This window comes from Leucopleurus acutus, assembly GCF_964270905.1.
Source record: "Leucopleurus acutus genome assembly, chromosome: 1".
Taxonomy (NCBI): Eukaryota; Metazoa; Chordata; class Mammalia; order Artiodactyla; family Delphinidae; genus Leucopleurus; species Leucopleurus acutus.
Genome location: NC_139142.1, coordinates 30,950,076 through 31,068,086, shown reverse-complemented (window position 1 = coordinate 31,068,086; position 118,011 = coordinate 30,950,076). Strand labels below are relative to the sequence as shown.

Sequence of the window (118,011 nt, the reverse complement as noted above, 5' to 3'; positions counted from 1 at the left end):
TGCAGGGTTTCTTGCTGAAACGTGATGAAAATGTTCTAAGATTGATCATGGTGATGGATGCAAAACTCTGTGAATATACCGAAAGCCTTTGTCAAGTACATTTTTTTTTTTTGGCTGCGCTGCCCGTTTTTGGGATCTTAGTTCCCCCACCTGGGATTCAGTCTGGACCCTCAGCAGTGAAAGCGCCAAGTCTGAACCACTGGACCCCCAGGGAATTCCCTCAAGTACATTTTAAATGCGTGAATTTTATCCCAATAAAACTGTTTAAGTAATGTATTTTATTTAGCCTAAGATATCTAAAATATTACCATTACAGCATACAATCAATATAGAAATTATTAATGATGAATTTACATTCTTTTTTCATAATCCAGTGTGTAATTTACACTGACAGCACATCTCCATCTGAACTAGTCACATGTTAATTGCTCAATAGTCATGCGTGGCTAGTGGTTACTGTATTGGACAGCAAAATTCTAGAGCTTCAAGGACCGTCCTATGTCATCAGGGGCCTTCCTGGTTATTTTAATCTTGCTCTTTCATGGAGTTTCCATGTCCCCCAACTCCAGACCCTTCCGTAGCTGCTGCCACTGAACCAAGGCAGAGGGGCACGGATTGCAGCATTGTAGGAGAGAGGGCAGCAGGGGAGAAGAGAGCGCAGTCTTCTGCCCCCTGGGCCTCTACTTCTGACCCCACTCTGGCTCACACACCTTTTGTAATGTGAGCCACTCAGAGTTCAACTTCAGACTTTAACACTTATTTGTTGTGTGTTTCATTTCCGAAACTAAGGATAATAACAGTACCATTCTCAAAGACTGACTGTGAAGATAAATGCAATAACGGGGGTAAACTGCTTTGGATGGCGTCTGGTACAAAGTAAGCATTCTTTAGCATTAGCTAATTATTTAATGATAATAATAATAGTAATAAGATGAGAAGGAGGAAGAAGAAGGAGCAGAGGAATATTTTTTAACAGAATATATAATTATATACATTATATATGCATATTATATATAAATATATAATATAATGTAGTATATTCCTTATCCATTCATCCTTATCCGCATCTTTGTCATCCGTTCATCCACTGATGGACACTTAGGTTGTTTGCATATCTTGGCTATTGTAAATAACGCTGCAATGAACGAGCAGAGGCATATTATCATTCCTAACGTCTCTAGGTTTTAGCAGAGTGCCTGGCATATAATAGATACTCAGGAAACCATAGCTCTCCACCCTGGAAGCTTATGACATCCCCGACAGTTGGTTCTCTAGTCTCTGCGTGAATGCTTCCAGGGAGTTTCATATCAAATAGAGCCCATTCCATTTTTAGGTACTTCTACTTGTTGAAATCCACCATCTTATATTGGACTGGAACTTATAAAATGCACAGATCTCACGTCTTACCAAGTATGCAAACTGATAAGTCCTAATAATGAATACTCCCCTGTAACCAACACAACAATCATGATATAGAACATTGCTGTCACCCTAGAAAGTTCTCTCATGCCCCTTTCTTAATCTCCTCCCGGAAACCCTAGAAGTAACCACTATTCCAATTTCTAGCCCCATAGATTGGTCTTGCAAAAATAAAAATTGCTTTTAAAGTTCATGTAAATGGAATAATACAGTATCGTCACATTGTATCTTTATCTCAATGCACAATTGTATTCCTATTGCATTTAATCATATTGATTTCAGTCTTCCCTTACAGCTTGTTGTGAGCATTTTCATCTTGATCCCATCACCTATATCTGCTCATTTCTCCCACTTGGTGCCACCTACAGATTTGATAATAATTCTTTCTTGTCCTTCGCCCAACAGGACACAAGAACAAAGATGGAGTCCAGCAGTACCTGACTAGAAATCTCCACTAATTTCAAAACGTAGGAGATGAGAAGCATTGTGGAGGTGCTGCCAAAAAGGGGGCATGGGGAGAGGCTCCATGTTGATGGAGAAGACTGAGTTCTGCCTGGATTCATGGAAAGAGGGCAGTGCTGACATGGCATCCTGCTGGGGAGAGCGCAGGGCTGCAGAGGAAGGGCTGAGACTCACATGCATAGAAATGAGTGCTGAGCTGGAGGGAGGAAAAGAGCTTGGGGCGGGGCGTATGGAGAACCGAGGACCCATCACTCACCCATAGTTAGAGGGCCACGAAAGTTTCCAAGATCATCGCGGAAGTCCTGAGCTAAGGTTATTGTTTGGTCTGGTTTTACGTTTGGTTTTATTTGTATTGATAAGTCCCAAATGGAGCCTGGCAGCTTATAAGAAAAATTATTTTCCTGGATTTAGAATCTACTGAAATTGTTAAAACCATGGAGAGCTCTTAGTCTCTCCCCAGCTTCAAATCAGTGAGGCTTTGGGTACCTGCTGAGTGCAGGCTGGAAGGTGGAGCTGCGGGAAAGGACGTTTGGGACTTGTTGGTTCTTTTCATCTTTCAGTCAGGGGATAATTCTGGTAAAGTAAAGCCCATCTTATCAAGATGTTCTTTAAACTTTTACTTTTTGATTACTTTTGATTCAGCATCATAGGGGCTTCTGTTTCTTTGACACACATGTGAACTCAGAAATGTAGATAAGTGCATGACCTATAACAAAGGAAGCCTGAACCTCCATCTGCCATCATTGGCTTTGGTACCTTGAACGTGTGGCAGGCCTCATCTACCTTATCCTCAACTATAAATGGGTGAAGGTGAGTATCAGGAGCACCCAGCCAGCATTTAGAAAATACAGATGTGGGGTCCTGGAAACTGCATTTTTTTAGAAGCTAAAATTCTGATAGAGGTTCACAGAGTCATATTTGGGAATCGCTGAACTATTGAGGTCTCTGGCAGTTCTAATAGTCTATAAATATGTGGTAGGAGATCCTAGCTGACACCAAACAGAATTGGTCCTTTCTGGTCCATGTATTTATTTCGTTTATTTGCACGCATCAATATACATATTGGTCAAAGTTGAGAAAACGCTTTTTTTTTTTTTCCAGAGATTTAGAGAAGATGGAGAGATAGACATAAAGACAGTAGGGATAGAGTGTCTGACCATCAGGTATGGTTATAAGTTCATGGTAGATTGACATTTGATGGAAACTTCTATGATGAGGAAATGAGGAGATTAAAAAGGTATGCCAGGGGAGTTCCCTACTGGCCTAGAGTTTAGGATTCCAGGCTTTCACTGCTGTGGGCCAGGTGCAGTCTGGTCGGGGGAACATAATTCAGCATAAGCAAGGTACTGACACCTCATCCCCAGTGGACTGAACTGTGAAACCTTTGAGCATGAGGTTACTTAGGCCTCTTAGGTACCATCAGAGCCATCATTGAACTTGTAGAAGAATTAAACTCTTTCACTTCCTCCATTCTCCTTCTGCTCCTTGTAACCACAGCTACCTTTTAAGCCACTAAGTCCCACTTTCCTAGACTGGGTCTAATCTTACACCTGCCCAGGTTTGCACCAGTTTCTAGTTAAAAGAACCCAAGGTCTTAGCCGAAGCGTGTTCTGAGATCCAGAAAAAGGAACGGTAAAACAGAAGAGGAAAGGGAGCTGAGAGAAGCTAAAACTCTTTGTCAATCATGTTGCTCACTTTGCAGTTGAGAAACTGAGGCACAGAGCTCTCATGCACAGCAAGAACGTTGCTAGCCTGGTCTTCAGTCTTTCTGGGATTCACTGTACAGAGACTTCAAAGTCTCTCTTTAGGACTGCTGGAGGTTGCTTAAATTGATTTCCTACATCCCCTGGCAGGTGGCAATAGGGGAATTTTGAATAAGACTATTAATAGAAGGTATGCATTAGGGAATGTCTAGTGAACCCACTAATAGAAGAATTATGTCTGGTGACTTAAAAAAAAAAACTCACACTGAATATTGCTGGTGTTAAACTCTGAATATATGCCGAGGCCAAGAATGTTTGATGTGGCAAAGGCGTACTGGTGATGTGGACCCCTCTTGCTACTGGTCTATATGCAAAGACTTTATTCAAAGATGAGCTTACTAAAGTATAAAGTTAATTTCAATATAGAATGTAATCCAGTTCTTAGCACACCTGATGGCATTATATCCTGGCTTAGAGTTTAAAAATCGTAGCAGTTCACACATTCCCTATGGAGAACCTGGGACCTAGATGGGTGAACAGCAGTGCTTCTCAAACTTTGATGTGCCCAAGAATCACCTTGGAGATCTAGTTAAAATGCAGATAAACTACTGAATGGGAAAAAATATCTGCAAATGATATGAGTGATAAGGGGTTAATATCCAAAATTTATAAACCACTCATACAACTCAATATTGGAAAAGGAAAACAACAAAGAACACAATTTTTAAAATGGGCAGAAGACCTGAATAGACATTTTTCCAAAGAAGACATCCAAGTAGGCAACAGGCATATGAAAAGATGCTCAGCATCGCTAATCATCAGAGAAATGCAAAGCAAAGCCACAATGAGAGATCAGCTCACACTTGTCAAAATGGCCATTATCAAGAAGTCTACAAATAACAAGTGTTGGTGAGGATGCAGAGAAAAGAGAACTCTAGTACACTGTTGGTGGGATTGTAAATTGGTGCAGCTGCTGTGGAAAACAGTATGGAGGTTCCTCAAAAAATTAAAAATAGAAGTACCGTATGATCCAGCAATCCTACTCCTGGGTATACATCCGAAGAAAACGAAAACGCTAATTTGAAAAGATACATGCATATGTGCATGGCAGCATTATCTACAATAGCCAAGATACGGAAGCAACCTAAGTGTCTATCGACAGATGAATGGATAAAGAAGGTGTGGTATATATACACCACGGAATATTACTCAGCCACAAAGAGAATGAAATTCTGCCATTTGCAAGGACATGGATGGGCCTAAAGAGTATTATGCTTAGTGAAATAATTCAGACAAATACTCTACATTATCACTTATATGTGGAATCTAAAAAATAAAACAAATGAATGTATATAACAAAACAGAAACAGACTCACAGATATAAAAAGACAAAATAATGATTACCAGTGGGGAAAAGGTCAGGGGAGGGGCAAGATAGGGGTATGGGATTAAGAGACACAAACTGATGTGTATAAAATAAATAAGCAACAAGGATACACTGTACAGGACAGGGAAATATAGCCCTTATTTTGTAATAACTTTAAATGAAGTATTATCTATAAAAATATTGAATCACTATGTTGTATAGCTGAAATTAATGTAAAATGGTAAGTCAACTATATCTCAATAAAAAAAAATGCAGATTAGGATTCAGTAGGTCTGGAGGGAGGCCCAAGATTCTGCCTTTCTAACAAGACGTGGGAGATGCTCTGCAGCTGGTGTATGGGCCATGCTCTGAGTAGAGAGAGAGTAGCCTGACTCCTGAGCAGAGACAGCCAGCCTGCAGAGTCAGCTATTCCTAACCCTGCATCCAGATACTCCTCTGACCATATCTTTATCTAGCTACATGTTGTTTATAAATAAACTGCTGTATGCTTAAGTCTCACTGAGACTTTTGGGTATTCCAGCACTCCAAACATCTTGGGAATCAGGATCTGAACCCCACAAGCCACCTCTACTTCCAACCCCTTTTGCTAACCTCTAAGTTCTTCTTTGCGCAGTCACCCTAATCCAAACCCTATAATCCATACTCCCCAATTTACTTTATTTCCCTGTTTTCCTCCCTGTGAAATAATTTGCTTCTATAATAGGAAACGTCAGTTGACTTCTATGCGCCAGAACAGTGTTTTACGGTTCTATCAGGTTTGTAAACATCATTTTATGAGACAGTTATTATTAGAACAACCATTTTACTGACAAGAAACTTGAGAACCAGAAGGGTTAAATAAACTGCCCAAGGTCGTGGAATTAATAAGTGGAAATACCGAGATGTGATCCCAGACCATCTGACTCCAAAGCCCACATTCTTGGCCACTGTAATGTGGGAAGTTGTTCTGGGAGCGTGAGCAATCCATTCTCCCTGGGATGTCAAAGACTCTTACTGCCTCTTCTCAGCCAAATTGTATCTGGTCCTAACCCACTCTGGCTGCTTTCATCTCTCGTTAGCCTGGAACAAAGTTACATTAGGTCCTGAATGTCCGGGATCAAAGTCTGGGTTAACCTTTGAGCCTCTTCAGCACTAGAGAAGTTGGCCAGATTGATGTCTGAGACCCCCAGCCTCCTCTTCCTGACCCTCCCTGCTGGCCCCCACGGGACCACCTTTCAGTCCGCTCGTCCCTCTCACTTCAGGAGCCTCTGCTTTCCTTTGTTCTCTACTCTCCTTTCCTTCTACATCAAAGGTGGCTTTTAGAGAAAGATCTGAAAAGATTTCTCAGTGTCTCCACATGCATGAGTTTTTTGAGGCAGTTTGCATTTTAAGCCTTGTCACTTCATCAAGGGAGAAAAGTTCTGGGGCGCTTAGGTCAGAAGGATACATGGCTGTTGATTAGGCCCAGGCTGGAAAGGGAAGTGGGCAAAGAAAGGGCATTCCAGGCAGGAAGACCTAAGCTTGCATATCGTAGTTACTCAATAAATGTTTGTTGACAAAACACTGAAGAAGAAATGGATACGTTTAGGTCCACTGGGACCAGAGAGGGATCTCCCTGCAAAAAATCTGACCTCCCCTCCTGAGCCTTTATCCAACTCTAAGAGAGTTGGACAGAATATGCTTAATAGATAGGGTTTTCCCCCTTCTCTTGGCCACATAGGTTGATTTTTCCTTTAATTTAGTATTCTAAAAGTAAAAATAACAATTCCACCAGGTACCACTTAAACAAGAGGAAATCTCTGACATTCAACCAAAGGTACTTGTTATGATGGAACGGGTTGGAATTGCCTCCTTTACCTTCCTACTAGCTCGTTTGGTTATTTGGGCCTCCACAGTTTCTCCTTCTAGAAGAGTGACAATAATCATTAGGAGTCTGGCCTCTGACCTTTGGAGCCTCGTCAGGAATAGGAACCAGAACCTAGAACTTTGCCAGGGAGGCTACCTATCAACCCAGTGCATGAACTGGCAGCTCCACCCATTCTTTCGTTTTTCTGGCCCTCGCTCTCCAGCCCCTTGGCTTGTCTGTCGTGAGGACCTGTGGCCACTCCTCTAAGAGAAAAGCAAGCAAGAAGACAGCAGTGAAAGCAGCTTTAGGGTAAATTTCAGGCAGCAGGAGGGCTCTACCATTAGTTGATGCCTGTGCACCAATGAATAGAAGTGTATTAGACTAGACTAGAATGGAAGATAGAAGTGTGAGGAGTGGGGACCTGGGGACGCACTGGGATCATATGTACAGGCCAAGGAACAAGGGTCCAGACAAACCGTCAACTTCTTATCATCTGCTGAAACATCTCCCCATTGTCTCTTGGGTTGAGAACCAGGGACACTTGGCTGGTAAGTGTCTACTTATAAGAACAAAGAGCAAGATGAATGTGTTAGCACAGACATTTAGAAGGAAAATTCTGAGCTTTTATATTGTCAAGTGTGGCATAAGAGATGTTAACCAGTAGAACATCTTACTAGAAAAACAAAAGAAAGGTTCTCATCCACAGAACGTTTGGGCAGCGACCTGGAAAAGAACTAGCTTATTCTAGGAACAGCCAGGTTAAATTTTTTTAAAGTTATCTCTGGCTATTCAGTGAAGGTGATCATCTAACCATAAGTCTTCATGTTTCTGTCCCCCATTAGATACAAGTTCTTCAAGGGCAGAGACCATGCGTCATGCTTTCTTTTGCATCCTTGATGATAGCCATACAATAGTGTGGGTAATCCACTGACCTTTAATAGCCAGGGAAAAGAGTTCACAATAAATATCAAGGGCAAGAAAAAGAAGTTGAATAGTTAGAACCACTTCTGCATCACCTACTTCTGCCCAAAGCTAAAGGCAAGGGAAGACCTAGGCCCTAAATTTGCCCTAATGGAAATGCAGCCTTCCCTCAGCCTCTACTGCTCTCGTGTTGAATTTCACCCGCGTCACTGTTTTTTGTCTTTTGGGTTTTTTTATTTTATTATTTTTGGCTGCACTGGGTCTTTGTTGCTGCATGCAGGCTTTCTCTAGTTGCAGAGAGCGGGGGCTACACTTCATTGCAGTGCACGGGCTTCTCATGGCAGTGGCTTCTCTTGTTGCGGAGCTCAGGCTCTAGGCGTGTGGGCTTCAGTAGTTGTGGCACATGGGCTCAGTAGTTGTGGCGCACGGGCTTAGTTGCTCCGCGGTGTGTGGGATCTTCCTGGACCAGGGCTCGAACCCGTGTCCCCTGAATTGACAGGCGGATTCTTAACCACTGCGTCACCAGGGAAGCCCTCACCCATGTCACTGTTGCCTAAGCATTACAGCTTTTCCCCCTCAAAGCAAAAACTTCTAATTCTGACCACTTTGGTCACTGAGTCTCAGTCGGGAAAAACCAACTATATGGCATGTGACTCCTCCTCCGATAACCCCATAAACAGTCACCGGCAAACCAGTGTCACTTGTTCAAGCGTCATTTAGGAAACATGGTCTTAAGGGTGATGGCGACCAGTTCAGAAAGATCAGAGGGAGAATTTGGGCTTTCCCATCATTGGCTTGAAGGAATAGCTCCCAGGCTGGCTCCAAGACAGCTGGCAGGCTCTGTGTTGCCACAAAAGAAAGATTCCCCCCTGTCCAAAGCTAGGAGGGCTCAAATTCTTTCTCTACAGCCCCTCCTACCAGGCTGATGACCCCAAACAGAACCAGTTAGAGAAGGGTGACCTGGTGACGCCCAAGAAACGATGGGCCACTTCACATCTTCATGCCTTGTCATGCCTATAGCCCTGGGGCTGACAGAAAAATTTCATTTGCTTTCTGAAAGACAACACACAAGAAACGAGAATAAAGACACCTGGCAACAAGAAAACTAAACCCTGCTGGCATCACCTTCTCTCGTCCCTCCTTTCTCCTGACTTATTCCTTCTTGCCTCAAAGATAAGCATCTTCCACTCAGGCTGCCAAGCGAGGCCCACTGACAGGAGGACGATGAGCTCTCCAAGCCTTAGCCTGGTGATCTAGCTTGAAGGCATCCTCTCTGTCGTCAGGCCATTTTGGAAAACTGTAATTCACCTAGCTATCCTGATTTGTAGGAGGCTAATCGTAAAAGAGTGAGGACTCTGAAGGAGTCATGGCCAGAGAAGTAAATATCTCAGTTAACAAAATGCTTTTATTGCATAAACTTCACAGGCCTTTAGAACTTAAAAGAAGCTCATCTAATTGAACCCTTTATAAACAGACGGAGGCCCGTGGTGACAGGGCTGGGACTCAAATCCATTTCTTTTGGAGCCCGAGCTCCATACTTCTTAGTGGCCCTGGACCTTCCATGTACTTCTAGATTGGCAACTTGTTTCCTGGGTTGGGAACTCTCTCCTGGAACCCCTCAATGTGTACCTTAAAACTAAGAAGGGAAGGAAGAAATGACTTTTCGGCTTCACCGTCAGGTCCCTGAACTGAAAGAGAGCTGCCACCATGATAAAAATCCTTCAATCCCACTCCTGTGGGAGTCTTGGCTTCAGAGTTTCCCAAGCACAGGAGCCATGGCTGTGACCTTAGAGATCTTAGCAGTTCTCTATACCTTGTGTTGCCATGGAAAGGGGGTGACCCCTGAGCGTATTTGACAGAGATGTGCATGGGAAGGATTGGCTGGCAGGAAGGACCATGTGCCAAGTTATACTTGAGGGCCTGGAATTGGAATTTACGTCACTGCTAGCAAAACACAGCAGTAGTTAAGCTGAGCAAATCCCATTACTTCTACTTTCAAAATACATCTAGAATCTGACAACCTCTTTCCACTCCTACTAGTACCACTCTGGTCTGAGACATGATCTCTAGCCCCCTTAACAACACCAGTTGGACCCAGTACTCCTGTGCTTGACTCCCCCAGTCTATTACAAAGTGATTCTGTAAAACTTGATTCCAGTCATGTAACTCCTCTGTGCAAAACCTTCCACGGCTTCCCTCTCACTCAGTAAAAGCTGAACTACGAACCACTTACTGTGAACGACAGGATCCAACAGGATCTGGATCTGGAGTCTCTGACTGCATCACCTACTGCTCTCCATCTTCTCCAGCAACACTGGTCTCCCTGGGACTCCTTCTTGGTGCCCACCTCAGGGCCTTTACACTGGCTGTTTCCCCTGTCCGGAATTCTCTACCCACCCCCTCACCCCAATAACATGACTAGCTCTATCACTTCTTTCAAGGTCTTTAATCAAAAGACACCTTCTTAGTGAGGCTCTCCCTGACTAGCCCCCTTTAAAATGTTAACACTCATCCCAGCCGGCTGACATTTCATACATCTCTTTCCCGTTTTATTTCTTCTCCTTCACACCTGCCAGTGACACATTACATACTTTACTTATTTATCTTATTTGTTGTCTTCCCTTCCCACTAGAATACAAACACCATGAGGGTTCACTGCTGTGACTCCAGCAACCAGAATGACATCCAGCACACAGTAGGTATTCAATTAACATCAGTTAATTGTTGAAAGGCCAGTGGATTACCCCCACTATTGTATGCTTATCATCAAAGATGCAAAAATGAGCCTGACACATGATCTCTGCCCTTGAAGAACTTGTGTCTAATGGGGGACAGAAAAATGGAGACCGATAACTAGATGATCAACTTCACTGAATAGCTAGAGATGACTTAAAAAAATTCAACCTGTCTGTTCCTAGAATAAACTAGTTCTTTTCCAGGTCACTGCCCAAACATTCTGTGGCTGAATGAAGGAAAGTGTGGTTTGGGTGCCCATGACATGGTAGCACTGACCTGCGCCTCAGCTGGGAATGAGGAGTCAGGCCCCCTGAAATAGCGACCTTTGAGCATCCCCATCCCCAACTGTTTACAACTCTGTCTCCCCCGTAGGCGATGAATAAAGACACGCTCCCCAGGGACTTCCCTGGTGTTGCAGTGGTTAAGAATCCGCCTGCCAATGCAGGGGACACGTGTTTGAACCCTGCTCCGGGAAGATCCCACATACTGCGGAGCAACTAAGCCCGTGCACCACAACTACTGAGCCTGTACTCTAGAGCCTGCGAGCCACAGCTACTGAAGCCCACGCGCCCAGAGCCCGTGCTCCACAACAAGAGAAGCCACCGCAATGAGAAGCCTGTGCACGGCAACGAAGAGTAGCCCCTGCTCACCGCAACTAGAGAAAGGCTGCACGTAGCAACGAAGACCAAATGCAGCCAAAAATAAATCAATAAATCTATTAGAAAAAAAAAAAAAAGACATGTTCCCCATATTCCCAAATCCCATCCCTTCAGCCTGACCCTCCTTTCCTACCCAGGCCCATCCAGCCTCAGAGATCCTCCTGCCAAGTCCAGTGAACCTCAACTTGAATAAGAGCAGTTGTTCAAGGGGCAGCACTTACTATGTCAGACACAATGATAAGCACTTTTCGAACAGTATTTCATTTCATCCTCATGAGGTAGGTAATATCATTCCCATTCTCATATGAGAAAACCAAAGCTTAAAGACTGCACTGAACACCCAACTGAATGATTTTCCACTTCTTTCTCTTCTTTGAGGACCTGCTATCGACCCACAAAGGTGGGTCATTGCTGGCGTGCTGGTACCAAGCATGCCCCACACTCCTCAGGCCATGGTGGAAACTTGACCCCAGAGCAGCAGGTTCAGTTTTTTTCCCCAGAAATGTAGATGTGGATATAGAGACATTACCGTAAGGCCCTTCATGACAGGGGGACTGGAACATCAGCCTGTGGTCATGTGTACCATGAAGGCTAAGCCAGAAAGAAGAAAGAATCAGATGCGCTGAAATTCAGGTGCACAGAGAATTTTGCAGCTCCAGGGAAGAAAGAGGAGGAAGAAAGAGGTCACGCCATGGTCCATGGTGGCTCTTCCACTGGCTCCCAGATTTTCTGAGACTCTTTCAATTAGGTGCTCCATTCTGATTAAGACAAACCAAGTGGCTTTCAATTATTTGTAACCAAAGGGGCGTGACTCAGAGAAGTTAAGTAACTTACCAAATTCCACATAGCCCCAGAAGGATGAAGCTGGACCTTCAAAGCCCATGCATTTCCATAACTGCCAAACCACTCGGGCTGTGTCTTCTCCCAGAGGCTGGCAGGGTAGCTGTAGGGCATTCTCTGCCAGGTCACACTCTCCTTGTCCCTCCTTTCACACCCAATACATTGTCCCAAGGAAAACTGAGGTCACAAGAACCTCCAGGGCAGCCTCAAATGAGATGATAAGAATCTGTAGCAAGTAGAAAAGAGCAGAACTGTATTGTGGGTAGGGAGGGGACATCATGGGGTCATTGATGTTTTTACCAAGTCTCAGGTCTTTGGGGGGAGCAGGTGAACCGTTTCCTTCCCTCCATCAGACCCAGCTAAGCAGATGGCTAGGGTGAGGAGGGGAGAGCCCAGGAAGGAGTATGGGGACAGTCTCTGGAGAGGGGACTTTGTCCATGAGGCCTCCAAGCCCAAATTCCCCATGAAGAGAACTGCATTCAGACTTGTCCCCAAATACGCAGTCAAGCCAGGTGAAGCCCAAAGAAAAGTGGGCCAAAGGCTTCTCTGGGCAGATCCATCAGAGGTAGCCGCTCCCTCGGAGCCACTTGAAGCCTGCAGCTCCTGGAGCTCTGTTTATTGACTCTCTTTATTTCTCTAATTTGTCAAGTACTGTCTGCAAGCATGTGCTTGCCTCCTAAGTGCTCAGCTTCTATCCTGCCTCCCAGGCTTCTCCACTTTGATTAGTATACTCTGCACTCCATCTTTTGAGTCATTAATGAAAACACTGATGAACATTGGGCATAAGTCAGATCCCTGGGAGGCCTCTCCTCGGCTGCCACGTCTTCTTGACGTGCTAACAACCCGGCAGGGATGACCCCTCTTTTCAGACAGGCTTTGCCTGTTGTTCAAGGGTTTTTGCCTCCTATTTTCATTTATCCATTTATTCAATCACTCATTCGTTAATTGTGCTAGGGCTAGAGACTTCCCACAATTTCTGGCAAGTGCAAATTCATGGAAAATGCTTAACAAATACTAGTTATTACTACTATGAAGTGCTGTGGGGACACAAAGATGCATGGGACAGACCCCAGCCCTCAGTAAAGAGAATGAGGATAAGAATAAGAGCTGCCTCCCGCCAGTGCCAGGTTAAGTATCACACAGATATTATCGCGTCTGTGCTGGACATTATCCACCCTAGGGGGACAGCTGTTGGTAAGGATTAAGAGTAAGGATTCCGGGCTTCCCTGGTGGCACAGTGGTTGAGAGTCTGCCTGCCGATGCAGGGGACACAGGTTCATTCCCCGGTCTGGGAAGATCCCACATGCCGCAGAGCGGCTGGGCCCGTGAGCCATGGCCACTGAGCCTGCGCATCCGGAGCCTGTTGCTCCGCAACGGGAGAGGCCACAGCAGTGAGAGAAAAAAAAAGAGTACGGATTCTAATCTTATAATAGCCTATAATGGAAAAGAATCTGAAAAAGAATGTGCATATATATATATATATATATATATATATAACACATATATATTTATATATCTTTGAATCACTTTTCTATATATCTGAAACTAACACAATGTTGTAAATCAACTCTACTTCAATAAAAAATAAAAGTAATAAAGAAAAGAGTAAGGATTCTAAAGTCAAACTTTTTATTCTGGCTCTTCCACTTACTGGCTTAAACCTTCTTTATCTCAGATTCTTCTTCTGTAAACTTACTAAATCGGGTTGTTATAAAGGATTTAAATTATTAAGTAAGATAATACAGAAAAGGTGCTTAGAGAACAGCCGAGCGATAATAAGCACTCAGTAAATGCTAGCTATTATTATTACTTCATGCCATACAACTACCTGATATGAACTACTATTATCTGGGTTTTACCAACAAGAAAACTGAAGGTTAGAGAGACTAATTTGCCCAAAGTCCTACAGCCAAAAACAGAACTAGGATCCAAGTTTGATGCCAAATCCCATTTGCTTAATTATTATAACCTAGAAAGGACAAAGACGTGCATAAATAACTATTCAACAAGATAGAAAAGCAGATGAAACTGTAAGGCACAGAATATTGTCATGACACAAATAGATTCTCAATAAATACTACCAAGTGATGATGATGATGATATAAGTGCCACACTAAAGTTTTAAAAGAAAGTGTTTTAGGGTGGTGTCAGAGGAAAGAGAGATCATCTCTGGACAAGGAAATAGTTGGGGACTTTGAGGGAGGAGGTGCCCTTTGAGTAGGACTTAGCATATGGATAGGAGATGGACGCAATGAGAAAAGAGAAAATGATCCCCCACGTAGAGGACACTGCATGAGCAAAGGCAAGAAGATGGGGAACATGTCGGGTGTGTCTGAAAAAAAAAACAGCAAGAAGTTCCCTTTAGATAGTATGTGGTATACGCAAGGAAATAGTTGGGAATGAGCTAGAAAGGAAAACACACGCGCGCGCGCACACACACACACACACACACACACACACACACACACACACACTACCACACCAGTGGCTTCATTTAATAAATGAGGCCTTGAACAAAAAATTGGCCAAAGCAGAGAGATTCGCACATTCCCAGAGTCTCCTGGAACTCATACTGGGGAAGGAACCATAGTGGGGATTTGGGAAGGAGGAATGGGATTTCTTTGATATTCGGGCAAGAGTAACTTCCAGGACTCCTGTACAACAGGGCTTAAGTTTGAGGTGGAGGCTGGGCAGGGCTGACATGCAGCCAACACACGTGCCTAAATATGGGTCCTTAAAAGATCAATGTGCTTTGAACCTCGAGGACATGATGCCAAGTGAAATGAGCCAGTCACAAGAGGACAAATGCTGTATGATCCCACTCCTGTGGAGGATCTAAAGGCATCCAAATCATAGACGTAGAAACTAGAAAGGTGCTGCCAGGGGCTGGGGAGAGGCAGGAGGGGGGAGTTCGTGTTTAGTGGGTAAAGAGTTTCAGTTTCACAAGATGAAAATGTTCCAGAGATGTGTTGCACAACAATGTAAAGATACTTAACACTACTGGACTGTACTTTAAAAATGGCTAAGATGGTACAGTTAATATTATGTGTTTTTGACAATAAAGGAAAAAAACGTGAATACCACCTCCCTCAAAATAGTGTTTCCCTTTTAGACGGTAAGTGGCACTGCCCTGCGCCTCCTTCCCCTGGACCTCCCTGACATCCTGCTATAAAAGGATTCGTGTCTGGCACTATTTTGAAAATCACCCCTGGGGCTAGGGGACTTGGCGCAAAGATGCTTTTGCGCTGCATTTTTCTTAAGATGGAAAAACACAACCATTATATTGATGAATGGGGGAGGTGGGCAGGGCTGCTGCTGAAGGGTGTGGAAAAAGCAAACAGACCCAACCACTATACTCTGGCCTCGGATTTTCCTGAGGCGGGATCCCTGCAAAAGAGAGTAAGCACTGCCTGGAACTCTCTTCCTGCTGAGTCACCAGGGCGGTAACCCCACCCAGCCATGCCACTGTGCTCTTTAGGCGTCTGGAGGTACAGACCCTGAGATGGTTCCTTCCTGAGCCCAGGATGATCACGAGGACCATATCAGGACATGAGGCGTCGCCACCGCGCTGGGCACACACCCTGACTGTTCACCTTGCGGGCACCTGGTTTTCCTGATTCTCCCAGCATCAGATACCCCTGACCCCTCCATTAGCTTGGAAATGCTGTGGAAGGTGTCAGAGAGAAACAGTCCGGAAGAGTTTGTTCTTGGCAGCCCTGCCGCCATCATTTCTCTTCCTAATGAACCAGTGGAAAGCCGGATCTGTCTGCGCATCACAGCTCCTTGCCCGGCTCCCGGTTCATCATCTGTCAGGCAGGACAGGAGGGGAGGGGAGGTGAAAGCTTAAGGCCCTGCTCTCACCTCTGCTCTAACTTCCTCCTCCTGTCCCGAGCAGCGGCCTCTCTCAGTCCTGCGTGTCAATCTGATTCCTCCGACTTCCCACAATCACCTCCCGCCAACCCCCAGTCCTTCACAAAAAGAGAACCAAGAACAGGGAGGAAGGGATTCTGAGCCAGAGTCCCTGACTGGCCAGGCTCCGAGGGGTGATGCCGGAGGTCAGATGTGAGTGGTGCTCCAGGATGCACGGTGCCCCCAAGCCCTGCCTTCCGGGGGCCGTGCGTGCCACATGCTGCTCCTCGCTTGGGAAGCAGTAGGAAGAAGCCTAGACCTCCAACATCTGCCCTCCTGCTGGGTGACGATATTCTTTCTTTAATAAAAGTCAAGGCCTTCCAGTCCTCCTATAGAGAAAACTTAGAAGACACATAGAAGAGCTTATCATTCACCCTCAGCTATGGCCGCTCTCAGGGCTTTTCCAAGGGGTCTCCCCTGGGAGGGGAAAGGAGAGCCCATGAATGGCATTGAGGACCTGAATAAGGGAGAAAGGGCACAGGAAATGGAGGGGAGGCAGTTGTGACAATTAAAATGGTCTTTATTACAGTATGGAATGTCCTCAAAAACCTAAAAATAGAACTACCATATGACCCGGCAATTCCACTCCTGGGTATATCTTAAAAAAAAAAAACACTAATTTGAAAAGATACATGCACTGCAATTGCATAGCAGCATTATCTACACTTGCCAAGGTATGGAAGCAACCTAAGTGTCCATCAGCAGATGAATGAATAAACAGATGTGGTGCACATACACAATGGAATACTACTCAGCCGTAGAAAAGAATGAAATTTTGCCATTTGCAGCAACATGGATGGACTTAGAGAACATTATGCTAAGTGAAATAATTTAAACAGAGAAAGACAAATACTGTATGATATCACTTATATGTGGAATCTAAAAGATACAACAAACTAGTGAATATAACAAAAAAGAAGCAGACTCACAAATATAGAGAACAAACTAGGGGTTGGCGGGGGACTGCAATATAGGGGTGGGGCTATGGACGGTACAAACTATCAGGTGTAGGATAGGCTCAGGGATGTATTGTGCAACACAGGGAACATAGCCAATATTTTGTAATAACTGTAAATGGAAAGTAACCTTTATAAATTGTATAGAAATTAAAAACAAATTTTAAAGAAATAACAGGAAAAAAAGGTCTTTTTTGGCACATCAGTCCTGCTTACGCAGTGCCTCCTGCCTGCCCGTCTCCAGCAGCTTCCTAGGGAAGCATATGTGTTTTCCATTTTGGCCATCCCTCCCCCTGCAGTGGCACACACTCTCTGTTCCCCAGCCCACTGCTGGCCTGATACTCCAGTGAGTGCTGGAATGACGTCATCCCTGCCCGTGCAGAACCCACCTTCCATTCCCTAGCTCAGCTCCCCTTCTCTACGGCAGTCCCCACGTCTCAAGACGACGGTGCTGATTTGGGGATTTGGCTCAGCCTTTCCTGGGCATCACCAATGTTGACTTGGCCACTCTGATGGCAGCAGACACTGATCTGTGCCCCCCCCCCCGCCATAGCCTGGTCACCCCATCGTGTCTCGTGATTCAGCTCGTCATGGCTGGAAGGCGGCCTTTCGTACACACAGAAGAACTCTTGTTGAGCTATGGTACTTCGATTCCTATTTATACAGATAACAACACCTAATTTTTCTAGAACTTCTCAAGTGCCAGGCACTACCCAAAGTGTTTACATGTATTATTCATTTAATCCTTACAGCTCCGCAAGTTCTATACTGTTGTAAGCCCCGATTTAGGGACTAAGGAAACTGGTGTCTAAACGTTTGCTAATATACCCAGAGCGGCATGTAAGGAAGAGAGCCTGGATTCCAACCCAAGCTATTAAACTCCAGAGTGCAGGCATTTTCCAAAACATCATGCAATGAGGCCACCGAAGGTACAGAGGACTGGTACCCAATTCTTTCCTCAAAAGAGGTGGCGATGCGGTGGATGGAGAAGCATACGAGGAGGCAGATACCTGAAAGAGGGAGGGGAAAGAGCGCAGAAAGGGGATTGGAGTCAAAGGCCAAAGATTTGGGATTTGCTTTCCTGTTCCCCAAGACCTGGCTCCCATGGTAGATGGTAAGCTGTGGGGTGGGAGTGAGGAGAAGAGGAAATTAAGGACCTGGAAAGAGAGTAAATGAGCAGAGGGGGCCTAGAGGCGAGGAACGCAGGCAGTCTCGCCCGAGACAAGTGGTGAGATGGATACGGCACATCCGGGAAGCATGATGGGAAGAGGGGCTGGGGAACCAGTGCTGACCCTTCTGTCGAGGTCGTTGATCCCAGGCAGAGCCAGGCAGTCGCTGACTTTAGCTGTAAGCCATGAAAGCAATCAGTTTATCACTACAGCCCTCTTATTGACCAAATGTTTCCAAAGGCATGAGACACCAGTGACCTCAAAATGGGTCTTGGGGAAAGGAGGGCCAGGGATGCAGAAATGGAGACCAAACACTAACATTTCTGCCAGCAGGGCTCAGGGCCTGCCTGGCAATGCTGGTTCCCTGGCCCTGAAGCAGGCTGCAGGCTGCCAAGCCAGGCCGGGGCCTAGGAAAGGGAGGAAGGCCACCCCCCAATGCCCTTGGGATACCTTGTCAACGGGCTAGCGTTCTTTGGAAAACAGTCCAGAAAAAACAGCAAAAGTGAGACAGAGGATTTCCTTCCTCCTCTGACCTGTCAGAAATTCCCTTAGGGCTATTCCGGGAGCCACGGGTCTGTCTTTATAACAATCCTAGACACTGGTCAAATGTTTCAATCCACCCTGCAAACAGGAAATGGAGAAGGAAGCAAGATGGAAAAGACACATCAGAGTCTGTCACTGTTGCTGGTTCCTGTCACGGGGGATAAAGCTGAGGAGACACAGATTTTTCCGAGTTGTACTTGATGGAGGTGGAAGCTGAGACCCACAGCCTAGAACTGGGGGTCAGGGGAAAACAGAGCAGACCTCTACAGAAAGGGGTCAGCAGGAAAGAAAGAAAGTACCAGAGGCAGATGGGGGAGAGGCTGCAGGGAAAAGAGGGAAAAGGGAAGGATGGGAAAGGAAAGATGGGCAGAGGAGGAAGGGGAGGGAGGCGGCGGGGGTGGGGGGGGGACGGGGGGGGCGGGGAGAGGGGAGAGGAGAGATGGAATCCTCATTGACTAGCCTGTCTTTACTTCTCGCTGCCTCTCCCATCTGCTATATGCTCTCAGTCAGCAAGTTCTTGCCATGGACACTTAAATTCTCTTCACTTTATCGGCCCCACTGCCCAACCCTCCAGGTCCTTCCTGCCTCTCACCTGGACCTTGTCAGTGGTTTCCATTAGTCTCTTAGTTTCAGTTTCTCCCATCTCCAGCTCATCTTTCCACCCCTCTAGGCTTACCTTCCTAAACTAATTTTTTCATGACTTTCTTACCCTACCATATCATTTTTTTCATAACCCCCTCTTCAACTTTCACCACCCAATTTGGTGTAATGGAAAGAACATGGGATTTTTGTAGAACGGACCTCAGGGGCTGTCAGTCTCAGCGCTATTGACGTTTGGGACCCGATCATTCTTTATTGTGGGGGGCTGTCTTGTGCATTGTTGAACATTCAGTGCATTCCTATTACCCAGTAGCACACCCCTATCTCCCCACCTCCAACTTGCTACAACCAAAAGTTTCTCCAGGCATTGCCAAGTGTCTTCTGGGGGACAGAACTGCCCCCAGTTAAGAAACACTGACCTAGATCCAAATCCTGACTCTGTTACCTACTAACTAGATTCCCTTGGTGATGTGATGGATGGAGAAGCATATGAAGAGACGTAACTTATTTGAACCTTTAGTTTCCCTGACATTAACACAGGGCTGATAATAGCTACCTTACTGAGCCATCGTGAGAATTAAATACTTCTAACACGTAACACATACGTAAACCTAACACAATGCCTAGTACATGATAAGCACTCAGCAAATATTTGTTTCTTTCCCTAATCTCCATTCTCTCATCCAAAAGACTTTAGCAGTTATCATTGTATACAGTCCAAACCAGAGGTCCCACCAACATTTAGCCCCATCCTGTATGTATCAGTTAGCCATTTGTCTGTTATTATAAGGTACAAACAACAGTAGATTAAACAACATAGGAGCTTCTCTCTCCAGTTACAGTCTAAGCAAGATCAGTCCAGGCCTGACACAGCAGCCACGTGTTGTCTGCGTCCAGGCTCTGTCTATCTCGTTCCTGCCATCTTCAACATCTCATGGTTTAAGACAGCTGTTCCAGTGCCCACCAGCACATGTCCACTTCCAACCAGGGCTGAGGAAAGAAGGGTGAAAGGGGAGGGTGCACTTCTTATTTTAGACAATTTTACAATTGGGAGGTTGGCCGCATCACTTCTTCCGCTCACATTTTATTGGGCAGAACCGAGTCACATGACCACACCTAACAGCAAAGGACATGTCTGGCCAGAGAGCCAAGTGCTCAGCTAAAGCTTCTATTAGCGTGGATGAGAGGAGAGACCTTGGGAGGACCTGTGGCTGTCAGCGTCTGTGGACAGCCCCATCCTCCACAGTTCTACCGGAGGAACCGTATCTTCGGCCAGCCTACACGACAGACTATCTCCCTCAACACCTCCCACTTTCCCCTCTCCACCCCTTTGCTAGCCTTGTCCCCCGAGGGGGGCTTGCCTTCCCTCTTGCCCTGACAACCCCAATCCTGTACATGCTTCGAGGCTGAGCTCAATCGCACCTACTCCTTTATTATTTCTTTTTTTTTGGCCGTGCTGTGTGGCATGTGGGATCTTAGTTTCCCTGACCAGGGATCCATCCCACGCCCCCTGCGTTGGGAGTGTGGAGCCTTAACCACTGGACCACCAGGGAAGTCCCCCACCTCCTCCTTTAAACGTCCCCCAGATGTCCCCCACCCAGAGCAAGGGCTTGCTTCTCTAACCTCCAAAAGGGTTTATTGCCAGGCTGATTACCCAAATCTGAGTCATACTGACTAGAAGGGCCAGTTGTCAATCTCTGTGCTTCTTCCCTTCCTAAAAGACTTCTAAGTTCTCTGAGAGACTTAGCCCGTGATGTTTGCTTTTTCAAATCCCGATGTAAAGCACTGTATTAATTTGCTAGAGCTGCTACAGACTGGGTGGCTTGAACAACAGAAATCTATTTTCTTACAGTTCTGGAGGTTAGATGTTGGAGGTGAAGGCGTAGTCAGGGTTGGTTTCTTCTGGAGGCCTCTCTCTTTGGCTTGTAGATGGCCATCTTCTCCTTGTCTACACACGGTCTTCTCTCTATGCCTGTCTGAGTCTTAATCTCCTCTTCTTATAAGGACATCAGTCCTGTTGCATTAGAACCCACATATACGACCTCGTTTTACCTTAGTTACCCCCATAAAGTCCCTATCTCCAACTACAGTCATATTCTGGTACTAGGGTTTAGGGCTCTAACATATCGTTTTTGGGGGACACAATTCAGCCCATAACAACCATACTGTAGATGCTCAGGAAATATTTCTTATCTATCTGATTAAAAGACACAGAAGGAGAAAGAATAATCACGCTGTTAACTAACTCCTGTGTCCAGGACCTCTCAGTAATGTTCAGCGTGGTTACTTCTCTTGCCTCCTCTTAGAACTCAATATTCTTTGGCTTCTATGACTCCACTCTCTCCTAGGCCTCCTTCTTCTCAGACCACTCCTTCTTCATCTCCTTTGTGAATTCTTCTACCTCTATCATCCTCTAAAACGTCAGTGTTTGCTGCTGTTCTTTTCTCCCAACCCTAAGCTCTTTCCGTGGTGATCTCATGTACTCCATTGCTGCAGTCATCTTCTGTATCCAGTTAGTTCTCAGATCCATAGCTTCCACCAAGACCTCTTCTGAACAACTCATTCAAAGCACTGTTGCAGAAAAAAAATGGGGCACAAGGGGATGGTTGTGTCCCAGGTCTCGAGTGAGTCCCTGGGATGGGCTGCTAAGTGAGGGTCCTTGGCTTCCAGCAGGAAAGAATTCAAGAGCGAGTCATAGTAAAGTGAAAGCAGGTTTATTTAGTGAGATACACACTCCATAGACAGGGTGTGGGTCATTGCAGAAGGTGGGAGCAGAAGGCTGGAGCCGCAGCCCCAGGGCATGGGGTCATCTGGGAATGTGAGAGCAGTGGAGGTGTGGGGTGGTTAGTTTTTATGGGTTTAGTAATTTCATAGGCTAATGAGTGGGAGGGATATTCTAACTATCTTGGAGAAGGGGAGGGGATTTCCAGGAATTGGGGCACCACCCACCTTTTGGCCTTTTATGGTTGGCCCTGGAACTGTCATGGCGCTGGTGGATATGTCATTTAGCTCGCTAATGTATTATAACGTGCATATAATGAGGCTCAAGGTCTACTAGAAGTAGAGTCTTCTGCCATCTTGGGCCTAGTAGGTTCTAACCTGTTTTTGTCGTATCCTGTTCTTAATGGTTGTGTCATTCTTTTTTTTTTTTTTGGTGGTACACGGGCCTCTCACTGTTGTGGCCTCTCCCGTTGCAGAGCACAGGCTCCGGACGCGCAGGCTCAGCGGCCATGGCTCACGGGCCCAGCCGTTCCGCGGCATGTGGGATCTTCCCGGACCAGGGCACGAACCCGTGTCCCCTGCATCGGCAGGCGGACTCTCAACCACTGCACCACCAGGGAAGTCCTGTCATTCTTTTAATGGTTGTGCCTTGCCCCCTTCCTTCCAGTCTCAGCAGCAAGCTCTGTTTGGCCATCCTGCTGGTGCCAAAGCTGGATTATTTATTAATTCCTTCTATCTTCTCCATCATGACACACTATCTTCCCCAACACACACACACACACACACACACACACACACACACACACACACACACACATTCTTCCTTCTCTAAAGATCCTTATCTCAGTGAACTGTATCACCATCTCCCCAGGACTAAACTCTCCCTCAAGTTTTACCTTCTTAATACTCCTTTTCATTGCCTCTTCTACCAGTTGACTTTAGGCCACTGTCACCTCTCACTTAGATTACTGAATGCAGCCTTCTTTCCAATCTCCCTGCCTTTAATCCACTCTCTCCTCTTCAACCAAAGCAATTTTTCAGAAACATAAATACAATGATATCACTCCCCTGATTAAGACCTTTTAGGAACTTACCACTGGCCTTAGACAAAATTCCAAATTTGTTAGTCTGGCAAAAGAATTCTTCATGCTGTGAGCCCTTTTCAATTCAGCTTCATCTCTCACCCACCCCCCCCCCCCGACACTATTATGTTACATTACTTTATCACATTACATTACCATATTACATTACTTACAATTTCTCAAAGAGAAATACTCTCCTTCAGCCTCCAGCCTTTATACACGTTTTTCACTCTGCCTGGACTCCTTTTCTTTTTTTTCTTCTCCTGGTCAATTCTTACTGATATTTCAGGTCTCAGTTCAAGATACTACTTCCTCCAAGAAGCCTGATCATCATTTGAGAAACAGTTTGTCTGCAAACCCCTTCCCGGGAACCAACCACCTCCCCCTACCTTCACACACATTAACACCCTCCCCCGCAGATTTCATTTCCTGACCCTGAGCTCCTCCTGTCCTTTGCTCATGTCTTTGTTAAAGCATTTATCACACTGTAATTTGCACTCCTGTCTCCCCTTCTGGTATGCAAGCTCCTTGAGGACGGAGGCTGTGCCTGATTTCTGAGCTAGAAATCTGTTTGTCCTTCCAAATCCCCACTCTGCTCTTCTCTGCCCTGCTGTGAACCCCAAGAGGCTGACTCATACCAACTATATCAACAGAGTTCGGCCAATGGAGGGAAGTGAAGGAGGTCAAGGTTTTCACCCCACCAGCAAGATAAGTCCTTCAACCTAAGGTCACACACAGCTCCTGCCAGGTGGCCCTCTCCACATGGCTCTTTCTTTTTGGATTCTGGGAATGTTCTCTCCTTTACCCCTTCGGCCCAGGGTTGATAACATCATCCTTATATTACTAGCTCCAGGGTACTACGCTACGCCTTGTTTTTCTACACTCTATCCACCTTTGAAAAATCTCTTTAGTAACTCTCCTCAAATGACTAATTACCCAATTTAAGTTTGCCAGGATTTGACTAGTTTCCTCTTTGAATCCCTTGCAAATAATCTAGGACATAAAAGTTGAATGAATGAATGATGAGTAAGTGAATGACTCAGTGAGAACAACCCAAGACCTCGGCTAGCGTGGCTTGATCAACCTCCATGTCACCTCCATTTCACAAGGAGGAGGAAGAAATCCCAGTTCAGAACTTGGAACTGAAGTGAGACAGTTCTAGGGTTGGCAAATAAGGGGATCCCGGGGGCTCTTTTGGCGGGACGTGTGGTGGGAAATCGGAAAGGGGCTGTTGGGCAGATGAGCTTTTACAAGCAGTGCCCAAGCCCTTCTGCAGAGCTTCCGGAGGGCTGGGCACATCTCCCCCGTGAGCCCACAAAGGAAGTCCATTTCCTGCAGTGATGCTGTCCCAGGCAGTGACTATGGGTGGGAAGGGCTCTCAAGCCTTTCTTTTATTTCTCTTGGTCTCACCCCTAGAGAAGTGCTTAGAGAATCACTAGATATGTTGCTTCCTCCATCCTCCCCCTCAAATCCAGCAGCCAGAAGTTCAAGCTCTAGAGGTGTGGGAGGGGAAAGGCCAGCAACTGTCAGAACAGGATAGACTGTATTATTGAGGAGAGTGGGGTTAAGGCCACAGCCTGGGGGCAGGATCTTCCATCATGATTCATACACCACACAACTCGGTGGTGTCCTCCACGGTCCTGAGGGCTGTTTCGAGCTGGGAGAGACCTCAGTGCTCATCAAACCAGTAGAACCTGGGGCCCAGGGAGCGGACGTGATTACCCAAGATCACACAGTAAGAACAGACCTACCATCTCCTCTGCTACATTTACCATGATGCCTCCCGAGGACAGGGGATGCTTCCAAGATGTCAAGTTTCAGTGGGAAGGACAGGTTCACAACAGAAGAGGGGGCAGACGGGCCACAAGCTTCTTACGCTCTGTGACTTGGAGAAGGGAATTAGCCCTGGCCAAGCCACGGCTACACAGCAGGTCCTGTGCACGATGCTGTCAGGGTTAAGAGTGCTGGCTCTGGGCTCAAACAAATATGGACCTGCATTGTGTGTGACCCTGGATAGATGACTCAACTTCTCTAAGCCTCAAGTTCCTCTTGTGTAAAATGAAGATAAAACGAATACCTCATAGGATTTGGGGGAGGATGAAACAAAATAATCCCCATTAAGCATTTAGCGCATTTGAAAACTGGCACTGAATAAGCAAGTACGAAATATATGTTGGCTGTTATTTTTATCTCCAGCAGTTGTCTTACTTAATTCTCACACCATCCTTTAAGAGAGGGAGGACATAGGCTCAGAAAGGTAAGTGACTTTTGCTCAAATTTATGTATCCATTTGTATTTGTTAAGTTCCTACCAATAGTCAGGCACTGTTCCAGACACTGGGGTTGGAGCCCTGAACAAAGCTGACGAAAATCCCTGCCCTCGTGGAGCTTACATTGTAGCTGGGGAAGACGGACAATAAATAAGAAATATAGGTGAATTGTACAATATGGCAGAGGGCGATAAGTGCTGTGGAGAAACAAAGCAAGGAAGAAGATGGAGTGAGGGCGTGGAGGCTGCAATTTTAGAGAGCAGCCGTGAAAGGCCTCCACCCAATCACATTGGGCAAAGGCTTGAAGGAGGCAGGGGTGTAGGCGTGTGGATCTCTGGGGGAAGAGCATTCCAGAGAAAGGAAAGCACACGTGCAAAGGCCCTGAGTCAGGCACCAAGGATTAGCGGGGTAACCCGGAGGCTAATGCGCTGAAACAGCCTTAGAAAAGGGTTGTCCATTATGATGCTGGAAGCTGGGTTTGAACCCAGAACGGATTCCCAAACCCAGGCTCACAAACACACTCTGCCTTGCTGGGCCCCGTCACAGGCTCCCTAGATAATTAGCTGGTGTGATTGTGAGGGCGGGGTGTTGATTCTGTTCTTTGTGTGGTTCAAAGTCAGATACCAGGAAGGGGGTGAAGACTTCCACTTCCAAATAAGTGTAATGTCTCTATCTTTAGAACCAAAAACGGGAATGTAAATTTCGGTTAAGTACATGAACTTATAAAGACAGAATATTTGAAATCAGGGCATCCAAGATATCCAGGACGTGGTCACCGTAAACAAACAAAAATGCTTTTCAATCCCGAAGATCCTCAGCTATTTCTCCTTTATCCACCCCTAATAAAGAGCATATGAGAAACTCCTCCTTCACTGGCCCAGGGAAGGGGAAACTGGGTCTCGTTCAAATCCTCTATCTGCTGCGGTAGCAACAAGGTCCAAATAGGCAGCATGAAGGAGGGGTGGCTGCGAGGCTCAGAGACCCCGTCCTGACCTCTGGTCACTCTCGGGACCTTCTGTGTGCCTTCCTTTTCGTCCTCTAGGAAGAGGCCCTCCACCTGCCCCCACCCACCCACCCACATTTCTGAGCACATTGCTAGGAAGGATCGAAGAGAACCTCTTGAAAGGTTCCCACTCCAGATTATTGCCAGGTAAACACACAGTGTATTTATGATGTAATGGGCCTGTGCAGGCAGAGCTGAACAGAGGAAATTGCTCACTTTGGGGAGGGGCAGGAACTCTTCCAGGCCATTAAGGTCCACTAAGTAAGTTGCCTTTGCCAAGGTGAAATGGTTCCCTCGTGACTTGAAAAGTGAACTATCGTTTACCATTTCATAAAGCATTTAAGTTACCTGGGCCGTGACCTTCCTCTTCTCTCTCCTTGAAACATCTGCAGCAGGGCTGCCATACTTCTGGTCAAAAGACTGGGAGAACAGCAGTATTTCAAGAGGGTGGGAGTTCATGTGGAAGGAGGTTGGGCAGGGAGCAGGATGGAGAAGAGACAGCCTAGAGCTATGGGAGGGGCCTCAGGGTTATACCAGAGAGGACCCTGGGCCCAGGTTCCGGTCCCGGGCATTTCCTGATACCACCCATCACCTGAGTCACCTTCAGGAAGTCCACAACTCTGGCCTCAGATTTCTCATATATAAAGTGAGAAGGTAATTGCCAAGTTCATATTCAGCTCTAAAATGCTGTGATGATAATCCAAAGAAGAAATTGCACGGGAGCATTTGTAACGACTGGGATGCCACGGTTGGGCTGAGATGATCCATCTTTGTTTCCGATCCACAAACCCCTTCAACTGAATGTTACTGACGCAGGACAGACTGAGACCTAGATGGGGTTTTCATCCGGGCGCCAAAACAAAACACATGAAGGGAGCTGGTCATTTTTACGTGGAGCTTGGAGGCCCAGAGGAAAATTGTACAAATAGGAGAGGGACACACACACACTCAGCCCCTGAAATTTTAATATCAGAAGATCATAAGCTGTATCAACAGCCTGGTATCCCAGTTGGTGCCAACTAAGCCCGCTCGCTTAATTACATGCCGAGAGCGCTACAATTTAAAATTCTGGCAACCGTGTTCTATGCAATTAAAAACAAACCAACAGGCCTTCCTTGCGCCCCAGGATTTTGTTAGTTTGCTCCTGCTGTTCTCCTACATCCCTGGTAACACAATGCTTTTCACCAAACATCCTCACTCCCCTGTTCCCCTAATGCCTGCCCATCATTCTCTGACTTCACACAAGGGGCCCATGGTCAGCTATGATTTATTGCCGTAAACAATAGCTTTGCTTACTCCCAGCCCCAGCTGCCAGGTCACTGGGCTTCCATTTTTCCCCATTAAGGAACAAGATTCCTGGACTGAGTTGAGGATGCCGAGTGGATTTTGCATCATCACTGGCTTTGAAAGTGAGAATTGAGCATCCAGCCTCAGGTAGCCTCCATTCATTAATCAGCTCTGCTTTTTCTGCCTTTCCAGGTTTTTGAACAGAAATCTTGAGTGCCTAAGAGATGCTCTCCATCGGCCAGAATCACAGGGGACAGAGAGTCCTGAGCCCAGCACGCACACTTCCAGGGATCATCCCAACCAAATGTTAACGCCAACTACATATTCTCGCGAGAGCTAGGAACCAGAAGCTATTGGGTCGGGCGTGAAGTTTAACATCTCCCCAACCTCCCACCCCTTCCTGCCCCAGCAAATACTGACACTTCACCAGGGAGCAAAGGAGGCCCCATGGGGTACGCTTAGGGATGGAATCTCCACATCAAATCCATCAGCAAGACCTGGGTGTTCTCCTTTTCTTCACCTCCAGTGCCACAGCCCCAGTCCAGGCCTTCCTGGGTGTTGGGCAGACAACTGTAACAGCCTCCATTGACAGCTGTGACTTTCTGTTACTCTAGTTAATCCACCCTCCACTCCACAGCCTGGAGGAGCTTTTCAAAATTCAAAGTAGATGATGTCACCCATAACTAAAAACAATGATTTCTTTCTACTTAGAGTAAAATCCAAACTCTTTACTATGGCCTCAAAGACCCCCAATGCAATCCTCTCTTGAGGGACTCCTTATCTTTCGGGTCTCAGCTTAAATCAGTGCTTCTCAATCAGGAAAAATTTTGGTCCCAAGGGATGTTTGGCAATGTCTGGAGTCTTTTTTTTTTTTTTTTTTTTTTGGTTCTTACAAATGGGGGTGGAGGGTCCTCCTACTGGCATCTCGTGGGCAGAGGCCAGGGATGCTGCCAAACATTCTACAATGTGCAGGATAGTCACCAAAACAAAGAAATGTCTGGCCTGAAATGTCAATGGTGCTGAAGTTGAGAAATCGTGGCTTAAATTCATTTTCTGAGAGGCCTTCCCCGACCATCTTTATCTCAAGCTGGTTCCCACCCCGTTGTCCTTCACATCACTAACCACCTGTCAGTATGTTTTTGTTGTTGTTTACCTACTTGTATTGTGGTTTACATACTTGTATGCTCCACCAGGTTAGAGACCAAGTACATCTTGTTCAGCTCTTTTGCCTCAGCACCTATCACTTAGTAGATGCTCAATAAATATTTGTGGGAAGAAGAACAGGAAGGAAGGGAAGAAGGAAAAGAGAAAGGGCAGCCAAGATTGAACGGCATCCCTTCCTATCATTTATGAGCCTCTTGCAGTGTCACGCCCACCTTCATCTTTATGTGGAAAATCTTCCGCTCAACTTGGCCAATTGCACTGATGGTTTTACTAGAGAATAAGCTTCCTGACCTTTGAAGTGTTTAAAAAAGTCTATGCTGGGTGGTGGCATGAAGATATCTAGATTTCTTCAATACTGACCTGGTTTCCATAAGATGTTACGGAAAACCCGAATGAACTTTTTGGCCAATCCAATATGAGTGGAAGGCACATGTAAACCCCCAGCCTAGAGGGGAGGGATGGGCGATACCACACTGCATCCATTTCTCTAGCAGCTGGTAAACCCATTCAGAGGGCCAGCCCCCAGTTCAGGCTCTAGTTCCTTTTCTTTGTGGCCCTTAAAAGAGCGTTGCCGATAAGCACTTCACCTTCGGAAGAGCATTCTGTCCTTTGTCAGCTATCTCAGACTGCCCTTGAAGGAAAAATAAATTGGCTTCAAGTTTTCCCAACGCCCATTTATAATTCCTCACACAAAGCCCAGCCATTTACACTATTTTGTCCTCCAGAGGCCAGCTAACTCTCTCAAAGATGACCTTCTCTCCATCTCCACCGCAACGACTCCCAACCCAGTCACCTCTCCGCCCACTCAGGGCCACCAAGGACCTGTGGGAAGGAGCTGCCAGCTCGGAGGTTACTACAATGCGCTCCTTACTGGAATGAATCTGCCTACATTTCCCTCTTAAACCCCAGAGATTAATGTTATCTTATTAACAACACAAAATGGAAAAGACGGAGCTCTTTCAGTTTAATCTGCTTAGTTTCCAAGGCTGCACAGAGCTTCTCCAGGGAATGCACTTGGCTTTTGTTAGAGGAAGTAAAAAAAAAAAAAAAAAGAAAAGAAAAGTCTAACATATTATTTGGCATAAATCTGCCTATTTAATTTATATTGTGAAAACCCACTGATTAAATTCTGGGCCTGTCACTTTCTTCCTACGGAGTCTACAAATATCATTGCTATTAGGACGTCTCACACCATAAAACTCCCTACTGCAAATCCCACGTTTATTCACACACGCGCACACACACACACACACACACACACACACACACACAAGATCTGCTCTTTATTTTCATCAGCGCCATCTGGTGGTCTCTCAAATCCTCTAGGACTTTTAAAAATTATTGAAGCCCCCAAAGAGTGCCAGTGTATATATGTGCTTTCTATCTATCGTATTTGAAAATGAAACCAAGAAATTTTTTAAAAATTATTGATTCATTTAAAAATAACAATAAGAAACTTGTTAAATTTTAAACATAAGGTATCTTAATGAAAAATAACTATATTTTTAAAAAATTCTATGAAAAGAGAGTCATTATTTTACATTTTTGCACATCCCTCTAATGTCTGGCTTAATAAAAGGCAGCCGAACTCTCCTATCTGCTTCAGCATTCAGTCTGTTTCAACATCTTGTTTTGGTTGAAACATATGAAGAAAACCTGGCCTCACACAGATATGTAGTTGGAAAAGAGAGGCATATTTTAATAGTCTTTTCAGATAATTGTGGGTATTCTTCTTTGATACTATACCAAAACTCAACAAGTTGTAGTTTCTTCAAGATTAGTTGGAATGTAGACTCTGAAACCGTATCCATGATCTTTTTATGCTATGCTGCATTAGAACCCATTGGTCTATCCTGGGCTTTGAGTGGATTTTTTGTCTTGTTTGTTTTGCCTGCACCCTGCAGCACGTGGGATCTTCCCTGACTGGGGAAAGAACCCACGCCCCCTGCAGTGAAAGCACAGAGTCTTAACCACTGGACCACCAGGGAAGTCCCTGAGTGGATTTTTTTTTTTTTTTTTTTTTGGTTTTTTTTTGCAGTACGCAGGCGTCTCACTGTTGTGGCCTCTCCCATTGCGGAGCACAGGCTCCGGACGCACAGGCTCAGCGGCCATGGCTCACGGGCCCAGCCGCTCCGCGGCATGTGGGATCCTCCCGGACCGGGGCACGAACCCGGGTCCCCTGCATCGGCAGGCGGACTCTCAACCACTGCGCCACCAGGGAAGCCCCTGAGTGGATTTTTGAATGCTTGATTTTGTAGCTCCATTCACTGTATTATGGAAAATATTGGTTCACTGAGTTATGCAGAACTTCTAGAAGTTGACACATTTCGTTATATGACATAAAAAGAAATCACAGTCATTAATATTGCTACCGACCTCATCAGAAAAACCTTTTAAGTATCAGCAGGCTGTCAAAGCACATGACAGACTCAAGTTTTCCAAAATCCTAATTTTTACCTGAAAGCTCAAATTTTATCATTGGGTAACAAATACTGTCAGTTGTTTTCCTTGAAGTAACAGTCTCACTTCATTCATTTTCGAGAATATATCCACCAAATTCTCAAGCCCGAATAACCATAGTTGGCTTGACAATCATTCTCTTGAGTAAAAATGGCGACCTATGAAAAAACAATGCAGCCAGTGCAGCTAGCAACTCAATCACACGTGCTTTGCCTCGAGACGACCTCTACAGGCAGCAGGTGTGCTTTATGGGAACTTCACATTTCATCACACAGAACCTTCAGAAGATGACCTCATGAGTCAAGATGTCATTAAATTGGTAATATTTACTGTTTTATCCAGGATGTTCTTAAGTGGAATTGGCACCTCCTCTGTTACTGTAAGCACGTGGTGGTGGAGAATACAGGGAGTTCTGTGCAGTTTGGTGTCACTGCCACGGCAGGTGCTAAGGTGCCGGGAGTTTTACCTATCATTGTTTTTGTACTCCCGGTGCAGATATCAACACAGCAAAAAGACAATTCTTTAATATTATTGGGAAAATGGTTTTGATCTCGCAGACCCCGGGACGTCTGTGGGCCACACTTTGAAAACCATTGCTGTATGGGCTGTGGGACGAAGGAGGGAGGGGCCGTTATATTCTGTCATTAACATCGTTTGCTCAGAGATGGCGTCAGCAATAAGATCCCCATGCCCAGAACCCACCTCCTAAACCCCACATCCCTTGTTATTCCCATTGTCCGCAGCCTTTTCAGATTCCCTATAGAAAGTCTCCTTAGAGATACATTTTTTCCTCACTTCTGGGCAGCCTAAATAGCACAGGTGGGAACCCAGGTGGAAGCATCACCCCCCCCCCAGACCCCCACACCCCCGTTTATCACCTAACCTAACACAATGATAAAGAAAAGAGGACAAGAACAAAGTACCCTATGAGGTGAGGAATGCAAGATAAGCAGTCTGGCAGAGGCTAAAAATCCCCTTTACATGGGCTGCTCGCAATCTTGGAACCTCAGTTACCTTCACCACCCAGTGCCTATTTCAGCCTTACTCACCTTTCAGATCTCAATTTAGACAACACTTCCCACCTCTCCTCTCTCCCTGTCTCCCTCTCCCTCCCCCGTCCCTGTCCTTCTCTCTCTCTATATGTATATATACATATATACTTAGAGAGAGAGAGAAGCAGTGTATTCTCATAGCGCCTCATTTGTCTGTAGCTTACCCGATTTTCCCCACTAGATGGTAAACTCCCAAAAGGGAGAAGTCATTCACTCTTGGGGCTTAAAACACAGAGGGGACGCGTTTAACACGTTTTTTATTAGTGGATGCCTTTAGATGGGGCTTTGCCTCTCATGTGCCACAGTTCCCCCAGCCCCGCCCCCGACTGCATCTTTTTGTCATAAGAATGCATCATTCGTTGACCTGCCTGACGCCCCAGCCCCCCACCTCCTGCATCCCAGACCAGAGGAGGCCCTCCATAAGCATTTATCAGAGGGATGATTTTTTTCTTTTCAGGTTGGGTAAAGCACAGAACAAGATGCGAGTCAGTATTTCTTTAACGACCCCTGCCCCTCACTAGCCATGGCTCTCAAGACTGTCTTGACCTGCAGGAGTCCCGATGCCAAAAGCTCAGCCTCTCTGTACACCTTTGCCAAACTGAATCTAAGAGACAGAGTTTTGGGCGAAGTAGAAAAGGATAGCTTTTCTGCTTTGCCAGGCAAAGGGGAACACAGCAGGATCCTGCCTCGAAAAACTGTGTCCCAGCCCAGGAGGATTTGATGAGAAGTTTTATAGCAACAGTTCAAGGGTGGGGTTGCTGACAAGATTAGGGTGTGTGCAGGGCCTCAGGTGGTCGTCCTAATCTTGATGAGCGTCTCTCTCCCATTAATCTGGCCTCAGGTGGTTTCCTGATGCTCCTCCCTTGATTAGCAAATGTTCAGATGTGCTCTTTGGAACTCAGGAAAGATCATGGAGGCTGGAGTCTTGCCTACAAGAAACAGGGGACAAAAAGGCCTCCACGCCTGGGAGCCCCACAGGGCCCCACTCGGTTTCACTCCCACTGTAAACTTCTTCAGTGCGTCCTGGCATATTTGGTCTCACGAGGGGGACTGTGAACTTCGAGGGGCAGAATCCAGCCTCTCTTTCTCTGGCCCAATTCTCCATTGCCTCTCCCCTCCCCAACCCAAATGTGACCGCTTAATTTGTCAACCACTTAAGTTACAGTCAGCTTCGACACCTGGGTAGATAGCAGAGCGTCTGCTTGAAACAGGAGGGAAGGGGGCAGGGTACAACTTTTAAAAGAATGACATAGACATAGGACATGACAAAAACTGGCTAGAACCAACTAAGTCCAAGATGGCGGAAGATTTGGCTTCCAGTAGACCTTGAGCCCTCATTATACACTCATTGTAACACATCAGCGTATGCTAAATGACACCCCCACAGGCACCATGACAGCTCCGAGGCCAACCATAAAAGGCCAAAAAGTGGGCAGTGGCCCAATTCCTGGAAATCCCCACCCCTTCTCCAAAATAGTTGGAATAATCCGCCCACTTGTTAGCCTATGAAATTACCCAGCCCATAAAAACGAACCACCCCATATTTCAGGGCCACTCGCCTTCTGAGATGGCCCACTGTCGTGGAATGTGTTTCTCCCTTGACTGCTCTCACTTTCCAGAGATGACCCCATACCTTGAGGCTGCTCTTGCCTTTTGAGACAGACCACATTCTGTCTATGGAATGTGTCTCTCTCTAAATAAATCCACTTCTTACCTATCACTTTTTATCTCACTGAATTCTTTCTGCGGTGAGACATAAAGAACCGGAGCCTCACTGAGTCCTGAGACCAGGTGTGTGATCTCAGATGACTACGGGTTCAAGTCCCAATCTGGGTTTCAGCTGGGTTCAAGTCCCGGCGCATGGGGTCAAGTCCCATCTGAGTTGTGCAGTTTCATGCTCATGAAGAAGAGAATTCTCTTCAAGCAGGAGGCCTCTGTTCCTGGAAGATCGAGTCTTACAGAAAACAGAAAGGGGTATGATCTTATGTGTGGGGAAGGGCTGGGGGCAGGGAAAGTGTGGTAGGAGTTTGGGAACATAGGTTAGGAGCAGATCGTGAAGGCCGTGCTAAAGAATGTGGCTCTTCTACAGACGTTGGGGTGTAACATGATCAGACCTGTATTCCGTGAGCGTATTCGCTAGGGCTGATCTTCTGTCCCAACCCTCCCCCTTTTCCTCTTATCACAAGGAAGTCTCCAGCGCCTGCCATTGAGACTGCACAAGAGGCCCTCCTGATTGGGCGGTTGCCGTGTGACCAGCGTCTGAGAGGAGGGGCAGGGCAGACGCCCACCCTTCACCACCACCGCCCAATGCCCCTATGCGAAAACATGTTCTCCAACTCAAGCTGGTTAGACTAGATCGGGTGGGGACCCGAGGGCTCAGAGGATTAGTACATCCCAGCCTTGAATGAAGCACATTCCATAGTCAAGTAAACAGGGTGTGGTGTACCTTGGTCCAGCCCAGCTCCTTTCATGGAGGGGTGTGTCCATGCGTCACAAACCTAAGGGCGCACTGCAGGCCCGTCCAGGACCTGGCATTCCTAACCAGCTCTGCCCTCTAGGAGGCCTGCACGCACCTTCTCTCTTAGAACTTTCTCTGTTCATGTATTCTCACCAGGTGCTGCTTGCATTGCGCAGGTGGCTCCCCTCTCTCAGTTGGGAGGAAGAGATGAGGAAGGGGGTGAGGAAGAGATTCCATTAGGACCAGGAAGCTGGTCCTGGCCCTGGCCCCAATTCTACTTTTCAAGAGCAGGGCTTCTGTAGTTACCTTGCTATATTACTTGGGGCAGGGGGGCAGCCTCGAAGCAAATGACCTCTGGAACATCTGCAGAGGAACCTGAGATCATGAAGAAGTACCCTCAAATGACTGTATTCACCGTGGTTCTGCTGACTGTAAAAGTAACACATATTCATTGAAAAAAAAAGTCTTCAAAGTTCTGAAAGTAAAGAACCTTTTTAGATTATCCATGATACCCCTCCATAAAGGCATCAGTAACTGACTGTTTCCATCTTTTTCTTATGCCGATCAAGTGGATATTTTTTTTAAAAGATAGAAAGAAAAGGAAATATATTTTCTGTATATAATTGGGATCAAGTTATTTTTGAAGTTTTTGTTATCCTGCCTTTTAACTTTTGAACACTTCCCTATTTCCTTAACTATTCTTGAACAATCTAATTTTAATGGCTATGTAACCTCACAAACGGTTGAATAATAAAATCAGAGATAGGAATCAAGGGTGAGGTATCGCCTGGGGCCACTTTCACACAAAGAAGACAGGCGTGTGCTGCTTGCTCTGAGAGGAAGCCACCTCAAGCCTTTGTGCTCCCCCTTCCCTTACGACTCAACTCAGGTGCCACCGCCTCCCTGAGGCCTGTGAAGCCCCAGCTCAGGCACTTCCCCGGTGGCGCGGGTTCGTGCCCCGGTCTGGGAGGATGAGCCATGGCCGCTGAGCCTGTGCGTCTGGAGCCTGTGCTCCGCAACAGGAGAGGCCACAACAGTGAGAGGCCCGCATACTGCCAAAAAAAAAAAAAAAAAAGGAATCAGCCTGCCAGTGCAGGGGACACGGGTTTGATCCCTAGTCCAGGAAGATCCCACATGCCATGAAGCAACTAAGCCCATGCACCTCAATTACTGAGCCTGCACTCTAGAGCCCGCGAGCCACGACTACTGAGCCCGTGTGCCACAACTACTGAAGCCTGTGTGCCTAGATTCCCACATGCCATGGGGCAACTAAGCCCATGCCCCTCAACTACTGAGCCTGCGCTCTAGAGCCCGCGAGCCACAACTACTGAGCCCGTGTGCCACAGCTACTGAAGCCTGTGTGCCTAGAGCCCGTGCTCCGCAACAAGAGAAGCTACCGCAATGAGAAGCCCCCACACTGCAACGAAGAGTAGCGCTCGCTCACCGCAACTAGAGAATGCCCAGCAACCAAGACCCAATGCAGCCAAAAATAAATAAATAAATAAATAAAGTTTAAAAAAAAAACCCCATGCTCTCATGTTCTCAGATCCCGTGTTGACTGAGGAAGAGGGTAGAAGTAGACCCCCCAAATCTTGTTTGGGTCATTTGTAGTCACTAGAACCCTCCTGTAAATAAAGTTGAGACACGACTTGTTAAACTAGTCTTGTCTGCATCTGACTCATTCTTTGATATGAGTGCAGGGGCTAGAATCAGACTAATCTCAGCTTCACTGTTTGAGAGTTCTGTGGCCTTGGGCCTGTTACTTGACTCCAGTCTTCATTTTTCTCAGTATACAATGGAGAGAATAATGGAATCCGCTCTTAGGATGTTGAGATGTTGTAAATGAGATAATGCCGGTCAAGTCTTAGCACAAGGCTTGGCGCATTGTAGCTAGTTGTTATTACTAAATGAAATTTCTGGGTCCACGTTATAGAATTAATGCCACATGGTCAAACCGCTTTGCAGAAACATGGAGCCATTTATATACATACTCCTCTCACGGCATCTTCTCAAGCAAGGAGTTGGGTCAATTTTTCATCTTTGCCCAATCAGCCTGACAAAGGTTATGTGGCCCTGGTCACACCTACTTTGAAGTCCAGCACAAGGTCACCTTTCCCCCCACAGTCTTAGCGCCCAGCACCCACCACAGTCACCGTCCGTGAGTAGCAGAGGAAGGGGCTAAGAGGGATGCAGTGAGTGAAGGTCACAGTATTAAAGCACGAACGGGTCAATATAGAAATTCAGAAGCCACTTTTCCACATGCAGCTGAATAATGAAACAGTGGACTAAAGTGCCAAAGAATGCCCCCAAACAAGATTCTTCTGTCTGTTTTCACCCTCATCCCCACCCAAAGCACAATCACGGAAAGTGCGAGCACAAAGCCTGCTTTGTGATCAGCCTCTGCTCCAGAAGAGGCCCAGAGAGATTGAGTGGTTTGCCCAAGGTCACAGAGCTCGCAAGTGCCATTAAGAGTTATCAAGACCGCGAGGAACCCGTGACTCACAGCTGGCAAACCTTGTCCACAAGTGTACAAGTCCATTGGTGTTTGTCGTCTTAGCCACATTTGCAGCTTCACCAGGAATGTCAGTGTGGACAGTGATAGGGCGTGAGAGACAGCACATACTTGCTAGGAGCTCTGAAAGCCAACATTCACGACCTGGGCGAAAGGAAGTTATATGAAGAAACTGAACTGCCCGGGCAGGCACTGGTCAGTGCTACGCTTCCGATAGGCCCCTGGGGTCCAGCTGGGGGCTCTAGGACCTTCAGGGAGGTTCCTCAGCCACCTCCTCTTTCCTGTACCATATCTGCCCCTCTCTCCAGTTATTTCACCCCTACGTATGGAAATTCTCAAGAAACAGCCAGTTACTTGGACATCTTGAATAATCACCAAGAAAAGAGGGGAAAAGGACAAGTTTACAAAGCACCACAGCAAACCAGAAGTCATTATTGTAATCGTTTTATTCAAGTCTGTGTGTGCTCTGGTGGTGAGACCAGGCTGAGATCAGCATCACACTGTAATACGATAAGAGGTTTAGCCATTGATCCAAGCCTGCTTGGCATCCCTAGTTAACAATTTACAGTACCTTGGAAAAAAAAAAAAAGCCGAAGAAAAGAACCTGATAAGTTTCCTTCAGGACTCTTCTATTTTTAAATATTGTTGACAAATTACAATAACTTAAATCCCAAAGCAAAATGGGAATTCAAGGACACGGGGTCATCACACATGGACAAGACACTGGAGCAGAGAGGGCTTAAGATGAAAACTAGGAGCTACACACTGAGGAACAAAACTAACGTGTATGTGAACTTCCACTTCACCTAGACTTGAAGGCTCTAAGGGGGAGGAAAATCCCAAAGAAAGGTTTTCTGTGAATTAAGTAAAACCCATCTCCAACTCCTTTCCTTAACCCTCTAGAAGATACAGATAGTCTCAGACTAAATCTCCGTGTGAGTGTGTGAACATGCGTGTGTGAGATTGTGAGTGCGTGAGCGTGAGTGTGTGTGTGTGTTTATCATGGGTAGTTAGAGGAGAAAGTCGACAGGTTCACCACCTCCCTTCTTTGCTACAACTAGGTATTAAGAGCTTGCGGCTCAATACAATAAAAAGACAAAAGCCTGATTTCAAGTTCCCAAGAGGAGCTACAGTAAGGCTTCCAAACTCCAGAGGCCGGGAGGGATGTGGGTTGAAGCTGTGCTAAAGGGCAGTAATGGGGCAACTGTGGGCTGGAAACAGAGGCGAGAGGCCCATGGGCCTTCAGTGGTCCTGGGAGAAGAGCTACAGGATGGACACGCTCAACCCTCGCCCCCGTGGAACAGGTCCCTGAACAATCGTGGAGAGGAAATGACGGACGAGGAAGCAGCAGGAGCAGAGAGGAGGTCGGCTGAGCTCCAGGGAGATTGCAAGTCCTGCTGGGTGTCTCCAGTCACAAAGGGAGGTGATGGCATAGCCACAGGACAACTCCTCCCCGGACAACGAGCTACCTCAGAGCCCCAGTGGACCTAAGCTAGGCTGATTTTATCCCAGAACTTCTAAACAGTGCCCTAAAATGTGCTCGGAGGAAAATAAGACATGGCTTTGGAGCCAAACAGGTCAGCAACACTGCTTCCTAGCCATGTGACCTTGGGCATGTTTCACAACCATCTGAGCCTCAGTTTCCACGTCCTTAGATGGAGGTAATATCCCCCACCCCACCCTCCCAGGATTATTGTGAGTCCAAAAAAAAAGAAGAAAGAAAAGAATATAAACCTTTAGGACAGCACCTCTCACCTAGAAGAAATATAATGGTTTCATATAATTTATTGTTAGTCCCCATACCCAGGCCAGGATAAACCCATGCCTCATCCAGTGATGAAGAAAAGAGCCACAGCCAGCATGGCTTCTGGAACTGGAGGGAAAGATAAATGATGAGAGTAAAATAAAGATGACAGAGAATAATAATGGTAGCGAAAAAGATCCCAAGGGAGGTGATATGACGGCTGAAGGTCACTGTAGGCCAGGCACAGTGCTAGGCAGGCACGGGAGTAAAAACACCTGTGTCTAACTTCTGTCCTTTCTGGAACTGGGAGAGAGAATGATTTATTCACTTCTCTGCAAGTTCAAAGATGGCCCAAAGAGGTTTCAAATGGACTCTGAAGAATCCTCTCCACTGTAATCCCTTCCCTTTCCCTTAAAACACATACACACCTCTAAGTGGCCTCAGGGTTTCAGAGAGGCTGAAAGGAAGCTGGGGGACATCCAGGAAGAGTCACCTCAGTCACAGGTCCAAGGCTGAAAACTGCCCTAGGTGTTTCACTGCCGTTAAGTCAACACATTCCTATTCAAACGCAAACACTTTCAGAGAGCTACCACCCGACTCAGGACTGAAGGGAAGGGCAACCAGGAAAGACCTAACCCTACCTCACAGCTCTGCCTGAGCTTGTTCAGGGGAGGAACAGGTAGGGCTGAGACTAGGATAAGGTGAGGCACTCGCCTTGTACACAGAATTTAAGGGGTCACCAAAAACAAAACAAAACAAAACTCAGTTATCCAGATGAATCATTATTTCAATGCAATACTTTTAAAAGTTAAAGTTAATGAAAAGTGCACGATGAACACAATATCAAAATTTTAAATAAAGTCGGGATCTGTCAAAGCAAGTACCTGGGTGTGAAGGATTTCAGGAACGTGGACAACACGTTACGGTCTTGGACTACAGGGAGTGTAGAGCAAGACCACCATATCCATGGGGCCACCACTCACCAGGACCCCTCTTGATAAATCAATCTGACCTCTGGGTTCAGATTTCCTGAATGTCTCCCTCACACATCCCAATAGGAAAGGCCTATCTCTGAACCTCTGAAATTGTACTCTGGTGTCTGTCCTGAGATACCTATCTAGCTGCCAGGTTCACGCATGCCCATCAGGCTAGTAGAACTAGGTTGTGGGTGTTTGCAGGGAGGGTGGGTCAGACCAGTCAGGAAGGAGACTGGGTCAGGGAAAAGGCAAGTCTGTTTCCAAGAGAAACAAAGAGAGGAGTAGAAAAGCTCATGCCTCAGCTAACCAGCTGGGCCCCGAGGCTCTTTGTAACTAGCTGTGGTCATGAGCGAAAGACCCAAAGGAAGGCCATGGGCAGGGGATGCAGGGAACCACACAACCGGTAAGAATCAGGAAGAACCAGTCCTACTGGCTCCAGATCAAGGAGCAGCCCAACCTCCGGCAGGACAAATCAGGGCTCCCTGAAGTGGACAAGGGACGGGGTGAGGCCTGTCAACAGTGTTATCAGGACAAATGGAAAATAATCTAAGTGAACGAGAGGCTCACCTGGCCCGTACAGCCAACCAGAAGCCCGGGGCCCGGCTCGGGCTAATTAGACACCTAAGCCCCGTTAATTAGCCTTAATCAGCTAGGACTCCAGTTTCTGCCTCCTGCCCTTCCAAAGCCAGTGCCTGGGGCGGCAGGCACCCAGGAGGCAAGGCCAGGGCAAAGCCAGGGACTGAGGGCTCCCTGGAAGTAGCACTGGGTTTCCCCTTCTGATGTGGATTTTTATTCATTTGAATTCCTGATCTAAGAAAACAATGATCTGTCTGAACAAAGAGAGACATTTGGGAATGTGTTCCTCACAACAGCTGGAGCTTGAAAGGAAGTCATCTCAGGCCTGAAGCCAAGGAGAAGAGGCAGGTGGTCTGGTCGGTCAAACCACATGAAATGGCCAATATTTGACTGTTTTTGACTTCCAACCACATGCACACGCGCACACACGCACACGCACACACACTGTTCTCCACAAAAGGAAGCAACCCAGCAAGGGGAGGCTTACCAGTGCTAGACCAGGGGCCCCAGGACCACAGATTTTCAAGCTAGAAAGGCTTCGTGCTTCATCGTCCTCAGTTCACAGCTGGGCTCAGAGGTCCAGAGAGGGGAGAGATGTTTGCGACATCACACAACATGCAGGCGGGTAGCTCCGATCACCAGATTCCTGCCGCTCGTGCCACCACGTTCACTTACAAGGCACTGCGAGCTGCTCTCCCCCCCGACCCCGGTCTACAGTCTCTGGCAGAGTCCTCAGGAGAAGCCTGCCGCTACAGAAGCGGCAACACCTGCTCCTTCCCCGAAATTCTTCAGGAGACAATGGTGTTTCTGACCTGCCCGACCCACACCTGAATCAAAGGCACAGGCTAAAAGAAACACATGCAGAAAAGGTCAAGGCTCTGCATTCACAGAGGGGCCTGCCGCACGGACATTTCAACCGTGCAGTGTACCACTCAGAGCCACCCAGCCCTCGGTACCCGCTGCTCTGCGCTGTGTGAAAATCGAGCTGGAAGAATTAGGAATGCTCGGGAGGGGCTCTTTCCCTGTGGGGGAGGGAGCAGGGAAGAAGCCTCCAAAGGGGGGCTGTGAAGCAAGACTGTTGATACCACTTCAGGCCTAGATGCCCTTGGGGTGTCTTACGGCGTCCCTGAGCAACTGTGGTCTGAGGGGAAAGGGGCCTTGTGAGGAAGCCTACACCATGACCCATGTCCCCCTTTCCCAAGGATTCCTTCTGGAACCGGCCTGGTTCCAGCCTCTAAACACATCAGGCTTTGGGAATGACTCCAAGAAACAAGAGACCCCGAATCATCACCGGGATGTTGCCTCCAGCTCCCCGTCTCCCATCGCCCCCTCTGTAAGACACTAATGGTAGGACCATCAGCCTGACAAATCAGGTGGGGGAATTAGGAGGGATGCTTGTGAACACCAGGGGCGACATAATGCAGTAGAAGAGCACGTGCCTGACTACCGTCCCCATCAGTCATGCTAAGCCAACTCCAAATCATTCCTCTTCCAGAAGCCAGAGGAAGCAGGCAAGTCCCCTAGAGGCAAAGGCGGTAAGAACTGCATCGTCAACTTCAGCAGTTTGTCCTATTGGCCGGCAGGGAGCCACGGGCTTCACGGACCTGCTCTGATGCACACTCTCTTGCCCTTGTGAGGGAAGCAGGTGATGGTTGCTTTTACAGGAAGGAAATTTGAGAGGGACTAAGAGACAAGCCCAAGGTCAGAGAGCAAAAGCAGAACGGAGAACAGAGCCAATCTGTTCAGGTCTCAGGAGTCTGGTGCCCGACTCAGCAATCAGTCCAAGCAGCTTTTTAACCTCCCTTCACTTAAATCTTCATCTTTAAGCACTTCCCCTTCTCTACCAGTAAGCATAACAAATGTAGAAGGCAAATAATGCAATTTTGTAAAGGTCAAGAGGAAAGGTTAGCACAATTCTGAGTCATCCAAATGCAAGGTACCACCACCATCATCTTCACTACCAGACCTCCGGATACTAAAAGATGTGAAGATAAGAGCATCTGCCAAAGCATCTTAGACATAACATATGAAAATAACTGGGGCATCTACTCAGCCCCTGGCAGTGGCCTGGATCCCCAAGGACAGAGGACAGTCCTGTGCAAAATCAGTGGAAGGAACCAAAGGAGTCAAGGAGAAGGGGCAGAGAGCAGTATCTGTTTCCCATCACCATCTTCCATGTGGCAGCACCTGCCAACAGGGGTGGGAAAGTGAGGAAAGGGAAAGGGGGTCAGCTACTGCTGCTGCAGGGGTTTGATCCCCCGCTCCCAGGCCTGCCCCTGCCCATGACCATGGAGACAAGGGAAGCTGCGTGGACAGAAAGCAACCCAAACCTGTTACTATTACAGGATCCTTATCCCACCTGAGCCTTGCCCCACAGAGAGAGTGTGGCAGGCAGGGGCCCCTCGGAGACCTGGTTTGGAGGAGCTGAGAGATGGTAAGTCCTCCATCTTCGTGGAAGTCCACAGAAGCAACTTCAGAATAACCTCGCTTCTGCTTCTTGCGGGTGTAATCGCTCCCTTAGCAGACACCCAGCCTTCCCTTGTCTTGCCCTGGATGGATGAGGAAGAACCGGGTTCAACCTCTTACTCGGCGGCAGCGAGCCATCAGTCTGCTCCTCACCAGTTACACTACACTTCCAAGACAGACAGCTGCAATCCAACAAAATGACAGAAAGCAGAAAATGAGCAAAGGAAGACTTCCTGCCTCCTTCCACAGAGCACTGTCCAGAGCCAGCATGGTCTGGACGACACTGTATGCTGCACCCACCGGGGGGCCATTTAGTGGGGCTAAGGGTTTAGAGATGTGTTAGTGGCTTAGGGCCTGGGGCCCTGGAGAGTCCTGGGAAAGGGCACAGAACAGGCCATCTGTGTCCCTCTCCCCATCAGGAATGAAGGGGAGTCGCGTGGCTGGCTGGAACTGCTGACGGGATTCACACTTCCCCCCTCCTAGCCGAGGAGTGGGGCATGGGGGCAAAAATAATCTCTTACGTACTGTCTTTGCTGAACAAAGAGACGGAGAGAGATGAGACGCAATAACAGAACCCTGGACAACAAAACCAACAGTGCCTCCCCGCCCAAGACTACATGGGGCCCTTGAACCAGAGTGTCTGCCAGTGGGCTCGTAAAACAACGAACAACTTGAAAGCCAAGGTCGTCCCCTTTTGTCCTCCCCAGGGAAGGACTTCTATTGTAGCTACAGAGCAAGCAATGACCAAATCCATCCCTTGTGCCCGGATGGCTGCTCTCCTGTCCTGGCATCCAGGCAGCAAACGCAAGGAACCTGCAGGTGGCCCTCCAACACCTGCAGAGAAATAGTCCAGGACAGAAGACAGTGGAGTGATGTGTGGAGTCTTGAGGGGGGAGGAGCGTGACCTAAGGACTCTACTCCTGTCAAGCTGTTATTCCCATGCAAAGACAACTGTTCACACTTGCTGCAGGAGCCTGAGGGTAAGAGGAAATGTGGAGATACACGTGAGAAAGCTCCAGAAGAAGCTCAACATTCAAGTTAAGGAAACAAATTCCAGAAAAGTCGGGGTTGGCCTCTGTTGTCCTTCCTACCCAGCTCATGGTCCAGAGCCCAGCAGGAGGGCTATCTGTGCACAGAGACAAGAGGCCTTGGTTGGCCTCCAGTGCTCGGAACTTGAAGGTTACTGTACATCAGGGGCTCACTGAGCACCTTACAGACATCATCACTCACCACATCCATTCACACAAGGAACTAAAAAGCGCTCCGTTTTACTTCAAGGGCATCACAGACTAATGATGGATGAGAAGGAATCCCCACAGTTCCAACTCCCAGGGTCCAGGACCCACCCCCATATGCTATTCTGGTGCAGTGCAGAGATATCTCCCCACCAAACACATAACCTGAAGTCCACTAGTTCCAGGGGTTGCAAGAAAGATCAAGGGAAGGGAAGAACACATACAGATCAGATGACCAAACGGACAAACACAAGAACTTTGTCTCTGGTTTCAGAACTGTCACCAGTGAGTCTCCCTGGAAACTATTCCTGGGATGAGAGTGTGTTTGTATCAGAACCTGGTCTGACCACATCTGGACCCCGGGTAGGAGATGGGTGCCGTCAACAGGTGCTGGTTTCTGCCCTTCTTTGAGTGTTTACAAAAGGAGTGAGGACAGACAGACTCCGTTACCCTCTTTGCTGCAACTCAACTGTATTTCCTAACTCCCTCCCCACCCGTCTCACAGAGGCAGGTCCCTACCACTGGGAGGCTCAGATGAGTAAGTGGGGCGCCTGGAAGTGCAGTAGGTGGTACTAGCTCCATCAACTCCTGTGCCCGACACCGGGGCACTTTGCCTTTAGTCCTCTGGCCGGCACCGAAGGGCTCAGGACACAGAAAAGCTCACATCTCACACCAAACGAGATTCTGATTCATGAGTATCAGGGAAGAATGTGGAAGAGGTGCAAAATCAATCACAGAACATCCAATACTGGTGTTTGGAAAGGCTGAACTCAGGGCTAACAGAGGGAGCCCAGGAGGGCACACCCAGGGGGCTGAGGAGAGGGGGCAGCAGACAGATTCGGCTGAGGGACTCTGCAGGGTCACCTCGAAGGCAAGGAAGACTGTGGAGGGTGGAGGACATGCACGCACCCCTCCCTGCCCTACACAGCCACGGCCCTTCCAGTGGACCTGGGGAGAAGGGCCCTGCAGGGCACGGAGCCCTCTCAAGGGGCCCTGCTTCCATCCCTTCCATCTTCAAAGTGCATTATCAGTGCAAGAAGGAGGGCGGGAGCTCAGGGGGTCCAATTCTGAGACAGGGCTGTGCCGGCCGGCTCCCCCCATCTCCTGCTTCCCCCTTGCCCGCCCCCAACCCTTTTCGTGCTAAGACCAGAACTCTTGCTGGATCTCGTAAGGGGCAGGCCTGTGTGTGTTCAGTGCGGCTCTGCACAGCGGCACGGTGCCGTCCTGACTCTGGCCCTCCGCGTCCAGGTCCAGAAGCGTCCGCTCGGCGGGCGGCAGCGGCCCCGCCTGGAAGGGGGGCAGGGCTGGCAGCCCAGGCCGCTCCTCCACGGTGCTGCTGCTGCTTGCCAAGCAGGAGTCCAGGTTGCTGGGCGTCTCCGTGCTGGAACTGTTGGCTGGGGAGGCGCTGCGGGCGTGGCTGGGAGACACGAACCACCAAGGGTCCAGTCGCTGCCGGTTGGCAGAAGGACGCGGCCGAGGCAGAAACTCCAGGGTCTTGGGTCTCTCCAAGGCAGAGTCCTGCTGTGTGTTCCAGCGCCTTGGGGTCGGGGGAAAGACCACATTGGGGTCAGGGAGACGGGGGAATTCCCCTGGGTCTCGGCTGGGGCTGGGGGTTTTCAACATTCCTGGTCAAAGAGACAAAGGGAGAGGCGTTCGATCACGGCGCCACACACGCTGCTTCCTCCCCACCTCGCCGCGTCCCTGTCCGCTCGGGGTAACGGGAATTGCGAGCGCCTACTATTTTTCATGCAGTGTGCTGGCAGGCACCGGGGATGTAACAGTGAACTACAAGGCCACGGTCCCTGTAATCTGATAATAATGGGACACACGGGGCTCGTATCTGTCGTGAAACTTGAGGAAATGTCTGTTCCTTCGCAGTTCATCCATTTAATAAACGTGTGACAAGAACAAAGCTAGGTGTCAGAAACCTAAAGACGAGTAACTTAGGGGTCTCTTTTCCCAAAGAGGCCACCTATCTGATTGTAACAAAAAAAATCTAAGCAGGGGAAGGGCAAGCTGAATGGTCCAGTACTATTGTCGTTCACACTCAAATCTCACTGAGAGGGTATTGCCATGTTCTCTTCTCCTACGGGATCCGAGGTGGTTTCTAGGTCAGACTGCGGTCTTCTAGGGCACAAGGGACAGGGTGGGGAAGGCCCAGAGTGACAGTGCACGTCAGGGTGTGCTGGACGTCAGACGGAGAAGGCGAGCGCGTGCACCGGCACAGCGGTTCACCTGGACACATCTCCGCGTCTGAGCGATGGGATGAGTGACTAAGGGATGAGTGATGGAGGGCGTGATGCCCGGGCGGAAGCTCGCCTTCTGAGAGTGTCTGGACTCACACTGTAACGAGAGACAAGAGCCCAGCTGTGTGGCCGAAAATACCCTCCTGCGTGCAGGGCAGGATTGCTCTCGGTAACTGCAGCCTCCTCTGCAGGGAACAAACAGAGCTGGACTCCTGCCCTTGTCCTGAAAGCACCGCGCCGCACGCTCCCAGACCCAGGGCCTGAGCATCCCACCGGAGTCCTGATGGGATTCTTCCCAGAGCCTGCCTGTCTGCTCTCCCTCCTCAGGGAAGACCCCCTGAGGCACAGGACGGAGAGAAGTCGGCCACCTCCCGCGGCCCAGAGCGGCCTGTCTCGACTGGCTGAGCCAGAGGAGAAACGGAGCTGACCCCGATATCTCCACTCCTGGGGGAAGCACGAAGGCGGGCAAGAGGAAGGAGGGGGCGGGCAGGCCTCACCTGCTCCAGGGCTGGGGCTCAGCCCGTTGCTGGAGGGGCTCCTGCTGGCTCGAGGGGCCGCCGGCTTGAGGGCCCCATCGGAAGGAGTCCGCCGGTGAGCGCTGGGCTCAGCGCGGGGGGCCGTGAGGGTGACGTGGGTGGGGGTCAGGGACTGCCTCGGGTCTCGCTTGAAGCGCTCCACTCGGACATTGACCAGGGGATTGCGGGTGCAGGGGCTCAGGGGTGGGGCCTCCCCGGGGCTGACGGGCATCTCGTACACCACAATCTCATCACTGTCGGAACGCAGCAGGGAGCGCGTGGAGTTGCACTCGGAGATGGAGGAGAGCGAGAGCAGTGTGAGGGAGGCAGAGGGGTCTCCTAGCAACAGCACGGGCTCCTCCTTCTTGAAGAGCTTCCGGGATGGGGGGCTGGTGCTCCGACGGGGACGGCTGGCTCTCTGGAAAAGGCCCTCGCGCCTCTTCTTCTCCTCCCGGGCTGGCGGCTCGGGCTCCTCCGGGGGGAGCAGCTGGCACTTGCCAGCTTCCAGCAGGTCACAGCCGAGGCCCGTGGCTGCCAGGACGGCCCCACAGCCGAGCAGAGCCACCTCACAGCGGCGGTGGTGGGGGCCGCCCCGCTTGAGGCTGTTGGTTGGCGTCAGCTGAGGGGTACTGGTAGCCGAGTTGACTGGGGTGGGCTCCTCGTGGACGCCGTCGCCGGGGGGGCCGTCCCCATCCTCTCCACGAGGGAATGGGATACAGAGGTAGGACTGGTTGGGTGACGGCTGTGGACGACTCTCCCCACTCCGTGGACCTTCGCTGTCCTCGTCCTCTGCGAAGATGAGAGGAGTGGAGGGGGAACAGAAAATGGGAACGAAGCGGCAAGAGAAAGAACCTGGTCCTTCTCCCCAGCCCCAGGCCCCTGGCCTAGTGCCAGGGATGCAGACGTTGAACAGTCTGAGGTGCAGGACAAAGAACCAACAGGGCTTCATGCCTCCACACTCAACTGTGACCAATGTGGGGAAATCACTCTCCACTCCACAGCCTGTTTTCCTATGTGCAGAAAAGACGATCTGCTAATTTGCTTCTTCTGTCGTAGGGACCCTCAACACAAGAAGTGCAGTATGAGTTTCCTAGAACAGACAGATCCCTAATTATTTTACAACTTGAAACTGGAAGGGACCTTGGATTTTTAGAATAATGGCCTACAGACCTGTCTTAAGACTAGCGTCCTGCAGGACGTCCCTGGTGGCCCAGTGGTTACGACTCCGCACTCCCAAGGCAGGGGACCCAGGTTCGATCCCTAGTCAGGGAACTAGATCCCACACGCATGCTGCAACTGAGAGTTCGCATGCCCCAACTAAAGAGCCCACGAGCCACAACTAAGGAGCCCACCGGCCACAACTAAGGAGCCGGCAAGCTGCAACTAAGGAGCACGCCTGCCGCAACTAAGAGCTGGTGCGACCAAAATTTAAAAAAAAGAAAAAGACTAGTCTCCTGCAAAGGATTAGAACCCCCTGCGTGGGTGAAGGCCCATCTACTCTATGGACTGACTTATTATGATCTTGGAATTCTAGAGAGAAGCGTACTTTCTGAGAGAGCCTGGAGAAGGCCTTACCCGTTCAGTAATCACAGGGCAACACTGGAAAAGCTTCCTTGGAGGAACACTGTGGTGTCTTCTATCACCATCTCCCATTCTGTGGACTCCCCACATTAAAATACACAGAAATAGCCCCAGGAAAGGAAACTGCCTGATTCCAGGCCTCCCCCTTCTTCACTGCCCTAAGGAGACTATAACTGGCCCCTTGGGATAGGAGGCCAAAGGCAGGTTCCATGGCAGCAGTAGTGATTTGAGAAGACTCAATGGAATGAGAGTAGAGCAAACGGAGAAGGAACAAGCGGGGCGGAGGGTGGGGGGGACCAGGAGTTGAGGAAAAGAGGAAACACCCCCATGAAGCAGTACTAGGGGTCCTTAAAGAGTCCGAGAAGCTTGGCCAGGAATTCCCTGAGGGAACAGGAGGAGAGTCAAGACAAAGGCAGTACTTACCCATCTCCATAAGGCTGGTGAACCCTGGCAGGGCTGGACTATTCCTCGGCCCCTTCCCCAGGTTGGGGGCACTGGACGACCACTGTTTGTATCCATCTACCAGGGACTTGAGGCTGAATGAGAGGAAGTGAGGAAACTGTGAGAACTGGTTACTTCCTTTACCCTCAGCTCCCTGGGCCTATGGAAATGCCTCTCCCTGTCTGCTTGATTACAGCAAAGCCCAAGAGCCTCGGGGTATAGGCAACAAGCCTTACTGAGCCCACCCGCTTCATTAGCAAAAGTGCACATGCTCTAGGGAACGAAAAGCAGAGACATAACCCACCCCTCACATGCGGCTACGGAGCTGCGGGAAGACCTGCTGGGCAGGCTGGCAAGAGGACAGCGAGAATAAGGACTGCGGGCACTGGCCAGGGTCTTGCCGAAGCCCATCTTAAGGGAGAGGCAATCACTCCGCAGGCGCTGACTATAACACACTGGTGACATTAGAAAAACTGCAGTGCTGAGATCTGCAATGCAAGGCAAGCACCGGGCAATGAGCTAGCAGAGATGGGCCAGGCCAGGCCACTCCACTCACACCCTTTCTCAATTTCTCCTTCCAAGCTTACGGCATGCTCAGGCAACTTTCAAAGCCATCCATGTTTCAAAAACAAAAATCAACCAACAAGGCTGCACCAACCCAGTGCACTTTGGGACAGACCTATGTGGGCAGTACATAAGGCTGGACTCGAACCCTCGGTTTGTCTGGGAATGGAGAGGAAAATGACAGGCGCTTGCTTTCAAAACCCTGTAATCAGCTCACAGTGGCAAGCCAGTAACTCCAAGGTCACTGACTGGGTACCCCGCCAACTCTCTTACAGGATAGGGGCATCAAAGGCCCAGAAGCACTGGTCTTTCCCCTAAAGGACAGTAAAGAAGGAGGACTGAGGAATCTGTGGGCTATGACTGCCCTGGAGATACCAGAATATAACCAGGGGTGGCTCTCATTTTAGGGCTAGAGAGAGCCATTCAACTAAAGCCCACTCTTCCCAGCCCATCTTGAGGGAGGGAGAAGGACCAACTTTTTCCCTGACTGCAGACCTCTGCTTCAAGTGCTATCAGAAATACCACTGAATTAAAGTACCTCCCAGCCACCAGTGGTTTCAACCAAAATACGCAGCCAGAGAGAAGCATGCTGCCCAACCCACAGCCTGAGACTTCCCACTGGAAGTCTTATAACATCACCTCCAGCTCTGGGTCCAAGCAATCCAGATCAGCAGAGTCAAAGCCAGTGCTGACGACCAAAGGATAAACAGCCATGGACTGTCTCCCTATAACTAAGGATGCTGGGAGAATCCCAACAGGAGTGGTCAGGGGAGCAAAGGAAACGTCAAGTCAGACCAACACAGGAATTTTCCCAAGGTGCACGATGGTACCGCTTCCAAAAAAAAAAAAAGGAAGTCAGCATGGCCCTGGCAATAATGAGGCTTGATTCTGCGGGGTGCGCTGTGAGGAGAAGGAAACGGAGGGAGGGTTATTACCAGTACATGTGATGAGAGGGTGAAGATTAGACTCACCCCAAGTGGAAATGTGGAGATTCTGATGGGGTACTTAAACCATTAGCTTTCTCACGTCTCTGAGGGGATCTTCAATGAATAAAGAGAATCAGTAGCAGGCAACAGTGGGTACATGCAGCTCAGCCTCTCCCACGTGAGAACCCTCAAGGCTGGGCTCCAGCCATGTCGCCAGCTGCCCTCCCCTTGTCTGGTCAGCAAAGCCCCACACCATGAAGGAATCTTAACAAGATGACCAGGCCGGAACTACCACGGGCCCAGGACCTCCCAATCTGTGGGACAAACATCGCTGGGCAGCCACAGCTTAATTACAGGGGGCTTGTGAATCCCCAGATCCCCGCTGTCTACAGACAGTGCATATGTTTCCTACAGATATGTACTATTGTTTTCAAGGATGGAGATGCAAATTCACTTAACATTACTGAATTCAATACAGCTTTTTGTCATTACATATTTTCTTCAGTCAACAGGGACTAACATTAGAAATAGTATCCTATAGAGGCTCTCAACATTTTCTGACATGGAAGAGGTCTTTTCTTGAGACTGGGTGGATTTTCCTTATTTCTTCAATAGGAACTGAGAATCATGAAAAATTAAGTCACATATTTTGAACTGCTTCGAAAGTTTTGAGGGCAGATCTATGTAAGTTAATGTAATGTAAGAAAATTCCGAAGTTAATGTTTTGTGTAATGTGAAATGCAGTTAATTTACTAGCAAGACAAAAAATACCCTTAAATGAAGCAGCACCAGAGAAACTACTGGCGTCCATAGCCAGCCTGGTAAAGCCTATCTGGAAACACACTAGTGTCAGAAACACCAAGGGACTCCGGGTGACGGAGTTCCTCAGGCCCAGCTCAACCCTACTTCCAGCCAAGGCTCAAAGGACAAACTGAGGAGTGCTTGTACCTACAGAACTTAGTAGAGCAGAGCAACCTGCAATCCCCAGAGGACTCAATCACTGAATTCTTATACAGCTGAGGCAGTCTGCCCTACGTATCTAAATATTCTGTTCTAAGGTAGCTAGTGATTTCCAAAGCCTGGCTTCAACTTCATGAACCAACCTGTTATTTTCACCTTCGGCACAGATCTGACAGGGGGTAGTAGATTTTGGACATGAAATCGTAGTATTAGAGAAATACCCAGGCTCGTTACAGGTTCAGGGCACCTCTAAGTCTAATAGTCAACCTTAGAAGCTCTTTGAAAAGCCACTAAAAAGGAGGAAGGGGGCTACTGCTTATCCTCCCACTTGGAAAAGTCAAGAAATAGGGCTCTAGATTCTAACACAAGAATAAGAAGTATATCCCATGACATGCGTTCTTCGAGTATGAAGGAGAACTGCATGAGAAGCACGGACGAATCATGAGAGCAAGTATTTACACACACATGCTTACAACGAGCCAGCCCATCTTCTAGGGACTTCCCAAACCTGAGCTTATTCATGATCAACTCCATGAGATGGGTATGGAGAGAATCCCCATTTGATAGATGAGAAAACATGAGGTCCCACAGCTGGGCGTGGAGGAGCCGGGATTCACACCCCGGCAGCCTGGGCTCAGCATCCTTGCTCTTCACGACTACGCTACAAGCAACTGGTCTGTGAAGCACTAGGACCCCTGGGTCACAAGCCCACAGTGAGAACACAAGCACATCCAAGGCACCAGGGCGTGCCATGCGCTTTGCCTAGAGGGGCCACTCATACGTGGTAGGCGTGGCTGGTGGGTGGGGTCATAAGGAAGTACCAGTGGCCCCGGAGTCACCTCCCCCTGCGCCTCCAGGGCTGGGTTATTCTGCCTGCCCCTGCTCCAGGATGAGCCTCCACGCAAGGGGCGTGTCACCTCTGTCCTCCCTCCTCTCTCCTCTGGGCAGACGTTTTAAGGGGAAGAGCCAGGTGTAAACAGAACACGCAGGCTGAACTCCTCACACGCAGTGAATGCTTGGGCTACCTGCTCCTCTGAACAGGAGGCTCCAGGGCTGGGCCAACTGTAACTCATGGGCTAAATCCTGCCCATCCCTTGTTTTCGTACAGTCTTACTGGAACGCAGCCATGCTCGTTCATTTACATATTGTCCATGGTCTGTGGCTGCTTCTGCACTACCACAGTGGGGCTGAGCAGTTACTACAGAGACCACGTGGCCCACAAAGCCTAAAATACTTACTATCCGCCCCTTTATGGACAAAGTATGCCAACTCCTGTCCTAGGGGCTTCCAGGGAACAAGGAGATTGGAAAACCCTATTGTCAAGATCAAGAAGCTTGTCATTTCTCTGAACGCGGCGAAACACGCAACAGAGAAAAAGGTATTCCACATCATAGTTTTAAAGGATTTCCCATCCTCTGGCTCTTACCCTTCGTCTCCTGAGGCAAACTCCTTCTGACCAAGTGTGCCCGGCCCCCACGTCCGTCCCTTCTTCTTGGGGGCCCTCTTCTCCTCCTCTTCCCCCTCCTCCTTGGGGACGACACAGCTCCGTCCCCAGGTTTTGCTGCTTTCGCCTGGTGTCACTGTGAATAACAAAGGTCGAATGGGAGCTGGAAAGCAGAGAGGTCCCCCCAAACTAGCCTCTCCCCGACCGGACACGCACACTCACATAATTGGAGCTGCGGGGGATAGTCAGACCTTGTCAAAAACTCTGTGCCCGAGTGGAGCCTGCCAGGTAAGTAAAGGAGTTCCCAGCCAGCACTCACTCAGTGCTTTCAAAGTACCAAACGTGAGAAAACCTCCCAGATTCTCCCGAGTCCAGCATAAAGTGGGCACTCAGGCCGGCCAGTCACCAGAGCTCCAAGCAGACCTGACTCCGGGAACATGTTTTGTTGCCGGGGACTGGCTTGGGGGGGGCGAGGTGGCGGGTGAGGAAGTAGGTGAGAGATAAGGGGTAAGGAAGATGTAGAAGTGAAGACATTTTGGTAAGAAAGTGCTGGAAAGGAAGAAAGTGAGGAATTCAACACTGTGGAGAAGGAAGTCAGGGGTAGGAGAGGGGGAAGGAACAGGCCTGGAGAATTGTAACAGATAGGAAAGGAGGCGCCTTCTTCTGACCCTGATACCTTAGAGCAAGGGTGGAAAGCCAAATGCTTCAGAGACTGGCCTTATATCATAAATGGATGGAGTGACCCAGTTCCCAGAAAACAGGGAGTTGGGGGGACTGAGGCAAAATACAGAGCGTACGAAAGAAAGAATCCACTGGTTTGATTTGATTTTTCAAGGAAAGCCAGAAATCCAGGTCTTGGGGGGGGTTTGATGAAATCTCTCTATCTTTAAATTAGGGCATACAACACACTTTACATATATGCATATATGTGTGTCTGTATAAGTTCTTTTTAATAAACACCATCAGAAAATAAAATTGGTTCGGATTCGGCCTATCACAAAGTAGCTGGCAAGTTTACCTTGGAACCTACACTTTGACAAAGCCCTTTCCTGGGAAGCATGGAAAAGAAAAACCACGATGCCCCAAACACGGCAGCGAGGGCACAAGGTCCCCAGGCCAGGGTACCTTCATCGCATCCCAGATGGCTTTGTAATCCACTAAAGAGCCCGCTGGTACCCACAAACCCCTTTGCTGGTGTCTCACTAAGAGTGAAAGGGTCAAGGTCATGGAGAGACGAGGCGGGGGGTAAGGGTCTGCGTACACATGTGCGTGTATATACATATTGTGGAGGAGAGGTGGCAGAGTTATGGACGGAGCCAGCCTGGACCAGCTGGTGGCTGGACAGAGCAGGGGACAGGTGCCCCTGGTGTGTTCTGGCCCCAACTAATTTGGGAAACAGCCTCACACTGGATGGCTCGCAGGCGAGGAATGATGGTGGGGCTCGCAGGAGGGCTAGAGCGGCTGTTGATGAGACTCTTCCTCTTATCCATGGTGGGCGAGGCCTGTACCGTGAACTTGTGCTGGAAATCTGCTTGGGGAAAGACAAACAGATGCGTGTGCATTAGGATTTTCCCATTCTCAAATCCCTACGGGCTACAAGGATATATACTGCAACACAGGGAATACAGCCGATATTTTATAATAACTCTAAATGGAGCAGAACCTTTAAAAAGTGTGAGTCACTATGTTGTACACCTGAAACTCGTGTAATATTGTACATCAACTATACCTCAGTTAAAAAAAAATTCCTATGAGAGAACTGACACTTCCTGGCAGACTTGAGGGACAGGCCCTATTTCCTGAGAAGCTCCTTTTCACCTGGGAAATGTTCTCTTTCAGAATCATTTCTTTTTCCCATAGGGACATGGCAAGATGGACGTATGAAGAGAAGGAAACTTCATTACCCAAGTGAACTTCATCATATCGTTTCCGTAAAGCCGTCTATATAATGTACATACGTCTATATAATGTATATAGGTGTAGCAAGTGCGTGCTTAGAATAGTTTTTAAAAATATCATGAGACCTTGTCGATTATTCTAGGAAATCTAACTTAAAATTCTCCATCTCATACAGTCTATCCCTACACGCCTCCTTTCCTCAGGGACCAAAGCAGGGAGACTGATGCTCCTCGATAAGTGCGGGGTACCAGGACTAACCCACAGAACCTGGGGAAGTGAGGGAGATGCGGTTAATGGTCCAAATTCTGATGCATTCCAGAGGCATTTACAGCGTACATGAGGAATGTAAAATGTACATTCTCTGAGTTTCTGAGCTTCGTTCTCCCCATCTATCAAAAGGCTATAAAAAAGATCTGCATGTTTGCACCTAGGTCTCCCCTCTAGACTGTGATCTCCCTGTAGGGGAGCTCCATGGCTTTTCTATCTGCTTCCTTAGCACACAGCAAGATGCTGGCACGTGCCAGATGCTCCAGAGGTGCTTAAAGACTCTGTGTTGCCTGAAAAGAAAAAAATGTGCAACGACACATTCAGTGAATTTCACGAGGTGGATTCTCTTGTCTGTACCTAAGCCACCATCCCAGTGCTTAAAGTCATCCACTACTACTCCTATTATGCCATTGCCCCTTGGTTCCTTGTACTTCTAATAAGCTTGCTTCCTGGGGCCTTACAGACTCAGAATACAATGAACTTTATTTACATAACACACACTTGAGTACTTACCTCCCTCCGTGGGTACGTTACGCCCCGCAGAGATTCTAATTCATAGTTTCATATTTCTTTGCATTTTCCCAAGGCTGTACCTACTGCAAATGTACCTTTGTTCAGCTAATGTGTTTCTGAAAGGTTATGTGTAAATCAAATTCTTAAACGTTCATCCTAATCTCAACTGCACACAGAGAGCTAATTATTTACAGAAACCCTGAGATGAGTTATTTTGCAGACTCACACGCACGTACACACATACCCTGGGATTCTTTTCCCCCAGTGACATATTCCTTCTCCAGGTTTGCCTATAGTGAGATGTGCCTGTGTGCACGGCCGTGCTACTAGCAGCCTGCAGCCAGGCCTGTCACACTCACGGCCTTCCCCTCATATTCTGTGTGTAGTCAAACTACAAAATCCCCCCGGAAGGCGGAAGCTTTCCATCAGGCCAGGCTTTCCACGGAATAGAATGGACCTTCCTAAACCAGCTCCGTGATGAGCCCTGGGGTCTCCCGTTTCTGAGTTCAGTCCCTGGTTCCCACAGAACCCCTGCCACACCAGCCCCTCGGTCCACGCCCACCTCCCCCAGGTCCGTCCCCGGACACCAACCGGAAGGGAGGCTGATGCGGTTTCCATCCTTGAGCTTCAGTCGGTTCTTCCTGAACTTGCCCTTGCGTTTCTTGACCCGGGGCTTCTCCTGGCACAGCTGGTGGATGATGATGTGGAGCTCCCGCTGCAGGATGTCGATCTCCCGCTCGGCCAGCTCCCGCTCCCGGCGCCGCAGCAGCTCCTCCTGGTTCTTCTGCTGGAGTGCGGCCCGCGTCAGCTCCTCCTCCCAGGTGTGCAGCTCCTGCCAGGCAGGTAGAACCATGGCGGGGGTGTGTGTGGCAAGTGGGCCGTGCAGAGGGGGCTCGCCCCTGGGGGGCCAGTGCTCACAGCAGCCTGGACAGCTCTCCTCGGACACCCCATGCTTCAGTCCCCAGCGGAGGTGGGGGCTCAACAGCTGGCTGGAAAAGGAACACCTGACCACCGCAAATGGAGGCCAGGCAGGCTCCGAAGAGCCGTCCTGAGGATACAGCTCGAGGAGCCACAGGGCAAGCCCTGGAGACGGGGGCTGATAGTTCCCTGTGCCCCTTGATTGACTGAATAAAATTACCTGTGACCGGGACAAACGATGGCGTTTGGGTGGAAAATATAATCATATACTCAAATTTTACAGATTTGGTTCTATTTTGATTTTTTCTTTCTGTTACATAAAGGAAAGTTTTTTAAAACCAGAGCCAACTTACTGTGATCTAGCTTAAAATGTGCGTGCTGTAAATGAATCATCCTCCAGGCATCGCCTAACATTCAAATGAAAATAAATACATTTCCAGGGTGGCTGTTCAAAAGGTTCGTGAGGCGCGTCATCTAAATCTTTGTTCACTTGGTGAGTGAATCCACTGAGCGTGTGGTTTAAACTTGCACCTTATCTAAAAGGACAACCATTTGCTCTGGAAGGATGGGGACAGCACAGCAAAGAGAAGAGGGAACATTTCCTGAAGTCTTTGCCAGGCACTTTCTCTAGAAGGTGGGCAGAACCTCTTCCCTCCCTCCCCTTTTTCCTCCTGCATGAATTTACAAAGGAGCTCACCATGGAATTCCTGGAAAGAGGTGGGGGCTTATGGCATCAGGAAATAGGAGAGAGCCCAGGAAAGAGAACAAAGCATGCGTATAAAATTTAAACATGTGGACTCTAAACTGTTAACACTGGTTACCGCAGGCCTAGGATTGAAGTCGGGTGGAGGCAGAGGACTAAAACTTCAGAAGCTGTCATGTCAACAACCTGAGAGAACCATGTCTAAAAAGGGAGAAGTTTTCTTCAATAAAGTAGCCAGAGCAACACTTCTGTGGTTGAAATTCAAAATTCTCAATGAAATGCTCCCCTATAAGAAGTCATTCTGGACTAGAACAAACTATAGAAATGGAACCCAGGGCTAGAAAATAGTATGTGAACACATATCGGGGAAGCAGAGCAGCGGGCAGAGAGCAGAAGAGAAAACAAACAAAATGGGAATAAAGTATTCTGATGAAAGCAGTTTTCTGTTCAACTTGCCCTCTATTCTCAAGAGTATATGAAAATGACCATAAAAATGATAGAAAGGAGAAAAATGAGAAGAGGATGAGCACCTTGAAAGTTGTCTGGTACGTGGTAGGTCCTCAGTAGTTGCTGATTAACTGCTGAGTCGATGAATGAATGAGAGAAAGAAGGAGGAGGAGAGAGAAGACAATTTTATAAATGCAGGTCCTTCTTTATGGGAACATGGATTCATCACAGTGCCTGAGAAATGAGCTTGAACATTTGAACTTCTCCTTCTTTGATGAAATAAGCCCCAAATAAGCCCCAAAGATTAACTGTTGTGCGCCCTCCACCTCCTTGGCTTCCCGGTCCCACTGCTTTGTTTTCACCATCAGAACAAAAACACATCGAAGATTCAGAAAAATTATTCCTGGTTGGTTATTTTGCTGCTAAATGGGAAAGCTGAAAATTAGTGCGAGCTAATCTCAGCCTTCCTAAGTCCTCTCTCCTGCATGTTCTTGTCTAAGGGATGACTTGGGTTTAAGCTCCTTCCTTTAAGGGAACTTGAACCCCAGCCCAGAGACCAATCCATCCTCGCATACACAGAAGCAGCAGTAGGTTGAGACAACCTGAAGAGTGAATCGTATGGGAAAACAGGACATTTATGGAGCCCTCAACTATGGTACCATATACCTGGAAACCCTCCAGCGTGGTAAATCCCCTTCTTGCGAAACACCTATTTGGGTATCAACTCCATAGTATGCAAATCACATCTTCCACATACAATGATTTAAGAGGAATCTCTCCAGAGAGAAAGCTAATGAGCTTTCTTGCCCAACTCCAAGCCTTATAATGGAGAGGTATCACAGCATGGGTGTTAAAGGCAAGGACTCTGGAACAAAGTAGCTGATTTGTGGCCTTGAGCAATTAAAATGGGCATCACATGTTATATGGAGTTAACAGCACCGATATCACAGGACTGTAATACATCAGGCAATTATTACCTTATTATGCAAGATTATGTAAGAATTCATATAAATCACTCATAACAGAGCATGGCAAATAGCACATGCTCTACAAATGTTAGCTATTACGAGAATTGGTTTGACTTTTTCTAGTAACTACCTCCTGACAAAATCCAACTTTCATTTTTCTTATTGGCTGGTACCCTTATAATTCCATCAATCAAAAGAAATAACCACGGAACTATATTCAATATCCTGTGATAAACCATAATGGAAAAGAATATGAAAAAGAATGCATATATATATATATATATATATAATATATAACTGAGTCACTTTGCTGTATAGCAGTAATTAACACAACATTGTAATTCAACTATACTTCAATAAAAAATAAATTAAAAAACAGAAAAAGAAGTAAGCAGGAGTCAGTGATTCAGCAATCTCAAAAAAGGCCAGGAACTCTGGGGTTCTTCTAGTTGGAATACGACTAGTAATTGGAACAGTCTCTTTTAATCATTCTGCTCAATGGTCAGTACAGATCCACCCCTCTCTCCCCCTGGGTCCTTAAAGAATTGTCATAAGCTCACTGCATCCCCCTGCAGAATGCTCCTTGACTTGCCAAACAGCACAAGGATTGCTATGTTGCATCAAAAGAGTTATATCTTCAAATCAGCTCCAGAAATGATTTTTAAGTCCTTTGTTTAGGGAAACGATGATATTGGAAAGAAAATGGTTTTGGAATCAGAAGACCCCAGTTCAAGATTCTGCCTCCTCACTTACTAGCTGTGTGACTTTAGACAGACACTGACCCTCAGCTCTGAGATGAAAAAGTTAATAACACCTGCCCTACATGCTGGCAGCAGGGGCCATAAGACTCCTGGATGAAATGGGTGAAGGGGTCTCATCAGACCTTTCAAGTGAAAGAACTGGGAAGCCATAAAGATAATTTTAGATTCTACTATTATTATACTGCTTCCCAAATTTCCAGAGGGGAGTGAGAAGGGAAAGAAGACATTAACCAAGTCTATCCATGGACATCCCTCGGGCCCCTAGCCACTGGCCCCGCAGGATAAACAACATAACTACTTTGATTAGCTTCCTCTGTGTGATGCTGACTGCTAGCCAGACACTATGGGCATAGAGAGGGGCCATTTAAGGAATGGTCTCCAAAACAAAAAGGCAAATGGGCTATGGGTCTCTGAACTCCTCAGTTGGTTCAGCCTTTGAGCCCTTTTCATAAAAACATGAAAAATGCCAAACAACTTCAGACTCATGGTATTTTTAGCCCCATATGGTGTTTGTGATTCTGATCCCCAAAGACACTGGCAGGATGTTCTGATAATTGCTCTCAGTATTGAAGTATCCCTACATCCAGTTAAACCCCTTCTACAAGTCCACTGCAGAACAAAGAAAGCTTTCTAGAACGCTCTCGTATTTCCAGCCGGCGGGGCGGGACACCCTGCTGGTACTTGCCCAGCCGTGCTCCTCCTCCAGTTTGGACAATAAAGTAGATACTCTGCAAGGACAGCTTTGGATTCATGACTCCCCCCACTTATTCCTGCCACATCCCAAAAAGAAAGAAAACTTCTCCATCGTTTCAGGTCTCACCTGAGGCCTGGAGAATTCTCCATGTTAAAGCCAGGAAGGAAAAAGCTGCTCTGTTGCCACAAACCAAGCAGGAATGTGGTTGTGTCAGAATCGGTCCAGAGGCCCCAGTGGAGAAGATCCACTAATTCAATGCATACCTTTTGCTTCTCTTTCTTACCTTTTCTTTGGCCCTGAGTTGGTCAAACATCTCCTGAATCTCATGTTTCCAGTCATCTTGCAGGCAGTGGAAGGAGTCCTTGGGCATTTCAAAGAAACCAGACTCCTCTATGGTAGTTAGCTGGTCCAGGATATTTGTGAAAGATGGTCGTGAATGGGGGTCAGGATTCCAGCAATCTGCATGGGGCACAGGAGTCAGCAGGAAGCATTAGCGGACAGAAGCAAATGTAAGATTTAGGGTATGACGTGACCTCATTTGACAGAAAACCACCTCTCATTTCTCCTTCTAGAAATAGAGACTGGGACTTAGGGAACCCCAAACAGGGCTCAGGAAGTAAAGCAATCTGCCCAACATCACAATCACCAACAGTGAAGCTGGAAACCCAGTGCAGCAGCTCTGCACCCATTCCATTCTCACTATTGATTTCAAATAGGTAAGGCAAGTCCAAAGCGTTTTCTTGCATGAACTACAGCTACCACAGTTTATCAAGTTACTACACGATTCCAGTCCTGACAATGGGTAACTACACCTTGGGCCCCAATTTCCCATAAATAAATGAGCTACCCTTCCCCAACTCAATGAGCTGATGAGAAGGCAAGGATGAAAAGCATGGGAGTCAGGAAAAGTGAATTCTATCTACTCTCAGCTCAGCCACTAACCAATGGAGTGACCACCTATCCGTCTAACCTCTCTCAGCTTAGGATTTCTCACTGACAAAATCATAGGGCTTGCCGAGATGAATTTTAGAATTCCTTTCTTCATAGATCTTCATTTCTATATGTAAGACACTCAGAGGTCTTGAGATAAAGGCTGCTATACCTTCTTACTTTGGATTAAATAATAATATTCTGAAGCACTGGATAGCAGCCGTCAGTTTCTAAGCCACGTTCTGCAGTCACTAGATGGACAGAAGGGACATCGGTGACACCAGTGTAGCAGGGTGCTGACATCATCCTGTAGTAGCTCTTCCAACCATCTTCAGGATTCCTCCCTGACTGACTCATACTTCACCTCCTCTTTCAGTTACTGACCCTGCAGAACTGGCCACAATCTATCGAGTGCCGATAGAAAAATAAACGGTCTCCAGTTTTGTTCCAGCCAGGGGGCACTCACCTTCCATGAGTTTGGCAAAAGGTTCCGGGCATGTAGAAGGAATGGGAAGGGCAAGCTTGTTCATGGCCACTCCATAAGCGACTGCTAAGCCATCGATTCCTCGGAAGGGCACCTCACCGGTCAGGAGCTCCCAAAGCAGCACCCCATAGCTAAGGAGAGGAAGAAGACAGAAGCCGCACCATGAACCATAGGTGCAACTTCATGCAAATATCTCGCGAGGCTTTGACGAGCATCCCACAGCCTCTCTGACATGTAGGGAGACTAACAAAACAAGTACTGCTATAATATAAAAGGGAGACCATAAAGCCTACCGGCTATAAGCGACCACTCTGGAGTCAAGCACACTTGGTCTTTTTCCTCAAATCCTTATGTGTGAAGTGCAAATAACACAAGCAGTCTGACAAGGCTGTCATGAAATGAAATGCACTGCTCTAGTGTTTTAATCAGTGCTCAAGGGCCACATCTATTTTGTGGTTGCTATTGTGAATGTAATAAACTGGGAGAAGAGGCAGGCTTCTGGGAATACATTTTTTCCTGCTTTAAGAAAACTTCAGCTTAAGTCACAGATACCTTCTTTTTTTAATTTTATTGAAGTATAGTTGACTTATAATGCTGTGTTTAATTTCTGCTGTATAGCAAAATGATTCACTTATACATATATACATTCTTTTTCATATTCTTTTCCATTATGGTTTATCACAGGATATTGAATATAGTTCCCTGTGCTATACAGTAGGACCTTGTTGTTTATCCATCCTGTATACAATAGTTTGCATCTGCTAATCCCAAATTCCCAATCCTTCCCTCCCTCACCCCCTCCCCCTTGGCAACCACAAGTCTGTGCTCTATGTCTATGAGTCTGTTTTTGTTTCATTGATATGTTCGTGTTGTATTTTAGTTTCTACATATAAGTGATATCATATGGTATTTGTCTTTCTCTTTCTGACTTACTTCACTTAGTGTGATAATCTCTAGGTCCATCCATGTTGCTGCAAATGGCATTATTTCATTCTTTTTAATGGCTGAGTAACATTCCATTGTGCATATATACCACATCTTCTTAAACCAATCATCTGTTGATGGGCACATGGGTTGTTTCCATGTCTTGGCTATTGTAAACAGTGCTGCTATGAACATAGGGGTACATGTATCTTTTCGAGTTATAATTTTGTATGGATATATGCCCAGAAGTGGGATTGCTGGATCATATAGCAACAGATACATTTTTTTTTTAGCTTTATAAAAGCAGAGAGATGACCACTCAAAACAAACATATTTTGCTCCTGTGAAAGATTTCTTTCAGTGCCCACTAGGTTGAATAGATTCCTGCCCCCGTCAGCGTGAGTGCATCCTTAACGGTGACCTCTGTCTAATTCAAAGGGGAAAGTTTCACAAGGGTGGACTGCATCGGTAGAGCAGAGCAGTGCATCAGCTGTGAGGGCTTCAAGTTCTTTCCCTACCTTTCAAGTCCACATGAAGAATTTCTTTTCACACGTTCTGTGAGTTAGGGAATGGGGAGCACAAAGCTTACGGAATAATTATTCTATGAATTCACAATCAGAACCAGGCAAACTCATGTAGTGTTTAATCCTTCCAGGAATAAGTCAGGACCAGAAACCATAAGGCCATGAACAGTCGGAAGAGGGCCTCTCCTTATATTTTCAACACAAAGCTCAATTTTCTGGTAATACTCATCAGTAGTTTACAACCAACAAGAAGACATATTTATTAAAAAATAATAATAATAAACCCAGCAACTATTCGATCATGGTACCTTGTATGTGCAGCATGCTAAGACATTTCCAAACATGATCCTCAATCCCTACAACAAACCTGCAAGATAAGTATTATCATCATTCTGCAGATGAGGAAAGCAAGTTTTAGATAGGGTTAGCAGCATACATTGAGGGCATATGTGGAGTAAGTCATGGTGGACCTGGACCAATTCTCAATTCTTTCTCCCTAGAATGCCCTTCGACCAGTTCTCTGCTTGGTAAACTCTACTAATCATCTTTCAAGATATGATTCAAATGTACCATCATTTATTCACTCATTTTAAACATCTACTAAATATTTACTATGCATCAAACTCAATGTCAAGAACTGGGATACAGGATAAAAAAACACAGATCTTATCCACAAAGAGACTACCAAGAGGAAGAGAAAAAGCATCAATTAGAATATGGAAAGAGGAGTCACAACAGAGATACTATGACAGCACAAAGGAGGGTCACCTACACCAGACCAGGACGGAGGCAGGAGGTAGCTGAACACTGAGTGAAACTTTGCTAATTGAGGGAGGAGCCAGGGCTCCAGAGACAGGGATCAGAGAGCACAACAGCATGGGCTTGCCCTCAGAGGATCCCATGGCATGGCCTGGCATGGCTCCAAAGGAGAGCAATGTGCCCACCAATGTGCCAGGACATCCCAGGGGTCTCTACAGAGGGACCCTCGGAGTGGACTGGCCAGTGTCCTTGGACAATGGCTTTCCCCGAGTGAGTCCTCCAAATACTATCATTTTCTTTATGTATTTTGACAGGAAAAAAAAAAAAAAGCCTAGTAGACTGGTAGTTGCAGGTCTTGTCTTGTCCTGACAAGAAGGTGGATCTTAGTCTGAGGCTGATGGGAACAACTGGACACTTTAGGAAGCCTCCTGACACCACAGCATGTTACTCAGCCCTTGTTTGCGCTGTCAGGTATTCTAGTTGTTTGTTTACCAGCCTGTGGGCTCCTAAAGGGCAGGGACAGTAGTTCCTAATCTTTGCATTCTCGGGGTCTTGCCCAGGCTCTGGGATGCCTAGGCCCTCACATAATGAATGAATTGGTGGGTGTGTGTAAGAGTGAGTGTGTAGTCAGATGGTCCTTCAGGCTGCCCTGGGTGCCCCAGAGTAAGCCCCAAATATCATCAAGAACTATACTAGGACACTTCCTGCCAAACCTTTCACGTGGCTTATCCAGACAGCAGTCATGCTGGGCAGTGTCCACCAAGTGACCTCTACGAGCTCTCAGCGTTGCTAACTAGGTTCCCGGTTACAGAGACTCCCATCTTCAGTTGCCTGCTCTCAGCATTACTGCCCACTTCCACCCTGAGGAACAAAAACTCAAGGTTCCCGAAACCCCTTTCTTCCATCCAGGCAAAGACAATCGATGTCCCAAGCCTAACCACCTGGAAAGACAGGGTGTTTTCGAAGATCCAAACACGCGTCCTGTTTGTGTCCTGGCGTTTCCTCTGTGATGGTGTTTACACTGAGCTCTACTCCGTGGAGATGTCTCAGGCCACCTGGAAGGGAAAGAAGCCAGGGACCCTCCCCTCCCTCCCAGCTTCCACAAGGGCAGCTCTGCTCTCACCTGGCTTGGTCCTTTGTTAATGGGCATTCCGTTCCATTTGAAGGGCTCTACAACTAGGAAAAGTGGGAGAAGTGCTGCTCAAGAAAGACTTAGACAGACTTGAGTCGAATGCCTGCTTTACCACTTACAGCCGTGGGACCTTAAGAAAGCCAAGTTCACCTCTCCAAACCTGTTTCCTCATCTGTGTAACAGAGACAGCAATCCCTACCTCATAGAAGAGCTGCAAGGTAAGAATAACAATAACTACCCCGCATCCTGAAACCATCGAGCCATCTATGGCTCGTAAACACCGTGTGCTTCCCTCTCGGAAAGGCCTGAAATGAGAATGTGGCTGGGGAGAGCCGTGCCGAGGGGTACCAGCATTCAGGGAAGAAGGCTTTCTGGGGATGACTAAACCAGTCGAAGTGTTCCTCTGCCAGCGTTCCTCTGTATTTTTATAACAGAAGGTGGGTGATGTAAATGAAGGCTTGCTGCTCCTCTGTCAGGAACAGAGTCCAAAAAGAGGGCTGGAGAAACACACATTAGATGGATCTGAGCCTCAGGGAGAGGTGGACAGGAGAAGTCCACACGATCCACCTGAGGTTTAGCCTACTTTCTTGCCCTCCCAGGGTTAAGAGAAGGTCAAGAGGTCTGTTCAAGACTGTTTACAAGCAGCCTCGAAGTACCAGCTCAGCTAGAACTCTGCCTCGGAGTCCCTTCCCCCCAGAGAGGTGCCAGAGCCCACAGTGCTGCCAATGATTTCCCAAGAGTCAAAGCCTGAACCCAACCCTCAGAAATGCTCCCAGAGGTGCAGTCATCTTTTCCACTGTTTGCTAATATCACATGTGGGAGAGGGATGTTTTATTTTTTTCAAAATGAAGAAGAGCCCTAGAGTGCATAGCAACCCTTCCCAACCGAAGGTGCAGCAATTCTGTACCTGTGCTGGGCCAGGGCTGTTTTTCTTATTAACCTGCATGGACTTTAAGACTGTCAACTCAGGGACCCACCCTCCAAAAGGAGAGGGTGTCCCTTGAATGGGCTCCTGCACTTGGTCATCAGCTTGTGAGCCCACATCCCAGGAACCAAGCTGACTGTTTAATAATCTTTGGCAAAGACAACTGAACTACCATATGTGAAGGTACTTTGTAAACTGTTAGGTAACACACGATTTACTATTCTTGCTGTTAACCAGACCCTCATTCAAAATGACAACATATTTACTAACCTATGTATAAATGTGTATGTTAATATATTTATTGACATACTAAATACTTATTAACATGGCAATATGTTCATGCTCTGTTACATTCAAAAAGCAGCTCACAAAATAGAATGATCCCATTTTAAGGGATGGGTGGGTGATCACAGGAACAGGAATAAACACACCAAAATGTCAACATAGATTATCTTTAGAAGTGCGCTGTGGGTGATTTTTTCTTTTCTTTCCTTTTCTTTTTCTTTTTTTGTTTATTCATATTTTCTATTTTTTTCTATAGTGAACATGTTTTCCTTCCGTAATTTAAACAACGTAAAATGATTAATGAACAAAATGCCTCCACCTCCTCCTACACACGACAGGCAGAGAGTCACCGAGGGACGATGGCCTCTGGCTGTCACCAGTGCCCTTCCTGCACAACACAACCAAAGGGCAGGCACTGCTTTTCTTGAGGGGGTCTGGGCCATTCTTATCTTACGCTCCACCACAGCACAGAGGGGGCCTAGAGAACTATACTCGAAGAACAGTGAGACAAACTCAGCTGGCCCTGGGCACCCACCAACTGCAGAGGCCCAAGGCCCCACATGAGCTCCAGGAGGGGAGTGGGAGGGAAGGGGGTTGGATTCAGGCTCAGCCCTGTACCTGACAATGAAGCCATACCCTTACCTTACACATTCAAGGCCCATAAGGTAGAAACAAGATAGAAATAAAATGATACGTGGAAGACACCAAGCTTGTTTTGCAGAATACCAGGGAAACCACAGATATGCAGACAACCTGCTGACAGCCCCTTCAGGCACGCTGAGGGACTAGGACAACCAATGGTGAACTTTGATAGTGAACTTTAGACATCACAGGCTGAAAATCCACCCCATGTAACATAGGAAACCCCCCTGAATTTGCACATGCAACCCATGAAGAGGCATGAAGAACAGCTGAGCCTGGGCAGAGAACTCCAGAAACGTACAAATTACTTTCCACCGACCATTTCCCAGCACCCACCGCCCCCGCCTCTTATTCCCTACTTCCATGATAAACATCCTGCTCAACAGCTGATCAACTGGGGAGACATATCTGAGCATTGCCTCCTGCCTCCTTGCTTGGCCACCCTGCAATAAATCCTTTTTCTCTCTGCAAAAGACCGTTGCCTTGGTGTTTGGTCTTTCCATCGTACAGCGGGAAGCAAGTCCACTTGCTTGGTCATAACAGAGTAAGTATGTATTCAACAAACATTTCTTGGAGGAATAAATGCATTACAAGTCAGTCTGGGAACCAGCTCTGTCCCGAGTTCCTAGACATGCTTTGGCCCTCTTGGGACAGGCTGCTGGGTCCCAGGCATGGTGGGCCAATCACCCCGGAAGAGGGTGCCCAAAGCGCAGGAGTAAGAGTATATAGATGGTGACGTGGCTAAAAGCACACAGTTTCAAGAGACACATATCTAGTTCAAATCACAGCTTTACCTCTACCACCTGGCTCAACCTAGGCAACTGATTTCAATCATCTAAGCCTTGGTTACCTCATCTGTAAAACGGAAATAATAATAGCTACTTTTGGAGTCATCTCCAAATTAAAGACAAGCTTCTTGCCATGGATAAGCTCTCTTTCCCCTTTTCTGTGGGATATAATTATTCTGAAGTCACTTTCACTCAGATGTAACCATTCAGAAAAGAATAACACGCCGAGGGATGCTGAAAGGACCTGAGTTCCTGAATGATCTCAAGGTGCAAAGCTGCCCCACCAGCCTAGACAGGCTGGACTACTCTTGAAAAAGAAGTACACTTCTACCATCAGTAGGTCTCTTTGCAATAGCAGCTTAGCTTAATTAATACATTAACTAATCTCATTAGCCTACAGTCAAGCAATGAAAGTGTAGGTTGAAGCATATGAAATTGCTGCTTTTGTGGGTGAAAAACAGTTGAATATCAGGATACAGCTCAACCTAATGAGATCTAGTCAGATATTTTAAGGAAAGGAAAACTCTTTTCTTTACAATAGGTACTTCACCCATAATTAATGTGTAGTGAAATAAGATTCAATATACAGAAGCTATAAAACATCACTGAAAGAAATTAAAGAAGGTCTAAATAAACAGGAAGATATCCCATGTTCATGGATTGAAAGACAATATTATTAGATGGCAATACTCCCCAAAGTGATCTACAGACTTAACATAATCCCCATCAAAATTCTAGCTGCCTAATTCTCAGAAACTGGCAAAATGATCCTAAAATTTGTATGGAAATTGAAGAGATTTGGAATAGCGAAAATAATCTTGACAAAGAAGAAAGTTGGAAGACTCACACTTCCTAATTTCAAAACTTAGTACAAAGCTACAGTTCTTAAAACAGGTGGCACTGGCAAAATGGGAGACACATAGATCAATGGAGTAGAATTGAGAATCCAAAAATAAACTCTTTCATTTGTGGTGAACTGCTTCTTGACAGGGATGCCAAGACAATTCAATGAGGAAAGAAACAGTCTTTTAAACAAATGGCGCTAGGACAACTAGATAGCCACATGTAAAAGAATGAAGCCGGACTCCTACCTCACACCACATACAAAAATCAGGTCAAAATGGAACAAAACGGAACAAAATGGACCTATATGTAAGAGCTAAAATTACAAAACTCTTAGAAGAAAACATATGTATAAAACTTCATGACTTCGTTTCTTAGATATGACACCAAAAGCACAAGCAATCAAAGAAAAAACTGATAAACCGAACGTCGTCAAAACTAAAAATGCTTGTGTTTCAAAGGATACCATCAAGAAAGTGAAAAGAAAAACCACAGAATGGGAGAAATTATTTGCAAATCATGTATCTGATAAGGGACTTTTATCTGGAATATATAAAGAACCCTTTCAACATAAAAATGGAAGGACATATAACCCAATTTTAAAATTGGCAAAGGATTTGAACAGATAGTTATTCAGAGAAGATATACAAATGGCCAATAAGCACGTGGAAAGATGCTCGATGTCATTAGGGAAACACAAATCAAAACCACAGTGAGATGTACCACTTCACATCCACTAGGATGGCTATAATAAAAAATAACAAGTGTTGAGAGGATGTGGAGAAATTGGAACCCTCATGCGTTGCTCATGGTAATGGCTGTGGTAAAAAACTGTCTGGCAGTTCCTGAAAAAGTTAAATACAGAATTACCATATGAATCAGAAAATTTCACTCCTAGGTGTATACCATCCAAGAGAACTGAAAACATATGTTCACACAAAAGCATGTAAACAAATGTCCACAGCAGCATTATTTACATTAGACAAAAAGTGAAACAACCCAAATGTCCATCAACTAAAGAACAGACAGATTGTGGTATACCCATATGATGGAATATGATTCAGCTATTAAAAGGATGAAGTTCTGAAAAACATATATGAACCCTGGAAACATTATGCAAGTGAAAAAAGCCAGTCACAGAAGAGCACGTACTGTATGATTCCACTTATATGAAATGTCCAGAAGAGGCAAATCCACAGTGACAGAAGGTAAATTAGTGGTTGCCAGGGTGTAGGGGGAGGGTAGGGGGTATGAGGGAATGACTACTAATAGGTATTGAGGGTTTTTTTGAGTGATAAAAAATATTCTGGAAATAGTCAGTGGTTGTCATGGGTCGAATGGTGGCCTTGAAAAGATATGTCCATGTCCTAATACCCAGAATCCTTATTTGCAACAGAATCTGCCCCAGAGTCTCTGGAGAGAGTATGGCCCTGCTGATACCGATTTCAGACTTTTGGCCTCTAGGCTGTAAATTTGTATTGCTTTACGCCACCAGGTTTGTGGTAATTTGTTACAGCAGCCTTAGGAAACTGATAACAACGATGATCAATGTAAAACATTGTAAATTTACTAAAAACCACTGGCTTATACATTTTAAAAAGTGCACTTTACAGTATGTGAGTAATACCTCAATAAAGCTGTTATTTAAAATATACACACACACAAGCTCACTTTACAACAAGTAAAATATACACACACACAACAAGCTCACTTTACAACAAGAAGCAACAACTTCATAGATGAAATACGATGATAATCTACAGTCCTTTCTTTTGCCTACCAAGGTGATGCTACTGTCTCACAGCCATGAGGATGCTTACTCTGTAGATGCTCATCCTCCCATCAGTGGGAGAAAGATTTTTGGATCCAACATGTCCTTGTGACCTCTTGGGCTGACATTAACTAAGGGGAACGGTTGGTCTAACCTTTGACTCTGCAGTTCTGGGCACATGCTTGAGACCTATCTTTTCCCATTTCTATATCAATGCTCGACAGGCAAGACAGAGCCTTGACTAAAAGCTTAACTGGATGACTGGAAAGGATAATTTCCAGCCCACCCAGAAAAAAGAGACAGCACAAACAATACTCATCAGCTGAAGGGCTTATAGTGAGAACAAGTCCAACAGTAACAGCCACTGTTGCTAAGCAAGCCAGGGTGACCGTGGGGAAGGTCTCCAGGACTGTCTGGGTGCCCTCCCCACCCTGGAGGTCAGTACCTATTTACCTATTCTCCCCTGGAATCTCCTGGTCCTTCCTAGGAAGCAATCGCCAACACCAAGGGGCCTACACAGAGGTGGTACTGGGGGGATTTCTGGCAGATGAAGGTGTTAGAAACTGTCCTTTGGCAACGAGGGAGTTAGTGTAGATTGCTCTGAAGGGGTCACCTAGACCTACCTGGGGTGCCTGGGATTCTATGCAACCCCAGTTCTCCAAGTCCCGAAGCATCTGTGCAGCCAAAATAGATCTGGGGGCCGCTGACCCTGCACCTCTGGACCTTACCTCCACACGTCGCTGCCTTTGGAAAACATGGAGGCACGAATGACTTCAGGTGCCATCCAGGCATACGTCCCTGCTGCGCTCATCTTGGTGGTTCGGTGCCACTCCCGAGCCAGGCCAAAATCGGTGATCTTCAGAACCTTTTTGCTCAGGTCTCCGTTCTCCACCTTCTGGAGGATCAGTACTGGGCAAGGAAAGGAATACAGAAGAAACCAGAGTCTGCGTGAATCACGGGGAAACCACACAATACAGAGCCCTCCCGCCATCCTCTTGTCCTCTCCTGCAGGCTCCATCGCGTGGCTCCCAGGGGTGGGTGGTGGGAGCCGCCATCTTTAAACACCTAGGATGCACCCGTTTCGGTGCCAAGTACTTTACAGGCATTATCTTCAACCCTCGCAACAACCTCATGAGGTACATACTATTGCCGTCGCTGCTCTACAAACAGGTGAGGAAACTGAGATACAGCACCACTAAATAAATCTTCCAAGGCCACTCAACTAATAAGCCAGGGCTGAAACCCTGGCAGCCTGGCTGGAGAGCCTTCCCTGCTGCCATGCCACCACACGGCCCACTCACAGCCTACCCTTCTGAGGAGCGGCTACCCGGCCTTCCTGACTTCCAGGCCACCGCTGGGCTGTGAGCACTCTCACAGCACCAGGAGTGGAGGTTGCCTGCTGGGCTTCTAAGGTTTCCGACAGTGTCTCAACAGTTTCCATGAACCTCTCCACGTGACTTTATTTAAAGTCTTAAGAAAGCATGTCTTAGTTTCAGGTGTCCAACATTGTTAACCAACTACCCTCCAATATAAAATAAAAAATAAAGAAAAAAAAAAGCATGTCATTTGGGCAGAGATTTTCCCTTAATCCAGGAACTCACCAGCACCCACTGGGGAGTGGCTGACAGGTTGGAGGTCAGAGGGCACACACGCTGAGGCTCACCCACGTGACGGCTCCAGCGAGAAGCATGCCCTCGTGGGAGCCAATCTCCCCTCAAAGAGCAAAAACGCCCGTCGACTAAAGTGCTGTAAGCAAAGGCCAGAAACCCTGCCTGAGTCGGCAGCGAGCAAGCTCCTGGGATACGAGGAGGCCGAGCCTCCATCTCCACAGGTGGGACGGTTCCAAGGGCCCCGGGTCAGCACCACCTCTGTGGGCCAGACGCTGAGCCACCGGGAGTTCAGAGCTCTGTACAGGGGGTTTCAGGGAAGGAGGGAAGATTCTCTCTGCCGTTCAAGTCTAAACGGGGAGAGTGGGGTAAGGGGGCTGGATTTGGGGGCAAGAGCCGCAGGGAGTCCCTCAAGTCACACGACGGTACTTTTCTCTTCCTGCTCCCCCAAACCCCGCCCCGGCACACGTCCACTGAAGTGTTACATAATGAAAGGACGTGGGCCAAAGATCTCTACGTCCTACATGCTTCCCAGAACATCAGCAGTAAAGAGGGATTACAAGCAGCTATAGGGCTGGAAGCATAAGAGAAGTCGGTGCCAGCCACTCCCTAGATCTAATGGACTAAGCCTCCTTCCTCCACACCCTCCGCCCTGCTCCCCTGACACACCCCGCCCGCTCCAAGCTTCCAGCATCCTGATGGGTCCAAGCCTCTAAAAGCTTGGGCAGATGAAAACGAACAAACAAAAAACAACTTCCTACATCTCATCTAATCACAAAACTCTTTCCAGATTCTTCTGTGCCTCTCTCTCCTTCTCTGCGGGTAGACAGATAACGGACTGACATGCATTCAGACTGCTGGGGAAGTGGCACCACAGAAACCCACCATGCCCTCAACCAGCTGCTGAGCATTTCCCTGAGTCGCCCTTAAACGGAGGATTCAGAGAGAGCCTTTCCCCTTACAGATCTAATGGGGCTCAGTCCTGTCACCCGAGGCCTCCAGGTGGCTGGGACAGGGTGAGGTAGGAGGAGGCTAACAGTTTCACGAGGCTGTATGGGTCCAGCTGAGCTTTCTCAGAGCCTCTGCGGGAAAGGGAAGGCAGAGAGATTTAGATTCTGCGACAGGAAATTGGTTTTTACAAATGGGATGGCATGCTGAAGATGATTTTTAAAATACATCAGTCTGTCAGATGGCTTAAGACGGATGGCCGAAAGATGAAGACGGGGCAAGAACCAGCCCAGGGGCAGTCTGTCTAAACTGGAATGCATTTAGACAGTGCACGTCCAGCCCAGTTCCACCTAATCTCCATGACTCCCTGATGCCTTACATCCAGCTGACCTCAAACATTTATCCCAACAGGATAAATGCCCCTGAAGGCATCTGAGTTAGAAAGCCCTGGCCTAGGGGTCCTGCCCCCAGCAAAGGAGAGCGGGCTATAATCCTGGCAGCTAGCAATTCCAGCAATGATTCTCAAGAACAGTGTCCTGAAATACTGATATCTACCAAGTATGCCTTACTATTAACAATTAAAGCAACAAAGTTTGTGAAAGCTTTACTTTTTTTTTTTTTGGAGATTTTAAAAATTGAGATGAAATTCACATAACGTGAAATTAACCATTTTAAAGTGAACAATTCAGTAGCATTTAGTACATTCACAACGTCGTACAACCATCCCCTCTACCTAGTGCCAAAACATTTTCATCACCCCCAAAAAGGAAATTCCACAGCCGTTAAGCATTGTTCCCCATTCTCCCCTCTTCCCAGCCTCTGGCAACCACCAACCTGCTTCCTATTTCTATCGATTTACCTATTCTGCATATCTCATATAAATGGAATCATACAGTATGTGACACATCTGGTTATTTCACTTAGCATCATGTTTCCAAGGTTCATCCACATTGTTGCTCATACCAGCACTTTACTCCTTCTTCTGACTGCATAATATTCAATCATATGTATATACCACTATTTGTTTCTCCTTCTGTCCATTGACAGACATTTGGGTTGTTTCCATCTGTTGGTTACTGTGAATCTACTATGAACACGTGTACACGTATACTTGTTTGAGTACCTGTTTTCAATTCTTTAGGAGTGGAATTACTAGTTTATGTGGTAATTCTATGTTGAACTTTTTGAAGAATCAGCAAACTATTTTCCAGAGCAGCTGAACCATTTTACGTTCCCATTAGCAATGTATGGAGGTTCCAGTTTCTCCACATCCTCACCATACTTGTCATTTCCCTTTTTCTTATTATAGCCATTCTAGTGGGTGTGAAGTGGTATCTCACTGTGGTTTTGATTTGCATTTCCCTAATGACTAACGACGTTGAGCATCTTTTCATGTGCTTTTTGGCCATTTGTATGTCTTCTCTGAAGAAATGTCTGTTGTTTTGTTGTTGAGTTATGAGTTCTTTATATGCGCTGGATACTAGACCCTTATCAAATATGTGATTTGCACACATTTCTCCCTCTCTGTAGGCTGTCTCTTTACTACTTGATAATGTCCTTTGATGCACAAAAGTTTTCAATGTAGATGAAGTCCACTTTCTCTATTTTTCCTTTTGTTGCTCATACAGTACTTTTGATGTCATACCAAAGAGCTGTCAAATTCAAGTTCATGAAGATTTGCCCCTATGTTTTCTTCTAAGAGTATTACAGTTTCAGCTCTTATATTTGGGTTGTTGATCCATTCTTCTTTAATTTCCGTATATCATATGAGATAGGGGTCCAACGCCATCCTTTTGCATGTGGATATCCACTTTTCCCAGTACTGTTTGTTAAAGGGGAAAGCTTTACTTTTTAAAACAGAGTGGAGCATAGTTCTCTCCCAACATGTTTTCCTGGGTAGGAGAGAAAGGTTATAGTCACAGCAGCTTACTTATCTGTACCACTGCTGTGAGCCCATTCCAAGCTTCTACCGCTGACAAGCAGCTGCAGCAGTAACAAACTACTGTGCTTTACTTCTTGGAAAACGTTAAGGGTGTTTTATCAAAATCTGGTGAAGTCCATGAAAGTGTATTGTGTAAACCTCCCCTTTCATGGGGGGCAGTGGAACAAATGCTGAAAACTAACAAATCCAAGTCAAGAGGGGACCAGCCAGGATAAGAGAAAGAGGGAGAAAAAGATGCATTTGAACTAAAATCCTAGTGATTAACCAGATATAGGGGCTTGATGGAGAAAGGAGACATCTCCCGCCTTTCAGACATGGGTGACAAGTAGAATGGTAGTGCCCCTGACCGAGAAGTTGAAAGACAAAGCCCATTTGAGGAAACCAAGTTCAGTCTGGGACATAATGGATTTAGGGTGACAGTAACAACAGTCAGTGCAGAACAGAAAACAGAAAAGAAAAAAGAAAAAAAGAGCAGACAATCTAAATCCCAGGCTTGACATTTTCTATGTAACCCTGGGTAAGTTTCATAGACTCTACATCTCTATTCCTGCTTCTATAAAATGGGGATAAAGATTAAAGGCAATACAGTAATAAAGCACCTAGCAGAATGCCTGACACATAATTAGGAGCTCAGGACATTACAGCTATCATTACTACGATTACGACTAAGTGTCTCATACATAAGTGGAAACCATGGGACTCCAAGTTCAAGGTATTGAGAACCCTGGTAGGAAGCCTGGCAGGCCCTGACACAAAATAACCATGTAATAAATTTTTACTGTATAAATAAATGGAATGGTTGATTAAATAATAATGATAGCTACCCATTATTGCTCATTTACTATGTACAGGCATACCTCGTTTTATTGTGTTTCACAGATATTGCATTTTTTTACAGATTGAAGGTTTGTGAGAACCCTGCACTGAGCAAGTTTATTGGCGCCATTTTTCCAACAGCATTTGCTCACTTCCGGTCTCTGTGTCACACGTGGCAATTCTCCCAATATTTCAAACATTTTCATTATTATTACGTCTGTTATGGTGATCAGTGATCTTTGATGTTACCGTTGTAATGGTTTTGGGGAACCACAAACCATGCCCACGTAAGATGGGAAACTTAATCGGTAAGTGCTGTGTGTGTTCTGATTGCTCCACCAACGGGCTGTTCCCCCATCTCTCTTCCTCTCCTCGGGCCTCCTTATTCCCTGAGACGCAACAATACTGAAATTAGGCCATGTAAGAACCCTACTATGGTTTCTAAGTGTTCAGGTGAAACTGTCTCACTTTAAATCAAAAACTCGAAATGATTAAGCTTGGTGAGGAAGGCATGTCAAAAGCCAAAAAAGGCCAAAAGCTAGGCCTCTTGTATCAGTGAGTCAAGTTCTGAATGTAAAGGGAAAGCTCTTGAAGGAAATTAAAAGTGCTACTCCAGTGAACACACAGATGATAAGAAAGCAAAACAGCCTTAGTGCCAATATGGAGAAAGTTTTAGTGCTCTGGATAGAATATCAAACCAGCCACAACATTCCCTTAAGCCAAAGCCTAAACCAGAGCAAGACCCTGACTCTCTATGAAGGCTGAGAGAAGTTAGGAAGCTGCAGAAGAAAAGTCTGGAGCTAGCAGAGGTTGGTTCAAGAGGTTTAAGGAAAGAAGCCGTCTCCATAACATAAAAGAGCAAGGTGGAGCAGCAAGTGCTCATGTAGAAGCTGCTGCAAGTTATCCAGAAGATCTAGCTAAGATCATTAATGAAGGGGGCTCCACTAAACAACAGATTTTCAGTGTAGATGAGACAGCATTCTATTGGAAGAAGACGCTACCTAGGACTTTCATAGCTAGAGAGGAGAAGTCAATACCTGACTTCAAAGCTTCAAAGGACAGGCTGATTCTCTTTTTAGGGGCTAATGCAGCTGGTGACTTTAAGCTGAAGCCAATGCTCATTTACCATTCCAAAAATCCTAGGGTCCTTAAGAATTATGCTAAATTTACTCTGCCTGTGTTCTCTAAATGAACAACGAAGCCTGGATGACAGCACATCTGTTTATAACATGGTTTACTGATTACTTTAAGCTCACTGTTGAGACCTACTGCTCAGAAAAAGACTCCTTTCAAAATATTACCGCTCACTGACAATACATGTGGCCACCCAAGAGCTCTGATGGAGATGTACAATGAGATTCTTGTTGTTTTCATGCCTGCTAACACAACATCCATTCTGCACCCCGTGGATCAAGGTGCAACTTCGCCTTTGAAGACTTAAAACTACTTAAGAAATACATTTCTTAAGGCTAGAGCTGCCATAGTGATTTCTCTGATGGATCTGAGCAAAGTCAACTAAAAACCTTCTGGAAAGGATTCAACATTCTAGATGCCATTAAGAACATCCATGATGTTCAAAATATCAACATTAACAGGAATTTGGAAGAAGTTGGCTCCAACCCTCATGGATGACTTTGAGGGGTTCAAGACTCAGATGGAAGAAGTAACTGCAGATGTGATGGAAACAGCAACTAGAATTAAGTGGAGCCTGAAGATGGGACTGAATTGCTGCAATCTCATGATAAAACTTTAACAAATGAGGAGTTGCTTCTTAATGGATGAGCAAAGAAAGTGATTTCTCAAGACGGAATCTTCTCCTGGTGCAGATCATTGAAATGACAAAGGTAGAATATTACATAAAACTTAGTTGATAAAGCAGCTGCAGGGTTTGAGAGAACTGACTCCAATATCAAAAGAAGCTCTACTGTGGGTAAAAGGTTATCAAAAAAGCATTGTATGCTGTAGAGAAATCATTTGTCTATAGATGAGAAATAAGAGTCAATCAATGCAGTAGACTTCACTGTCTTATTTTAAGAAATGGCCACCCTGATCAGCCAGCAGCCCTCGACACTGAGGCAAGACCCTCCACCAGCAAAAAGATATGACTCACTGAAGGCTCAGATGATGGTTAACATTTTTTTAGCAATAAAGTTTTTTTTTTTTTTTTTTTGTGGCCTCTCCCGTTGCGGAGCACAGGCTCCGGACGCGCAGGCTCAGCGGCCATGGCTCACGGGCCCGGCCGCTCCGCGGCATGTGGGATCTTCCCGGACCGGGGCACGAACCCGTGTCCCCTGCATCGGCAGGCGGACTCTCAGCCAATGCGCCACCAGGGAAGCCCCAAATCGTGTTTTTAATACACTCTTTTATGTGTATATACCTTTGACAGTAAACTTTATAAAAAAAAAGAAGACTAAACCAAGGGCTTCCCTGGTGCCGCAGTGGTTGAGAGTCCGCCTGCCGATGCAGGGGACACGGGTTCGTGCCCCGGTCCGGGAAGATCCCACATGCCGCGGAGCGGCCGGGCCCGTGAGCCATGGCCGCTGAGCCTGCGCGTCCGGAGCCTGTGCTCCGCAACGGGAGAGGCCACGACAGTGAGAGGCCCACGTACCGCAAAAAAAAAAAAAAAAAAGATTTAAAGAAAATAAGATGAAAACCCATATGACTCCATCCAGTCCCTTAGAAGCTCCACACGTTCCTCTCCATCACATCCCTTCCCTCTCCCCAGGCGTCTCACAATCTTGACTTCTGTTATTTATCCCTTTACCTCACTTTGTCATCTTACCACCTATGTATACATCCATAAATTAAGATATTGCTTAGTTTTGTAAAAGTGAGTGACAAGCACAAATGTAGCTGTGTATACTAGTTTCCTAGGGCTGCCTAACAAATTAACACAAATGTGGTGGCTTAAAACAACCGAAATCTACTGTCTCTCAGATCTGACGGCAAGAATTCTAGTCTAAAATCAAGGTGTCGGCCATGGCCATGCTACCTCCAAAGGCTGCAGGGAGAATCCTCCCTTGCCTCTTCCAGCTCCTGGTGTCTGCCAGCCATTCTTGGTGTTCCCCAGCTTAGGGCAGCATGACTCCAACCTCTTCACTGGCCATCTGCCCTCTGCGTCTGTCTCTGTTCTTCACATGGCATTCCCATCGCCATGTGTCTGTATCCAAATTTCCCTCTTCCTATAAAAACATCAGGCATTGGACGAGGTCCAGTCCCTATCCAGTAGGACCTCATCTTCACTTGATTACAAAGATCCTATTTCCGAATAAGGTCACATTCACAGGTTAGAACTTCATCACGTCTTTTTCAGGGGGACACAATTCTACCCACAATACAGTAAAAATACTGCCTTTGTTACATGAAGGCTCTCAAGGAAATAAGCTAAATACAGCGTCTGGCCATGGTCCCAGAGAGCTGACTAGAGCCCTTTCTGGGAAGTCAGTAAGCACCATCATATATGAGTAGTAGAAAACCTGCAGAGATGACCACAGTGGGGACATGTGGCAGCACGGAACTGCGGGGAGACATGCAGATACTGGACATCCATCAGAAATTTGGTTGGGGAGTGGGCTCCCTGTATTTTCTGTTTCTAAATTCACTCGGGTTCTTGGGGTTGGGCAACGAAAACACTTCCGTCTGTCCAGCCAACAGGACAAAGAGCTTCATCAGCACATGAGCAAGACAGCCAAATACAGAGAAGAATCCTGACCAGGCTCCCCAGGTAGTCAGTCCTCAGGTTAAATTGACGGAACACCAGCAATAGGTGAGTTGGTGATGAGCGTCCTGAGTCACACTACCGGATCTAAACTGCCCCCCTCTATGTCCGATGCACAGCTGCTCCCCTGGGATCTCCTTTCACAGTCCTCGGGTTTCCCTTCATCTATCTCCCACGTCCTGTACCCCACTTTCTCTTTCTGCTGCTTTCCTCTTACTTTGGTGATATGCATTCTCCAACAGCTCTTTAGAAAGAACACATGGAAGGTACATTTTTTTTTTGTTAGAAAATGTCTACATTCCATCCCCATACTTGGCATAAAAATGATAGGAGATTTTCCTTCATCGTTTTGAAGGCATCGTGCATCAATTTCTTGCTTCCAACACTGCAGTTAAGGAGCCCCGAGCCATTTTGCTTTCTGATGCTCTGTATGTGACATGTCTTTTTCTTTTGGGAAATTTTTAGTCTCTTCTTAATCCCCAGTGTTCTGAAATATCAAAGGAATAGGAATACACCTTGGGTGGGGACTTCGTGAGTACTTCCAAATCTGAACTCTCATGCTCTTCAGTTGCAGGGAATTTTCTTGAAGTATCTTACTGTTATTTTCCTCCCCTATATTTCTCTGTTTTCTCTCTCTCTAGCACCTCTATTATTTAGGTATTAGTCTTTCTTTACTGGTCCTCCAGTTTTCTTATCTTTTCTCCTCTATTTTTCATCTTTTTTGCTTTTTGATCTTCTTTCTGAGATGTCATCACTTTGTCTTCTAACCCTTCTATTGGGTTTCTTCTCATTTCCCCTATCATGATTGTAATTTCTAATGGACCTCTGTTTTGTTCTCTGAATTTTTTTTTCAATTGAGTGGCAAGAGCACATGTAGCTGTGTAATGCCTGTTTCTGTAATACGGGCACAATATCCTTTCTTTTACCTGAGCATATTACTAATGGTTCTTTTTTTATTTCTTTGTTTCTCCCAGTGCAGTCTGTCTCAGCTGCTTTTTCTATTTGTGCTTTGGTCTCTAATGCACTTTTGCTCAGAGTTGCTGTACTCCTTGATTGTCTGTTCATGATCAAGAACCAAATTGGGCTTATGCTTTAAAAAGGAAATCCTTATGTTTCAAAGGTACATACTGAAATATTTACCCAAAAAAAAATGTCGCAGATGTACTTCAAAATAATCAAGGGTGGAAATGAGTGGGGTGACTGAAGAGACAAGATTACCCATGAGTTGGTCATTTTGGAAACTGTCCGAGTACATGGGGGCTCATCATGCTGTTTCTCCTTCCTTGTGTGTGTGTCTTCCATAATAATAAGTTTGGGCGGGGGTTGGGGGCAAGGAGTGAGGGATCAAAAGCTAACTAGAACCTCTAAGCACACAGAAGGAATCTGTCAACTTCAAGCTTCTCTGTAGGGAGAGCCAGGGAAACCTAGACAAGAATACCTGCGGTCATTCTGTTGAGCTGGTCAAGCACTCTTCCAACTGTGGGAAAATAAAGGTCTGGCTGCCAGTGTGCTGGGAATCAAGTTGGGGGAGGGCCAAGGTGGTCGCAGGCTTCCATATGTAAACAGTTATTTAAAAAATTTTTTTTTTAAATATTTTTAAACAGTTATTTTAAAAATGGAACATCATTCCATTTTTAAATTAAAGTTCCCATACCCATACCCTGTGCCTGCGTCCCCCAGTCCAGAAACCATTTTCCTCTTCCTAAAGGAAAGGCAGTCAGCTGGCTGCACGGAGTGGAGGAGGAATGCATTTCATATCATCGCTACCTGACCCGTTTTATTTTAGCACCCGCTTCACTCCAGTTCTGGAGGTACCTGGTGCTGCCAGTTCCTAGACTTTTAGGGATTCTGTGATATAAATTCGTTCTTTGCTTTCCTCACTGTCAGCTTAAAATTATCTTTCTCAAACCTCCTAAGTTAGTTACGGCTCATCTGTTTTCCAGCTTCTAAAACTTCGCTACTGTTGTCTACTCTGCTGTTGGTCTTGTGAGTTCCTGTGGTTCTAGCTGGGTTTTAAGAGAGAGCACAAGCTGAGGTAGTATTTGTATGTGTTCAGCCTGCCATCCCAGCCCAGATCCTGCCTTTGCTTTCATTAGTTTGCTGGGGTAGGGAGAAGGAAACTGACGTAGTCTGTATCCAGAGGTATCCTGCAGGGGCTTCCGGCTTTCCTTGGCTTGGTTCCTCTATCTCTCCCAGTTGGAGAAATCTGTCCTCTTGCTCGCTCCTGTCAGAGCTCAGAGTTCAACCACCAGATGTACGTCACAGCATCCTCTCCCACCTTAACCAGAACTATCTCTGAGCTTCAGCAAGGCAGAAAGGAAAAAGCAACAGATGAAGACCCAGAACGCCTGGGTTCTGGCTTCAGCACTGTGCGATCTTCACCAGGCCCCTGTGCCCCCATCTCTGACATTCTCAGAGTCTATAATTCCCTGAAAGCTGTGTTGGTCTCTCCTGGGGTCAGCCAATTTCCACCACCCACCTGAGCTGAAGGACAGCTACACTCAAGGGCGAAGAGGAGTTAGGCCAAATGATTCTACCCCAGAGAAAGGCTCCACTCACCAGACACAGCCAGGCCTGAGTCAGCACTGGAGACGCTAGCTTCCTGCAGCCCATTGCCTGCAGTGGAGGTGGGAAGAAGACCTTGGGCTCCAGCCCCACCCAGCAGCCCAGGGTACCAACAGGCCAGCAGTAAGCACACAGCAGGCCCTCTGTGGTGCTGAATCAGCCAGAGCCACATAGAAGAGCCTCACTCATGGGGCACCAGCATGCAGTGAGAGCACGGCCAACATCCAAGCCCCAGCCTCTCCTGCGCCCTGGCCCTCAGCCCACTGTCCCTCCAGGCAAGACCAAGAGAGGCCAGACAGACTTGCTCGCCCAGGCAAATGATTCACCACCTAGACTTCTTGACTCTGCGTCTCAGCAGAGGTGTGGTGCTGCCATGCCGGCAGCCGCTGAGGACCCAGCCGCGTTCAGCATTGTCAGCAGAGCCGCGCTAAGCCAGCATAGAAAACCGTGCTTCCCAGCAAACATTTGGGCACAGGCAGCCAGAAATCCCTGTCGGAAGAACTACAGAAAGGTGGGGAGAACCGGGTGCTTGGGGATTTAGGTTCCACCCCCTCTTGGTAAAGAAGAGGAAACCAAAGTTAATGGATGTGGGCGATGCACTCCTGGCAAAGCCAGAGAACAGTCGGTACAATGAGTGACCTTGTCCTATGACCCAGAGCCAGGGCAAAGCTGAACTGTAATGACCTCCCTTTCTGGGCCTGTAACCTGAAGAGGCATAATAGGCGCTCGATAAATACTTGTCCTGAATGAATGAATACAAACCACCCGCAAAGGTTTCTAATTAAGTCAGTTAAGGAGTGGCCCCCAAATACCTGTTTGAGGGTTGACTACACTGGCTTCACCAAAGAAGCTACGGCAATGATTCCTAATCTTTTAAAATATGTCCGTTCAGCTTACAAAATGTTATTATGATGGCAGATGTACTTTTAGTGTGTGTTGATTAAGAAAAAAACAATAACCAGAGCTCATGTTCAGGGGGGGGCCTTCGTGTGCGCTGCAGCTGAGCTAAGTTATTTAAATGCATAATCTTTTTTTTCTTTTTTTTAATAAATTTATTTATTTATTTATTTATTGGCTGCATTGGGTCTTCGTTGCTGTGCACGGGCTTTCTCTAGTTGGGGCAAGCGGGGGCTACTCTTTGTTGCGGTGCGCGGGCTTCTCATTGCGGTGGCTTCTCTTTGTTGCAGAGCACGGGCTCCAGGTGCACGGGCTTCAGTACTTGTGGCACGCGAGCTCAGTAGTTGTGGGGCACGGGCCTAGTTGCTCCGCGGCATGTGAGATGTTCCCGGACCAGGACTTGAACCCGTGTCCCCTGTACTGGCAGGCGGATTCTTAACCACTGCGCCACCAGGGAAGTCCTACGTGCATAATCTTATTTAATTCTCTCAACCATTCGGGAAGCCACTTCAGACATGGAGAGTGAAATTCAGAGAGGCTGGTCCACAGGTGCAAGAGGCAGGGTCAGGACACAAGCCAGGTCTGGAGGAAATCACAATGAGAGCCCAGGACCACCATGCTGTATTAAACACCCCGATGAAAAGTGCTTTTAAATGAATTTGTATTTTATCAACACAACAGCACCTACACACCTTTGAAAAACAGAAATAGGAATAGTTACACTTTCTACAATGCATTTAGATTCAAAGGCACCTAGCAGTAGCCCCCTCCCCAGGGGTCTGCAGCCCACCACTGGGAACTGCTGACCACAGTGCTGCCACTGGAAGACCGTTCTGCAAAACAACAGCCAGTAACTGTCCCTGAGGAAAGGATCCACCTGTCTGCCATCATCTCGCATCCAAGCAGGTGTCCCAAAGCCTGTGCTTCCAGAGGAGTGGACGGGAGGGCATCTCCAAGGAAGGGTTAAAAGAGAAGGACAGAGTCAGCAGCATTTGTGATAAAGAGAAAACAAAGTGAAAACACAGCAGAAACGAACTGCTACTTTAGCAATCCTGGCAACGTATCATGAAAGGACTAACAAGGGATTAATGATAGGAAAAGAGCCTAAAATCTGTGACCTAGACTGCTAGTCGCCCTGCAGTGGTTACTCTCCCCTCCTCCCATAGTAACAGAACCCTCCATTTCAAGATGGGCACCTGGCCACGGATAACATTAACATTTCCCAGGCTCCTTGTTCCAAGGTACAGCCAAGTGACTAAAAAGTATCATGTGGCTGCTTTCTGTAACCTGTCTTGAAAGACATCAGCTCAGGGCCTTTGGCCCTTCTTTTCACCCCTTCCTACACTGTGCTGCCCAGAACATGAACGTGATAGCTGGAGCTACCATCTTGGACCAGGAGGAGAAGATCGTGCCCAAAAGTTGGCAGAGCTATGGATGGGAAGGAGTGTAGGGCTCGTGGAACAGAGATGCCATGCCAACCATGGACTGTATCCTGTCCAACTTTTACATACTTGAGAAGAACTTCTTATTTCAGCCACTGTTACTTTGGGTGTCTGTTTCTCAGAGCTCACCTAATCTAACTAATACAAAGTTCAGTTCCACTACTACAAAATCTCTTTATAGCAGAACAGAAGTAGACATATTAAAATTGAAAATCTAAACCAAAAGCAATATTCCAGGCAATAAAATCTCCATAAGACATAGCCAAAGATTTGGACGGCCTCTCCAAGCTGCTATAAAATGATTCAACTTGAAACGTGTTTCAGCTGCATATTTTTTTTAAGTAGAATGTCATGTTCTATATTAAGTGTTTACTTAAATCCCTCCCCCCTAGAAGCCCACGTGTATAGAGGGCCCATATGCATTGTGTTAAGTACTGAGTGTTCAAATATAAATTAAACCAGTACCTCCCCTCAAGAAGATCACTAGCCAAGAGGGAGATTCAGGGAGTAAGAGAAGCTAGAGCAGGAGGTCTTTATTTTTTATTATGAGCCTTGGGATATAATTTGGCTTGTTAAACTAGATAATGTACATGCATTACTTTAAAAATACGTGTAAAAGAGATGCAGTAGGCAATTTAATAATATATGTGACTATATTATAATAAAGTATTAGTATACCAAAATACATAATTTGATCATACTACTTTTTGTTAAGAGTATGCTATCTATCACATAGAAAAACACCTGAAGGATATATACCTAAATGCTATCAGTAGTTATCTCTGGGTACTGGGATTTGGGGTAACAAGTTATTTTTTTTTTAATGTTCATCTGTATTGTTGAAATCGCTAAAATAAAGATGTATTTTTTTGTTAAAATTATGTCATTTAATAATAACAATAGCTACCATTTCTTGCATGCCTGCTATGTCCCAGGTATAATACTAGGAACTTCACATACGTCACCTCATCCAGTCTTCATCGCAACTCTGCAAGGGGGGTAACATCCTCATTTTATAAATGGGAAAGCTGGGCTCAAAGGTTAAGTAACCTTTCCACATCTAGGCAGAGAGAGAGGCAGGAGGTGACTCCTGCCCGTGCTCCTTCCCCTATACCTTGCTGCCCCCTCCCCTCGGGGGTCCCAGTGTTTAATAGTTTCATCTCTACAATACCTTGCATCTCCACAGTGCTGGTCTCTCCTATGCCACGGTGTATGAACCACATCTGCATCTGATGTGTCTTGGGGTGGGCTCAGATCATAAATTAATTGGGCAGGCTGCTCACCTAATCCTATGTCCTGTATGGACAGAGCCACTGCTAAGAGTGGTTTTCTCTGTCAAGTTTATGGCTAATTCTCACTGGGAGGGACAAGGAGGGATAACTGTGTCCAGAGCTGAAGAAAACTGGCAGAGAAGCCCCGGAAGCTAGGAGTCAAACCTAATTCTACTTGAGTCCACTGTCCTTTCCACTAGAACCCTGAGGGTCTCTAAAACCAAACCATTTGAGTATTGCTCTAGATCCTTCTAAGGAAAGGAACCAGTCCCTTGACATTTAAATGGGAGTGCTTTAGAAGTAAAGACTGTGAATACTTGAGGAGCTAGAAGACACTCAAAGTAGGACAGCTTTGGCAAGGTGCAGTGCCAAAAGCTTGCTGGGGGGCAGCCTCTCACCAGCCTTAATTCAAGGCACAGGTGTGCTAAAAGCACTACGGCTGAGATAGTACATTAGCTTGAGGGTTGGGCGAAAGGTATGGACGTCAGGCAGGACAAGTCACCCTCCTGCACCACCATTTTAGACGTTTTGAGTTTTGCTTTGGGTCACACAGGCTGACCCTGCAAACTCAATACCACCGATCATCTTTAAGTCACAGCCCTCTAGATGGTATAGCTAGGCAAACCATCAGGAAGGTCAGTGGGAGAGCTGGGGAGAGAAAACTTAAATGTTCAAAAGTGTGAGGATAAGAACTCATAAAGCAGAGAAGTCCCAGGATCCTGAAGTTCCGCTACCAACACTTCATCCTCGAGACAGGTGTGTACCTGGTGCTAAGCAGCAGCAGGTGGGCCCAACACAGTTGTTCAGTGAAGCCCAAAACAAAAGGTTCTCAATCCAGAATCTCCACTTCAATTTACAGAATCCTCTCCCATCAGCCCTTCAGCCACTAGGCTGTAACGACCATGAAACACCCAAGACTGACCCATCTCTAACTTCCCACCCACCTCTAGGACCCCTGGTGCTTGGCCCAGTGCGTATCTAACTGTCCCTTTCACAGGGCAATCTTCAGTTCCTGCCCCCACCCATACCAAGCCACCATCAGCATCTCTTTTTCCTTTTCTAAAACGTGTGCCCTACCCAGTGATTCACCTCCCGAACAGCAGAAAGGCCCTCCACAGAGTGGTAAGAAAGACTGAGTCTCATATATCAGGAAGGCAAAGAATAAGCATCAACTCTGAAACTCTGGACCTGGGTTCCACCGCCCACTAACAGGGAAACGTTACTCATTGCTCATTCATCCCAGACAGGACCATTCTTCTTATTCAAAAACGGGGGAAGAGGTTATTTCAGAGCGGAAGATTCTCCTTGCTCCATCACAGTCCAGGGGTCAGAAAGTCTCCCCTGTAAGTCCAGCCTGGAGCTATTAAAAATGGCCAAGGTGCACTGGATGGAATTCTGAGGCGCAAGGAGCGGCCCCTCACCAGAGGGTCACATGCCCCAGCAAGTCAGCTCTTGAGATGCTGGGCTTTGTCCACAGACCTCAGGGCCCCACCCTGAGTAACTGCAGCGTCCACCTCCTTTCTGGGAAGGAGGCACCACCACCATGGGTGGAAAGGGATCTGAGGTTAACTAAAGCCTCTAAAACACAACCGACGTCCAGGATCACACCTAGAACTGGGAGAGTATCCAGGTTGTTACTCCTAGGGAGCGACACTCATCCCTACTAACATTCCTGCGTGAGAATCCACTGACTTTGGCCAGTAGAAGATACCAACTGCTTTGGTTCCTGGAAAAAGTCAGCAGACACCCAGATAGGCAAAAGGGGGAGGGACGCAGAGGGATGAAGAGATGATCTTATAGAGGAAAACAGGAAGGCACGTCCCTCATTCTCACGTCTCTACGCCCATTCATTCTGGCCACAAGGCTACATCTGTAACCACCACCATCATCATTGCTGGTATTTACGGAGCATGCCGGGCACTGTGCTAAGCATTTTACGTGCACTATCTCATTTAAAAAACTCAGGAGATGGGTAGTGTTTTCATCTCTATTTACAGATGAAGAAACAAGCTGTGGCTGAAGCAAGTGAAGATCTGCCTCAAAGTCACACAGCCAGGAAGTGGCAGAGCTGAGATGACTGGCTTCAGCTGCCACGCGCTCACCGATGATCTGACTCTGCCCCATCTTATTTGAGCACCTACTGTTGAGGACTCTGGAAATAACAAAGGGACCTCCTCCGAAGATGGTCACAAAATACACATGTGCTCTTGGAGCCGTAAAGAAGGGTCAGGGCTTAGTCCAAGGGAGAGCATCAGAAGGCCACTCTCGGTAGGCGGAATAATGTGATTCCAGTCCAAAGAGAGAAAAAGCCTTGACGCCTTGGAGAAATAGGAAAGGGTCCCTTGTAGCTGGAGCAGAACCTTCATGAGGGGAAAAAGGAAAAGATGGAGCTGGAGTGCACTGGGCTGGGGCAGGAGCGAAAGACGCAGGCCGCACGGAGGAGCTGGGATCTACCCTGGAGTCACAGGCAGTTGTTAAGCAGGGAAGTGGTGTGATCAGATTTGTGTTTTAGCAAAACACAGTTGCAGTGAGACAAATGGAACTGAAAAAGCAAGAGGCTGGCAGCAAGGACACAATAAGTAACGTATTACAACTGTCCAGGGCACGTGGTGAAGAGTGAACTAGATACTACGGGGGATGGAGATGGGGATGATGGGAGAAGAGACAGAGTCATTAATTACACGTACGGGGAGAAGGAACGGCTGGCTAGTCACAGGAGGACCCTCTGGCTTTGCACGGCCCACGGGAAGGTATGAGCATCCAGTGAGTACAGGGGCTTTTAGGGGCCCTATTCCCCTACGTCTGCACCAACATCCTCCCACCCACCCCTCCCTTCCAACAGGGACCAAAGCTGCCCATCCCCCTCCAGCCTCTCCACAACCACGGAGGAACACGGCTCCTTCGCTTCCACTTGTAGCCACCAACTCACACATCACTGACTGCCACCGACTGGACCACGTGCAGCTCCACGGTCCTGGCATGCCGAGACCAGACGTTATTTGCCAGAGCGGCTCCGTCCTGCACTGATCTGGCACGACGGGCCAGCCCCCGATGCCAGGGCCCCGTGCTTCACAGCGTCGGCCAAAGGTGTGCAGCTGAGAGCTCGGGGAACGGCCCGGGCTAAGAATCAGGCCAGAGGGGATGGATTCGATAGATGAGCTTCCCAGGGCCGGCCAGGGTGTTACTCTGGAGAACCAGTCCTCAGACAGGCACCTGGGCCTTAAGCACAATTCCGACAGGCTGGGTAGTTACCACGACTGCGATACGGGGGCAGTATCGCAGTATCCCAGGAGTGTCCAGGCTTCCGGGCCACGCCCGACTCTGGCTGGCTGTGTTGTGACTATGTGCCACGGGGAATAAGGGAAAATCACGGGCACCTGTGCGGACCAGCGCTTGAGAAACAGCTCAGAGCACCAGCCTTCTTCAGAATGTGCCCACATGTGTGCTTGGCACGCAATTCAACAGCAAGAGAGGTGGATTTCTGCTGCCTTTTTGAGCTGAAGGATAGAAGGGGACATGGTAGGGAACTACTCTATTTAGAGACTGACAATGGCTGGTCTCAGGCAGGCACAGCAATTCATCAGGCTGTTTCAAGCTATTTTTCAGTGACCCCTTGACCAGCCCCAGCTTTCCACAGGAACTTCCTTTTCATCTCTTCTTTGGATGCTCTACCCCTTCCCACCTCACTCATGCCGCTGAGGAAAAGTCTTCTTACAGCCAAGCTTCCTGTGATTAAAACAGAAAAGCCGGTGCCACCTTGCTGGCCAGAGTCCCCAGCGTGTGTTTGCCGGACACCTTGCTGTTGGCAGAATCCTAAAATATGACTATTTCAAAAGACGTCCGTCCACTTGGGCACCTATAGCCATTGCCATCTTGTGCAAATTAAGCCCAGATAACACAGCTGGGACTCCAGCCCTGAGCTCGTCCAGACACGGCACCAGCAGGAGATAGAAAGCCAAAGGCAGAGACCCCCTGCAGCCACTTTCCTTATTAAAAAAAACACCTCCAACACCCGCCTGCCCTGAACACTCCCACCATCCTGGCTCAAAGTGACTGAGGACAGATGCCAGATCTCTGTCAGGCCTCGGACGCACCCAGCTACAAACTAGATAAAAATAATCACAAAAGAGTCAGCATCTCAGACCGTTGATGATTTTGTCAACAAAGAGTCATTCTTCTTTCTTGGCATGTGGGTGGGGGGTGCTGCTACATCACCGGCTCCCCAGAACCTTGTATCCCCAGCTCTGCCACCAGAGTTCCCGGGCAGGCACAGGAGGTTGACTTTCAAAATGGCACAACAACATCTCCCATCTTATATGCTTCCTCCAGTGGGACCCTGACACCCCTCCCACTGAAAGGTGGGTCTACTTCGCCTCTGGGTGAATCTGGGTGGGCCTGAGACTCACTTTAACTGCCAGGATGCAGAGGAAGTGACACTGTGGGACTTCCAAGCCAGGCCAGAAAAGATGATGCAGCTTGTTCACCAGATCACCTGTGCTTGAAGCCTTGAGCTACCACATAAGTAGTCCGAGAGCCCTGAGACAGCCACGCTCAGGGAGGAGCGACACACAGGCAACCCCACCAGCCATCCTAGCCTTCAAGTCCTCCCAGCCCAGGCACCAGACATGTACACAAACAAGGCTTTCAGAGGATTCCTGTCTCCATCTGTGGCCTCACCCAGAGCCTTCACATCTTCCCAGCTGAGGCTCCAGACGCTGAGAAGCAGGAACAAGCCATTCCTACTGAACCTTTTCCAAATTCCTGACGCCAAACCCCACGAGCATAAAGAAATGGCTCTTGTTTGGGGTGGTTTGTTCCGAGGCAATAGGAATGGAAACAGTTGGTGACATACTTGTGAGTCTATTCTCATATCTGCTGCCACCAAAGCAGCAGCTGCTCTTGGAAACAGAATTTTAAGAAAAGGAAAAGCTCCCTTTTATTGAGCATTTACTTTGCGCCAGGCATTATGCTGAGGGCTTACATGCATAAGTTCACTTAACGCTCATTACAGTGCTATGAGTTAAAGCTAGGATTATTCCCATTTGACAGAAGAAGTAATGGGCTCAGAGGTTGAGGACCTTGCCCAAAGCCAGATCTGCCTGACTCAGAGGCCCTAACACTGTACCACACTCTGCTCTCCAGCCACATAGAGACAGGAGCTGTATCCACAGGGAAGGCTCAACTACTTGGGAACCTGGCTTTCCTGTTCAGTAGCCCAGGTCTGGGAATTCCCTAAAGAACCCGGGTGACAGGGACACAGTGTCGACAAACACTTGGCCTTGTCTGAGCTGGGACAGGCCCCTTCCCTGGAAAGTCATTGCTGTGGCCCACCACCCTATTACCAGTTCCCCCTGAATCCTACTCCTTCTTCTCCCAACTCCTCCATCAAGGCCTTCCAGAGGATTCTGACTGCTTCAGACACCATCTCATATTCCCTTGGCACAGCATTCCACACTGCTTCATACTGTCCTGGTTGTTTGGGTGTGTTTACACAGTATGGCTCCTGAGGGTGGGAAGAACATGGTGGCAGAGACATCTATGTAGGCCTATGATAAAGTGACCTGTCGTATTGCCTACAGCATCTTCATAATAGCAGACACATCCATTTCTCACAAGGATCTATTGGGTTGAGAATCATCACCCAGGCACAAGGCAAACACTCCAGGCTCTGTGACCTGCACTTCACCCAGGGCATCAAAGGGGAGAAAGGATTTTTTTTAAATTTTTTTGCAGTATGCGGGCCTCTCACTGTTGTTGGCCTCTCCCGTTGCGGAGCACAGGCTCCGGACGCGCAGGCTCAGTGGCCATGGCTCACGGGCCCTGCCGCTCCACGGCACGTGGGATCTTCCCAGACTGGGGCACGAACCCACATCCCCTGCATCGGCAGGCGGACTCTCAACCACTGCGCCACCAGGGAAGCCCGGGAGAAAGGATTTGAGGGCAGAGGAGGAAGCAGCACGCCCACCGCAACACCCATCACCATCACCTTGCAAGCAAGGAATCCCCAAGCACAAAGCCTCAACACAGTGGAAGTTGCCACTTTGAACCACCAGTCCTTAATCGTCCTGGAAAGCTAAGAAACACAGATTAAAGTTTCCTGTGAGTCATCCCTCAACCTCTCTGCCTAAGAGTAGGAGTGACCAACCTCCAGGCCTCCGCAGGTCACACTATCTTTGTTCTGACTCACCGTCTTCCTCTCTATGCTATGGATGTCCTTCCTAGGACCTTCCTTCCTCCTCCGCGCGCACTGGGCTGGGTGAGACAAGGTATGTGCCTGCACCTCTCCAGCCTACCTCCAAAGAGTACTCTACAAATCCCACTCCCTGTGGGATGGAGTTGAGGATCTTACTATGGCTGGGAAAACTCAAGACCACACAGATTCTCAAGGTGGTACAGGTCAAGTTTCCAGGGGAAAGCCGGTCTGTTCCTTCCATCCCTGCTACCTGGGAAGGTGCGCATATCGGGCACAGCCAGAAACTGCTGGGAATAAGCTCAAGTGCCTTATTTGCTGTACTTAAGGGATGTCCTTCCTTTTTCCTGAGCGGGGACATTCTTACTCTTCCCAGAAGGTCATTATGGTTGACTTTCCCATCTCAGCCGCTCCTCCTATATACTACATACCAAATCGAGCACCAGAAAGCTTATGAGGGGCCTAAAACTGACCAGATTCATGATCCATCCAACCTAGAGCCATGCATATAAAGCCAGACTCACATGTTAGAATCACAGGGCAGAGATGTGTTCATTGCAGGGAGGATCCTAAAGGAAATCTAACTTAGGTGGATGTGACTTATTTTGTCGGGCACCGGAGGGCTCACAGCAACACTTCTTAAATCCTTCTTTTTTCTCCCACTCATGGCCCTTCCACAAAGAAGCTCGCAAATTTCCTGCTTAGAATTCCTTTTTAAAAAGTGTTTCTGTCGGGCTGAATGTGTCGGATTCTAGTCCTTGTCCCCTCTCCTTTCCTCCCATCACAAAAGCTCGAAAGCAGTAGTAGCAACAGAGTCAAAATTCTCTTTGCGAGGCAGGCAGGAAAAGGGAACAGCTGGGAAGCTTTGCTCATAAGAGTCTGGGGGCTGTTCCCCCAGCAATCAATCCAAATCAGAGAACTAAGGAATGAATGGTGAAAAGTCAAATTTCTTTTTCATAGCGTTGATCTAAAAATATAAGTGGGCACCACAAAACATGCCTAGCGGTCTGTCCTCCTTGGGGCATGGAATTGCCACACTGGTCCAACACGGTCCATCTGGTTACAAACTCAGCTGCAAAAGCAACGCCCCAGGAAGGCCTGCTCACCTCCCAGATGACACGGAGCTAAGAGTCAGGGCACCTGAAAAACCACGAAGGGCTCTGCCATTAACAAATGTGTCCAAACCCTTTCTGAATGTTTACATTACTCTTCTGGTTAGAAATTTTTAAATTCCATAAACCAGCAACTGTGAATTTATCTGAAATCTATACATACGTCCCTTGTTTAACCAAAAACAAAACCACAACACAAACACAGGCAAAAAACAAGAGTCAATGAAGCAGAAACTTCTGTTATGACCCAACTTTTGCACAGCTGTACGTAAGCATAATTTTGGTTCAGGGCCAACACTAACAAGAAGCAAAGCTGAGGCAGGCTACAGAATGACAGCTGAGGTTCATGTTGTGCTTCTGGAGGGGGAAAGGAGAAATGAGAAATACTCAGCTCCTGTGTATTTTAGGACCTCAGGTCTACAGGTGTCAGAGGCTCCTGAGCTGCAACAGTGAAGGATCCCCTCCCTGCAATTCTAGATGCGGGGACGATCTGCCCGACAAATGCCCAGGATTCAAGTTCAGGCACCACCATTCTCTAGCTCTATTCTTGCGCAAGGCAGTAAACCTCTCTGAACCCCATGTTCCTCTACTGTAAAATGGGGGTTATCACCACCTCTGCCTGGAGTACCTTAGATACTGTTCCAAACAAAATTCTATAGCACCAAATACAAAATGGGATTATTCTTCATCCTATCTCTAAGAATACCGGGGAGTGCCATTTACTGCTTCACCATGAATAATAAGCTAGGGGGAAAAAATCAGATAATGCCACATTACACTAATAATCTTAAATCAACTGAGAGAAGTTTTATGGGAAAAATTTACGTTGATTTTCCATTACCACCCATGGGACTCGATGGGGCATCCTTCCTTGTCACTAGCTGCTACGCACATGGGACAGACAAATAATTTAATCCAAATATTAGAAAGGGTAGGTCTCCTATGGGGGAGGGGGGAGCGGGGAGAGAAGAACCTCCAGTGGCAGGGAGATGGTTACTGATCCACCCCCGGGACTCCTATCCCTAAGCTCAGGTAGCCAGGAGTTGACTGCTTAAGATATAAAAATATTTTTCAGTCTGATTAAAAAATGGGTAGAGGACCTGAATAGAAGTTTTTCCTAAGAAGATATACAGATGGCCAACAGGCACATGAAAAGGTGTTCAACATCACTAACATCAGGGAATTGCAAATTAACAACCACAATGAGATATGACCTCACACCTGTTAGAATGGCTATTATCAAAGACAAGAAACAAATGCTGGAGAGGACGTGGAGAAAAGGGAACCCTTGGGCACTGTTGGTGGGAATGTAAATCAGGGCAGCCACTATGGAGAACAGTATGGAGGCTCCAAAAAATTAAAAAATAGAACTACCATAGGATCCAGCAATCCCAATTCTGGATATATATCCAAAGGAGATGAAATCACTATCTAGAAGAGATATCTCCACTCCCATGTTCATTATAGTGTTATTCACAATAGGCAAGATACATAAAAAACTAAATGTCCATCTACGGATGAATGCACAAAGAAGATGAGGTGTGTATGTATACACACACACACACACACACACACACACACACACATACACACAATGGAATATTATTCAGCCATAAAAAAAGGAAATCCTGCCATGTGTGACACCATGGATAAACCTTGAGGGCATTACACTAAATGAAATAAATCAGAGAAAGACAAATACTGTACGATCTCACTTACATGTGGAATCTTAAAAAGCCAAAGCCATAGAAACAGAGAGTAGAAAGGTGGTTGCCAGGGGCTGAGACATGGGAGAAATGAGGAGAAGGGTACAAACTTCCAGTTACCAGATGAATAAGTTCTGGGGATGTAATGTACAGTACGGTGACTCTAGTTAACAGCACTGTACTATACACTTGAAAGTTGCTAGGAGAATAAATCTTAAACGTTCTCACCATACAAAAACATGGTAGTTATGAGAGGTGATGGATGTGTTAACTACCCCTACTGGGGTGATCATTTCACAGTATACATGTGTGACATCACATTGTGCACCTTAAACGTACACAATGTTATATGTCAATTATATCTCAGTAAAGCTGAGGGAAAAAAAGAAGCAAAATGTTTCTACTGGTTTTTTTTCCTGAAAATTCAACTACCTAGAAGAGCAGTGAATACTGTTATCCTTCTACATAACACAGTGAAGAAAACGACCAAGTTCATGTTGGCAAGCAGGAAAGACACAGACTTCACCCCTCAGCTTTGACCTCTGGGCCCTGTAAGTCAGTCATGCCTGATTCCTCAGGTGGTGTCTAGAGCCTCGTGCCACCACTGTCTACCATACTGTGGACTGGCTGGAAAGCCAGACAGAGTAACTGGCCACTGTCAGGGTCTGGGGGTGGCTGAGAGAAAGAACACAGTCACGAGACTCAGCAACCCCGAGGGCGTGGCTTTAGGCAAGCCACTCAATTTCTCCAGGTCACAACCGAAGGCTCCTTTAAGCTCTAACCTTACCAGTAAACACAAGAGAAAATTAGAATCACTGGAAACCGAAGACTATCACTATTTTCCCCAGCCATGCCGCTTTCCCCTTCCTCTGGGGTTCTGAAGGTTAACAGAATGCAGAAACAAAAACATACAGGAAGTGTCCAGACAGCAATGTGCACTATGGCTAAAATGGCAGGAGAAGATGAGGTATACTGAGCAAATCATATATGACCATTAAAAAAGCCAGATTCGCACAGCGGAATCAGGGATAACTTCTTGTCTTTTTTCAACCATCCTTCTTCCTGTTACACTGCCTTATCAGACAAATCAGGTTGCAAAAGTCTCAAGGATTTGCAGGGAGAGGTCTGAGCTACAAGACCCATCACTGCCAGGGCCCTGCAGCCCCACTGGTGGGGCGACAGGCCTCGCCCCTGCCTCACCCACAACCGTGCTCCCAGGGATGGGTAGACAGACGCAGCCTTCAGAGGTGGGCGATTCCAGAGGCAAACAGGAGGCTTCTGACTTTCCCAGCAACTCCAAGGAACCCCTTCCTTAGGGTCCCAAGATCCTGAAAAGTTTATGAAATGAATAGATAAAAGCCAGGGCTGGACAAGAGCAAAGGCAGCTCACTCAGTAAAGGAGTTTGAGTCCATCCAGAAAGGAACTAGGGACAGAAAAGGCAGGATTTCACAGCAAAACTGGAATTTCTGCCAAACATAGGGAGTGCCATATGCAAGTCCTGTATTAGGCAGGAGTTGAGGGATGGGGGAGGTAGGGAGCAGGGAAAGGTGGAAGACGGAAAAACAACACCTCTGCTGTCAAGAATCCTAGTGGGGGGAGGAGGGGTAAATTAGGAGGTTGGGATTAACATATATGCACTACTATATATAAAACAGATAGGGGCTTCCCTGGTGGCACAGTGATTGAGAGTCCGCCTGCCGATGCAGGGAACACGGGTAGGTGCCCCGGTCCGGGAAGATCCCACATGCCGCAGAGCGGCTGGGCCCGTGAGCCATGGCTGCTGAGCCTGCGCGTCCGGAGCCTGTGCTCCGCAATGGGAAAGGCCACAACAGTAAGAGGCCCACGTACCGGAAAAAAAAAAAAAAAAAAGAAAACCACAGATAATCAACAAGGACCTACTGTATAGCACAGGGAACTATACTAAATATTTTGTAATAACCTATAAGCGAAAAGAATCTGCAAAAGAATATATACGTATGTATATTCTATATACCTGTAACTAACCACGACACTGTAAATCAACTATACTTCAATAAAATTTTTTTTAAAAAGGAAAAAAAATAAATTCTTCAAGCTCAAGGCTTAAGATATATATACTTTACTATATGTAAATGTTATGCTTTAATAAATTAAATAAATTTATTTAATAAATAAAAAATTAAAACACAAAGAAACAAACACCAAAAAAAAAAAAAAAAAGAATTCTATTGGGATTCTTGTTTTCACGAAAAAAAATGGTTACAGGAGACCAAAAATCCCCTTAATTTCCTTTGCTTCTAAAAAATAAATTTAGGGTAGGAAGGAGACTGACTTCTCTTTATATTTCAGTTGTACTATTTTGACCATGTGTATGCAATGCATTTTGTATTGTAAAAATCTATAGTGCAGGGGAATTCCCTGGCAGTCCAGTGGTCAGGACTCTGCACTTTCACTGCCGAGGAACTAAGATCCCACAAGCCGTGCAGCGTGGCCAAAAAAAAAAAAAAGCTTACTGGGAAAAAAAAATCTATAGTGCAATTGGAGAAAATATGACTAAAATATTGAAAATGCAAGTGTAAGACAAATTATATTCAAAAGTACAAGATCACAAATGGTGGATCTAAATACTGAGGGAATAAATATAGCTGCTGGAATTACAATACTACTGATCGCTAGATATATGGACAACTTACTTTGTGCCAGGCACTGCTAAGAGCTGCACCTAGGTGATTTTATTTAATCCTTACTTCTACCCTGTAAAATGAGAGAGGTGGGATTATGATTATTCCCATTTTACTTTTACAGAAACTAAGCAAGTACATCCTTTTCTGAAGGTCCCAGCTAGCAACAGAGCCAGGACTCAAACCCAGTGTCACCCAGAGCCCACGTGGGTTCATCTCCAGCAGAAAATGGGGTTTACATCTCAAGTGCGGGCTCTAAAGGAGGAGAGTTTTGGCATTGTTTGGAGCTCTGGGGGACACTGGGAGGCAAGGGGGTTCATGCATGGGAAAAGGCACAGGGCTGGAATCTGTGATGATCAAAACCGCAAACATTTCTTGAGAATCTTTTAAGGGCTGGGCAAACCCAGATTTGGAAATAAAGCTGCAATACAGAGAAGGAAAAGAGACAATCACACTCCATTCTCCTTCCAAAAAAAGACAATAATGCTCAAAATAAAATCTCTGAATATTCCAGAGTCTTAAAAGAGACTGTGCCACAAGAATGCTAAGTTGATATGGGGAACCCAGGAGGGGGATATGAGAAAGGGCATTCTCTTTGACCCTGGCAGCAGACAAGGGAGCGACAGGAATATACTGCCTTCCTCCTGGGGCAAAAGCATTTTAATTATCAGCTGAGAGGCCAGCAGAGCCATAAAACTGGCCAGCTGTCCCATGCAATCAGGCCAAAGGCCACAACAAGACGAGGCAGCATTTCTCAGGGGGCCGAGCACTGCGAGTTAAGGCTGGGTCCAGAGAGAGCAAGAGGCACAGGCCTTTCCCACAAGAGGCCCACGCACAGTAGGAAGGAGCTGCAGGGGATCGATGCCTTTCTGTGGCTTCCACTGAAACAAATCTGCCCACCCATAAAACTACCCCTGGCTGACTCGGGAGAAGGCAGCTCAGGGCTGCCTAAAATCCCCATACTACTTTAAAAAGGGAAACCCAACTGTACCCTGTGTACGCCTAAAATAACAAGGGATAGAAAGAGGGGGAAAAGGGGTGGCCCCTTCACTGAATGTGGTTCCTGGGTGATACCTGCTAGACATCATTTCATGCCATCTTAAGACAGCACTGCTCTCTTCTGTCTTCTCCACATTTTACAGATGAGAATCCTGGCGCTCCAAGAGGCGTGCCCCATGTCAGGGACTCAAGAAGTAGTTTAAATCCCAGTCTCTGACTCCCAAGCCGGTGTTCCTTCCATCAGACCACAGTGGCTCCCGAAGCCAAGCTTAAGGGGGAAATGCTTCCTTCTCAAATCAAAACCTCCAAGTTTCCCACAGAGAGCAAAAATCCCAAGGAAGTTAGAAGAGAAGGGGACGCGTGATCTACAGCTTTAATGCCTCGTTTCTGTGTCTCACGGCCACGTCTAGGGCACTGCTCAGGCACAGCCTCCCGCTATCCTGTGGGGGAGTGGGCACAGAGGCACACGATTAAAACCGTCTGAAAAAGCCTTATGTTGATTCAGAGAACTGAGTGGGAAAGCAGCAGCAGGGCTCTGAGACACCAGGACGCCCCTCGCTTAGCTCCAAGGACAGAAGTGGCATTTGACTGACTGCGCCCTGCTTCCAGGATGAAGGCTGCCCTTGGTGTACTGCGAGTGTCCGTCATGATTCATGTGACCGGAGTATCTTGTCTCGGCAAGGCCATCTGTCACGCCCCTGGGAGCAAAGGGGGAAAGGAGCACCTGTGGGCTCCTGTCAGCTGCTTCCCTGCTGAACCGCTTGGCGAAGACTCCCCATCAGAAGCTTTGGCCCCTGCACTGAAGCCAGGAAGTGGGGAGCCTGGGTGCGCTGTAGCCTGACACACAGACTCAGAGAGACCGTGTGGTCATCACGCACTCCCAAACACACACATTCACACTTCAGGTCACATCATGTCAGTCCTGGGAGGGAAGGACTTCAGGGACCATCTTGTCCAAACCTCTCATTTCACAGATGAGGAATCTGAGGCCCAGCGAGATCACCAGATGTGCCTGGGAGCGCCTAGCCGGTGCTCTGCCCCCATCCTCTTCTTACCCAGATGTCCAATTAAAAAGTTCTCCTAGGCATCCCTGGTGGCGCAGTGGTTGAGAGTCCGCCTGCCGATGCAGGGGACACGGGTTCATGCCCCGGTCTGGGAAGATCCCACATGCCGCGGAGCGGCTGGGCCCGTGAGCCATGGCCGCTGAGCCTGCACGTCCGGAGCCTGTGCTCCGCAACGGGAGAGGCCACAACAGTGAGATGCCCGCGTACCGCAAAAAAAAAAAAAAAAAGTTATCCTTTCTTCATAACCTTCTCTGAGTCTTAGATTAATAAAAACTGTAACCCTCTTCCCCCAAAATGAGCCTACACACATTTTGTACAGATCCTTGCTTAATAAGAGGAGTACGTGTGGTTCAACAGGAAGCCGATGGGGGTCCTGACAGGGACTCCAAGGTAAAGAGATGGGTGATTTGGGGAAGAAGTTACATTTTTCTCTTGCCTCAACCAGACCGCTGTCACCACTCTGTGTCCCAGTTTCCCCATCCATAAGTGACCCTGAGCTACCTCACGGGAATGAGGGAAAGCACCAAGTCAGGAATGGAAAGTTTTCCAAGAGCCGTGGACGAAAGGAGACACAGGCAGGCTCTTGTCTCCTGTGAGATCCCGAAGCGCAAATCTTGACCCTGAGCGATGACAGTGCCAAAGGCCACCTGCGAAAAGGGGAGATCGCTACTTAGCTGTTACCAAATTTGTTTGGGGAGGATTGTGGGGAAGGGAAGACATAATAATTTACCTGACTTTCAATCGTGGCTCAAATCAGAGGAAACAGAGGTAACGGGGAAGAGACTAAAGAATCATGTGGACATCAGAGCCCGTACACCTTGCAAAGCCCTTCTTGCCCTGAACCCAACCCCTCACTGTGGCTGTTTCTCCCAAGCTCAAGGCTCAATCACAGTCCAGAAATACCTACCAAGATCCTTCACACAACACAATCCTCTGCTCCAACTCCAACACAGGCTTTCTAGGTGTCTAAATGCTGCCCAGGGCCCCAAGCTTCTCCCTGCCCCTGAGTAAGCTGCAGAGAAGTCCCCAGAGTCACCAGAGGAAGGAAAGGTAGGCAGCTTCCCCAAGCAAGCTGGGGGGAATGAGGGCAAATGTTCCATGAAGAGGGCAGTTACCCTCATGAATCCTTAGAAGGGGTCCCTCAGCCCCACAAACTTTGGGAAAGGGCTGAGGCAAGAGAATCCAGGGGGATTGTCCAGGGCACCAACGCCTCCTGGAGAGCCACGCTCGCACTGGGCATGTGTGTGCTGGTTTTAGGTCCTTCTCTGTGACCCCACAGGGAACTCCTCGAGGGCAGGGACTGTGTCTGGTTTTGCTTCCTGTTATAGTCCCAACACCAAGCGCTCAAAATGACACACAAATGAGAACCATCTCGGCACAGGAGACAGCACGGCCACGCGAAAGGGGGAGAGCAGGGCTCCCAGGCAAAGTTAAAGAAGTGAGAGGCGCAATGAAGCCTGCAGGTCAGACCTCCTGGCCTTGCCAGCTTCTCCTGCTGAGCCACCTCACTGGTTATTTGCCTCATTTCAGCTTTATTCACTTATGTATTTATTTTGAGGTGCAGAACGCGTCTCTGTACTCATGGAAAATGCTACCCATCAACTGAACACAATACTTTGGGACATGCCTGGTACCTGTTGGCCAACCTTAGGCATAGCCTCGTGTAACCAAAGGAGAAGTCTAACTCATTGAGTGAGTGCTTGTACACTTTTGCCAGGAAAAACTCTCAAAACATGTCTGACATCCTCCAACTCTCTGTGCAAGGGAACTTGTAGCAAAGAACCACAAAGAGCAGAAATGGGGAGAGAGACTTGGCCGTGCCTGAGCCAGGTGCTGCTGGAAGTATCTCACTTGGGGATGCGTTCAGGAGGCACCTCTCGAAAAGAACTGGGAACTGGGTGCTCTGCCTGATACTCTGCTGCCTGCTAGATCTACCCTGGGAACGTCGTACAGTTTATCTCATTCTCCTATAGGAGAATAACAGCTACTCCTCATTCTTGTCTAAGTCCTTTCTGCCACATGGCTCCTTGCAGGGATGCCTGTGCCTTAGCGGCTGCATCCCTCGGGCAAGAAGGGGTTCCACCTCAGTGTACAGGAGAGAGGAGGCTAGGGCGTGGATTCGGTGGGTCACAGAGCTCCACAAGCCTCACAGCAGGCAAACCCTCAGCCTGGGGAAATTCTGCACAGGAAACGCAGTCGGGGCTGTGGCCAGTATGCGGTCAGGGGGCACTCCAGGGCTTAGAACATGATAGCCAGCCTGACGCCAAGGGTGGGATGGATGCTCTGTCCTCCTCACACTTTAAGAAAGCGGGTCTTCCGCTTCCTTACCTTGGGAACTTTGAGAGGAGGCTGGAGAAAGGCACAAAGCACATGTGAGCACAGACCTGGGTGGCAGGGGGGTGCTCCCAGGCATCCAGTTGCCAGAGGATCAGCCAACTGAACAATTCAACAAAACTGGAACAGATGTGGCGAGGAGAACCGCAGGGAATTCACAGCTGGGAACCAAAGGAGAGCTGAGGCTGGAGGCGACAGACAGGCAGTGGACCCAGGTGACGGGGGGAGTGGCCTGCTCCTGCAGCACCTGGCAGCCTGCACCTGGCCACAGGGGAGACGTCGGCCAGTGAGAGTTATTCGGGCCTGGCATCCGGGAAGGGTGTGGGGAAAGAAGAGGGCAGGGGCGTTAGAGGTTGGAAACGAATGCCCTGTAAAAAATGCCACACTTGGCGCCTGAAACAGGTTGACATGAGGAAGGATCAAGGGCCTGGAGATTATGAGGAGGAAGAGCAACTTCCACGCGAGTGAGGCACGGGGGATGTCCTCCAACAAGACGAGGGGAATCTTCACCCTCCGAGATCCTGCAAGTAGACTAATTCAAGTGATACTTTCTTCACTCGTTCATTCATTCATTCATGTGCCTGGAAGCTAAAGATAGAAACTCCATTTGGAGATGCAGCAGATGCTCCTGACAGCACAGGCAACAACGAGAGGAGGCCGGGGGATGCGACAGGGCAGCGGGCTGCAGGCCAGCACGGCTTCGATCTGTCCTTCAATGGCCTGTGCTGGGTAGAGCCTGCACTCACTTCACCATCATGCCCGCCACGCCCGACAGCGTTACACCGGTGCTTCCCAGACTACGGGCCCTGAATGCAAGGCATCTGAGCTTGCAACCACTGGACTAGCGGCTCTGGTCCCTTGTCCCCCTACTATTCTTCTGCATACTATCAGGTCATCTAGATTTAGCACCAAATGACTACTTAGCATTGACTCCAGTGACAGGCCAGTGGGAAGGAGAAGTGGCCAGGTTTGAGTTGAGCACAGGAAAGTGAGTAGGGTTTGGATAGGCAGAGAGACGAGGCGAGGGTACTCCTGAAAGCAAGGTTATTCCCATAGCAACAGTAAGTGTGATGAGGGCCCAGTGGTTGGGAAGTAGTACACAGTGTATTCCAGGGGAAGGAGGAAACCGGCTTGGATGAAGGGGGAAATGCCTTCAGAGGAAGCAGAGGGCGATAAGGCAGCAAAGACCCAGGAGAAGTTTACGTTGCCATTTGAAAAGAGGAAGGCAGGGATGGCTAGTCCCAAACCAAACACGGTTCACCGCTCACCTCTGCTCTTCCGGCTATGAAATTAAGAATGAGTTCCTCACACGTCAATGAAATGCGGATGCTCCCTGTGCGCAGAGGAATATTATTCCTAATTATATAAAACTAAAGCACTACAGGGTCACACAAAATAAACAGGGGGGCAGTGAAACACCCTGGCTGCCCCACTGCAGAGTGCCAGCAGCAGTGCAGCCATGAGGAGTCAGACCTGGGCCCAACATCTGGTCTTAGGACTGGCAGTGACAGCCTAGAGAACTGGCTGCCCACTCGGACCCTCCACTTCCTCATTTGTAAAATAAAGACATTCACAGTCTTTACTCTGCAGGGCTGCTGTGAGAATTAGATGAGAAGCCACATAAAATGCCTAAGACAGTGCCTGACCTAAAGAGAGCACTCAGTAAGCATTAGTTGCTTCTTGTGGTTATTATTATACAGGGGTTTGGTGGTTGTTATTATTATTACTATTATTACTATTATTATTATTTAGGGCTTTGGTTATGATGATGATTAGACAGGGGTTTGGTTTAGTTAATATACTGTATCTAAATAGTGGAATAATGTAAAACCTATAAATATCTTGTGGCAGAAGACCATGTATTTAATAAGAAAGTGGTCACAGTACACCAAGCAGTCGGGGGCAGTGGGGAGGGAAGAAAGCACACTACAAGCAATGGACTTCTTAGGGTCTCCTGTGTAAGATTTAGGGGTGAAAACAAATATGCATAAATGCCAAAAAAAGGAAAAACATACATTGTGTTTAGCTCTATGTTCTTCTGTGCTTTCTAAGGGGAGGAAAGAAGTTATTTAATAATAAAAAAAAAGTAATAACACTACCTTCACTTGGAGTAAGGCTTTTCATTTTCCAAAGCTTTTTCACATATCTCAATTTTATACTAATTTTATTTTTAATGGCCCCTATTAAACTGCTATTCTGCCAAACGCCCTTAAACCAAAATCCTGAAATCCACTTATCTACCCCCAAAAGGACAATCTTTCCACTAAAAGACCATCTTTCACTAACACCTTTGCTAACAATCAAGTAGCTGGTTTTCCCCAACGTGAGGAGCAGAGACACATAAATCCACTTTCATAGCCAGGGCTTTAGTGAGTAGTTTCATGAAGAGATGTTTAAGTTAACGATGCACTGTAGTAAAGTAGTAGAAACCATCAGTTAAATCAGGGGTCTGAGCCACACGTCCCAGGGCCTGGCTAACCCTGCTCGTTTGGCTCTAAGATGCTCCACATCTAGGATAACACATCCTCCCAATGCACGTCCCCAGACTCCGTGGTAAGACTGCCAGCTGCTTCCCCACCAGCCATGTTCTCTCTCTTCCTTGGTAACAGACCCTGATTATTAGCTAGGCTCCACGCCACCCAGAATAAAATCCTCCATCTCCCAGCAGCCCCTGCGCTAGCCATGGCTGTGGGACTCCATTCTGGCCACTGAATACATGCAGATGCGTTGTGCTGGACTTCTGGGAAGTTAATGGGAGTCGACCCAGCCACCGGAGCAGCTGCTTCTGTGCTTCTGCTTTTCCTGTTCCTTCAGGCTTGTGACTTGGACCAAATAACTGGCATTTCACCAGCCATCTTGGACCATACGACAGCCCCAAGATGCAAACCATGGGATGACGGAGAGAAAAACAGGAGCCTGGGTCCCTGATGACATGTGGAGATGCTCTAAAACCCCATCCCGGCCTTCTTTTCAAAGACAACTTACTACAGATGATATATGAACGTAGGATATTACATGCTATACACATCTGGCAGACAGCACACGACTTTTTTAAGTGGGTCATCAGGATAATGAAGCATTTTAATAAATCACTTTTTTACTGAACCTTTTGTAACACCTAGATGTTTATCACCAACTACTTTCTTTTTCCACAAAGACAGCCCCCCTATATACTTTACTCTTTTCTCTAGTGGTTCAAAGTCAACTAACACATATAATTCACAGAATTCTGCCCTCACGTGACTGTGATCAAAATCCAACTCTCTGGAGCCCCTAATAAAAACCAAGAGAACCTGGCCAGTATCCCCAGGTCTGCAAAGCACAAAGAAGTTATGACACTCAGACTGGAGGCAAACAAGCAGCATAACATTTCTAAAATGATTTTCAAGTCATGCACACACAGCAATGGAGCAAGAGCAATGGTGTCATCAGGGCTCATGTTGGATAAATTCAATCCCAGGCAAACACCCGCCCACAGACAAATGTCAAGGAGCCACCCCAACTCACATGTGAGATTTATAGCAGGCATTAACATCAGCACCACCCATGCAGCCCAGGGCGCTATGGACATTTCAGGGCCTCAACTGTCTTGACAAGGTCCTTTAAAAGACTGCCCTATGTGTAAGTCCAACTCCTACCACCATACACTGTACCTGAAGGTCCCCCTCAGCAATCCTAAAACCCACGTAAGGACAAAGAAGGACCAGGGCTTTGTCTCCAGGGTGACAGAATGACATTCAGGTCCCTTGTTGTCTCCTGCAAACAGCATAACCTCAGCAAGTTAGCTTTTCCTTCACAAGAGCCTAGACTTCTAAACGCAAGTCACAAAAGGTAAAACCTTGTACTTACATCTTGAAATTACACCCAGATTTAAAACTTCGCAGAGGAAATTATTAACTTTTACTATCATCCTAGCCCAAGTTTTTAAATGGGCTCAATTACATAAGGTTAGTGCACTTAGTCTTATCTCCCAGATAAGGATGTAAGAAAACATTTTAAAATTCAGCTTCTATATCACATTTTATACCAACACATCCGCTTGTGCTTACCCCATCACCCAATGCAATCTCTAGATAGAAATTATTTTGAAAAGCGGGTCACCAAAAATTTTAACTTATTTAATACATTTATAGAACAGAATTTTGCAGGAGGGATGAGAATAATCATAGAGTAAAGAGATAGAATATGGCAGAAGGAAAAGAGAGACCAGATTTTATTTTATGCAACTTAAATCCTTCACATGCATTACTTCTAAAATACATATCTAATGCTCCATACTCTCAGAAGGATGAATCTTGCTTTTATTAAGGGGGAAGATGGTGCAGGCAGAAGAGGTAAGGGTAATCAATGCTATTTTAAAGTAAACCAGAAAGTACACTTGTGTATATATAGGCCATATACGCTTTTTATTTTTATTTGATTTTATTTTATCTTCTGGCCGCACCACAAGGCATGTGGTACCTTAGTTCCCTGACCAGGGCTCGAACCTGTGCCCCCTGCAGTGGAAGGAAGCATGGAGTCCTAACAACTAGACCGCCAGGGAAGTCTCCACATATGCTTTTTAAATGTCTGGAAAAAATATGCCAAATGTAACCACTGGGAGGAAAACATGACGGGTGATCTTTCTCTTCTTTTTGTTTATCTACACTTTCTAATTTTTGTACAACAAAAACACTTACTACCTATGTAATTTAAAACGTATTTTTTAAAGTTAACAGAGTCACAATAGCATCAACAGAAAAATAAGCCACATCTGGAACAGCTCGGGACAGAACAAAGCCTGAAGGATTTCTGGGCTCAAAGCTGAAGGATGCAGACAGTGAAGTTCCTGGGGCCCCAAAGTCCTAACGCCCTCCTCTCTGGACAGGATGCTCAATGTGATTTTAAGCATATGCCATTTAGCAAACCGTATCCTCTCTACCATGCAGTTTAGGCAAGGGAAAGTCGAAATTACCACACAAAAGCGGCATACTCCCAGCGCCTGCTGATTCAGCTAAGGAAAGAGACTGACGTTTCTACCAACTCGCCATTTAATTATGTGTGACACTTGCTTTACAATCCAATTTATGGGTCCTAGATGTTTAATAAAGTTACCTCTCAGTTCCCTGCTATTAAACACTGGGCAGTTATGACAATTAATTAATACCACCCCAAGGCTACCAGGAGGGCTATAGTTCTACCAGCCAGGTCGCACTCTCCAAGTTGAAATGGCCACCTGAATGGGCCTCCCAGCTTGAACAACATGCCCCTTCTGGCTTATGCCCCTTCTCTGGTGGGGACCTCAGGTTGGGGAGTTAGGTAGAAATGCAAACAGGTGGTATTGGTTTGCTTTACCTGTTGCTCCACCGAAGAGGAAAACCCCTTTTGTGATCACAGGCACCCCTTCCTCAAGTGGACAAATAAATCTCTATGTTTTGTTTGCACAGTACATCAGAATTACATACTGCCAACCACGCCTGCTCATGAAAGCTCAGAATTATCCCAACCCCCTCCGGTGCCTCATTCTTCTCCTCCTAAACCAATTTTTCTTGGCATTCATCCCACCCCCTACATCTCAAGTCAAGGATGGACTGGTTTTAAGCAAAGCGTTTCACTGCCCCCTAAGATTCCTGAGGAATCCACTCCAACCGAAGCCATGGACTGAGTCTGAAAGCGCTTGTAAGCCCTCCAGCCTCATCTCTCCGTACTCACTGTTGCTGGATTTAAGGTCGCGGTGGATGATGGGGACAATTGCCTCATCATGTAAGTAGTTCATCCCTCTGGCAATCTGCACGGCCCAGTTCACCAGGATGTCTGGGGGAATCCTTTTCCCAGATAACACTCTATTCAAAGGCCCTCCACGAGCAAACTCCATGACCAAGCAGAGGTTGGGCTCCTTCAGACACACTCCCCTAAGGGCAATGATGTTGGGATGCTTCAGCATGGCGAAGAGCTTGGCCTCCTGGCGAACATTCTCTATGGTCTGGCTGATGTCCTCGTCCGGGTCGTGGCGAGCTGCTTTCACGGCGACCTCATCCCCTATCCAGAAAGCACGGTAGACCTTCCCAAAGCCCCCGATGCCAATAATCTCTTCCAGGGTTAGCTCCGCAAAATCAATCTCTAACACTGAGAAAGAACAGAAAAAAAGAAGCAAGTCAAAAAAATGTGAAAAACACCATTTTATCACCCATTTACCTGGGTGGGTAAACACAGCAAGTTGTCTGTGCACTTAGATTTTCTGTCTTCTCACTATAAACTCCCTAAAGACAGGAAATGTGATTCACTTTTTTTCTGTTACGTTATCCTTAGTGACTAGCACAGAGCAGGCATTCAATGCGTATTCATGAAATAACTTCCACTTGGGAATTCACGCAGAATCTTGTACAGAGGGCAACCATTCTAACTAAAAGGAAAATTGGGGGAGATCATTTTCATGAGACTTATTCACATTTCACTGTGTACATACTGGGTAGTGAGAAGCATAAAATCCAGTGCCACGGCAGACACACAACAACCAGACCACTTTAGTAGCGGTATGATCCAAAGATGAGGAAAATCACTAATTCCCACCGCAGGACAGGGATTAAGGGCGAGTGGGGAAGGGATTCTCAAGGAAGGAAACGTTTGAAATGGGCCCTAGAGAATGAGTGGGAGGGATCTCATCAGGCAATGACGATCAGGGTGGAGAAGGACAATCCAGGTAGAGGGAAGGTCATGAGCAAGAACTGTGGGGCATGGAGAACATTCACAACAGCCAAGACATGGAAACAACCCAAATGTCCATCGACAGATGAATGCAGAAAGAAGAGGTGATACATATACACACTACTGTATATAAAATAGATAACTAATTAGGACCTACTGTATAGCACAGGGAACTCTTCTCAATACTCTCTAATGACCTACATGGGAAAAGAATCTAAAAAAGAGTGGATATATGTATACGTGTAACTGATTCACTCCGCTGTACAGCAGAAACAACACAACATTGTAACTCAACCATACTCCAAAAAAATAAAAAAAAAGAACAAATAGCATTTAGTTGAAAAAAAAAATGTGATATATATATACAATGAAATACTACTCAGCCATAAAAAATGAAATAATGCCATTTACAGCAACATGGATGGACCTAGAGATTATCATCGTATGTGAAGTAAGTCAGACAGAGAAAGACAAATACCATATGATGTCACTTATATGTGGAATCTAAAATACGACAGAAATGAACTTATCTATGAAACAAAAACACAGATACAGAGAACAGACTTGTGGTTGCCAAGCAGAGGGTGGGAGAGGGAAGGATTGGGAGTTTGGGATTAGCAAATGCACACTAGTATATATAGAATGGATAAACAACAAGGTCCTACTGTATAGCACAGGGAACTATATTCAATATCCTGTGATAAACCATAATGGAAAAGAATCTGAAAAAAAATATATATGTATATCTGAGTCACTGTGTTGTACAGCAGACATTAAACACAACATTGTAAATCAACTATACTTCAATAAAAGGAAAAAAGAAAAAAAGAACATAGGCCATGAGAGTATATGGCCTATCAGGAACTTCAGGGAGTCCAGGGCAGCTGGATTATAAGCATTAGGGCAGATGAGGCTCAAAGCCTTGCTGGGGTCAGCCAGGTCATGAAATGTTGTTAAAGCCATTCTGAGGGGCTTAAACTTCACACTGTAAATGGTAGGAGTCATGTATCTTTAAGAAGGAGAGTGTTGTCAGTCTTGTGACTTAGAAAGGAAACCAACTCCGGCAGCCATGTGGAATATAACAGCAAATGGAGGCCACTGCAGTAACCCAGGAGCACGAGCACAAGGGTCTGAACCTCAGCAGCCATGATGACAGGAGGAAAAAGTAAGGAGGAAATTGGGAGATCTTCAAAACTTGGTTCTACCAAGACCTGGTGACTAAGATGCTTGAGGAAGGAGTCTCCTAGGCAACATCTTACCCCAGCAGTAACCTGGGCCACAGGTCCACCCCTGAGATTGCCAGTATCACACCCAACCACTCATTCCCCATCCCAAATCCAGAGTTTGAATCTACGGTACTACGATTTTATCTTTAGCTCTGCTTAGAAAGGCTTCCATGGACAGTTAATAATAACCACCAGTGATTATAAATCTTGGGCTAGATATGGTGCTGCTATACGAGCCAAGTGCTATTTCATGTTTCTCTCATCAAAACCCTATTCTCTGTCTTCTAAGTCTCTTTCTTTGTCTTTACCTAGCTGACTCATAAGCATCCCTCAGGTCTCAGCTTAACCATCAATCTAATAGAGGAACTTTTCCTAACCCCCCGACTAAATGAGGTCAGGCCCAAGTCAAGCACTTCCATAGGAGTCTCTATTTGGCAAGACTCAACAAGGTTATAGTTACTTGTTCATCGCCTATCGTCCTGCTAGACTGTGAGATGCACAAGGGTGGATCCTGTCTGCCTTACTCACCACTGTCCTTATCGTGCCAAATACTCAGCTGGTGACCAATAGACAGGGAAGGAAAATGAGGGAAAAAATCTATCTCAGTATGAAATAAACCAAACTCAGATCTGGGGGGAAGAAACTGAATTGGACCTCCTGAAACAAATACAGAGAATAGTCACACTTTGCTAAAAAAAATAAGAACACAAAGATATATTTCTGAACTCTTGGCAAGACCAAAAGAGGAACTGCCCACCGCTGACTGTTCTCTTCCATTCTCAGCCAGCTCCATGAAGCCTTCATTCTCCATTCAGATGCTGGTGGGGCTCAAAACTCTGTTTTTGCTTAGCTATAGCACTTCTATCCTACCTAGGGCTAATCATTTGTATTTTGTAATGCACCCAGCAGTCTGCACAAAGGAAACTCTTAGGAAAACTTAGTTGGACTGCCTTTAGGTATACAAAAGATTATCACCTCATCTAGCACTCTTTTTGAAGAATAAATGGTGTGGCAGGTCCTGCAGACTAGCAGTCAGCATCCATTCTACAATCCTCCAGCACACCTTTCAGTACTACAGAGGTCAGAAAGCTAAAACACTACATTTTCCAGACTCCTTGACAGAGTGCTGGTTAGCCAATGAGATGCACAAGATTCAGAAGGCAGAAGTGAGACGGAGATCATCTCCTCGCTGCTTCTTCTGGTAAGCATGGCTGTGGAGAAGTGGGATTTTTCCTGCAATAGCATGTCAATGTCCAATTAGCTCTGTGGATGTGTAAAGGAATGTTGCAAGGCCAAGCAGTCACCTAATCGGACAGCAACTACGACAGGGTGTTTGAGAAGTCAGCAACTCCTGATTCTGTACCATCTCAGTTAGAGAAGCAGCAGCTTGCCTGGTGGGCCAGGTCTGCAATGTTCTGGGAGTTGGTCCTCTAGGTCCAGCCAACAGCCCCTTCTCCCCAGCCTTCCAAAAAAATCTATAAGCAACTAACTTCTTGTGCTAAATCATTTTCTGCTTAAAATAGCTTGAGTGTTTCTGGGTCCTAAAATGAATCCTGACTGATTACTAATTCTTGCCTTATCTCATCTATATGAATGAGAAAAATATGCCAATGTCAAAGAGAGATTAGAAACCCTCTTGGAGAAAACTGTAAGTTATCCTAGGAGTCCCCACGGTCATAGACGGAAGAAACACTTGTTTTTTCTGCCAGATTTTTCACTGATGAAAAGTTATGTGCCTTTTTAATAAATGTGCATTTACATACCTTATTTCCTCAACTGAATATCTGAATTCTCCTTAAGGGAATTAACTGTTGTATTTTCTCTTGTACCCACCCTCTTCTTTCCTCTGGTCTGAAGCATAGCTGTGAACACACAGGACGTGTTAGATATTTATTTAAACATATGGGGATTTAAAAGATGTGATTCTGAACCAGGGTGCTGAAAGGACAGCTCCTCCAATGGTATTTCACAGAAGGTAGAAAACCTCTGTGGGGAAGGCGAAGAAGCAATGATCTCTCTCTGGGTAGAACATAAACTCTCAGGTTCTTGCTATTTCGTCGAGGAAATATTATGACCAGCCTTCAGAAAAAGTACAGAACAGAGCTTACAAGAAGAAAGACAAAACAGTGGGGGATGTGGGGAGGGTCGTTTCTTTTCCCTTCCCTGCTAAGAAGTCCCTTTGGATAGAAACTAGACCTTCACTGCAGCTGCGAGGATGTGGGACTCTCCTCCCTTTCCCTGCCCCAGTCAAGACCTGGTTGTAAGTAAGAATCAGGTCAACTCTCACACAGCACATTTTTCAGTTTCTGTGGAAGAATATTTCCAGGAATATCAGGAACAAAACCTTATCTCTTTCAGTCTTGGAGTCAAGATGTTATTCCCTCTCAGTTATATCCCTGGAAACTAAATACACAGGCACATTCTGGTGAGTTTGGGGCAAGTGAATGGTACATACCTCACTCATTTAAAAATCTTAAGTACGTCTGAAAATACATCCTTATATTGCTAGTGAAGGCAAGAAAAAGAAATGTAAATTAGTAATATCCTTAATTTATGCCCTGCTTGAAAACTGACACAACGCTCCTGTAAGAGAAGCTTTTTTTTAATACCTAGGGTTATATATCTCTGAAGATGATACATTTGGAACTTTACATTTTCCATCTGTCACTAAAATAAAGAAGATGAGTAAGCTCCCGGGTTATTTATATTTGTCGGCCCCGTGGAGAGCTAAACTCTAATACCTACATTGGAGAGGATAAAAGCGCTCTATAAACGTTAGATGATTTATAATATCACTCTTATATGCTTTCTTTGTCACAAGATTTAGTAATTTCCCCCTCTTCCGTTTCGATTAAAGTTTGAAACAGAAGTTTCACTTTGAAAAGTAGTATTTGAAAGTAAAACTGAACATTATTACTTCACTTTGTGTCTTCTATTCACAATCTAATATCAAAATTCATGTCCCAGAGAGGAAGTTGAAAAAAGTAACTGGGGAAAAGTTGTCAGAGGCTCAATTTCATTCTAAGTCTCTGGAGACCAGGTCAACAATCACCTTTATTTTCTGAGTGACACTAAATGAACCAGTGGACACAGCATACAGACCAGAGGCCCTTTATCAGATCACCAAGATTTGCTCAAGATTTCCTTGAGCAAAGCACTGCACTGAAATTATATATTTACATCACCAATTTCCCTCCCGTGTGACTTCTAAGTACCTCCTCATCTTCTCATTTCTTTATCCCCTGGTATTTAACACAGTATCTCTCTTTCACTAGGCACTCTAATTGGTTTTTGACTAGAATTAAATTTTCTGCATTATCAAAAATTAATTCCAGTCAAGATCAGAATTTAGTGTGGCTAAATAAAATAACTTACCAAGACCTTCAAATGCTGTTGTTCAACTCAATTCTTTCAATAAGTACAAGGTACTTCCTACTTTCTCATCATGTGAGTTTTAGATATCAGAATCTACTCTCTCCAAGGTAACTTTTGTTACAGTCTGGGTGAAGTCCTGGGCACCCAATGGAGAAGAAGCTTCTAAAGTGGCACAGGGTAGACCTGCCTGGCTTTCTGTGCTTGGGTTCTTCCCACCTAAGTCACATTCGCTCCTGACTGCTCTCACAGCAGCGAGCACAAGATATTAAAGAAACTCAGCTCCCCTTCATGAACCTCACAGAGCTCTTCTACTCTGATATTAGCTGTCTCTGAAAAAAAAAAAAAAATCACCAAGCCTCACCCACAAAGACCCTCAAAATCTGACACGTTTAAAACTACACTGTTTTCTAACATGCCAGGCCAACATCTCTTCCGGTATGTGACCAAGTTCATCTTCAACACTATTTGAGACATTATCTGCTAGGACCCTTAGCCTTGATCTTTCCAGCACTAAGGCAAAAAGGTGTAACACCTAGAAACAAATTAAAGTAATTTGTCACCTGCAGGTATTATAAAGATTAACTGTAGAAGGAGGAAGTTTTAAACTGAATAAGAGGGAGAGAGAAACAAAGGAAATTAAACATTTGAACATCAATTTGACAGTCAAAACAACAATAAAAAAAGGACAGTAGAAAAACAAGAGGTTATGATTTTGATATTAATAAATGGTATTTAATAAACATCTTAAGATATAATTGTTCAGGTGAAAATAAGTTACAGGACCAGAAAAATAACTGTTACAAATAAAATTTTAAAATTAAATGTTTAAAGTTGGCCCTTGGTAATGACTTTTTTAAATGAGCTAAGAGACAAAGTATACAAAATATGGCATAAATAATGATATAAGTGAATTAACAATACTTTTTTAACAGGAAAGAAATTACGGAAACCCTCAAATACAAAATAGTGTAAACTACACCGGAAGATACTTACATCTTTCTTCTAAAACCACCTAGCATCACTGATTAAAGGATTCTAATGGCAATTTAACTCCTTTGAAAAACAAAGAAAATTTCATTTCAGGGTGTGGAAAAGGGGAGCTCCTGGGAAACTGGTGAAAACAGGACCCTAGAAGAAAGGCCCTGGGAGGGACCCCTGGGCATGGTCCCCCTGAGATTTGGCAAATACCAAATATAGGCGAGGATCTAGGGTGAGAAGAAAGGAGAAAATATATTGTCTGGGTGTCAAGGCCCTGGGATTTAGCCACTATATCTTGTGCTCCTGATCTCTCATGGGGGAATGACATACTTTTCCCTTGCTAATCATTTCTCCACTCATCACCTGCCCCTACAGACAGACAGACAGACAGACACACACACACACACACACACACACACACACACACACACACACACACACACACACACACACACACACCCTTATAGCACATTATTTGGTGAGACTCCTTAAGGGACCACTTTTTAAATACAAGATTAGGATCCAAGAAATCAACACCGTATTTCAAAGATACTTCAGCCGTGAGTTCACATAGGCTTCCGGGACTTGTGAGCCAGCCCAGCCCTGCGGGAGACACCCCCGTCTCCTTTAAAGCAAATGCCTTTCAGGGGCGGGGACAGGCGGTAGAAGAGGTCGGGAAGGTCCCTGATTTGGGGACTAATGTTATGACAGAAACCACCAGCTTGCCTAAAATCCTTCCAGACTGGGGGGGTGGGGAGGTTGGAGACAGGAAGATTCTCCTGCTGGGGCTTCAAGATGTGGGATCAGGAGCTGCTGCTGAGGCGGTCGCGTGAAGGTGAAGAAGCCCAAGCGCCCGAGGTTCCAGGCGAGGCCTGCGGCATGTCTATCTTACTGATTGCACCCGCCAAAGCCCCTGCAGCCCGAGCCCGCGCGCACACACACACCCCCAGGTCAATCATTGCCCACCCAAGCTTAACCCTCGAGGAGGGCTCCCCTCCCCCTGCGACCACCCCAAGGCATCCATCATACCCCCCACCCCGCTCCCCGCCGGGCTCCCGGGCCCAGCCTTCGCCTTACACTGAATGGGCGGGTAGCAACTGGGGTCTTCGCCTCCGGGCTGGCAGCGGCTGGAGAAGGCGCTGCGCGGGGTCACGTAGTTGCTGGGGAAGATGCCCACCCGCTGGTTCAGCTGCCCGGTCCACCAGCCCTCGTCGCCGGACACCTGCGAGTCCTTGGACAGCACCTCTACCACGTCGCCCAGCCGCAGGGTCAGCTCGTCCTCGCCCGCCGCCTCGTACTCGAACACGGCCGTCCAGTAGGGCAGCGGCGCGTCGGAGCCCAGCTCCCTGGGGACTGCCGCCGCCGCCTCCTCCTCCTCTTCCTCCTCCTCCTCGGCCCCGGCCCCCGCTCCATCCTCCCCCGGCGGGGCTGCAGCGGCGGCGCTCGCCAGGCAGCCGAGAAGCGCTCTGGAGGGCTCCATGGAGCGGCCGATCCATAGGGTGCGGGGCTGCTGCCGCCCGCAGGAGCCGCCGCCGCCTATTGTTCATGCGGCTCCGCAGAGCTGGGGGGACCCCCCTCCCCCGACGGCGGCCGCAGGTAGGGGCCGGGCTGGCGGGGCGGGGAGAGTCGGCTCGCTAGGGCTGGGGCTGGGGCTGGCTCAGCGCGGCTACAAGTGCACGGAGCGCGTAGTGCTCACCGTAGCATGGGGGCGCGGCGGGCCGGAGCCCCCGCCTTCGCGCTCGCCCCCTGGGGCGGCCTGGCCACCTCCGCCGCGGGTACCTGCTCGCGCAGCTGGTGCCCGGTGCCGCCAGCCGGCCGCCGCTCACCGCTCGGCGCCGCGCCCCGCCCCCTGCGCCGTCCGCACGCCCGGGACCACCTGACGCGGACCTGGCTCCGCCCCAGCCCTGCGGACCCTAGGAGGCGGGGCTTCACGGCGCCCGGGCCCGCCCCCGCACCATCCTGCCTTCCCATTGGCCGCCGCTGACCGGTCCGCAGGTTCCTCCAGCCGCGGTTGGGGCTGCCCCGCCAGCCGCCCGCCCCGCCCCTCTCCACCCCCTGCGCCTACGTCGCCCTCCCCCCCTCCTCCCGCCCCAACGTGCGGGCTCTCTCATTCTCAAACCCCAGGTTGACCCATTTCTCTCTCCCATTGGACCCCCGCATCTCCAACCATTGGTCCGAGGTACCTGTCCGTTTCCTGGGAGAGTTCAACACCGCCCGTCAGGAAGAGGCTGCGGCCTCATTGGGCGCCTGAGGAAGGATGGGTGGATACTCAAAGGTAAAGCCGAGCCCTCATTCAGACCAAAAAGGGTGAAGGAGACCGTTCCCTTTGTTTGCCGCTAAGAGGTAGGGATTCCACTGGGCAGCATCTGTCTTCTTCATCCTAAAGTGAGATTTTGAGAGTGAGCAGAGGAGAAGCGAGCTGGGTTGCGGGCCCCGGGAGAGCTCTTTCTTCTCCAGCGCCTTCTTACCTTTGGATTTTCCCTAGTCTTGGAGCTGCCTCTGCCCTAGTCCTACCAGGTGGATCAGCTTCCACTCCAGTCCGACTGAATTGCACCCCGACTCCTTCCGTAACCTTTCATTTAGTAAGACCTTCAGGCCCACTGGAATGTTCTTTAGAACTCTTAAAACTACAGTTCTCGCCTCTGTGAAGACTGCATACAGCTCGCCCTTTCCTAGGTTCCTGTAAGAAGATATTCCAATACCGTTGATTTTTAGAATTCAGACGAAAGACCACTTTACCGGAGCGCAAACTGAGGGTGGGAAAGCTGTCGGTGAAGTGGGCTTGGTCTCTCTGAAGAGGCTCAGTTTCTCTACAAATCTTGGAATTTTTTTGCCTGGGGGGAATTGCACCTTGGATCACAGTGACCGTAACAGAAATCAGATTAAGAACCAAAGCTGAATATACATCAAAGCGATACTGCAGTTCATGAGCAAGGCTGACTTTTCTACATCCTTTCGTTGTCCTCCACTTCTCAAACATGAAAGAAAGAAAGAAAGGAAAGAAAGAAAGAAAGAGATGGCCCCTAATATTTCTTCTGTGCTTTAATCCTTTCACAGCAATATAGATTTCCAGTGAGATGGTTCTCGGACATTTCAAAACAAGCCCATGCTGAGAGATCTAGCCTGATCTCTACTAAACTTTTCCCCTTCCATGGTAGGAATAGATTCGATTTATTTGGCATCCACTGAGTGTTTTTTGTCTAATTATAGCTTGGGGGTAATTGTTAGACACACTGAAGACAGTGGGACAATTTGGAAAGAAAGTCAGGGCTGGCGTCTCCAGCTTTGCTGCCACCAGCTGCAAGATCTTGGGCAAGTACTCAACCGACTGCTCAGCCTCAAAGTGAGGGGATGGACTGGAAGATCTCCTATGATCTTGTAGGCCTGACATTCTGTGGTTTGTACATGAGTATGGCTACACTCATGTGTCCCACATGAGTGTCCCACCCATTTCAGGCCTTGAAGAAGTTAGGGTAGAGTGCCATACCAAAGGTCAACTGCAGTAGGTCTTGAGAAAGAATTTCTGAGTAAATGCCCTAAAAGAGTGTTCAGATTCTTATTGTGCATAGGATCAGTGAACTGGAAAAGATATGGATGAGTCTTTGAGTAAACTCCCTAAATTTTGTTCAGAATAAAACTATGGCACTCCCAAGCAGAAGAGATCAAGTAAGGAGGGGGTAGAGGTATTTCATGTTTTAAAAAAGACCATAAGAAGAAAGGTTTTCTTGATAAAAATTTAATTTGGAGGAAGAAGGAATTTTCCAGAATGATGTAGACACACGGAGAGAAACAAACAGAAAAAAAAAAAAAAACTAAAAAGATGTAGAGAAAAATTGTCAGTGGTGATCTCTTTCGAGTGGTAGGATTATGAGTAATTGGGCAATTTTTATTGTCACTTTGCTTATTGATAATTTTGTATGTTTTACTATACAGTTTTGATCTCTACTTCTTCCCCACCCAGAAAAGAAGAAAAAAAAATCCTTGATCCCTCTCAGTAGGAAAAGTCTAATTACCCACATAACTTAAATCTTTCATGAAGTGTCATTCATCAAACATTTCAAGAAGTCATTCGGTAAATATTTGTTGAATGGATAAGTGCTAGGAATTCAAATGAGGGAATATCCTTCAGGCTAAAGCTGTCTAGCAGAAGTTGTCTAGCCAGGTTTCATGGAAGAGGCAGAACTAAAGCCAGTCCTGGAGGTGGATGTAGGGGAACAGGGAGGAACCTGCATTCAGGATTGGAGGGTGAACATGGACCCACCACAGAGGTGGGGAAGCCTGAGTAAGCCCAGGGATACAGTAAAAGGATGAGAGAGAACTCTGAAAAGATAGGTTGAGACCAGATTTGTCGAGGGCCTTGTAATTACTTGTTTCAGACAAGTAAATATTTAATTGACTATTTGTAATTATTTAATGTCTAGCTTGTTCACCATGAGGGCAGAAACCCTCTGGTTCTCCACAGTTATCCCAGCACCTAGAGGGCTCCT

The 118,011-nt window shown here is 47.0% G+C and overlaps 1 protein-coding gene across 3 annotated transcripts; it reads right to left on the bottom strand.

Moving 5' to 3' along the window:
* Positions 1-45,275: 45,275 nt before the first annotated feature.
* On the bottom strand, positions 45,276-115,004 carry MAP3K9 (mitogen-activated protein kinase kinase kinase 9; the record flags this gene model as incomplete). 3 transcript variants are annotated; one of them, XM_082839006.1, is made up of 12 exons in its annotated part: positions 45,276-45,760; positions 46,879-47,748; positions 48,901-49,013; positions 50,454-50,522; positions 52,795-52,948; positions 54,218-54,340; positions 56,083-56,323; positions 60,266-60,441; positions 61,379-61,527; positions 70,718-70,898; positions 106,953-107,366; positions 114,602-115,004. In XM_082839006.1, the coding sequence occupies 12 exons, from the start codon at positions 115,002-115,004 to the stop codon at positions 45,276-45,278; spliced, it is 3,378 nt and encodes a 1,125-aa protein (XP_082695132.1). The 3 variants fall into 3 exon arrangements, with proteins under 3 accessions (XP_082695132.1, XP_082695133.1, XP_082695134.1); XM_082839007.1 differs by having other exon boundaries at positions 46,879-47,685; XM_082839008.1 differs by lacking the exon at positions 50,454-50,522 and having other exon boundaries at positions 46,879-47,685.
* Positions 115,005-118,011: the final 3,007 nt, after the last annotated feature.